The 144179-nt window shown below is 46.3% G+C and overlaps 1 protein-coding gene across 1 annotated transcript; it reads right to left on the bottom strand.

Moving 5' to 3' along the window:
• Positions 1-68353: 68353 nt before the first annotated feature.
• c6h3orf18 (chromosome 6 C3orf18 homolog) lies at positions 68354-143702 on the bottom strand. Its single transcript, XM_078543159.1, has 5 exons — positions 143397-143702; positions 87910-88283; positions 86104-86129; positions 71638-71764; positions 68354-70324 (listed from the first exon to the last, which is right to left on the bottom strand). The coding sequence occupies exons 2-5, from the start codon at positions 88156-88158 to the stop codon at positions 70244-70246; spliced, it is 483 nt and encodes a 160-aa protein (XP_078399285.1). The 5' UTR covers positions 88159-88283; positions 143397-143702; the 3' UTR covers positions 68354-70243.
• Positions 143703-144179: the final 477 nt, after the last annotated feature.

The following is a 144179-nucleotide window of genomic DNA, read 5'->3' as shown; positions in this document are numbered from 1 at the left end:
GCGGGCATCCTCTGGAAGCCCAAGGCCTGGAGAGCCCTGGCCGCCTCTGGGTCTCCTGCGCTGGGGCAGGTGCACCCTCAGCAGTCCCAGAGGCTGGAGCTGACGGGTCATGAGCAGAGAGGACTCGAAAGGCCTGGACATCCTTGGAGAGTCCTGAGTGGAGGCCTCAGGGGTGCCCTCTTGACACTCCTCCTCCCTTTGGGTGCCCGAGGGCCCCTCCCTGACTCCTTGAGGAGAGGGGGCACCTGGAGGGAGGTCGACGTGCCCTGTCCCCACCTCATGTATCCACTGCGAGAGCTCGCCCATGGCTACAGTGATGGAGTGTGGGTCTGTGTGCATACCTGGCAGAAACTGGGCGTTTTGCTGGGTCAAAGTCTCCATGGCATCCGCCATCCTCCTCATGGAGATTCCGATGCACCAAATGACGGTGTCACTACATCAGAGAGCAGGCAGACAGACTCCTCCACCTCACGTGCCACTCTGTCGAGGGCCTCCGATACCTCTGCCTGATGTTCCCCCGCGTCTTGCTGCATCTCCAGCATCTTGTCCATGGTCGCTTCCAGATGCTCATCATCCCATTCGGAGTTAGCAGAGGCCTCTTCTGCAGCAGTTGTCTGAGTGCCGGAGACCTTGCTGTCATTGCCTTCTCCTGCTGCGGACACTGGTCTGGAGGTCATCGCCAGAGTGTGAGGCCCAGCCTAAACTAGATCAATGACCCACCGAGGTGAGTGTCTCTGGGCTGGTGAATGTTGTGACAGCTCTTACAGGTGAGAATTCGTTGTCTTCGTCCTCTTCCAAGGTCTTCTGCTGGCTGTGGCTGGGGCTGGGGAGCTGAGTTCAGAATCGGGGACTGGCCTCACCCTCTTCCTGTTGGCACCAGCAATCGCAAGGGGAGAGAATGGGTGACTGGATAGGCTGCCTCCTGCATTGCTCCGAGCATCACCCTCAGGTTTCTATGTGCAGAGATTAAGCAATGCTTCCTCACTGGGTGGCTGGGGGAGGCCGGCCTCACTGTCACCACAGGAACGGTCACTGTACCCCACCTGCCAGCTCAGCAGCTCGCTCTTCATACTGTGTGAGGGGGCTGATTTCGGGCATGCCCCTTCCGGTCTTGTGCCTGTTGTGCGTTGTCTTCTCCTGCGTGAAGACAGAAGATGGTTTGTGAGCACTTTCAATGCAGGGGTAGGTCGCAAGCTGCTAATTCGGTGTCTAATGCGTGACCTCCTGAGTCCCCAAAGCCTGTCCACCATATGCAAGGCACAAGTGGGGGGTTTGAGGGAATACAGTCCACTTGCCTGGATAGGTGTAGCTCCAACAGCGTTGAGGAAACTGGAGACCTTCAAGGACAATACAGGCCGCTTGATTGACACCCCATCCAGCACCCTTGACATAGAGACCCTCCACCACTGACCCATTGTCAACTGTGTATGCTGTATGAAAATGCACTGCTGTTGGTCCCCAAGGGTACTCAGGCTGTACCCTCCAGACCCGCGAGCTCTAGCAGATAGAAGGATAAAGACAACAGAGCATCTGCAAGTTGCCCTCTATGCCAACCAGCACCACTGTTCCCACCCTCTCCACCACCCAGCCTTCAGTGTGGCTGGGTCAGCAACCCGCAGTCACCTTCCTACCTGCAGACCACATGGACTGCAGTGGGGCGATGAGACAGTGCCCTGAGTGCCTCCTGAAGAGCTTTTATGCATGGGCAGCTCAGATACTGGCCTTGCCATTAACGCCCACACCCCAGTACCCATTCAATGAGGTGCGTATGGGGAGTAGAGGGTTCACTTACGCTGGGGGCACAGATTAGGTCATTCATTCGTTTTCTGCACTGGGGGGTGGTCTTTTCCTGTAGAGATGTGGCATTGCCCACCCTGACGACCTCATCCTAGGCACATGTGGTCAGACGGATGGGCTTCCTCTTTTATTCATTCATGGGATCTGGGCATTGCTGACTAGGTCAGCATTTATTGCCTATCCCTAATTGCCCTTGTTCAAAGAGCATTTTAAGAGTCAACCACATTGCTGTGGGTCTGGAGCCATATGTAGGCCAGAACCAGGTAAAAGACAACAGATTTCCTTCCCTAAAGGACATTAGTGAACCAGATGGGTTTTTACAACAATCGACAAAGGGGTTTCATGGTCATCATTGGACTTTTAATTCCAGATTTTTATTGAATTCAAATTCCACCATGTGCCGTGGCGGGATTCGAACCCGGGTCCCCAGAGCGTTACCCTGGGGTTTGTTTGACGTGCTCCCCGCCTGCCGTCTGGTTAATACCAGCAGCAGCGCGATGAGATCTTTAAGTGGGCATTAAGTAGCTGCTTAAGGGGCCCAATTGACAGCAGGGCAGGAAGGCCTTCCCTTGGGCCTCCCCACCATGGATTTAATCAGGGTGGAGGTGGGAAGTTGGGGGAGGTCCCCATACGCCACCCTCCCGCTTGATTAAATGCCCCCAAACTCACCACGGGGAATTCTGGCCAACAATTCAGAATTATCTCTATTTCAATTTTGATTTTTTTTTTCCCATTGATGAACCCATTCAATACAAGTATTTTATGCACTATATATGAAACTTGTAATATTATAGTATAATATATGAAAATTATACATTCTACAAGAAACTCTTGGCAAATGGTCAAATATTTGGTTTAGGAATGCTGAATTTTCACCTTGTGGCTCCCAATAGTTTTTATTTTAGGCAAATCTTTTTGAAAAGGCTCTCCATGTTAAAACATTGCTGATCCCCGGTCCAGACTTCAGTCTTTGGTGGTCCGTGGGTGTGAATGGATTCCCAAAACCTGATGCTTCTGGGACTCATACACACTCGGAACCCTGGAGGGGCCCAGGAATGTGTTCTCACCTGAAGGCTTCGCGCATTTCTTATCCGGCATGAGACACTGGACATCAGTCAGCAGAACCAGCTGGTCATTGGGTGATTTTAACAATTGATCAACTGACTATGGGGCCTTGGGACAGCAATCTTGAAGTGCGCACAGGGATGTTCATGCTGTTCTCCTCCAATCTTCCATCACTTGCTTCTAGATGTCTCCTCCCAGACCTCTGAACCTGAAGCTCGACTGAATCCAATTACCATCCAAAGATGCATACTCTGGGACCGAGCAGATTGCAGCATCTGGGCCAGATCTGTTCAGAGTTTTCTGAAAAAAAAACTAATGATTTAGTTATCTAAAGGCAAGGTTAGTTAGCACGCCCAGAAACTTTCCCAGTGCAACAGTATTTTATGGCACAAAGGTCCACAAATAGCAGTTGGCTATTTGACTGAATTATGTCTGTAGACTTGTGTGTGGCTGTGTCTGGGTGTGTGTGTGTCTGTGTGTGTGTGTGTGTCTGTCTGTGTGTGTGTGTGTGTGTGTGTGTCTGTCTGTCTGTGTGTGTGTGGGGGAGGGGTGGCCTGGTTTTTCAAGGGTGCAACTCGTTGATTGAGACGTTAGACTGAGATCTCACCCACTTTCTCTAGTGGCTCAGGGGGATGTTAAGGATCTCATGCACTCTTTAAAGAGGAGCAGAGGAATATAAAGGAATAGAAGTAGGCTGTTCAGAGTTGTTGCTGCTCTTGCAGCTGGCGATCGAGCTATGGCAGAGGTATTTAATAAGCAATTGTGGCTCAGGGTGCAGTGTTATTGCTTCCACATCACAAGGCTCAGGTTCAAGACCCACTCCAGACCTTGAGCACAAAGATTAAGGTAGACACTTCAGTGCATGAGGAATGCTGCACTGTCAGAGGTGCTGTCTTTCAGTTGAGCTGTTGAACCAAGGTCCCATTTGCCTGTTCCAGTGGATATAAACAATCCATGGCATTGTTTCAAAGAAGAGCAGGGGAGTTATCCCTGGTGTCCTGGTCAATATTTATCCCTCAGTCAACATCACAACAGAACATTTTATCACCGAAGAAGAGGAGGAGATTTATCCCCAAATAGCACCGTGGGATCCTTTACCTCCACCTCAGAGGTCAGAAGGGGCCTCAGTAGAACATCTCATCTGAAAGATGGCATCTGCGACAGTGCAGCACTCCCTCAGTTCTGCACTGCAATGTCAGCCCTACGTGTGAGTAGCCACGCCAAAGACGGGAAAAACTCTGCACTTTGTTGCTCTTTGAATCAAGGCAGCAGAACTCAGGAGCCGCCTGTTCCTGTAGCTTTGAACTCCAAGAAGTTCACCGAACATACATAACCTAGAAAAATTGGAGTCCATAGCAAAGTTGGCCATTCAGAGCACGATAGGTGAATGTGAACCATTCCAGTCCTGAGAGAGCACTATGCAACATTTCTCTGGCTCCTGCACAGCAAAACACTTGGAACAAGCCATGGCTCAGTTGGTAGCACTCCTGCCTCTAAGTTAGTAGGCTGTATGTTCAGATTCTACTCCAGAAACTTGAGCACAAAGTCTAGGCTGATGCTCCCAGTGCATTACTGAGTGAGTGCTGTAGTGTCATTGGTGCTGTGTTTCTGGCAAGATGTTAAACCAAGGCCCCTTCTGCTCTCTCAGATCAACGTGTGACTGTCCATGGAGACAATTTTGAAGACAAACAGGAGAATTCTCCCCCGTCTCTTGGTCTATAGTTATCCATTAACTAACATCTGCTCATTATCACATTACTATTTGAGGGAGCTTGCTGTGTGCAAATTGGCTTTCGACATCACAACAGTGACTGCACCTTCGCAAAGTACTTAATTGGCTGTAACGCACTTCGCAAAGTCCTGTTGAAAGGCTCTAAATAAAAACGTTTTTTTTACTCTTTTGGATGAACACCACTCTTCATGAAAGGGAGAAAAGCCTATGTTGAGTAAAATCTACCATCCACCCAGCAAATCCCACCCCGGTTATGTAAATTTAGCCTGTGTGCAAAGACACCTGCCATTCAGCAACATTTCAACACAAATTTTTTTTTTTCATTTCGAAACCCTTTGGAATTCCTGTGGATTGAGTGCAAGGGGATCTGAACGGACGCCTGGGGGCTGTATTATCCTACCCCGAATCGGGAAGGAATGGAGGCGTGAATGGGAAAGAAAATGACGCCGGAGGCTTGGGTGGCGGCCTGCTGCCTCCTCTCCCGCCTCTGCTGACTTTCCCCGCGATGGGGAGGGAGTGGGTTGCGGGCAGGAAAGTGAAGTGTCCCACCTCATTAGTTGGGCATGTTGCGGTCAATAGGGAGCTCATTAAGACCTCGCCTCCTGACTTTCTGATATCTTCATTGGGGAGGGCGGCCATTTTGGAGATCTCCTCCTGGCGCCGACCACTTGGTGAGAGAAGGAGCCGCAGCGTTGAAACGGGTTTGATTTGATGGGGGCGGAAATTGCATGTTTGGGCAAAAAAAAACAACTAGAGTAGCAATGAAGTTTTAACAAACAACCTATCCCTATCCCGAGTCCCAGCTCTCCATTTTCCCTGGCAACTTTGAAGATGAAGAACCTCTCATTTTGTCTTGAGAACATGCTAGACAGCCGCCACATGGCTGCTGATTCAGGCCAGAGCCACGTCTCTGGTGTCCCGCCTCCACTCCCCACCCCTCCAACCCACAGCTCACCCAGCCGCTCATTGGGGCAGCCAACCCATCTCTAGGATCATTCACATTCTGACCCGGTGAAAATCCCACCCTCCTGGCGGGCCAGCAACAGAAGCGGGAACGCGAGCCGGGATTGGTCCCACCTCTCGATTCCCGCCTCGGACAGGAGAACCTGGCCCCCCAGTGTCTGAGCCTCATGTCTAGACAGTGCTCACAAGCTACACAAACCAAAACTGCTGTTTGAAAATAAAACCCCTCTCCAAGAAACAAGAGTCTCCGAGACTTTTCAGCAGAGTCCTCTCAGATGGTGGAGGCTGCTGGAGGAAAGAGCACCAGTTAGATAAGCTGCCAGTTGCTAGTGAAGTCTGAAAGGTATATTGTTAATCCATTTGTCCTTTCTTTCTTCTCTGACCTATTTGTCTCACATCCCCTCCACAACTGGACGTGCATGATCAGGGGTCACCCTTCCTCATCTTCCCTCTCTCTTCGAAAGGGTGGAGTTGCTTCAGTGATGAATTCCACCAATGGGGTGAATATTTTCAGTACAAATTAGTGACAAAACTGGGGAAAAGAAGAGAGAAATAATGCGCCCGATTTTACAGCCCTGGCCAGAGTGCTACTCGCTGATCCACAGCATGCACTGCAAATTGGATTCAAAAGCTGAGCTCAGCGTTAAATTGGAAAGTGGTGCAAGTGTTGCCAGTTGCAAAACAGGGCTCTGTCACTTGTTTGATTAACCTGTAGATGTCCAGTGACTGACCTGGTAAATGTTGCCAGTGGCAGTTTAGAAGGATCTGGAGGTATAACAGTGGAGTAATGAACTTCATGCCGATGAAACAAGTGATACCTGTGCTGAGTGTCCATGGCCTGGACTCCCTAAGACAGCAAAGTAATGTGAAGTGGCAGCACCAAAGACAGGCTCCTCTGACATGCTCGTGAAGGATGGCCTGGGCCATTAAGTTGCAGGTCTTGCGATTAGGGTGGACACATGCATAACATGAGGGACAGGTACAGTCGCCCCTTTTTTAGCTCCCTTGAGAGCTGCTCTTCAGTCCCGTGAGAGCTAAAACCAGAGGAATTCCTATTCAGCCCAGTTTGGTGGCTCCAAGCGAAATCAAAACAGGAGGGAAGGAGCCGCGTTGGAAACCAAAGTCTTTGCCAAAATTTCAGGCGCAGACAATGGCAAAATTGAAAATGTTAACTGAAAATACAGAAAGGGCAATATATGAAGGCAAAACAAATTGAAGCTATAAAACCAGCAATTTAAAAAGTGAGATTCTTTACGATGATGGCATCTGTAATTCTCGGGAGAGGACGGACTGCACCCTGGCTGTATATCACTTCTGGGTTGAACATCGTCTGTTGTGGCTTTGGGGGCCAATTTGAGAGTGGTGGTCCTTCCGGAGCTGGCACAGACGAGTAGTGTTGGTCCGAGGTCGGCTGATGTTTTTTCCCTTCCTGCGGGCTCTCTTCTCCACCATCTGGTCATTTCTTTTGTCCTCTTCTTTTTCCCATGCCCTTCCTGACTGTTTGTCTCCAGGCATTCCAATCATCAGCGAGGTCTTCTCCTGCATCAACTCCAATCCCAGTCAACTAGGAATCTCGGTGGTAGACATCCTTGTATCGCAGACATGGGCGACCTGTTGGTCTCGTGCCGATAGCTAGGTTGCTCACGTCTTTCCACCCTAAAGAAAGACTTGCTTTATATCATGTCTCTTATAACTTTTGAAATATCATCGCCGTAATGTGGGAAATGCAGCAGCCAATTTACACACAGCAAGCTCCCACTAACAGCAATGTCATAACAACCAGATAATCGGTTTTTGTGATGTTGGCGGAGGGTTGAATATTGGCCAGGACACTGGGGAGAATTCCCCGGCTCTTCTCTGGAATCTTTTTCAAACACTCCAGAGGACGATAGGGCCTAAGTTTGACATCACACCCAAAAGTTAGCTACTCTGACAGTGCAGCACTCTGTCCCTAAACACCCTTAGCCCTGGAATTCACTCCCTAAGCCTCTCTTTCTTTCCTCCTTTAAGACGCTTGTTAAAAATCTACCTCTTTGACCAAGCTTTTGGACACCTATCCTAATATCTCCTTATATGGCTGGTGTCAAGTCATGTTTAAATGCTTCCTAACTTGAAGTTTTTAAGACAACTTAGCTGTCATTGAGATTATATTCATTTATATAAATAGTAATTAAAATACTTTGTTAAGCCCAAAAAGGCATGTTAAAAATAAGATATACACAATTTACTTACAGCTCGATGCCTTCCTACCCTAATGTATGAAGTCACATGAAAACCGGCTGTGTTTTTCCTAAGGTGGAGACCAGTAAAAGTTTGAGTCAGAAGGTTGTAGGTTCAAGTCCCACTTCAGAGACTTGAGCACAAATATTTTTAGCTGATGCTCTGCAATGCAGCAACAACAATATCAACTTGAACTTATGTAGTACCTTTAAATGTAACAAAACATCCCAAGGCACATCTCAGGAGCATTACCAAACAAAACTTTCCATCGGGTGACGAGTGGACTTAGAGTGCTGGGGGAGGGGTGGTTGTGGCGGGGGGGAACGGGATGGGGTTGGGTGGGGATGAAACTGGCTGCCACAGTTTACATGTAACCGATTGCAGATTTGTACACCCACTTTTTCCAAGGACCAACTAGACAGTCAGTCCCATATTGTTTATATAAAGGAGCGTAGCTGATGGAGAGAGAACAGTGGGTCCTACCATATCGACTGCAACGTAGTAATGCAAAAGCGTTGTAATTGTTTAAGCTGGCTATCAGAGTTTATAAAAGCTGAGGGAAGCAATGGCAGGCTGAATAAAAGAGATAGCTAGCTTTCTTGTCGACATTTCGTTGCTACTTTCTTCTATCAACTACCCCCACCCCCACCCCAGTCACACTAAGGAAATCACTTAAAGGTTCCTGTACTCAAACTGCGCTGGCTAGCTGGCAGATAGAATTCCTCACCAGAAGACCTCCAACTCCTAGATTAAACAAGTAATAACATTGTGGGGCCTCTGGTTTCAATCATTCTGCTATAAAATGAATACAATTTCCTCCAGGCTTCATTGCTTTGAATTGCTTCCCATACTGACAGGAAGTTAATTGTTTGGTGGGGTTAAGACAGAGAACAAGAGCCTCCTGTTACTAATAGACGACTTCAGTGTGTACAAGGGCACTTGCTCTTGCCTGTGGCTCTGCTTCATTGACGAAGCCAACACGGTGGGCTCTTTTAACAATTATTTTTTGATTTTCACTCATTGCTGTTACTTGGGAAGAGTGAGAGGGAGGGAGAAAGGAATAAAAAGCCAATGATTTGTAACCAGAAGTCTATCAATACTATTTATTTTTAGAAGTTGGGAAAGATTAAGATGGCACAACCAACTCTTTCACCTTAAGACCTCGGGTCAACTCTCATCCAGACGGACTGTCAAAGATCATTATTTCTGAGGGCAGAAAGCAGGGGAGGCTCATCAATTTCATTTTTTTTCCCCTACCCCTTCACTTTTTCATCCCTATTTTCAACATGTTTTCCTTTTCATACCGAAGTGGCTACTTGCAAGGTAGAGCTGAATTTTAAGGGCTATGTCCCATTCCTCCCTTCCCTGCCACCCCCATCCCCCCCCCCCACCCCCCCAGGCCCCATAGTGGATTTGAGGGACATACCAGTGGGTCTTTCTATCTTCTTCCATCGCTCTGCTTATCCAGCCTGACACCAATGCTAACTCTCCGGACATAGGCTTCAAAGTTGCCCCACGCAGTTGCCCTCGGACAGCAACAACTTTACTTTGTGGCCTGGAAAAACACGGGAGTCAAGCCTTCAGCTCTTGGTTACTCAGTGAGTGGCTGCGCACTGCAGCACAGACCTATACAGGGTAGGAAGATCCCCTTTCAGGGAGCACGGCTAAGAACCAATGAGGGGAGCCATTTGATCCATCCCGCTTGTTGCTGGCAAAGCCAACATTTGTTGCCCATTCCTAATTGCCCTTGAACTGAGCGGCTTGCTGGGCCACTTCAGAGGGCAGTTAAGAGTCAACCACATTGCTGTGGGTCTGGAGTCACATGCAGACCAGACCCAGGTAAGGACGGCAGATTTCCTTCCCTAAAGGGACATTAGTGAACCAGATGGGTTTTTACAGCCATGATAATTTCATGGTCAGCATTCACAGAATCACAGAACCTCACGGTGCAGAAGAGGCCCTTCGGCCCATCGAGTCTGCACCGACGCGTGAGAAACACCTGACCTACCTACCTAATCCCATTTAAGATTAACCATTACTGAGACTAGTTTTATAATTCCAGTACTAATTGAATTTCAAAGTTCGCCAGTCGATCATGTTTTGTGCCATGCACTGGAAATGCTAACAACATGCAAAGAATCTCACTGGCTTAAGAACTTTAATTTTAAAATGAATCTTATCTCATCCTCTCCTCCTGGCTATTTCCATACCACAGTCCATCCTTGTCAAGATGGGGAGTAATCTACTCCCCAGCCTCTTGTGGTTCTTCTGAATGAACCCTGCCTGCAGTAGACCCAGAACCAGGACACCTGGATAATCCTAGAGTGAGATACCTACCACATGACATTGCCTGAAGGACGAATGTTGGCCAAGTTATTGGGGAACACCCTGTTTTCAAACAATGCTAAAGGATCTTTAGTAGTCACCTGACAGGGCCTCAGTTTAATGCTCCATCTAATAGACAGCACCTCCGACAGTGCAGCATTCCCTCAGTACTGCACTGAAGTGTCGACCCAGGTTTTGTGCTCAAGCCCTGGTGGGAGGTTTGAATTAACAATCTTCTAACCTCTGATTCTATATTCATGAAGATTTGAAGCGATGCCAAATCTATACTGATAGGGACCCCTACCTATTTTTGTTTCCCTGTACATAGCACAATCCAGCCTGCGAGTATCAACTTGCTGCCCCTTGGTGATGACACCTGAAAATACAGTGTCAGATTCTGCATGTACGCTCACAACGCCCAACCACGGCCTGGATTTTCCATTCGTCCACACCGCGATTTCATGCAGGCGGGCCAACTAAGGCAAGCTGGACGGAACAAATTGCTCCCCTCATTGCTTCTTGACCGTGCTCCTTGAAAGGGGATCTTCCCACCCTGTTATAGATCAGTGCTGCAGCCACTCACTGAGTAACCTGAGAGCTGAAGGCTTGACTCCGTGTTTTTCCAGGCCACAAAGTAAAGTTATTGCGGTCTGAAGGCAACGGTGTTGGCCAACTTAATTGTCACATGAGATGGGACGTGTTTTTATTTTTCAAAAAAAAAAGTTTTTATCTAATTTGTAAAAGCTTTAGGAAACCTCATCCCGCTCGTGGCTGAGGTTTCCTAAAAAAACTTAAAGGCCGCTTGAACTTTTTGCCTGCCCCGCCAACCGTAAGGTTGGACTGGCAGCACAAAATTCAGGTTAATGGCCTTAATAGGCCTATCGATTATCGGTGGGCGTGCAGCCGATTCCAGTGCGCGCCCACTGAACGAAATATATCGCGCGACTTCGGGACGCCCGCCTGACGTCATCGCGTGTCATTTAGCGTTCCAGTGTGTCGGGCAAATGGAAAATTCTGCCCCACGTCTCTTGAACCCTCCACTGCATATGATTTGTCAAACTGCTTGGCTAACACCCGGTACTGGATGAGCAGAAATTTCCTTCAATAGTCATTGTCTTCAGTTCCCAACAAATACTTTGTTCACCAGCCACTGATTTCATTCCTCTCCCTCTGAGGCCAAACCAGACTTTTTAAACAACCTTGAATCTCCAGCAACACTCAAGGAGTTCGACACCGTCCAGGACAAAGCAACCTGCTTGACTGGCACCCCATCCACCTCAGTAAACATTCACTCCCTCTACTATTGACCCACAGTGGCAGCAGCGTATACCCTCTACAAGATGCACTGCAGCAACTCACCAAGGCTCCCTCGACAGCACCTTCTAAACCCATGACCGCTACCATCTAGAAGGACAAGGGCAGTCGATGCAGGGGAACGCCACCACCTGCAAGTCCCCCTTCAAGCCACAAGCCATTACTGACTTGGAACTAAATCGCTGTTCCTTCACTGTCGCTGGGTCAAAATCCTGGAACTCCCTCCCTAACAGCACTGTGGGTGTACCTACACCACATGGACTGCAGCGGTTCAAGAAGGCAGCTCACCACCACCTTCTCAAGGGCAATTAGAGATGGACAATAAATGCTGGCCCAGCCAGCGACACCCACATCCCATGAACAAATATAAAAAAAAACATCCTAACTGTCCCCCGAGATAAACTTTAGACCCCATGCCTCTTCCATACCAAGACTGTTAGCGTTCAACTTTGTACCATTGCCCATGTCCGCCTCTGCCTCCCTGAAACCCTCGTCGATGCTTCCCTTACCTCCAGAATCAACCAATCCATTGCTTTCCTGGTTATCCCCTCATCTTCCAACATTCGACATTTGAGCTCATCCAACACCCTGCTGCCCGTATTCCTAACGCACACCAAGTCTTGTCCCCCTATTACACCTGGGGTCGCTGGCCTACTGGTTCCCGGTCCAGCAATGCTTCAAGTTTAAAATGCTCATCTTTGTTTTTTTTAAAATCCTTCGGTGATCTTTCCCCCAACTATCTCTGTAACGTCGTCCAGAACCTAGGGCCCTCTGAGAACACTGCCTACTTTCAATCCTGGCCCCTTGAGACCCCTGTTTCACATCGGCTCCCTGGTAGCAGCCGTGCCTTCAGCCGCCTGGGGCCTAAACTCTGAAATTCCCTCTGTAACCTCGCTGCCTCTCTCCATCTCCTCCTTTCACAAGTCCCCCAAGGCCTATCTCTTTGACCAAGCTCTTGGTGAGCTATCCTCGTACTACCTCACGTGGCTCGATTTTTGTCTCCTGACTCATCTGCGGAAGTGCGTTGGGGAAGACACTTTCCCACATGAAAGGTGCTACAGGAATGCAAGTTGTTGTTGTCCCGCGTGGAGCATCCTCTGTATTATCCTGTGTGTGCGACGCACTCCAGCTCGTTGTGTGGTCTTTGGGTGACACACTTCACCTCCATGTTCTAAAAGTCTCAATAATTGTGAATGAGTAATTTCAGAACTTGGCTGGCTTTGACAAGCAGGGGCCTTGTCTTCAGGGCAATGTGTGAGAGGCACACGTGTTAACTGAAAGAATTTGCCATTGTGGACGGGACTGTAAGCAATCAGTACTCACGGTTCTGGCATGTCACCGGGAGTTATAATGGTAGTTTAATTCGGGATTACATTTTTTCCAACCACCCCCACTGCCTTTTGGGACCCTTCACCCTGCAATTGTTTCAATCCCTTTTCTGAAAGAGCCTGCTCAGACTCCGATCTCTGTTTCCTCTTGTGACTCACATTCTGACTCACCCCACTGATCCCCCACCGTGTTGGAACGCTGACTCACGATGTTGCTATCTAGTGTTATTAAATAGTGCAGTGTGCTTTTGTTTAAAGTTGACACAATCCCCATTAAAAGCAATAAATAACATAAGACTTGAAAGGAACTTCGAAAGCACTGTGCGACTTAGGCTGATTCTCCAGCGCAGCGCTGAGGGAGTGTTGCCCGGTCAGAGGTGCCATCTCTTGGGTCAGGCGTCAAACCGAGGCCCCCATCTGTCCTCTCTGATCAACACGAAAGATCGCCCGACACGTTTAAAAGCGGAGGCGTCCTCCCCATGTCCTGGACAATATTTATTTCTTAATCGGCATTGGTAAAAACAGATTATCTGGTCAATATCACATTGTGCACAGCAAGCCCCCACAAACAGCAAATTGGCTGCTGCATTTCCTGCATGACAACGTTGATTACCCTTTGAAAGGGCTTAACTGGCTGTAAAGCACTTTGGGACATCCTATTGAAGTACTGCGTTGTTTGAGGGAACACGGGCAGAATATTGGGCTTGTCAGGCGGGCGGGCGCCCAACCCAGACGAGCGTCAAATGAGGGCGAGCGTCCCGACGTCACCGTGCACTCACGGTGATATTTCGGACAACAGGCGCGCGCGAGGGAGTCGGCAGCACGTGCACCAACAATTAAGCGGCCGATTGAGGCCCTTAATCAAATAATTGTTTGGAATCTTTTGCTGCCCGTCCAAACCGTCCGATCGGCGGGCGGGCGAACGAAAAGGCCAAGCGGCCTTTGCACATTTTTGGCGAAACCTCATCCACGGGCGGGGATGAGGTTTCGTCCGGTGAATTTTTTTTTTAAAAAAAGCTTTTTGCACTCATATTTTACACGTCCCTCGTTCGTGTGACAGAATCGCATGAGGGGACATGTTTTCATTATTTTAATATTCTTTATTTATATGGATAAAAAATCTTCAGTGCCTCAGGGAGCCTTTACTGCACACACCCGCCCACATGCGCGAACTTCAGTGCTCGCGTTCCTGCCCCCACCCCCACCCCAGCAGCACTGCAGCCCGCGTTTCGCGCTGGCTGGCTGTTAATTGGCCGTCCGGTGTGAAATCCGTGTCAGGGCCCAATCACGGGGCAGCGTCTGCCACGCCCGCCCCGACAAGGGCAAAATTCTGTCCGTGGATCTGACCGGACAGAAAGCGGCGTCAAAATCGTGCTTTACTTCTCTACTACTCCCTTTGTCACTGGGTGGACTGTATCTGACAGACCAATGGATCGTGGCCAACTGGAATTTTCCAGTCCAGACTGCAGGCCCCACATAGCGTCAACAGCAGAGCAGCAGCCTGGAGGTAGCCTCCTCCTGGCGCCAGACCTGTGGGGAGGCCAGCACTCCAGCTGATGGTTGATGCCACCCCTGCCTACCTTGCCACAGCTGCTGCTGCACACCTCCCTCTGGAGGTCCTGCCCCTCCACAATGGTGGCCCGGCAGCTGCGGCCATTTCTTTAAAAAATTCCCGTATTGCTGCAAAAAGAGACAGACCGCTGAAGCTTTTCGTCTTGCACTCATCAGGACAGATGCCAGAATGCCAAATTTCAAAGGGGAGCAATGATTTATACGCATGAGAAAAGCGTGCTGATTGGTCAAGGGGAATGCACCTAGGGGCTACGCTTTCGTTTAATTCGAAAGAGGGTTTTTTTATTTCAGGTTTTTTAAAGTTTCTGAGAGGGTGCCTATGGATGGAGGTGCCCTCTCTCTCTCTTACCTGCAACGGCAGGCTACAGCTCCACCCGTGCTGGAGGGCCCCCTATTGGCCCTCCAACTGGGAAAGACAGTCCTCCCGCCTTCCTTAAGGAGTTGGCCAATTCAGGCAGAATTACTAATATAAAATAAAAGCAAAAAAAAAAATGCTGGAAAAGCTCAGCAGGCCTGGCAACCTCTACGGAGAGAGAAACAGAGTTTCAGGTCCATATGACTCTTCTTCAGAGGTGTTGAGTGACTGTTCCCTGACAATGGTGCACCTTTGGGACCCACATTTGACCCCAACGTCCCGACCCATCCTGATCCTCATTTCCAGAGTTCAGTTTGGAAAACTCTCAGCCATGGTTTAGTCGGGCAGTCTGGAAGCGGGTCACGGAGTCGAGAATGATGGTGTTGGAAAGCTTCAATGAGCTTCAGTGAAGACGTTGTGATAAAGGAGCTTGCACAGATATCAGGGAGCGTTAGTAAAACTGAAAACTGAGAAAACAAAACCATGGCCAATGTTCGTGATCATGGATGATGTAAAATTGCTGGACTCCACCTCTGCGCCCTCCACCTTTTCAATATTTAATACTGTGGCACACACACTCAGCAATCCTGGATCTGCACATGCACAGGATTAATGTCTGTACATTTTGGTGAAGAATTTCCTCCTTTGGGCACAATCAGGGCACAAATTCCACTCAAAATTGTTCTCGTTTTGCAGAGTGAATTTTTGGCTCAAGTTTCCGCTCGAGCTCACTTGCATCACACATCACACTTTTCACCAGCCCATGTGGCCTTTAACAATGCTATTTTCTTCAAAAGAAACATTGTTTAAAATATTCCTTGACATATTTAACAGTGGTATCCTGTGCAGTTTGATTAAGTCAACTGAAAATGGGTTTATCACAAATATATATTGGAATATCCCAATTTAACAAACCAAAAGTTACTTTAAAAATGCTTATGGAGCCATTTGATAGTTACGTTGATGTACAATATTGAGTTTCTTTGGAAATTAGAAGAAAAGCAATATTTAAAAGCTTTTTGAAGGTGCCAATAGTGCACCCTTACCCCAAAAAAATAAAGCTTAATTTTAATAGCCGCTTTGAAGGCCCACAAATGCACAATTTGTGGAAGCTCTCCATGGTGATTGACTGAGGATGTAACCAGTGTTGTGGGCATGGCCGGCCTCCAGTGCAAAGTTGTTCTTTAAAATGTAATTTTCCCTTAAATGGGACCAAGGAGGTCTTGTGGCACAGTGGGTTGCATCCCTACCTCTGGGCCAGACACTCTTGGTTCAAATCCCATGCCGGTAGTTGTTGGCCACAGCAGGAGGACTGAGGACATAGTTCAACAGACTGATAATCAGCCAGGAAATTCCTCCACCACCTCCCCACTATTTGCCAAAGATGGAAAAAGCAAGTGTGTCAAGATGTGCTCAAAAAAAAGTGTCACACCAGGTGTCTTGAGCTAAACAGTTGGGGAACTAAAACGTGTGACTTTTAAATAAGATAAATATACGTTTTGGGTGGCAGACGGCAAATTGGGAGTTGAGACCACAACCAGATCAGCCATGACCTTATTAAATAGCAGAGCAGGCTCAAAGGGCTGAATGGCCGCTTCCTGCTTTTAAGTCCTATGTTAAAAGTCGTCGATCTTTTGTGTTGAGTTGGTGGATTTTGGGCGACAGCCTTGCTCTTGAAAGTATTGCACTTTTGCAGTCACTACAAAGGTACGTTAGCAACAACAATAGCCCACATGCATCCACCCGGCATCTTTAACATTGCAAAAAGTCCCAAGGGAACCAAACAAAATTTGACTCCGAGGCACATAAGGAGATGTTGGGAGAGGTGACAAAAGTAGGCGTTAATGAGGTTCTTAAGGGAGGAGGGAGAGGTGGCAGAGCTGCTTCTACCTTCCAATGTGCAGGTGGGACATCCAGTGCAGGTCGGACAGCAGGAGTGGCATTGCTGCCCTCTACAGGCAGGCTTCCAGTTCAACTCCCGTCATCCCCTCCCGGCCCATCGCCACACTTCACCTTTCAACATCAGGTCAGTGTTGGTGGCCACCATCTTGCATTTGCCGCTGGAGGTAAGGAGGTTACCCCATTCCCACAGAGGCAGGAGCACGGCTACACTTGCAACACGACGGAAATGGCCGCTTGCAGTGAATTTTCAGAACAGACGCAGGCTTAGGTTGGAGAAAGAGGTTTAAAAGAAATTTCACCCAAATTAGCTGGTGCAAAAAGCTCCTCTCTTTTTAATTACTCATGCAAAGTCTCTCTCTCGTTTTTTTTTAATCCTTTATAACCCCTTGACGCCCCAGTCGGAGCTCCTAATGGAGATGGGGTGGACATAGTTCCTGTGATCTTTAACCCAGCCTTGTGATTACAGACATTGCTTTGATCAGTCAGTTTGCACTGATGAAAAATGGAACAGGGTCATGACCCCTTAGTCGGTCACCACCAATCAAATCCATCTACGGCCTCAGCAACTCTGCTTCACCCCTGTCATTTTCCGTTTTTTGAACTTGAGAGTAAGGCTGGGGCGTAGGAGGGGAGGCAAGGGATTGGGAGGGGTGGGGGGGTGGTGGGGGGAGGAGTGGGAGGAAGATTACAAATGCTCTATGTTTCATGTCGAATGAGCATAATTTATGTCCAATTCTTGCCTTCGGGAATAAAATTCTTTCATCTCAGTTTATTTAACCAAGAGAAAAGGGTCCCCTCCCCCTCCACCAAAAAGAAACCAAGGCCTTGATTGTGAATGAATTTGAGTAACAATCGGAAGTTGTAAAAATCAGGAAGCAAGGGACATTTTTATGAGGTCTGCAAAAAAGAAAATAGAGGAACCTTAAGTCTTTAATAATGTTCGGTTCTTGTGGAGTCTGGGCCCGGATGGGAAATCTCTCCCTCGTTGGAACACACACCTCTCTCACAGCAACCTAGCCATTTCAATGGACATATTTTTGTTGTCGTTAAGATGGCTGAAGGGTTGTGGCTTATCAAGTGCGTGTCAAATGGGTTAGCAGCTAAGCAAATGTTTGTCGCAATACATCCAGCTTGACGATAAACCCAGTTCGCACTTAGCCACGAGCCTGTTGACATAGCTGGAGAAGTGGGGGGGTGAGGGGGTTAGGGTTGGTGTGAGGTGGAGGCTATTGCGGGGGCGGGGGGAGGTCTTGGTGTGTGATGCCCCTTGGTTATATCGAATGTTTGTAAGCCATTAGTAAGTCTACTCACAGGCACTCAAGTGTTGCAGCCTATGTTCTGCCTGAGATGCCATGTTGTTACCAAACAGCTGTCGGTTCGCCACCTCCGGGGACAAACTATTGCAAAGCATTTATAGCTTTATTCAGTCATTCAATATTAATATTTTGACCCAGTTGTTGAAGTCAGCAGCAAACGAATGGAGCTTCAGTTCACTGCACTTACCACTATTCACAGGCCTTTATTGGATGTTTGAGTAGCAACGTGCTGTCATCAGGCATCTGAAACAGTGTGGTGCCCTCTGCAAGGGCTGTGCGGTACATGCAAACAGGGCAAACAACACCGTGTCACTTCAACCAATCAGGTTGAAGAATCTTTACTGAGATAGGAAGTGTAAGTTAGAATATTTAATTCAATGTAAAATCATATTCAGAAAGTAAACTGGAGTGGGAAAGAATGATTGGACTGCGAGAGGAAGAAAGAAAATCACAAAATAAAAGTAAAACATATAAATATTTTAGTTGTATTCTTTTTGAATCTCCAACAATAATGAAAATTGGAAGGAATGAGCCTCCAGACTTGTAAAACTTAAATTTCAGTGCCAGAGAAGTCGTTTGCCAGCAATTAAGACTTATCTATTAAAATTTTGCTCATACTTGAATAGACAAGCCCAAAATTTCTCTGGGGAGATCTTGTTAGCTCAGTTGTCTAGATGGCTAGTATGTGTTTCAGAATAATGCCAACATACAGTGAATTTGATCCCTGTTCCAGTTGAGGTAGACTTGGGACCTGCCTCATTGCCCTGCCCCTAAAAGTGGAAGGTAATACCAAATTACCACTGACAAAAACAGCTCAGGATGAAGCATCAGCCGGCAATGAGCCAAGGACCTGCCTTTGAACAGAGCAGACATAAATGAATGAAATGAACTTTCTCTGGCATGTTCAATGGTATCAAGTGGTTAAAGACCACGAGTTCAAGGCCTTGTATGAAATTCTGTGTGAATCTGTTGGCGAGGTAACATTGTAGTGCAGCTTGTTGAGGCACAGTGCAACTGCTGATTTTCCCACACCATCCTGACTTGGAACTATATCATCGTTCCTTCACTGTCGCTGGTTCAAAGACCTGAGACTCCCTCCCTAACAACACTGTGGTGCACGTACGCCACATGGACTGCAGCAGTTAAGAAGGCAGCTCACCACCACCTTCTCCAAAGTAATTAAGGATGAGGGTTAAATGTTGGCCTTGCCAGAGGTGCTCACATCCCATGTACAAATGAAAAAAAATTTGCATTTAACTGCGCATGTGCAGACTCCAGACATTGGTTTATCTCAATGTTGGAAATACTCAGCAGGTCAGGCATCATTGGTAAATAGAGAGTTAACATTTCAGGTTGAAGATCTCTAGATGTTGAATATTATTGAAAGGAGGGACATTTTGCTGAAGCTTTTCATCTTTTGGCATTCTTACGTTTGTCCTGGCAATCATTAGGACAAACACAAGAATGCCAAATTTCAAGTGATCACAACAGTTTAGACTAGAAAAGGGTGTTGCTGGCAAGTTGACTCTGGTCAAGGCGTTGCCATGGAAAAAGCAACGGGGAACAATAGGCTCCCCAAGCTCCCAGGAAATTCAAAAAAGACACAAGGCTTGAACATATTCATAGAATCACAGAATCATAGTGTGCAGAACAGGCCCTTTGGCCCATCGAGTCCTTTTGTTTGCAGAGAACGGGTCCCTGCATATGAATGCATGCCACTTCTAGCAAGCATAAATGAGCTATATCATGAGCTTGACTGATTATCTTAGATTGGTTGTTAGTGTGGCTATTGGCGCACTCAGGATTGTGCCCAATCACTGAATCACATCTGACAGTAGAGATGTTATTTTGGGTTTTGCAAGCGCAGGCTTGTTGAGTACGGTCTGTACTCTGCCTATTACAAACAAGCAAAGGAACAAGCTGTTTGATTTGATTAGCTAATCATCGGTACATACAACTAATGGCATCCCACTGGCACTATTGTCCTTGGGACGTTGTTCTGTGTTAAAGGCACTCTATAAATGCAAGTTGTTGAATGCATTACTGACACATCCTCTTTGAATGCATATTTGAGAGGCTTTAAGGAACATTTATTATTCCAATGTCAGCAGATGGCTCAGATACACAACTGGCTGTTGGGAAACATCACACCTCAGAGGTTAAGCAACAAGGAGAGATGAATCAAACTAGAGTTGTTTTCCCTGGAATTTAGAATGTGAAGGGGTGATTTGATGGAAGCCTTAAAGATATTAAGGGGAACAGTTAGGGTAGATAGGGAGAAACTATTTCCACTGATTGGGGTGTATAGGATTGGGGCCATAAGTCTAAAAATTAGAGTTAGGCATTTCAGAAGCGAATTAGGAAACACTTTTTCACACAAAGGATGGTAGAAGTTTGGAACTCTCTCCTGCAAACGTCAATTAACACTGGATCAATTAATTTTAAATGTGAGATTGACAGATTTTTGTGAACCAAGGGAATTAAGGGATATGGGGGAAAGGTGAATATAAGGAGTTGGGTCCCAGATTAGCCTTGAAGCCATGATCCCATTGAAGTGCGGAATAGGCTCGAGGGGCTAAATGGCCTTCTCCTGTTCTTATGTTCCAATACCTAAGGGCTGTTCTCCTTGGAGAAGAGAAGGTTGAGAGGAGATTTGATGGAGGCGCTCAAAATCATGAGCAGCCTGGACAATGTAGATAAAGAGAAATTGTTCCCATTAGTGGTAGGATCAAGAACCAGAAGGCACCAATTTAAGGTGATTGGCAAAAGAACCGACGGTGACATGAGGAGAAACGTTTTTATGCAGCGAGTGGTTGTAGAGTGTGGTGGAAGAAGATTCAATTGTGGCTTTCAATGGGAATTGGATCATTATCTGAAGAGAAAAAAATTGCAGGGCTATAGGGAAAAGGCGGGGGGTGTGGGACTAGCTGAGATGTTCTTGCCAAGAGCCAGCATGGACACAATGGGCAGAATGGCTTTCTGCTGTACTGTAACCAATCAATGATTTTATGTACATGTTCCCAATTCTGATAGTCCGGTGTTCCCTGGGCTAAATCCATTCATGCAGCAAGAGCTCACAAAGCACAACATTTCACTCAAGCAGCAAGTGACAACAGCAAACGTTTTGTGATATTCAGTTTCTATCCAGTTGGCAGGTACCTGTGGTGAGTGAGCTCAGCTTTGAAATGCAAAAGCCTGCCTACTCATCACCAACTCAAAGACCAAATCTGGTCTACCCGGCAGCAGTTTCAGGTCGACTGTTACAGTCGGCGGCCACACAGGTTGGACCGGTGTGTCTTGTGTTTGGTTTGGGTGGATTACCACCCACATATGCCAACCTCCCAAGTCATCTGGGAAACCCTGGCATCCTTGAAAGGGGGAAAGGAAGGAACTCGAATGCCTTATCCAACCTTGGCACACCCCAAACACTTTACAGCCAACAGAGTTCTTTTCGAAGCGTGCTCGGTGTTGTAATGTAGGAAACACGGCCAATTGGTGCACAGCACTAACCCACAAGTGCCAATGTGATAATGACCGGATTATCCGTTTTAGACTTTGTGGGAGAGTTAAATATTGTCCAGGATGCCAGGGAGAACTCCTGCTGCTCTTCTTCGCAACAGCACCCATGGGATTTTTAACATCCACCTGAGAGATGACAGGCGAAACACCACATTCCAAACCATGGCAGTGCAGCACCTCCTCGGTACTGCACTGGAGTGTCAGCCTTGTCTTCACGCCTCGAGTTTGTGCAATAGGATTGAAGCCACAACTTTCTGACTCAGAGATGAGAGTGCTTATATTCCAGACATGGGTTTTTCCAAAGTTGCATTTCAATCCTGACACCCCATGCATGTGTTACCATCCTTTGAGGTAGCCTAGGGGGATAAATAGCTGTTTCTTGCTCACGGGCTAGTGAGAACAGGATATGCCTCTCAATCATCATTGAGCTCCCCTCGTCCCCCAGAAGGAACAGCCCTTGCCAGAACACAATTCTACAGTTATATAAAAGCAAAAATCTGCAGATGCTGGAAATCCAAAACAAAAATAAAAATACCTGGAAAAACTCAGCAGGTCTGACAGCATCTGCGGAGAGGAACACAGTTAACGTTTCGAATCTGTTGACTCTTCAGCAGAACTGAGTAAAAATAGAAAAGAGTGGGGCGGGGTGGGGGGGGGGGGTGGGAGAAGAGAGAGACTGGGGGGTGGGGGGGGGTGTGGTAGAGCTGGATAGAGGGCCAGTGATAGGTGGAGATGCCAAAAGATGTCATAGACAAAAGGACAAAGGCGTTGAAGGTGGTGATATTATCTAAGGAATGTGCTAATTAAGAGTAGAAAGCAGGACAAGCAAGATACAGATAGCCCTAGTGGGGGTGGGGTGGGGGGCAGGGTAAAAGGTAGAGATAAAACAATGGATGGAAATACATTTAAAAATAATGGAAATAGGTGGGAAAAGAAAAATCTATATAAATTATTGGAACAAAAGGGGGGGGATCGGAAAGGGGGTGGGGGTGGAGGAGAGAGTTCATGATCTAAAATTATTGAACTCAATATTCAGTCCGGAAGTGTAAAGTGCCTAGTCAGAAGATGAGGTGCTGTTCCTCCAGTTTGTGTTGAGCTTCACTGGAACAATACAGCAGGTCAAGGTCGGACATGTGGGCATGAGAGCAGGGTGGAGTGTTGAAATGGCAAGCGACAGGAAGGTCTGGGTCATGCTTGCGGACAGACCAAAAGTGTTCTGCAAAGCGGTCACCCAGTCTGCGTTTGGTCTCTCCAATGTAGAGGAAACCGCATTGGGAGCAACGAATGCAGTAGACTAAATTGAGGGAAGTGCAAGTGAAATGCTGCTTCACTTGAAAGGAGTGTTTGGGCCCTTGGACGGTGAGGAGAGGGGAAGTAAAGGGGCAGGTATTGCACTTTCTGCAATTGCATGGGAAGGTGCCGTGGGAGGGGATTGAGGTGTAGGGGGTGATGGAGGAGTGGACCAGGGTTCCCCGGAGGGAACAATCCCTGCGGAATGCTGCCAGGGAGGGTGAAGGGAAGATGTGTTTGGTGGTGGCATCATGCTGGAGTTGGCGGAAATGGCAGAGGATGATCCTTTGAATGCAGAGGCTGGTGGGGTGATAAGTGAGGACAAGGGGGACCCTATCATGGTTCTGAGAGGGAGAGGAAGGTATGAGGGCGGATGTGCGGGAGATGGGCCGGACACGGTTGAGGGCCCTGTCAACCACTGTGGGTGGAAAACCTCGGTTAAGGAAGAAGGAAGACATGTCAGAGGAACTGTTTTTGAAAGTGGCATCATCAGAACAGATGCGACGGAGGCGAAGGAACTGAGAGAATGGGATGGAGTCCTTACAGGAAGCGGGGTGTGAGGAGCTGTAGTCGAGGTAGATGTGGGAGTTGGTAGACTTGTAATGAATATTGGTGGACAGTCTATCGCCAGAAATTGAGACAGAGAGGTCCAGGAAGGGGAGGGAAGTGTCAGAGATGGACCATGTGAAAATGATGGAGGGGTGGAAATTGGAAGCAAAATTAATAAATTTTTCCAGGTCCAGACGAGAGCATGAAGCAGCACCGAAGCAATCATCGATGTACCGGAGAAAGAGTTGTGGGAGGGGGCCGGAGTAGGACTGGAACAAGGAATGTTCCACACACCCCATAAAGAGACAGGCATAACTGGGACCCATGCAGGTACCCATAGCCACACCTTTTATTTGGAGGAAGTGAGACCAGTTTAAGGAGAAATTGTTCAGTGAGAGAACAAGTTCAGCCAGACGGAGGAGAGTAGTGGTGGATGGGGATTGTTCAGGCCTCTGTTCGAGGAAGAAGCGGAGAGCCCTCAGACCATCCCGGTGGGGGATGGAGGTGTAGAGGTATTGGACGTCCATGGTGAAGAGGAGGCGGTTGGGGCCAGGGAACTGGAAATTGTTGATATGATGTAGGGTGTCAGAGGAATCACGGATGTAGGTGGGAAGAGACTGGACAAGGGGAGAGAGAATGGAGTCAAGATAAAGAGAAATGAGTTCTGTGGGGCAGGAACAGGCTGACACGATCGGTCTGCCAGGACAGCCCTGTTTGTGGATTTTGGGTAGGAGGTAGAAGTGGGCGGTCCGAGGTTGGGAGACTCTCAGGTTGGAAGCTGTGGAGGGAAGATCTCCAGAGGAGATGAGGTCAATAACAGTCCTGGAAACAATGGCTTGATGTTCAGTGGTGGGGTCATGGTCCATGGGGAGGTAGGAGGAAGTGTCTGCAAGTTGACGCTCAGCCTCTGCGAGGTAGAGGTCAGTGTGCCAGACAACAACAGCACCACCCTTGTCAGCGGGTTTGATGACAATGTCAGGGTTGGACCTGAGAGAACGGAGTGCAGTGAGTTCAGAAAGAGACAGGTTAGAATGGGTGAGAGGAGCAGAGAAATTGAGACGACTAATGTCACGCCGACAGTTCTCAATGAAAAGATCAAGAGAAGGTAAGAATCCAGAGGGAGGGGTCCAGGTGGAGGGAGAATATTGGAGTTGCTCTGGCCCTCCAATGCATTGATAAATGTCACCTCCCCCAGCCCTAAGACCCTCTGCGATTTCTGCGCTTCTCCAACTCTGGCCTCTTGCGTATTCCTGATTTTAATCTATCACTGGGGGCCGTGCCTTCAGCCTTCTGGACCCTGAGCTCCAGGATTCCCTCTGTAAAACTCTTTTCCTCTGTTCCTGGTGTCAGATTTCAGTTTGATAATGCTCCTGGGAAGGACCTTGGGCTGTTTTTACTATGTTATACGTCCTGTATTGTTGGTGTTATTGGATGGCGAATGGTGGAGGCAGAACAGTCAAACCCATTACTGCCCCCACAGGAGGGAGAATTCAGAGAGGCTGCTCCAGCCAGCGAGGCCAGGAGAATCAGGGCTGTTGTGTCGTACCCCTGCCTCGATCATAGATTCCAGTCTCAGGAGGTTCTTTGCCGGAATCACAGACTCATTGAATTTGGCCTGAGTTCTCGTTTCAGTGGGATGTTCCCAGGACGCAATCAGGAGTCTGGCCCTCCCCATACTCGAGGAGCTGCAGTCAATTGAAATTCGTCTGCCATCTACTTGAGCAGAGAGTCTAGGACTGAACTTGGGGATCTTAGCAGGGGAAACCTCACTGAGGTTTTTAAGATTCGAGAGGAATTGATAGGGGGAGATAGAGAGACTTTTCAGCTGGTGGGAGAGTCTGGGACGAGAAAGTACATAACCTTAAAATCAGCTCCAGGTCACTTGAGAGAAAAGTTAGGAAACACTTTTTCACATAAAGACAGATAGAAGCGTGGGACTCACTCCCACAAAAAAGGAATTTGTGCCAGCTCCATTGGTCACTTCAAATCTGAGATTGAAAGATTTTTTTTTGCTAACCAAGGGTATCAAGGAACATGAAGTGAGCGCGGGTGGTTGGAGTTAAGATACAGATCAGCCATGATCTCAGTGAATGGCACAGAATAGGCTCAAGTGACTGAATGGCCTATCGCTATCGTCATGGTGACTCAATTCCTCTCCCACTGGTTAAAGTTGACCCTGCTGGAGAAAAGATCTTCGGGGTGGAGGATGGAGGAAAATTTTTTTCCGGCGATGGCGAGACCCCTTCCTTCCTTTCAAAAGAAATGAGAAGCAAGACAGCAGATTACAAACCCACAACGACACAGCCTTTCACACGAAGCAGAGGGTTTTTGTTTAACTTGTTCCATCGCGACGACTAACACACTGAAAGCAATTTTCCCGGGGTGCGGGTTCTGAGTGGTCTCTGACGCTTCACTTGCCAACTTCCAGTTGTCATTCTGCATCGAGCAGCCTGTGAGCAGCACAATCCTCGACCACACAAGCAGTGATGGTTGCTTCCTGGTTAGTGCCCCTTCCTTCAGTAACCTGCTTGGAAACCTCTGTGACAGCCATCCACAGAGACACTCATTGACACTGCGCAGAACACACATGATGCAATTTCTTTATGCCTGTGTATATTTTTTAATGTTTCTTTTAAGAATGCCATCTCTTAAAGGTATAACGTCTGTTCTTGCAATGACTTCTAAAAGACTTTCATGAAAGCAAAGATCTCTATCTCACTACTTTGCATCTGCTCTGGCTTTAGATTCTCATCTTGTAATGTTAACCCCTAAGGTGCAATCTACAGTTTATGTTGATGTACTTATTTCAAGCACTGTTGGTCAATTTTATCCATTCATTTGAGTGCTCTGAAGAGTTGTACTGTTACAGTAAAGTGCCTAGCAGGGTACTATACTTTCTTTGTATCAAACTGAATGCAAAGTGACATGATGGTATACAGTTAGTATTGGTGCACTGCCAGCACATTTGTCATGCTCTGTCTTTGCCTGTCTATCTTGCTCTTACTGTTTTTGCCTCAACCTCATTCTCTATCTGCCTCTCCCTCTATCCATACCTCACTCTCTCTCTCACTCTCTTCCTCCTTGTCTTTGCATTTCCCATCCTCTCTCTTTGTCTCTCTTGCACTCTTTCTCTATCTTTGTCTGGCTTTCTCCTTTTACCTCACTCTCCCTGAGTCTGCCCCATTCTCTCCCTGCTTTTTTCATTCTCTTCCCCTATCTCTTACTCTCGCTGCCTCACCCTCTGTCTACACCTTGCCCTCTCCCTGAGGCTCTCACTCTCTCTCTCTCTCTGTCCAGGTCTCACTCTCTCTCCACCACTCCCTGTGCATAGCTCACTCTCTCTCCTGGCATATATCACTCTCCCTCTTTCCAAATCTCACTCTGCCTGCTTTTTGCATCTCCCTCTGTCCAAAGCTCACTTTCTCCCCTAGCCTCTCTCACTCACCCTTTGTCCATGCCTCACTCCCACTCTGTCCTGTGTCTCCAAGTCTTTCACCTTGTTATCTCTTTGCTATCATCCTCTGACTTTCACTCACTGAATTTCCTCTTCTCTTCCTCCTCTTCTACTGGTCTCTCACATTCCCTAGTCTCTTTCACTTAATCTTCCTCTCCCTATCATGCTCTCAGTCCTTCTCTTCCCCTTTACCTGAGGCCTCACTATATCTATCTGTAACATTGCTCCTTCAATTTCTCTCCACCTCTTTTCACTTTTCATCCCTTCTCTTTTCAGCTCTTCCCTAAATTCTATCCCTGAGTGTCAGAAGGTGTTTGACTCCATCAGACAATATATTTCTCTGGTAAAAATAACTTGCTGTTTACCATTTGGAACCCTAGCAGTAATTACTAGACACAGTGAATAAACCAAGCTGACTTTAGCAAGGGCGGCACTTGTACTAATGCTGAGCTACCGGCCATATTAAAGTCCATGGTAAAAATGGAAGCAGCAGCATTGAGGTTCACTCACTGAACTGAAGATAAACCAATGCTCTCATCTTGAGTCCTTGATAAAAGACAACAAAGCGTGATTATTTTCCTAATCTCTGTACTTCTGATCCTGATATCCACGTCCAATCACTGAGCAAATGTTTTGCTTCCTCCTTTCTAATTCCCCATCAGCTCCCCTCCATGGCCTATCACTGCCCATCCCTCCATTACAGAGAATAATTCCCCCCCCACCCAATTACTGATAGGGAATCATCCCTTCCCCCATTACAGAATCAGCCCCTCCCCCAATAGAGAATCAGCCCCCCCCACACAATAATCAGCCCCTCCCCCGAACAGAGAATCAGACCCTCCCCAATAGAGAATCAGCCCCTCCCCCATAGAGGTTCAGCCCCTCCCACATTTGAAGATCAGCCCCTCCCACATTTGAGGATCAGCCCCTCCTCCAATAGAGAATTAGCCCCTCCCACATTCGAGAATCAGCCCCTCCCACATTAGAGAACCAGCCCCTCCCACATTCGAGGATCAGCCCCTCCTACATTCGAGGATCAGCCCCTCCCACATTCGAGGATCAGCCCCTCCCACATTAGAGAATCAGCCCCTTGCCCATTACAGAGAATCAGACCCCACCCTCCACAGTCCCATTACCTGTTGCTTGTCTCTCTCTCAAGATGTTAAACCGAGGCCCCGTATCCTCTCTCAGGTGAGCATATCAGATCCTTTGGCACAATTTCAAAGAAGGGCAGGGAGGTTCTCCCCAGTGTTCATGCCCCATATTTATCCCTCAATCAGCATTATTTTAAAAACAGATCATCTGGTCCATTTTCATGTTGCTCTTTGTGGGATGTGTGCAATTTGGCTGCTGTCTTTCCTACATTACAACAGTGACTGCACTTCCAGAAGTACCTCATTGGACATAAAATGCTTTGAAAGGCGCCATATAAAAGCATTGCCTTTTCTTTTGTCCCGCCGATGTTAAACTCTTGTGCTGCTGCCATTTGTTCTGTGGGGTGGATTCGGGGTGGGTGGGAAATCTGGGCATTGCCAAGATTCAACGCAACTGTAGCCATAGGAAAGGTTGAGAGGCTGTCAGGCCGGAAAGCCTGTGACGATAGCCACAGCCCGAGAGCTGAAAGGCAGGGGAAGGAGGTCCCCAAGGGGATGGTCAACTGTGGGGAAGGGGAGCTCGCAGTGTCGGGGTGAAGCAGCCTCTCCTCCTCCTCCCAGCCCACAAGCAGTGGTGGAAAGATGCTTACCTGCTGGATTCGCCCCCTTCCCGCCTCCCTTCAGCCATTGCGTTTTCCCTGAGACCTTCAAGTTTGAGGCACACAATCTCATTAACATATTTAAATGGCCGACCTACCTCTCGTGAACGGTTCAGTCACTCTCCCTCTCGTTGAAAATGGAAGTGGGCATGCTCGATGTGAGTTGGGTGAGCGGTGCGGTGGGTGGCTTTCAGATTTTTGACGCTTTTAACGGCCCACCCCCCTCCCAAAGTGGCCAGTTAGATCAGTTAGCTGGATGGCTAGTATGTGGTTCAGAATAACGCCAACAGGGCAGGTTCAGTTCCCATTCCTGCTGAGGTAGACTTGGGAATCTGCCCCTTGCTTGATGTGGAGCGGTGCCCCTCGAGCTATATAGCCAATTGTCTCTCACTAATAGAGGGAGAGGCCTACGTGGCCCTCCCTCGTGGACTATGGCTAATTACCTACCTACCTCCCTCCCAAGCTAAAGTATCTCCCCTCCTCTCCAAAGCATCCGTTTGCTCTCCCATTGGTGTGGTGAGGTGGTACCCCTTCAGGGCTGACCATGTCAGGGAACCAATGGGGAGGGCGGGATAGTTGGCGCCAGGTGGTCACATGATTAAACTTGCAGGAACACATTCAACCAGAGTTGGCAACTCCAGCTGCCACCCGCCCAAACACAGAATCACATCTAACAGTAGATATTATGTATTGGGTTTTGCAAGCAAGGGCTAGTTGAGTATGGCCTGTACTCTGCTTATTACAGACAAACAAAGGGATATATTGTTTGATTCAATCAGCCAATCATTGGGACACACAGTCCAGGTACCTGGCATCACAATGGCACTGAAATTCATACACAATGTTGCTCAATTCTGTGGTAGGGCGAAGCACCTTTTTGAACTGATGGCAGCATCCTATGAATGGAAAATGCCACTCGCATAGCCAATGCCTAGCAGCAGCCGTGAAATGGCTTGCTTAACCTGTTGTTCAAATTAACCTGTTGCCCCGAAACAACACTGGGGCTTTTCATCGCCTGAGCGAGAGTGGATTTTTAAAAAATATATATATATATATATATGTAGGGGATCTGGATCACACAGATCCTCTGTCTGTAATGCTGCGAGCATGCAGCTGGCCCTTGCCACTGGCTGGGAGTTCTCCCATGTTGACCTGGCAGCCAGCGTGGGAATTCCGGCTGAAATATTACAGAAATGCTCGGCTCCCGCACTTGCGCTGCCTTGTCACAAGTGTTGATACAGAGGGAGCTTGGGGCTGCTGCCAGGGACGCAGCATTGGTGGGAAGGCAGTGTTCTTTGTTAAATGGGTTGTAAATGACTTGGCTCCCGCTGCATTCCTCTTCCATTCATTCACTCCTAACACAACTCAGGTTTGTGAAAGGATGGGAACACAAGGCAAGGACATAATCGGTACTTCACTGAGTGATAAGTGGCGATGTTATCTTAACCCCCTTGAGGCTGCGTGCTACTAAGCCCTGAGACTTTTATAGGCCTCTGAAGGTTGAAATGGCTGCAGCTGATGTTTGTTCCCGATTGTTTAATGCGCCTGTTTATCAAGTCCATCTCTATCTGTATTTACCCAAAGGATTCTTTAGATTTTCAAACAAAGCTGCTGTTTTGCTTCGTACTATTCGTTCTTGGACTATGGGCATCACTGGCAACGCTGGTATTTATTGCCCATTCCTACTTGCCCTCGAGAAGGTGGTGGTGAGCTGCCCCCTTGAACCACTGCAGTCCATGAGGTGTAGACACACCCACAGTGCTGTTAGGGAGGGAGTTCCAGGATTTTGACCCAGCAATGGTGAAGAGTGTTGTATTTCCAAGTCAGGATGGCGTGTGATTTGGAGGGTATCTTGGAATTCCCATGCGTCTGCTGCCCTTAGCCTTCTAGGTTGTGGAGGTCGTAGGATTGAAAGGTGCTGTCGAAGGAGCCTTGATGAGTTGTGTAGATAGCAGGTGCCTGCCGCGACTTCAGACAATTGAAAAGATCTTGAGAAAGCCTGTAGGTTGATTGTTAGTGTAAATATTACAGACTTTGCTTGATAATCATGAGGTTTGGAAGAGAAGTATGGCCAATTTTGTGTATGACCTCTGTTAAGTGTCAACTTGTCTCTGTTTCTATCATTTTTGTTGCTGAGTTTGCAGGTTTTGGCTCCAGCACATAATCTAGCCCAACACCCAGTGCAGTTTTTAGGGAGTGAAACATTGTGAGAGATTCTGCTCCTCAGATAGGGCGTTAACCCACAAATTGTGCTGAGCTTTTAAAAAAAAAACATAAAAACAGCCCTCACACTTCTCACCCCCACATATTGCCCCTGCCCCACCCATGCCAACCCATGCACCCCACCCACTCCCATGGCACCTTATACCCTCTAAGCCACTTCATGCCTCCCACCCACTCCCTGTGGTTTCCTTTACTCGCCATGCCAACCTATGCCCTTCTACCCACCCCATGGCCCCTCATACCCTTAACGCTAACCTATGCCTCGCTGCCCACACCAATGGCCCTTTATAGCCCCTTTGCCCAACTTAGTGCCAACTCATGACAACCCATTCTCCCCATGTGCCACCCTTTGCCCTTACACCTACCATGCCACTCACCCAAAATCCACAATGGGCAGGCCTCAGAAGCCATTCTGAGGTAAAATAAAGCTCTAAGTGTTCATTGCAGACTTTATTTGGAAAAAACACTCAAATTCATAAAAACGCATTTACCACATTTACATTCCTTCAAAGACATAATCCCGCACAAGAACAAGCATTTCATTCAAGTTCATAATCCCTTATAAAAAGAAGCATTAGAATTCATGGTCCCATTTCAAAGAGACTATAACCACTTGGAGCTGTCAATCACACTGTAAAATGGCAGGCACCCACTGTGATAATGAAGATTGTAAAATCAGCCAAGCAGCACTAATCCAGTAATGAAAACCCCAAAGTTTACACAGAACGAAATAGCAAGCAGTGATTTTTTTTAAAAATACGGCAGGCATAGTTTTCAAAGATTTAAAGGGCAGGGTTTTACATGCCTTACTTTGATAGTTGCCTTTGAAAGTTTATTTGGACACTCTTGACATTCCCAATGAGCTTGACAGTTAATGCGTTTATGCACTTTTTGCACACATTCGTGGCTACTTTTAACAATCCCAGGGGGCATATGACCTCCCCCAAGGGGCAGATGACCTACCCCAAAGGGCACCTGACTTCACCCAAAGGTGTCCAAGGACCACATCCAAAGGGGTACCCGAATCTTCCAAAAAAGGGTATCCCGTCTCTCCAAAGGCCTGCACAAAGTTCAAACCTGCTCCTGCCAGGCCTAACCTGTGCGTCACATGCCTGGGTCACCAAAATTATACATGAGTGGCAGCAGCTGCCTCCGTGAAACACGCATGTGTGAAACGTGACCCATGCCTGTGAAAATGGTAGTCGGGGACAGGACTTTGCCATTTTCGCAATGATGGAGAGGCTCTCTATCATTGCAAAAAGCCCAGGCCTAAGTTGCGAAAGGGAATTGGATGATTCCTGGAGGAAAGAAAATTACAGGACCATGGGAAAAAAGCAGAGAATTGAGATTGAATGGATAGCTCTACCAAATGGAGTACGTTATGGGAAAATGTGAACTTGTCCACTTTGGCAGGAGGAATAGAAAAGCAGCATTGTTATTTAAATGGAAAGAGATTGCCGAACTCTTGAGGTACAGAGGGATCTGGGTGTCATGGTACATGAATCACAAGAAGTTAGAATGCAAGTATAGCAAGTGATTAGGAAGGCAAATGTAATGTTGTCCTTTATTGCAAGGGGTATGGAATATAAAAGTAAGGATGTTTTACCACAGTCCTACAGGACGTTGGTGAGACCACATCTGGAGTACTGTATACAGTTTTGATCTCCTTATTTAAGAAAAGATATAACAACATTAAAAGCAGTTCAGAGAAGGTTCACTCGACTGAGACCTGGGATGAAGGGATTATTTTATGAGGAAAGGCTGGACAGGCTGGGTCTGTATCCATTGGAGTTTAGAAAGGTTGAGAGGTGATCTTATTGAAACATATAAGATCCTGGGGGGACTTGACAGGGTGAAGAGACTACAACTAAGGAACACAGCTTAAAAATTTGCATCTCCCATTTAAGACAGAGGTGGGAAGAATTGTTTTCTCTGAGCGTCGTGAGTCTTTGGAACTCTCTCCTCCAGAGAGCGGTGGAGGCTGGGTCATTAAATATTTTTAAGGCAGGAGTAGGTAGATTCTTGACTAACAAGGGGGTGAAAGGTTATCCGGGGTAGGCAGGAATGTGGATTTGATGCCACAATCAGATCAGCCATGATCTTATTGAATTGTGGAGCAGGCCCAAGGGGCTGAATGACCTAGTAATGGCTCCTAATTCGTATGTTCATATGTAGGCTGAGTTAGACAGATTTTTGATAGACAAGGGTGTCAAAGGTTATGGGGGGGCAGACAGGTAAGTGCATTTGAGACCACAACCAAGTCAGCCATGATCTTATTGAATGGCGGAGCAGGCTCGAATAGCTGAATGGCCTACTCCTGCTCCTAAGTCCTACGTAAGAACAAACACAGGCATGATGGGCTGAATGGCCTCCTTCTGTGCTATATCATTCTGTGAAGGTGCTTCTATGCAATGTGCTAAGACATTCTTTTTATTTCAGCTGTTTTGGGACCAGGCCTGAGATTAGACCAGTTGGAGAACAGTGATTATTTTGTTCGTAATTACTCCACGCTAATTATTGATAGAGACCAACTGATGTCCCTAGGTGTGGCTCATGGGCAGCCTGGGGTCTGGAGCCGAAAATGTTTGACATGGCTACTGAGGAGCAGTGGTGTTTTTTTATAACCTGGCTTGCCCTTTTTGAAACTACTGCTCAACCAGCCCGCAGGCACATCCTGAGGTCAATGCAGAGTCTTCTTGCTGCTGGAAAGTTTCTCTAGATTGCCAGCCACTTTGAGGGAGAGTCAGGTTATCTGAATGTCAGATAAGCTGACAGGACATGGCTGGCTTCCTTCATCTTCGTGCATTTAAACAAAAATCCAATTGGGATTTGCTGGTGTTGAAGTTGGTGGTGTTTGAAGTGTGATGAATGCATTAATTACAAGACCTTTATATATAGACAGGGTAACGCTACTTATAGCCAGAGAAGTAAGCACTGGCCTCTTGCAGTACTGGCTGTGGAAGATAGGAAGGGAGGACGGCCAACATCAGTGTCCCAATACTATCATTCAGTTGATACAGAATGCCACAGAAGGTTAGAAATACGCTATAATCTTGCAGTGAAGGTTAGACAATAACTTGCGTTTACGAGGCACTTTTTACACACTAGCGTCCCGAGGTGCGTCACAGGAGTGTTGTAAAATTTGACAGTGAGACACATAAGGAAATATTGGAACAGATGACCTAAAGAAAGAAGCGTGACGGGAAGAGGTAGTTAAGAGTCAGAGGAGGACAAGCAGAGTATGAACCTAACATTGACCATTTGAGCTGATTTGCCATTTTCTCCGCTGTCCATTCTTTGTCGCAAACTGCCAGGCACTTATGGGGTGATTTATTTCTGAATGCTTCCGGTGCTAAAGAACCTCCAAGGTGGCTAAGATGGCATCTTAAGCGAACACACTGGGCTGAATTTTCAAGCCCTCCACCGCTGGGCTGGGAGGCACGAGGACTGGCAATGTGGCAGGGGAAGGGACCAGGCAACTAAATTGCCACCTGCATTGCAGGCAGACCCTGACAATTGGCAGTAGGGGTGCAGGGGCTGGGGAGCTGTTTCATCTTCAAGCTGTGGCACTGTAGGCATGGAGTGGGGTGGGGTGGCGCTCCATGAGCCATGGAGAGACGATCAAAAAGGACCCCAAGATGAGCTTCCAACCACATATTCGTGCCATCGCCAAGCCCTCCTATTTCCACCTCCGTAACATCGCCCAACCTCACCCCGTCTCGGCTAATGTGCTGCTGAAACACTCATTCATGCCTTTGTTACCTCTAGACTTGACCATTCCAACACACTACAGGCTGGCCTCCCACATTCAACCCTCCGTAAACTTGAGGTAATCCAAAATTCTGCTCCCCGTATTCTAACTCCCACCGAATCCCATTCCCCCTATCTCCCCTGTGCCCACTGACTTGCATTGGCTCCCGCTCAACATCTTAACTTTAAAATTCCCATCCTTGTTTTTTACATCCCCCCCCACCCCCGCCGTGGGGAACAGTACGAAATGGCATCCGAATCTCCCATCATTTCAGAAAACGCACCAAAGGTTTAGAAACCTGGTGACCCAGACCCACCAAAGGGGAAAATTTGCTCCTGTTCACCAAACCTTGGTTTGTAAATAGAACACAGGGCACAAGCTGTACGTCGTCATGTAGGCCTGTGATGCAATCATGCAAACTGGCGACAGCAACTGTAAATCAGATCTCTCTGGTCCAGCTGTGGGAAGGGGATGTATTGTTTACGTCAGTAAGGCCATGAAGCAAGAGGTCTACAGCAAAGGAAGAGCTGTACTCCCTTCTCGTTAGGATCGGCACTGACTCAAACAAAGACTTGCATTTATACTGTGCTTTTCAAGATCACTGGATGTCTCAGAGTGCTTTACAGCTAATGAAGCACTTTTTTTTGAATTGTAGTCACCGGTGTAATGCAAGAAACACGGCAGCCAATTTCTGCACAGCAAGCTCCCACAAACAGCAATGCAGCAACGGCCAGATAATCTGTTTGAAGTGATGTTGATTTGAGGAATAGATATTGGCCAGGACACCGGGGATAGCTCCACTACTCCTCTCCAAAATAGTGCCATGGGATATCTCGCGTCCAAACCGCACAGGCAGATGGAACCTCAGTTTAATGTCTCGTCTGAAAGATGGCACATCCCAACAATGTAGTGCTCCCTCAGTGCTGTACTGGAGTGTCAACCTTGATTTCTGTTTTTGTGCTCAAGCCCTGGACTGGGACTTAAACCCAGAACCTTGTGATTCAAAAGCAAGCATACTATGTTGCATTTATAAGACCCATCTTGTACCATCTTGAGGGACATCCCTTAACTACCATATCGGGCTGGCCGCACTGTCACATCCATAATTGTTCAGAGGTGGCAAGGATGGGTGCCACAACATGGTAGCCTCGATTCTAAGAGAGGGCCACAACTTCTGGCCTAAAATATCAACACAATAGATATCAACAGTGCAACATGGATTGCATGGAATTCCCAGTCTGCTGTTAAAACTACTGTTAATAAGATGGTGACAGATAGTTTTATGCATTTATTGCTAATACAGCACGGTACAATTGCAACTCGTGTTATTTCCCCGCACCTTCCCCTCCCAGCCTCAAATTGCCGACTTTGAAGCCTGAAAAGTGAGTTTTTGAGTACTATTTGACTGCAGTGTTCATCACAGTCTAATCCACCCTGTCCTCGCTTGATAGCGACGCTTGCAACTTTTACAAACATATGAAATAGGAGCCATTCGGCCCCTCGAGCCTGCTCCGCCATTCAATAAGATCATGGCTGATCTATTTGTGTTTCAAATTCCACATTCCCATCTACCCTCGATAACCTTTGATTTCCTTACCTAACAAGAACCAATCTACCTTTGCCTTAAAAATATTCGGTTACCCCGCCTCCACTGCCTTCTGAGGCAGAGAGTTCCAAAGTTGCACAGCCCTCTGAGAGAAAAAAAAATTTCCCCTCACCTCTGTCCTAAAAGTGCAGCCCCTAATTTTAACACACTGCCTCCTTAGTGATTTTAGATTAGTGACCAGTTGCAAGATCCATATTGTTTTTTTTTAATCCCTCCCATAGCTTAGAGGTACCGAGGCCTATTGTAACCCTCTTACCAGCATCCCAGAGGCACTGAGGCCTATTGTAACCCTCTTACCAGCATCCCAGAGGCACTGAGGCCTATTGTAACCCTCTTACCAGCATCCCAGAGGCACTGAGGCCTATTGTAACCCTTTTACCAGCAACCCAGCATGAACTGGTGATCACAACCGGGCCTTTCCTGGTCTGTAACGGTACCATGGTGGATTGTGTCTTTGTTCAATCATCATTGAAGGAATGCTTGCTTTTTCAGTATAACGCGCTCTCCTCTGGGGTCAGCCTGGACTGTTGTATCTTTAACCGTAGCCCATTACCTGTTGTGTGATGTGAATTGTGGCCTCTTGCTTATGGGGTTGTGCCAATCACCTCTGGCTGGCTCTTCTGTCGCCTTCTCCTTCTTGCCTACTCCTATCGCTACAAGGTTCGGTTGCCACAACGACAGGGACTCGGTGAGTTTGCACCAATGGACATAGCAGAGTGAACTCTGACCTGTGATCCCTGTGCTGGGCTCAGCTTGATCCTGTTAAGCACCTTACCCAACTGCTTCCACCATCACCCGCTGCCCAACTTCTGCTCGGTGCTGCGTTCCATTGGGCAACGTTTCACTGCACTACCCTGATCTACCCTTTTACCCCAGTGCAATGCCTTGGTATGTAGTTGACTCCTGGCATAAAGTCTGTTGCCTAATCTTGCCCCATTGCAGCACAGTCAGGGGAAGTATCTGACAAGAATGCTTGAAGACACACTGCTGTTAAAGCACAAACTGTTAAAGCCCATACATTTTCATAAAGAGTGTGTAGGAGGGTGTTGAATGGTTTAGCTCCCCCATTCGACCATCTGTTACTCTCTATATGACAGTACTTTATCACAAATGTGATACTACTGGCTTCTTTGATAAGACATATCTATTCTTAAGAGAGAATTGGCAGTGGAAAGATATCAGCATTTGAAAAAATAATCTCAGCCTCCCCCAAAGAGATAAGGGGGGAGTTGACTTTCAAACCTGAAAGAAAGACTTTCAGATACGCACTGACATTGCGTCTCTCAGAAACATGGGAAAATGCTTCATATACAATTAGTCACTTTGAAGTGTGACGATCATTGCTGAGCGCAGCCATTGCCAAGAAAGATTCAGCAAATTGCTGCATGAATTACCAGAGATTTACCAGTGGTGTTGGTTGAGGGACGGGTGTCATCCTGGACTCTGGGAGAAATCCTGGCCCTTCTCCAGTTACAGCCCAAGGGAATCTGGTGACGCCTAGGAAGGCAGACCAGGCCTCCCCTTATCATCTCATCCAAAAGGATGGCGCCTCTGACAATGCAGTGCCCCTTCAGTACTGCCTAGATTGTGTCTGCCGTTCTAAAATTGTTCCCATGCCCCAGAACTAGGAATCCTCAACTAAGATTTTGTTTTGTGGGGAGTGTGGAAGGAGCCTGTAAATTGTAACTTTCAGCCTTAGGGACATAACTCACTGAAATTAGGAATGGTTGTTTGTGACAGCATATTAAAAGGGTATGGTAGTATAGTGGTTATCTTACTGGACTAGCCAACTGGTAGCACGAGAGTTCCCACTCTATGTAATTTAACTAAAGGTGAACTTTGAAGCTTTTGTAAAACTCCAGTTGGTTCTCTCATGTCATTTGGAGAAGGAAACCTGCCGGCAATACCCAGTGTGGCTTGTAGGTGACTCCGGTCCAACTTCTCTTGTTAACCACTTTTCCCAAGGGGCTTTTATTAAATAAGGGAATGTGTATTTGTTGCAGATTATGAATTGATTCTTTAAATTTTTGCCATTGCTAATCTGCCATATCTTTTTAATGTAGTTTTCAAATCTACCTGAGCTAACTCAGCCCTCATACCTGCATGGTTTGCTTTGTTCAGATTGAAGAACCTAATTTCAGACTTAACTAAATTGCTATGAAACTTAACATAAAATTCTATCATGTTATGATCACTGTCCCCTGGTGGTCCCTTTACTACGAGGTTATCACTTAACCTGTTCTCATTGCACAATACTAGATCTAAAATAGCCTATCCCCTATTTAGTTCCTTAAGATGTTGATCTAGAAAACTACCTTGTGTACATTCCAGAATCTCAACCTCCACATTATTACTGCAAGTTTAGTTTGTCCAGTCTATATGATGATTGCTGTGTTGCCTTTGTTACATGCCTCTCTAACTTGGATCATTGTCTGAAGAGGAAAAGGGCTCCGGGAAAAAGGTGAAGGAGAGGCACTCGGTGAATTACTCTTGCAGAGAGCTGGCACAGACAGGGCAGGCATAATGGCCTCCTTCTGTGCTGGAACCATTCTATGATTATATTTTTGTGATTCATACTTGGCCCAACACTACAACTACTGTTGAGTAAGCTACTCCCTCCATTGTCCTCTTCCCCTTGTTGTTTCTTAGCTCAACCCAAATTGATTCTACATCTTGATTTTCCAAGCAAAGATCCTTTCTTCTGCCTTTATCCCATCCTTTACTATCCAGGCTACACCCTTCTCCCTTTTTCCACTTTGTCTATCTCTTTTAAATATCAAATATTCTGGAGTATTTAGTTCCCAACCTTGGTCAATCTGCAACCACATTTCCAGAATGACTATTAGATCGAGCACATTAATTTATATCTGTGCTATTAATTCATCTGTATTGTTGCGAATGCTTTGTTCATTCAAGTATGGTGCTTTAACTTTCCTCTATCTTTCCCTGATGTCATCATGGTCACTGATGTCCTATTACCTAAATTAACCTCTCTGTCCCTTGTCCCTTCCTCATCCCCTTTGCTTGATTTGATCCAAATTGCCACCCTGCTCTACAAGCCTTAACATTACGCCTAATACTTCTCAATTTACCCACTCCTGAAAGGCTGAGGCTGCTTCAGCACTGTCCTTGTGTTCCACTTAGCTGCCTGACTCACAGTCGCACCCTCCAGTCCACTAACCAAACTTGCACCACCTCCTAACTAAGGGGTGTGACTGCTACCTGGATCAAAGGATCAAAGGATCCAGGTAACTCTCCCTGTCCCTGAAGCCCCACAATGTCTGCACCTCCAATCCCAGCTCAAAAACTCTTGAGTTGAAGTTTCTCACGAAGCAGACACATATTACAGATGTGGCTGACCAGGGTCATAGCCGGTGTGATGCCAGGTAGGTAGTCCATACGCCCCAACAACTGGTGGATCGTACCAAACAGCACATCCCTTCGGCTGTTCACAGTAGGCAAACTACTGACCGTACCCAACCAGCCCCTGTTTGCAAAACTCAAAGCATAGTGCCCAACCTCAGATGTGATTCCACAATTGGACAACACTTGCTAAACAATCCTGATTGTGCTAAGAATTGCACTAACAGCTAATTTAAGATCATCAGTCGGCCTCGCAGTGTAGCTCATTTACGCATGCTAGAAGTTACATTTATTCACACACAGGGCCTTGTCCTTTGCAAACAAAAGGAACATGTTGCCGGGAGCCGGGAAATTTTCCAACACACGCTACCCACCTCGGGAGTGAACATCTGGGCCTAACTACTGAAAATGACTGAAAACAAATTAGTTTAATTGCTGTGCACTTGTCGGTTATCAAAAATTTGATAATTTTTTTTCATATTTAAGTGCTTCTAAAATGCGCAAGCCTAAAAAAATCGAATTGAGCTTGAAAAGTTTCCTTGACCGGAGGCAAACAGGCACAATTGTCAGAAATGCAACGTGCTTGCTATTTCGCTCTGGGAGCATGGGCCGGGCAACCCTTTCAAATCAGCCTTAACGAGCACAGAAACTCAATTCACACTGGCTGCAACTTAACTTTAAACCTCTGTGATCTTTTAGCACTAGCCTGTCTCAAGTACAAGCCAGGTTGTGCTGACAAGACTAGAGACAGCTACCACACAATGTTTGCTTTATATAAGACCTTGTCCTGACTGCATCAATCCCTCGCATGGTCAGGGATATTGCAAAGGTCCAGAGGAGTGCCACGAGAATGATGTTTGGTTGTACAGCGATTAATTACTAGGATAGGCACATGGCACGGGATATGCTTTTCATTAGAGAATTAACAGCTTCAAGAGGCTATGATTCTTTAAATGGATTCTGTTTGGTGGGGCTGTATTATTTGTGCTAATTAGACACACAAGGACCAGGGAACATCAGTACAAAACACAAAAACGTAGTTAGGTCAGATGCCAGGCAGAATTTCTTTTTGCAAAGAGTGTTGACCTCTTGAACAGATTTCCAGAACTTATGGGTGAGTGCACCTCCAAAATAGGGTCACTACAACCGGGAGACATCTCAAGCTATAGATGTGGGGCCAGATGTCACTCTTGCTATCAGTCTCTGAACTCACCCGGAACATGGCTGACTCCCTTCAGAGATTGGAGAGGAATTCTCTGGAGTTTGTCCCTAAATTGCCCTAAGGTTTTATGCACGACAATATTCACCACACTACCCCTCACCCCCCCCCGGCCCCCCCAACCCCCACCCCTCTCCCCGCAACCCCCATACAAGCAACATAATAAAAAAAAAACCTTGGACAGATTATCTGGTCATTATCACGTTGCTCTTTCTGGGAGTTACAACAGTGACTAAAAATCTGAATCTTTTCCAAGAGACTGTGTGACAGGGCACGAGGTAGTGGGGAGGCATCACGGAGATGAGCTGATGGTGTCTACAGGACACACCTAGTCTAGATGCAACAGACATGATGAGCTAGTTATTCTTTCCCCTGCGCTTTGTGGTATGTTCTGTGTCACCAGTCCTGCTGCGGGCGTGGCAGCCCCTTGGGTCTTGGGCGGCTGATACCTACGCTCATTATAAAATGAGGAAGCACACAGGGGGGGAACCCCACACCACCCCCTCCCCCCCAACGCCTCCCCACTCCGACCAGAAGGACCGGCCCTGCACCAGTGAGCGAGAACGTCATCTGCAACGAAAACGGACAGAAGGGGAAGTTTACAAAGATCACTCACTGCTTGAATGACCAGAAAAGAACTGAGTACCTCATCATCTTCTCCAAAAGGAGGGTTCCTGTCACCGCAATGGATGTTTTGGCAGTCGAGAAATTTGACTGTTACACTAGAAACTTAGCCAAAGGGTGTGTTCCTCAAGAAACTTCCTGATGGGTTGACCGATATCACTCAGGAAGCCCCTTGCCAGGCCTCCAATAGATGTCACTTTTGGGCATATTCAGGTCGAAAGTATCACTGCTCCTTTGAGGCTTTGATGCTGATTGATTGACCCCCAGCTGACCTCAGTTTTGTAATGATTTCACCCTCTGCCAGAAGGTCATAAGTTTGAAGTCCTGACGCGTTATCACTCCAGCGCAGTGCTGCATTGCTAGAGGTACTCATTCAACAAAGGCTCCGTTGGCTTAAGTGGATGAAAAAGAATCAATGATATTTGAGGAACAGCAAATTTTGATAGTGACCTGGCCCAAGATGCCTTTCAGATAAAAGAAAATGGACAATCTTTTCATCGCTGGTTGTGCAATTTTACTGAGTGCAAAATGGCTGGTGCATTTGCTTGCTTCAAAGCAACCATGTCTTATGTAGCACCTTGAAATGTTTCTGAGCAATGTGATAAGCACTATATCAATACAGGTATTGATATCCATACATCTCTCTACAGCCTGAGCCCTATTCACAAAGTCTAACTAATCTGCTTAGAGCATGGAGCAAGTCAACCAATATCAACTTGCACTTATGTAGCACCTTCTTAGCCTAGCAAAATGACCCAAAGCACTCCACAGGAGTACAATCAGACAAAATTTGTGACCAAGCCAACATGGGGTGGTTTTGGGCAGGAAGCTTGTTCAAAGAGGTTAAGGAGAGAAAGAGAGAGAGGAGAAGAGGCTTAAGGAGGCAATTCTGGAACTTAGGGCCCAGGCAGCTGGAGTCGATGCCGCCAATCGTGGAGCAATGAAAATCGGAGCTGTTCAAGAGGCCAGAATTAGAGGAGCACAGAAGTTTCTGAGGTTGTGGAGGAGGTTACAGATAGGGAGGGGTAAGGCAGTGGAGGAATTGGAACACCTGGATGAGAATTTTATAATTGCTGAACTGGGAGGCAATATAGGTCAGCGAGCACAGGGGTGTTGGATGAACGGGATTTGGTGCGAGTAAGGCTACAGGTGGCAGAGTTTTGAATGCCTCACGTTTACAGAAGGTACAAAATGGGAGGCTGGCTAGGAGAGCGTTGGAATAGTCATCTCTAGAGGTGACGTAGGCAAGGGTGAGGGTTTCAGTGGCAGATGAGTTGAGGTTGGGTGATGGTAACCTGTTTCTTTTTGTTTCTCTAACCAGCAGGAGGGGACTGCGGAAGGACAAGAGGGGCCATCGACTTCAGGAGGCAACTGAGCACCTCACAGTAAAATTCTACCTCATTGGCTGGGCAGCCGCTGTCTAGCAAGCCATGAAGATTGCAACAACAAAAAAAATGTTTTTTTTTTAATTTTTTTTGTTTTTATTTTTTATTTTTTTTTAATTATAAATTTCCTTCTGCCACAACTGTGCCACTGCCATGTTGGACAGCAACCTCAAAAGCCAGCGTAAAGCCTTTACCAAGTGTCAACATGGGCACTGTGGAAAAGGAACTAAGTGGGTTTCATATACTTAAGAAAATCAATACGCATCAGTTTACATCTTCTGTAACGTGGGCACTGGGTTTACTTTTCCTTTAAGAAAATATATATTTAAAATGGTTACCGTACAATCTTAGTTAGCTGTGTTGACAGGTGTCATTGGGATGTTTGTGTTTTTGTTGGTTTTTGGGATTAGTGTGCCTTAACAAGAAGAATTCTAGTTATGTTGCTGAAAAGAGATATGATGCTGAAGCTTTTCACCTTCCACTCATCAGGGCAAACGCAAGAATACACACACACACACACACAGACCATTTTCTGAAAACAAATTCAAGCCTTGTGCCTTTTTTTTTAACCTTTCTCCATGGCAACGCCTCAGCCAATCAGAGTCGACTTGCCAACCAATCAGCACCCTTTTCTCCTGTAGCATAAATTGTTGAGGGCATTTGAAACTTGGCATTCTTGTATTTGTCCCTGATGAATGCAAAACAAAAGCTTCGGTAACATGCCTCTCTTTTCAGCAACGTTCAAGTCCTGCACTCCCAAGTGACAATTCTGGTTATGTTTTTAGGATACAATTCGGATGTGCTTAGCTGAGGCAGATTCCTGCTCTCGCTCCTTATTAGCTGACTAAGCAATTCTGATGTCAGAGGAGGTAGGGAGAAGGTTAGAGTGAGGCTATTTTTAGGTCCAAAACCCCACTTGAATAATCTGGGATAAATTTGACAGGCGCGGAATCAAGCAGAGTCCAAACCCGGCAAACGGCGTCTATTTGCATCTTCAGAAAGAGCTTTTGACTAGGGCTGAACTTTTCGATATCCCCATCACCCTCATCTGGGTCAGAGGTGAACATGTTCTCTAACCACTGGCTTTAAGGACTTCCAATAGATTAAAGTTGGTTTTCCTCAGTTCTTCTACCACAGGTTCATTAAGCCTGTGGCCAACGACGGCAAAAGAAAAACCTTTGCGTTTTCACCAAAACCCAAGCAGAGTGAAGGCCGCTCTCACCAGTTGCGAAGGTGGTTTTATTGTTCTCCTGCCCCATGCCTCATGACCCACCCCCACAATATGCCAAGCCCAGCTGGGCAGGGGAGTCAATGGGGCAACTGATGCCCCAAGGTGAGCGATTAGTCATCAGTGCCGACTGTCTCCCCACTGGCACAGCACACCCATACCACAAAATGTTTCAGGGCGCGAGGGAAGCCAGGTTTAATGTTGGACCCTCAGGACAGCATCTTCTGGAGGACTCTCCCCTGCAGTCCCTCCAGTCACCACTAACCTCGATCTCATCGGGTTTGAAAGAAGAACTCTGCTGGTTCTTAATGTTTAGATTTAGCCACGATCCCTCCCTCCGACTTCCCACTGCTAAAAACTGTCTTTGAGTACCTCATCCATTCACTGTATTAGCAGCCATGTGGCCAAGGCCTCAACTTTGACTTCTCCCATCCCCACTCCCCACAGACAGGCAAGGGAAGGTATGGAGGAATTTAGAATATCGGGAGCCAGCATCCTGACCCCATTCTCAGCGGCCATAATGTCCACAGCAGAGATTCCGGCCCTGAACACGGCTCCTATAAGCATAGCAGCTGTAAACTGAGAGCAGCCTTTACTCTGCAGTGAGTCTCCCTTTATACATGTAATCTGTTGCCTGGCAGCAGAAACTGGAGGGGTGAGATAGCTCCTTATGGTCCAGGTTGTGGATCTAGCCAGCTGTCAGGTGGCTGTCTCCAGCGAATGATGAAGCCCTTGTGTTAAGACTAGCAAGGCCCCTGTGTCTCTGGCCTTGCCGGTTTCTTCTCCATGATGACTGGGCCCTCCCATACCCTCCCTGTCTCCCTCAATCAGGGCCTCAACTAAAAGTCTAAATTGGGGAATTATTTAACAAATCCTTAAGCCATCAAACAGTCTTGTCTTCCTAATAGCACCGAGCAAATGAAGCTTTCCCTAACTTCAAATCAATGCCCAATGTGCCTTAACTACTTCACTGAAATTCAGACTCGTATCAAACTTTTTCAGTCGGGCATCAGCTTTATCAACTTCCTTTCCAAACACGCAAAGAAGTAAATCACAGTCCTGACCATTGCTGTTCACCTCGAGAGTTGGATTCAGTCTGACCCTGAGGATGAGCAGTTACAGGAACCTGACTGCCAATAGACAAAAGCAGTGTTCAAAGCCAGCAGCTTGGGGAGGGTATCTGTGATATTTCACACACCCCCCCCCCCGCTCCCCCACTAGCATCACACCACCCTGGCTGATATCAGCTAAACAGATCAGATCCCGATCACCGTGGCTCACCCACAGTTGATCATCCGACATACATCCTGTCGATGAATCCAGATTATGCCCAAAAGAAGATCAGGTAGCAGCGCGATGGCAGTATGCCTATAGCATCAGGCAAAAAAGCTGCCCCATTTTCACCCAACCCGTGCCTTTCCTGACTATCAGTGCCATCTTAACTCATTATGTAACAGGGTGGGGGAGTGGAACATGTTTTTATAAAAAACCGTGTCGCATACTTGTGTGAAGTAGAGAAAAGTACAGGTGGGAGAATATCTGTTGAGCAAGAAAAAAGATGTAACGGTTAAATTGTGACATTAATCCAAAGAGGGCACCTCTTTGAAACTTTTACATAATATATATTTAAGTAACAAGGCTGTGATATCTTACATGGAAATGACACCTGTCAAACTAGCTGAGAGATGTTGGACTGTAACTTGATAAGTATATCGTTCATGCATTTCAACGCTTTTGAAGAGACTAATTTACCCCTTCCCCTCATGTTTTGACTTGGGAAGGACGGGGTATATATTTTTGTTCCAATTTAATCAGTCTTGCATGATGGTGTGCTTCACGATGATGCAGTTTTGAAATGTGTGTTCGATCCAAACTAAGAAAAATCTGTCTCTTGGCCGTAAGCTCTGTTAGCGTTGTGCCTTAGTTTAGGACAAAAAAAAAACCCATGAGCCTTCTCAATTAGTTACGGGTGATTTACTTGAGGCTTAAATGTACGGCACTCCCTCCTTGAGGAGAGAGAAAAAAAATTGCCCCCTCCCCCACAACTTGGCAGTGAAGAGAAGGAGGAAAGTTTTGCTCTGTGTTTGGGGAGGAGGCCATTTTGTATTGCCATGACGACAAATGCTAGTTGTCCTCATAATGCGAGCTGTACTGGCATGTGAATGTCATGAAACCATCACCCGTCACTAGTGTGAGATGGCATTGCCAAATTTGCCATATTTTGCCTCTCGGGGCAACCAGCAGGTTGCCATCAACCACTCAATTGAGGCAATAGGCAAAGCCTGGGGATCCAAAATCTAGGTCTGTATTCGGAATATTTCACTCACTGGAGACTCCAGTGCCCTAGTGCCCACTTCTAATTCCTATCATACAGCAGACTGTTAAGCTTTACGTGTTTTAAAATAAGGTTTGTCATTTTATGTGTGAGCGTGTCTGTGCTTGAGTGTAGGGTATCTTGCTAAAAAGTAGCTAGTGACTAGGCCTCATTCTCTTTCTATATTATAGCCACACAAATTAGCTACTGTATACTATCACAGGTTCAGCAATCCTAGATAAGTACTAGAAACTTATGGGAAACCAAAGATGGGGGTTGAAATGAGGAGTAGTTGGTAGATGTATCATTATGTTATATAAATGGCCAACTTAGCATGGTCTTTCAGAGATATTGATACCACAGCTTACTGCAGTTTACCACTGAGGCCTTCGTATATAAAGGACTAACATTCAGCAGAGGAAAGAGGGTATTAAACAATTGAAGACCCACTGTTACATTGCGCAATGCTCAAGTGGTTGAAGAGGTACAGCGGAACCTCAGTGTATAAATGGGAAGCAAACCACTGACTTGCTTTTATTATTGTATGGAGGGGGAAACGGGGTAACCAAAAAAAAAACCAATTTCAGTTCATGGCTTAGAGAGAGAACGATCACCATCACGCCGAGGGTTGTTTGTAGAGGGGAGAAAAGACGAACAATTGAAAGAATTGGCATCAACTTTGGCATTCCTTTTATTCACTCTCCTTGTATGAGGGCTGAATGCTGATGGCATCGCAAGGGGCAAGGGGTGAGTCGCCTTGGAGCTTAAAAGCTTAAAGAAACCGAATTAAAACAGATAGAGCTGAGGTGACCTGTCTTTAATATTTTTAATTTTATTGAGTGACGTGAGTGCAAGGGCTAAAGGCCCAGGATGCATGACAATACCAGGCAGAATAGGAGGGATCGCGAGTATTGTGCTTAGACCAGAATGGCTCAATGCTTTACGCCTGCCCCTCTTGATGATGTCATCTGGATTCGCCTTTGAAACAGTAAACATGCAACAATAACAGCAACCGAAAAAAAGGTGAAATTCTCCGTGAGATTTTCAAAATGGGAGCCCTGAGGGGGAAATAAGGAGGCTGTCTTTACTCACCTCCGTGAACCTTGTGCCTTTCTATCCATCTCTCAGTTGACAGACTGCAGCAAGCTGGAAGTAAGATGTGGTAGAGGGACCCGACACTTTTATACATTTAAGGGGCGTCAGGGGCAGGGAAGTGGAAAGAATTGGGGCTGAACTCCCCAACCGGGTGCTGCTGGCGACCTGTCCCTCTCTGATGGTGGCAGTGGAGCAACGCGGGGTTCTTGAATTTCCTCCCCCAACCCCCACTTGATTCTCTACCTGCCTCTCGCCAGCAGCAGCCGAACGGGAAACCGAGCCCCCAGTAGGCCTTGAATTGGACTGCAAGCAGTATTTAGAGATGGTAAAAGGATACTTTCATCTTTATTGTTTTGTCAGAGAGCAATTTTTTTTCAGGTAACTCAAACAATTCAGGAACATCAAACTCTTGAAAACTGTGTTTTATTTTTCATGGTCAGGTTTTACATACTTCACTTGTGCACTTTTTGTTTTTTTATATAGTTGAACTGATTTTGGCCACAATCCACAACTACCTCAGTGTGTATTTCAAAAGTGCAGCATCTGAGTTAAAAGAAACAACAAAGCAAGACACACAAACTGTACTGTATATCAGCATTATATATATCAGTTGTCATGGACTTCAGGGTCCCTTTCAGTCCATATAGTCGCTTTATGTTCATTTTGTTTCTCTCACGGAACATTGGTTCAGGACCTGTCAGACTGCAGTCTCTTAGTCAATGCTTGATACTCAGCTGTCAAACCTCCGCCTCCAAGGGAAGGAACCGTGAGTCATATCTTGATAATCTGCAGCAATCTCCAGTGTGGCGATCGATGATGTGAAGCGCATCACCTCCACCAGTGGTTGATGCAAGTACGAGGAATCTCATTGTTTTAGCATCAACCATTGCCTGGAGTGTAGGAACAGGCTGAGGCCATTCAGGCTCCCTCGGACCTGTTCCGCCCCATTCAGCCAGGTCGCGGTTGATCTAATATCTCAACCCTATTTACCCACCGTGGTATCATATCCCCTTCAAACCCTTGCCTAACAAAAACCTGTGACTGACAGGTTTGCACTGTCAAACAGTCCCCGTAAGCTCACCTCTCCCCAATTGCAAACATCTTTAAGATAATATTAGGCGTGGCTTTTCAAGACAGTGATCAAATCTCAGGGTTCAGATGATGATTCCCAACTGTGCTAGCTCGGTTGCTTCAGTTTTTGGTGCCATCTGAGTTACTGCCTTGTGCTCCCCTCCCAGGAATCCATTAGCCTCCTTTGCCGCTGACTGAAGTAGATAAAGTAACTCAGCCCACACACGCCAAACCTAGCTCACTATAAACCGTTACTTGAAATTTAACCAGACGAAGAGAAAACTCATAAACAAAGCTGGGTTCAGGTGAAGAGAAGGGCAAGTTGGGGGGAGGGTGGGGGGTAGGGACGAGGGGCAAATGCTGTGACAGGAAGTGAAGGGGACATGAAGCCAGTAAAATGTAACCTCGGTCTGCTTGGGATGTCCTTGAGACTGACATAAAGTCAGCTATCGCCAGTCTCAATCCTTTATTCGCCATGTGTTCCAGAGTTGGGGTGGCAAATGGTGGCAGTGGCTTGGACTGCTCACTTAGCCCTTAGCTACCAAGGCATGAGGAATGGACTACTAAATTTCGAAGCCATTTAGTTATCTCTTTAAGATAACAACTGCCGGCTCCCCTCACCTTGTCATTTGAAAGAAACTCATTATAGGGAGCTGTAATCACTCCAGTACAAAGAGATGCTGGTCTCCATTCTCCATAGCTCCAAAAAAAAAATGCAGGCTTGCCTAGTACCAGTCAAGATGCCACCCCTCTCTCTTTACACTCTCCAGCTTACCCACCATCGGCCCAACAGCCCCCCAACCCCACCACCCTTGCCTCAGAAAAAAACATACTTATTGTACATACAAAACCAACTAAACTAACTAAACTAAGCGAATGACCTTCTTTCATACTGTGGGCGGCAAAGGATGCCACGGGATAATTCAATGCCCTGAACAACATGAGCTGTAACAAAGCAGGCATTAGGGCCCTTGGGTTATTGACCTCCTGGTAAAACTGCATAGTCCACTAGTGGCCGCTCTGGGCCCTTGTTCTAGGCTAATCCCATATATTGTCCAAAATGGATGAGTACTGGTCCAACTTGGGCGACACCAATTATTCTACACCTTGGAATTTATGTCAGTTTATATCATTGTGGGAAAGCTATTTCCTCTCTAATGTCCTTGGTTAGATTCCATGTACCTTGGGTCCTTGTTGTGAAGGTCATACAGGAGGTGAGGGCTTCAACAAACATAGGAAAAGCTCAGACCAGAGAGAAAAGAAAGGTCAAGATCTTGATCTGAGTTTTGAATCATTCGACAGGCTGTTAGATGTAGTGGAGGGGATAGTAAGCAGGCACTGAGAAAAGAGAGAGAGACCTCCCATTGTTGCCTCACCAGCCTCCCACTTGAAACCAGGTGTTTTAAGGTGCAGTCTTGAAACTCCTGGTCAGTATGACTCAAAATGGGGCAAGGAGAGGGGATGTTTCCATTGTCCATTTTGCCTATCTAGTGAAGGGAGGGCAAGTAGCTTTATTGAATGGGACTGGGTTTGAGGTAGGGTTGCCAACCATCTAGGATTGCCCTGGAGTTTCCAAGAATTAAAGACTAATCTCCAAAATACTTCTGTCATCAATCCAGGAGAAAAATCATAGGGGGCATTTAGAAAATATTTGTTTCTTTTTCATTTTCTTTGAATTCTTTTGTTTATTAGCTTTTAACAGTATTGGAATTGACAAAAAATGGCTGCTTGTTGGGTGGGGAGGCTGGAGGCAGGAGGTTACATAAAGATACCTCCAGAAATACATCCAACTGGAGTTGGCAACTGATGGTTGAGGTAAATTCTTATGGTAGTGTAGGAGCAGTTATATTTTGCGTCTAAACTATGATAGACATTCCTAAGGGAGTACCTGATGACAGGACTCAGTAGAAATGATGGAACATGCTCCATTCTCTGTCCCTCCTCCGTATCCTGCCCCTAGTCTCACTAAATAGGGAATCTTCGGTGTTCTCCCTGCAGTCGGTTAGAAGCATCCAATATCTCACCACAGGATCACGCAGAAACCTCGAAGGCGGGTATTGCCAGACTATTTGACTGCGGTGACCATCACACACCTAATCCCAATCCTATCCTCGTGTCCTCACACACTACCCTTTCCAGCAGACGTCATTTGGACAATGGTCAGGAGCAGGAACCCTCACTGCGGTTCAGTGAACCCAAGGGCACTGAGCTCAGATGTGACATGCGCCGGCCTAGGTCAGTGAATTCAATGCAATTCAGGGATGGAGCCTGACGTCCCCCCTCACCATCCCCAATAAATGCCAAATAAAATCAGGTCACTCCTTCCCCCACAACGCAATTGCATGATCTTTCCCTTTCCCTGTCAACTGAAGCCACACCAGCCGAGCAACTCTGGGCCCTTGTTTCTCACTTTTAAACATGGGTAGAGCGTGAAAGCTTTTAGTCAGTACCCCTGGGTTGCTTCACGACGGAAAGTAAACAAAAACACACCTGAAGCCCACTCTGGGTAAACTAGCAAGAACTAAAATAAACCATTAACCTCATCCGTTATTGTGGAAAAAAAATAAAATCAGTAAATAAGTACATGGCATGGTTATTATTGACCCTCACTCGCTTGTACCTACCTCAAGAATGCCAAGTCCGAGGGTGCCGATTCACAAATGGGTTCCACCTCTAACCCCGTATTGCCTTAAGAGTTCCCTAGACTGTACTGTGGAAAGTGGAAAGTGCCATCCCACTGTGAAAATTCATTGCTCCCATTCTGGCATATTGTGTCCTCAGTCGCCGTCTTCTATTTACCTTGTTGGGTAGGCTGGCCTGCCCGATTGTATCGCTTTTATTCCGTAATTGTTCATTCATGCCATAGAGATGTGTTCCCCCTATTCCCCCTTCCCCCTCCCCCTCCTAAAAATAAATACCCTACTTGGGCTACATTACGCCAGCTGATTCAAACTGTGATGTGCTTGAAAACTAATAACCAAACGAGAGATGCAGAATTTGAGAAAATATTTTGAGATTTTTTTTTTCCTGACCAGTCCCTGGTCAGAAACAACTGGAACTTTTGTTCTGGGTTTTGACGCCTCTTATCTCAAAAAGACTTCATTGCTGCACCTCTGGGTTGACCCACGACAACCCTGTCAGACCCTCTGTTTGAGAGGAGCCGTTTACGCTGTTTACGTGCTCAGACCAATTTATTCTCGGACCTTTTGGCAGTATAAATGCTCAAGATGTCCAGCAATGATCTTTAAACTCGCTGTGCATCCCTCGCCAGTCAGCTATGTGTTTATCTGGTGGAGCCATTGTCTCTGGATTACCAGCATTTCCGACAATGGCACCCTTCGTTCAGCCAAGGCACAAGCTGACCTGCTCCCTGACTTCCTTGTCCACCTTTTCACTAGAGCAATTTCCCTCTGCATTGGTCTCCAATGACAACCCAAGCTGAATGCGGGACCTGTTAGGTGAGAAATGGTGAGAAAATACCCGCTGCATATCACTGTGCATCGCAGCCTATTAATTCTCCCATCTGCTTCACCAGCAGCAAATCCAAAGAGACTGAGTGGCCTCCTCCAGTCCCTGTGTAAAGGTACATAGAGCATCTAATGAACAGTCAGTTGACCACTATTCCATTGACCCTTGGCCACTGAAGACCATAGTAACGTCCTGTTAGATAATCCCAAATAGAATTGATAACCTTACTGATTCCCAAACTGACTATCCCCAGACCACACCACTCTGAGGGATACAGCTTGTGATTCTATGAACATTCTTGGATAGAGGGGGAATTAGTTTCATGGGGGTGGTGGTGGTGAGAATGAGTTTTACACCTTGAATCAACCTGTGACTTCCCCTTGACCTGGATTTTTTTTCCATTTTAACTAATTGATTTTACTTATTGGCCAATTGGTTTTCCCTCTTTTAAAAAAAAAAGGAACGAGTCCCATTGTAGTTCAATACCAAGTCTCCTGTCACTTGGGGGGGCAAAGGGTGAGGCCCAAAATCCCTAGCTTATCCAAAATGAAGACGGCTTGACACATCAGCCAGTTGGATATGTTCCTTCTGCAAATAAACGCGCCTCACTTTAGTTAAATATCTTTGTCGTGGGCTCATTCACCGTGCTCATAAAACCCAACTCCTGATAGGGGCGTACCCCAGCAAGGTCTTTAGGAGAAGTCAAGGCCCCCGTACTGAGACGGAGATGAAGGGAGACAATGAGATACATGACACACATTCCACGTACAGTCTGGTGGCTCCTTTAAGACAGGTTCCTTTTTAAAAACTAAACTCTTATTTCCCCCCTCATCAGCACAACAGTGAGGGACCTCCTGTTAAAGCCCCTCCCCATAATCAAGCTGGCTGAAATCAAGGACTGTGCCGAGCTTGTATGTAACTCTGTGTAGGGCAGCCCGAGTTAAGGAATTGTTTTGCCACCATTTTAAATGGAAACTTTGTCATAAGGTTAGGAACCTTCAGCTAAAGAAGTTGGGGGAGTTGTGGGGGGTGGGGAGGTGGAGGGAGGGTGGGGGGGGCGGGGGGAAGATGTGCTTGAGGGTCTTTATACCTTTGTTTATGGCTTGTAATCCTGTTATTTTTTTTCTCTTTGAATATTTTGTCACATATACTGGACAATTGTGACTGTGCTTTAAAGAATTGAAGACTGTTGCAGTCAGTTATTCTGTATGGTTCATGTACGGCAGAACCCTGCAAACATATCAGAAAATTGTTGCAAGTGGTTTTGTCCATTTTATGCTTGAAAGAGGGGATAATTGTGAAACCACACCTTGACTTTAAGCTGGTGGGTGCTTCTCCCTCGAAAGGCGACGTCTCCTCAGTGGTTATATTTGTTCATGCGATTAGAGTGTGGCTGTGTTTCTCAGGAACTGGGCGCCACAGAAGCGGCTTTTCACTTCTTCTTGAGGAAACTGAGGGCGGGTGACAAATGTGAGGGAAGATGCATTTAGAACTTGGTGAACTTCAAAGGACCTGCCCCAAGTGTGTTGTCGGTGTGAAAATATTTCTGGCAGCTTGGGCGTTTGCAAAGCCCTCAGCACAAAACAATTCCCCCAAAAATTTGCAAGGTGCCAACTTCGCCCATAGGAATGAGAACGGGTTAGGCCCCCGCCCCCCCTCCCATTTTTCTGGTCCACATACTGAGCCTATTCCGACGATTGACACTTCTCTCTCCCATCTTGCTGCCAAACCCATATTCCACTCCTCTTTGTTTACTGTCGCCCCACTGATGGCCTGATAGAGCAGATGCCCCATGTGGCACTCAGCCTTTCAGGCCAAAGAGGTCCCAGGTAATACCCCTGGTAATGACTGCTGAAGCTTTTCAGTGTGGTGGAGTTATCCCAGACTCATTGGAAAAATTTCCAACATTGAGAAAGCTGCTGTGGTCCAATTCCAACGGGACATTTGGTTTGCGTGGGGGAACGAGAGGAAGGATCCATTGTAATAGATTGTCAGTCACCAATTACAAATTGTTTTGCTGCCTTCCCCCGGTGACTCCGTGAACTTAGCCAGTAAGCGACTGCTCCCTCCAGACGAGGAATGTTCATCCCTCGTCCCTGCTGCGAATTGACATCGGCCAGGGTTGTGGGGTGGTGAAGTGAAGGAGTTAGCTTTAGCATCCCCGGGATAAGATGAGGAAAATGGGCAGGGCTCCCATGACTGGTCACTGCCCAGTATTTTCTGCCAAGGTAAGGGCTTCATGTGAATGCTGGGCATGGGTAAGGAGAGGGCTCGACTCTGATAATGGTTTTCAGATAGCTAAACAAAACCAACGGGTGATTATGAGCAAGAAAGATGTTCAATAAAAGCACTTGGCCGAGTCTTAATGTCACAGACTAATTTTGACACGGAGACTCAGACATTACCAGGCGGCACGGCGATTAGCGCTGCTGCCTCACAGCTCCAGGGGACCTGGGTTCAATCCTGACCTCGGGTGTCTGTCTGTGTGGAGTTTACATGTGCTCCCTGTGTCTGCGTGGGTTTCTGCTGTGTCTCTGGTTTCCTTCCACTGTCTAAAGATGTGCTGGTTGGGTGGATTGGCTACAGTAAATTGTTGCCCTGTGTGTGCCCTGTGATGGACTGGTGTCCTATCCTTGGTGTACCCGCCTGGTGCCCATTGCCTGTCAGGATAGGCTTCAACTCCCTGCGACCCTGAATCAGATAAAGTGGCTCCGGAAAAGTGAGTGAGACTTTAATAATGGATGCTGGCGAACATAGGAACAGGAGTAGCTCCTCCAGCCTGTTAATGAGATCAAGGCTGATCTGTACCTTAACTCTATCCATCTACCCTGGCTCTGTAAGTGCCCATGGAACTCCTACCCCTATGGAGTCACCAGCTTCAGGAAAAAAGGCTTGACTTGAGTTGGCAGCGCAAACTTTTTAACATCAATAGGAATCCAGGATCACAGAACAAGGAGTATATCAGGGACACCAGGTTCATTTCCCCTCCCTCCCACGCAGGGGAGCTGAGAATAGTCGTACTCCATTGTATAGGCAGAAAATAGAAAGACATGTCAATCAAGCAAAACAGATTTAGAAAAGGGAGAGGAAGAAGATAAACTTCTTCCACCTTCTGAGATACAAATGATGTGGGCCCCACAATTTCAAGCCACGACTGTAGACAGCAGGACAAGGGCACCAGACAGATGGGAACACCACCACCTGGAAGTTCCCCTCCAAACCACACACCACCCTGACTTGGAAATATATCGCCTTTCCTTCACTATCGCTGGATCACAGGTTGTGCATCAGGCTAACCACCCAGGCATTCTCTACCTTTTTTACATATGACAAAACCCTCCCATCAGTAATCCATCAAATGCCCAGATGAATCTCCACAAAGGGCAGCCATGCCTCATCATAGAGTTTGTCACAGAATCACGCAACGCGTAAAGAGACCATTTGGCCTGTCACGCTTGTGCTACCTCGTTGAAAGAGCTATCCAATCAGTCCCACCAGCTCCCCAAGACCCCCAACTAGCCAACTCTTTCCTCATTTCTTTCACAGGCGAAGTGTATTTTGCGGCACTACACTGGGCGGGATTTTCCGGTCCCGGCCCCGACTGCCGGCCAGGATTGCCCGGTCCTGCCGAAAGTCAGTGGGCCTTTGGCTGGGCCCCCGCATCGTCCGTGGCGGGACCAGGGCCGGAAAAGCCCGGCCACTGAATAGTAATAAGTGGGAATACCATATGCTAAATTTGGAAGAAAAGAAATATTACCTCCTCCCCCCAACCAACCTCAAACTCCCGTATTGTGCTTGAAGAATATTGTTGAGTTCTGTCCTTGTACACAGGACGATTTACTGGGCTCACGGTTATCAGTCAGTCTCATGCACTGGGCCAACTCAGCAAGAGTGTTCCTTGTTGGGGAAGGAGAGCACAACACCCCTTGTGAACAGATATAACTCATCATCAACTGGGAGGCAAAGCATCAGCTTAAAGAATCCAGCTGTGGTTCGTGACTCCTCCTGTCTAACAGTTAAATTGTGTTCTCTTTTGTTGGAAACTCTTTATTTGCCTGGAGCTGTTTTTATACAACAAAAACTTGAGTCAAACCAAAGCTTGATGGGATGGATACTTGCTTGTCTTTGACATAACACTGCATTTATGTTTTTTTGCAGCTACTGTTGTGTTTTTCTTTTGATCAGAAACCAAAGTGGCAATGTCTAAGGAAGCACATTGAAGGCATGGCTACTTACTGGAAAATACGTCTGTACTACTGCCTCCACCTCATCAGATTTCTGTATTTGTGTTACTGACACGATAAAAAAACACAGAGCAACACCACCAAGCTGGGTTACATTTTGTCGTTGTTGCCCAGTGAGGAGTGTTTCACTTACTATCTCTGCCATTTATCTTTGCTAGGCCATGTTGACTCTCTGTTGAAAAATTGGCTCACCTCTCCTCCCACTTCGACTGAGATTACTGGCGGCGGATTGGATGAGAAACAATCCTTTCATCTGCAAAAATCTGGGCCTTATTCCGGTCCAGGCCGATGGCATGACCGTCTTCCCCTGGGAGGGATTTTCCAGCCCCGCCCTCCGCCCAGGATCGTCCAGTCTCGCCGCAAGTCGGTGGACTTCTGGCTGGGCCGCCGAATTTCCTGCGGCGGGTCCCCGCCACAGCCGGGCTGGAAAGCCCCGGCCTCTGTCTCTTACGTTGAAATGGTCTCTCCCGCCAATCCAGGGGAGAGTTTGGTGCAGTCTCAAAAGAGGTGCAGAAAGCCACCTGGGATTTGCCGCCAAGTTTAATGAGGCTATGGGGATTCCAAGTGGGAGAATTGGAAACAAACCAGACTGGCGTAATGTGGAGTGTTCTTCTAAGATTGTGGTTGAAGGGCATTGTAGACGAATCCTTCTGCTTGTGCTTTAGTTGACCTTGGAGCACTTTGGACTGAGACTGGATGCTAAAAGTATTGGGGTTCCTAACCTGAATACATCCCATCAGCAAAAGAATGAACCATAAATTGGCATTGTTTAATCTTGGCTTGTATAAATTGACCTTGTCCTCTCTGGCCCTGTTTCAGTCGTGCCAAGTGAGCTTAATTGGTTAAACCAAGTTGGGAAAGCTCGAACCCGCAAATTGTCATCGCCTCCTGGATGCGGCGTAACCTTTAATTTGGCATCCCTGCTCTCCTCCACGTGCCCAACCAGTTTGCCGTTGAGATTTGCTCGGTTTTATTGAACAAAAACTAAATTTGCCAAGTTGACCCCATTTGGGCTGGATTAAAACGAAAGGTAATTGGTTTGAGCATCCCTCAGTTCGCAAATGATTGGAAATGGATCCAGACACCGACTGTATTATCGGTTCCTTGCTTGGAAAAGCAGGGCTTGACAAACAAGCACGTGGATGTGTACAATGACCTGCCACAATATGAGAAATTGACGGTGAAGAAATGGTTTCAAATCACCTCGGTCCGCTCTCTAATTTTGCTGAAGTGTTCATGGCCTAGCTGAGATAGAGCACGGGAGTATTATTCTCATTTTTGTTCAAAATGGCAAGCTAGCACACAATGGCCACATTTTACTGGGTGGGAAATGGGTTCAAAGGTTGGCATGAACCTAGCAGGGTCTTCTACACATCCTAGGCTTTTCCCATAAGAGAACTATCTGGGCACTTCTTGGTCATTTCCCTATCTTGCCAGGATACACGGAACCCTTGTTGGGCCTCTGGCAAACTGTTGGGAACCAGCGCACTGCTTAGACCTGCACCGTCAAAACGGTATCGGGCTGATAAAAACTGACTGCAAATCCCATTGCGATGGTTAGGGCCGAGGCTGGAAGAGTTGAAAGGGAAGAAACGGGGAGAATTAGCCCTCCTGCACCAAAGAGATTGAGGGACAATTTCCTGTCGCGGGGAGGGCTTTTCCCACTGTGCAGGCCAACGTGGGAGCTGAGACTTGGCTCACTCTCCAGTCTTCTCCACTGTTTCTTTCTCCTCTGACCGGGTGAGAATGTGGAAGCAGCAGCTCATCGCACTTCAGTCTTCACTTCCTGGAGCTATGTTTGAGTGCAGTGCAGGTGCAGCGTTCAGTGCCGACCGCAGACAGTTAGCTAACAAGAAACGCTAACTGATGTCAGCCCAATGGGCAGTGCAGAGGATGGAAGTCCCGCCACTGCTGGGTTACCTAACTTCTAATAATAAAACAGCAAATTGTGTGCTAGCTCTGTGATTTTACTTAAAAGGGCGATGCTCAGCCAACCTACAGGGATGTTATATATGCATTGTTTTCTCTGACTGAATAGCAAGGGTGCGTTTGAAGGTTTAAGAAATGTGCTATTTTGCATGCATTTTCCTCTCAGTCAGGTTTTCAGCTGGGAATTGATCGTAAAGCCATTGCACGCTTTGACCCTCACCCCTTTCTCCCTTCTCGCCTGGCTACACCTCTTGCTTAGCGAGAATGTGGGGTTGTCTCCTCATTTCCTCATTTCTTTTTCACAGTCCCCTGGATTTTAATGGCTTAGCCCCCCCCCGCCCCCCCAGTGTGATTCCTGTCTTGCGACTGCGAAAGAACTTTTTGTTCTTCACTGATTTTATTTTATATTTCAGTGATCTTTTTCTGGGTAGGTATGTACGGTGGGTTTGTGAGGCAGGGGGTGAGTGAAGAGGAGGGTAGGGAGGGGATGTGGGTGGGGAAAGTCTCTGATAGGCCTCAGGCTGACAAACCCTTAAAATTCTCGCCAGGTCTGCTACCACTAACTCTGAGCGCGAGGGAATCATGTCCAGTGCCTGCGTCACTGGCAATTAAGAAGTAAAAACTGTAAAGAAAAGTGATAACATTTAGAAAACTGCAGAAAGAAAGATTAGGGAGCGAGCTGCTTCCGATCTTATACAATAGATTTTGTTTGCCTGCCAGAAGGAAAAACCAGTTCAAAATGATCAAATTCCATTAAAAATCAGTAATACTGGAACCAGTAACATCTTAAGGTGTACTAGACCAGTTCGAACAAGATTTACTGGTACCCTTCATTTCCAAGTTTTACTGGTTAGCCGACCTGCCGTCTTGGCAGAGGTGAATGGGGGACAGAGGGGGCAATTTTACCTGAGTTTTACCTGAAAGTGAGAGATCCAGGGATCGTGTGGAACCATGGTTTTATAGCCTGCCCAGGTTCGCTCTTCATTAACTTGAATGGGAGAGTAAAATCTCAGGTGTAAAAAGAGTGTTGCACATAGCGATTCCATCAGTTTCCTAACAGGAGAATAGCTTAGAATTGCCTGCAGAGTGGGCCTCATCCGGAAAGAGCTCCTCATGGGTTTCTCAGTGGCTTTATTTTGGTGCCCCCCACCACCCCATAGGCCCTGTGGACTGGGGGGGTGGGGGATTCAAAACCACCGAGGGCTGTCTCTGAAATGTGTTATTGTACACATGCAGCCTGAGTACAGGCCCAACCGTCCATTCCACACACACTGTGTGGGGGTCGAGCGTCACCAAGGACACGTGCGAAAACTTTACAAGGGTGTGCCTAAGCACCCGGCAGATTGGCCCAGACTGCTCAGTGAGGGAGTCTTAAACAGGACGATGGGTTGCCAAATGTATGTGAAAACAAAATTGCCCATCTTTATGCAATTAATCAAAGCTACCTGAACCTCTTGGCAATCATTTACTTTTTTGTTTTACACAGTAATCTGTCCTGACCTGTAGGAATGCACTGCCTGAAAGGGTGGTGGAGGCAGATTCAATAGCAAAAGGGAATTGGATAAATGTTTGAAAATGAAAATTATTTGCAGGGCTGTGGAGAAAGAGTTGGAGGGTGGGGAGGGGAAGATAGCACTTTCAAAGAGCCAGCACAGACATGATGGGCCAAATGGCCTCCTTCTGTGCTATATGATTGTACATAATTCAATTAACATAAGGTAACACTGGTTTATCATAGTGTAGCTGCACGTTGCATCATGCCAGACACTGGTTAATGCCCTTGCATTAGTCCCCCCCTTTTTTTTTGCCAAAACCCATCATTGGAAGCGCTGAGTGGCAGTGAGGGATTCAGAGGAGAGAGTTTGCTGTGCCATTGTCCAACAGCTGGCATTATCAGAGCTAGGTGTGAGGTCAAGCTGACCGGGCAACTCAATTCTTCACATTACAGGAATAGGGAACACAGGCATTAACTAGTGCAGAACATCAAGGCTGCTAGACCAAGGCACGCTGTGGTTCCATGCATGGTGGAGGAGGTATCAATGACCATAAATCTTCCATGCTTTGCAGGACAGGATAAATAAGGCAGCTCGCTGGGGTGTGGGGGATTTGAATCAACTGGTCTATCGCTAAAACCGCTTATTCCCACTTTCCACCTCCAACTCCATCTCTGCCTCAGGCCATCTGCTGCTGAAACTCTTATCCATGCCTTCCAGATTGACTATCCCAACGCACTGCTGTCTGACCTCACACGTTCTAACCACTGTAAATTGAGGGCATCCGAAATTCTGCTGCTCATGTCCTAAGCTCCCAGCTAAACAATGCCTTGATTTTAAAATCCTCACCCATGTTTCCAAATCTCTCCATGGCTTTGCCCCTCCCTACCTCTGTAATCTCCTCCAACCCCAAAACCCTTCAAGATTTCTGCAACGCTCCAGTTCTGGTCTCTTGCGCATTTCCAATTTTAGTCTCATCAGCATTGGTAGCCATGCTTTCAGCTGCATGGGCACTAAACTGTGAGATCACCTCCCTTAATCTCTCCACCTCTCTCTCCTCATTAAAGATACTCCCTAAAACCTACCTCTTTGGACTATCTCTTTATGTAGCTTGGTGTCAAATTCTATCTGATAACACTCCTGTGAGGTGCCTTGGGATGTCTCACTATGTTATCAGTGCTATATAAATGCAAGATGTTGTTGTGTAACCACAGTGCAAAGTGCAGGAAAGGAAGTTCCAACACCATGCAGAAAGTGGTGTCAAACAAGGCAGAGTCAACCAGCTTAGACCCTAACCTGGTGACTATGGAGAGGAAAGATTAGCAAGAGAAAGTAATGGAATGCGCGCGGGATGGGGAAACATAGGCTTTACTGAGCACACCATTGAGCTAAACACAGGATATCAATTTCCCCGAAACCAAACCACGTTCTCATGATAATGGCTTTCCCGGTTAGGAAAACCTGACGAGAGGAACCCAAGGGTTCAATAAATGGAATGCACCTCTTCAAAATGTAACTATTTCCATTTTCGTTAGAACAACTCAAGAGTCAACCTGCTCAGCACAGGCTTAAACTTGAAAATTCCTGCAACCTGGTTGAGCATTGCCTTCCACTCTGTGTGAAAATGGGCCTCCTTCATAACCCACTCTTGCGTCATGTGCAGTATCTGTTTACTACCTCTGAGGTGACGCATTTTTTTTATTACCAGTCCTCGAATTACCTCAGCAACCACAATGTCTCAGAAGTAAACAATGGAATAATTACGAAATGCACTGAATTAGATGGAACAACATTAGAATTGAGATATATATATTGGGAGATAATTTTGTATGTCTGTTCCTCTGCAGTGTATGATTTAGAAGTTAAGTTTTTTTAAGTCTTTTTTTTCTGATTTTATCTATACATAGTCTAATAAAACTATATTTCTTTGTATTGTAGAGCATCCTCTGTTGTTTTTTTTCTTCAACTTATAGGGTCCTCACCTTTTAAAAATGTTGGAGATTTTTACCTCTTAACAAAGGAAGAAGTAGATGTGTCAATGTGAGATTAATGTTTGATTTTTTTTTCCATTAAACGTGTAACTTAAGCAATTGCCTGAACCTGTTTCATTTCACACATTTCTCTGTGTTAGTTAAAAAGCGACCTGAGAAGCGGTCAGCTGCAGCTGAGCGGCTATGCTGCCGAGTTTTAAGACACCCTTTGTAAAACAGTGGTTCAGCTCCGACTGGAGAATTGTGGGCAGTTTTTGCCGCACGCTTTAGGAAGGGTGTCAAGGCCTCAGAGGCGGCGCACAGAAGGTTCACCAGAATGGTGGCAGGGCTGACAGACTTCATTTATGTGTCGAGCCTAGAGAAACTCTAGGGTTGTTCTCCTCAGAGCAGAGGAGGTTAAGGGGAGAGTTGATCGAGGTGTTGGAAACCATGAAGGATTTTGATGGCATGCCCAAGGTAAAACCATTTCCATCGGCAGGGAAGTCGGTAACCAGAGGAAACAAATTTAGGGTAATTGGAAAAAGAACCACTGAGGAAATGAGGAAGACATGAGGAAAAATGTCTTTACACAGCGAGTCATTCATTACAACTGGAATGCAGTGTCTGAAAGGGTGGTGAAGCAGCTTCAGGATATTTATATCATTCAGTATATAACTTTCGAGAGGGAACTGGACACTTGAAGAAGAAAAATGGGGAAAGAGCAGCAAAGTGGGACTAACTGGGTGGCTCTATCAAAGTGCTTACACAGGCACAATGGGCCAAGTGGCCTACTTCTCTGCTGTGTTTTTCTCCGAATCTAAGTTGTTGTACACAGGTTCCGGCCGTTGAAAGTTACATACAATCTCTGTGATTATGATGCTGATGCACTATCCCTCTTCATCCTCCTCGACAGCACTGCCCAGCCTTTCCCATGGTTACCTACACTATCCTCTTCCAACGCCTCTACTTTGTTGTCTAGTTCAGGTAGGACTGCCTTCGCTTAGTTCCTCTCACCTATCCAATCGCAGCCAGAGTATCTCTTCCTGCTAACCCGCCCGCTCTGCGGTGCCATCTTCAGAGTCCCCAAAGGACCTCCTCTTTCATTGTCCCGAATCATATTCCTTTTCAGTTTCTTGCCCCTTCATGACACCATTTGCAAACATGTGGTTGGCTTCCATATATACATTGATAACTCCCAACTCTGCATCTCTAACAAACATCACAACCCTCCATTTCCTCTGTGCTGTCAGACTCCCCCTCCATTTCCTCTGCACTGTCAGACTCCCCCTCCACTTCCTCTGTGCTGTCAGACTCCCCCTCCATTTCCTCTGCACTGTCAGACTCCCCCTCCATTTCCTCTGCACTGTCAGACTCCCCCTCCATTTCCTCTGCACTGTCAGACTCCCCCTCCATTTCCTCTGCGCTGTCAGACTCCCCCTCCATTTCCTCTGCGCTGTCAGACTCCCCCTCCATTTCCTCTGCACTGTCAGACTCCCCCTCCATTTCCTCTGCGCTGTCAGACTCCCCCTCCATTTCCTCTGCACTGTCAGACTCCCCCTCCATTTCCTCTGCGCTGTCAGACTCCCCCTCCATTTCCTCTGCACTGTCAGACTCCCCCTCCATTTCCTCTGCGCTGTCAGACTCCCCCTCCACTTCCTCTGCGCTGTCAGACTCCCCCTCCATTTCCTCTGTGTTGTCAGACTCTCTTTTTTTGATACCCAGTCTTGGATGAGCAACAATGTCCTCTCCATATACCCTGAGAAGACCAAAGCACTCCGCCGTCTACGCCATTTCTCCGGGAGTTATGCCAAGAGACTATGTGCTGCTGTATGGAATTTCCAAGCCAGCATGCTTTAGACAAAGAAAATCATCTCCCGGGGAAGCAAGGAGCCAGTGAATTACTTTGAAATGCAGTGAGTGCCATGTGGATAAATGCAGGCATCATTAACGCACTCAGCGTATAACCAACTAATCTGTTTCTGGACGAATTGCTTGAAGGAAGAATCTTGGCCAAGGCAGCTGTACAATGCCCTGTTCTTTCACGGACAGTCCCATGGGATCATTCACTGAGCACAGACAGGGCTTCAGTTTAACGTCTCACCCAAGAAATGGCACCTCCAACAGTGTAGCACTCCCTAACCGCTGCACAGAGATATCATTGTGCTGAGGTCTGGGAGTGAGGATTATCTCTACGAACTTCAGGATCAGAGGCAAGTTTGCTACTGACTGAGACAAGCTAACATTGAGCTTGATGTTACGGTTATCACCTGAAATTCAGTTTGTGTCATTCTGGACACAGATAAGCCACGACAATCACATTACAGGTCCAGACGAGTGAGCTGAGGATTCATAAATCACATAGTAGCCCTGATGAGTTTATAGTACCTGCCTCTGGTCGAGTTACCAATCTAGCTGGGCATTTTCCCAGAGATTTCATCAAATGACCTCCTATGTCTAACTGCCCTGCCCCACACTCCTGCCATTGGTCACCAACATGTCCATCCTCATGGTGCATTGCTTGCTTGGCAATTGGTGCAGACGACACTCTTCATTAGTCAATTAGATGTCTCTTGAAGCTCAGTCAAACAGTCTCTACTTGCACCCCCTCCCCATCTCCAAAATATGTGTCACTAATTAGCAGAAGCGTTCACAGAAAATGAAAGAAGTCATTTTTAATGCTCCAATAGCTTTGCTTTGGGGTTTGTTCACTGCAGTGTCCTGGAAATTAATGTTTCAATTCCTGGACCCTCCTGGGCAATTCTGGAGAGTTGGCAACCCAGTTCTGGGATCAACAATACAGGATAGGCCTCCGATGATGAAATGCATTATAAATGGACATGAACTCAATGAGTTGAATGACCTCCTTCTGTGCCCTAATGATTCTGACTCTCTAAATGGTTTACAAGACTTGTGTTATTGTATCGCATGCATTCTGAATAAAATGATTTTGTTGGAGGCTTGTGCACAGGAGAGCTGTCTTAAACATAGCAGAAATTAGCTTCCGTTGAACCAAGCTGTAACTTTGCGACCAAGGACACACCTGATATCACATGGAACTGTAAACGAAACAATAGCACCCAACGCACACTGAAACAAGACAATGACTCGTCATTGGATTTATTTCAGTTTTTAATACCGGGAAATACAGTGACTTAACTGTACTGTGGGTAAGTAAAATGGACTAACAGAGAGAAAGCTGAGATACATGAAGCTGAATTGTGTTCTGCTTTGTGTCTGCATCACCTATAGACTCAGAAACTGTATTTTCCCAAAATCCATAGAGAACAGAAGGAGGGTCTCTGTAATCCTCTTGTCTCAGGCTCTGGTATCCTCTCCCCTATCCAGGTTTCATCATTTCTGAATTTGGTAGGCCAGGAAATTTGCATGGCCATGCCAATAGCACTATCCCACCCCCCCCACCCACCACAACCGCCACCACCCCCTCCTGCTCCACAGGGCCTTGAGCCTTGGGTCCACAAAGAGGGGCCTCAAATGTACGTTGGATGCACTTGAGGACCAGAGAGGCTTGCAGTTGTAGAACTGACTGAGCACCTTGGGGGCCTTTCAGTTTCTGTTAGTAACTAAGGAACCAGAGGAACTCCAGACCTGAAGACCTGGAGAGAGGCTGAAAAAGTCCTAAGCCTTCTCAAGCCTCCCTGTGCCTTGCTGCTTGGCTGCCTCACCACCCCTGATTCAGGCACCCAGGTATCTGGCTGTATCCTTCCAGCAAAAATGGAGGAAAGCGAGGTGGGAGAGTCGGGGACTCCCCTCTCCACCCCTCACTGCTCCTTGCCTCATCACCATGGCTCTCCTTGTGCTGCACCTATTGGTGACAAAAGCTCAAGGCTGACATTTGGTCTTGTAAACCCTAAGGCAAAACACAAAGGGAGCAGAAAATCAACCCAGTTTCCTCTCTAAAGCCTGCAACTGAGCACTCCACAGATGCTATGGAGGACAATATCAAGGCCTCTATTTTTTTTCCAAAAGTCATAAAAGCCCCAGACACTGCATTTTTGCAAAATCCTACATTGTAAAACCAAATCCAGATGACTCCCCAGCACCAAGTCACATATTTAAGATGAGTAGTTGGTAAACTATGCTGCATTTGCACGGCCTCAAGACATCCTTCAGTTGTAATAGTGTGAAGCTAAGAGGCTGTAATGAAGCAACAACCAGTATAGCTCTCTCACAGCCGGGGGTATGGCATGGGTGTAAGGGTAGAGGCTGGGTACCATATCTGGCAATCCTCACCTTTCAATCTAGATCTTTCAGTTTTATCCCCGCCACTTTGATGGTGAGGGGTTTGTTCATCAACATTATCCTCCCTATGGGACACGTTGGTCAACAGGGAAGTGTCGCTGCACATTCCAGTCCTTGTGAAGCGCTTGAGTTCATTCTGAATAAAATAGTGTGATCAACGCAATAAGCCTCTAACCACACACCCAACCAACACTCTCATTTTCTCTTCAGAGATGAGAGGGCAAATAGAGAAGGGGATGAGAGGAAGAAAATAAATATTGACCAAAAGAACCAACGTCAGCCTCCTGAAGTCTTTCTTTGGTACTTTAATACAGCTACTGTTCTATTAGGAGTCATTGCACGTGGAAATGTTATTCCAATCATAATAACTGAAAGATCCAACTGATGTAATTGATACTATTGACTTGCCAACCCTCTTAATGTTAACATTGAGCTACTCTCAATACAGGGGATTGTGTGCGGGGAGGCAGTAGAAATTCGGGTATGTCCATTTTTCTTTTAGATAGCCACGCCTGAATGGTGAAGCTTGACACTACTGGAGGCATTGGGCCTCCAGCCTTGTTTCCAGCCAATGAGTGACTGGCAATTGAAGATTGGACGATAACTGGCCTTCAAGTAAGAGAATAAGAACACAAGAACATGAGAGATGGGAGCAGCAGCAGACCAGGTGGCCTGTCAAGCCTGCTCCACCATTCAATACGACCAAGGCTGATCTTCGGCTTCAAATTCACTTTCCCGCCCACCCCTCATAATTCCTCGATTCCCTGAGAGACCAAAAATATTTCTATCCCAGCCTTAAATATAGTCAACAATGCAGCATCCACAATCCCCTGGGGTAGAGAATTCCAAAGATTCACAACCATTTGAGTGAAGAAATTTCTCCTCATCTCAGTCCTCAATGAGACCTCTTATCCTGAGACTGTGCCCCCACATTCTAGATTCCCCAGCCAGCAGAAACAAGCTGTCCTATCAAACCCCTTCAGAATCTTGTATGCTTCAATTAGATCATCTCTCATTCTTCTAAACTCCAGGGAACATCGGCCCAATTTACTCAGCCTCTCATCATAGGGCAACCATCTCAGCCCAGGGACCAATATGGTGAACCTTCGCTGTACTGCCTTCAATCCTTCCTTAAAAATGGAGACCAAAACTGCACACAGTACTCCAGGTGTGGTGTCACCAAAGCCCTGTACAATTGTAGCAAGACTTTCCTTACTCTTGTACTCCAATCCTCTTGCCATTAAGGGTAACGTGCCGTTTGCCTTGCTTGCTGTACCTGCATGCTAACTTTGTGCATTCCTTGCACAAGCACACCCAAGTCTCACTGAACATCAACATTTTCAAATTTCTTGCCTTTTAAAAAATATTCCGCTTTTCTATTCTTACAACCAAAGTGAAAAACCTTGCACTTCCCCACATTATGCTCCATCTTTCATTTTGTTGCCCACTCACTTAATCTGTATCTCTTCAGCCTCTCTTTGTCCTCCTCACAACTTACATTTCCACCTAGCTTTGCATCGTCAGCAAACCTCTGTTTTATTGGTTAAGTCATTAATATAGATTGTAAATAGCTGAAGTCCCTTGCGATACTCCATTAGTCACAGCCTGCCAGCTTGAGAATATCCCATTTATGCCTACTCTTTGCTTCCTGCCTGTTAACCAATCCGCTATCCATGCTAATATATTATCCACAACTCCATGAGCCCTTATCTTGCCTATTAACCTTTTGTGTGGCACCTTTTTGAATGCCTTTTGGAAATCCAGGTATACTACATCTACTGGTTCCCCTTTATCTACCTTACTGGTTACACCCTCAGAAAACTAATAAATTTGTCAAACAAGATTTCCTTTTCATAAAACCATGTTGGCTTTATCTGATCAAACTATGATTGGCTAAGTGCATTGTTAAGACTTCCTTAATAATAGATTCCCGCACTTTCCTGACGATTGATGTCAGGCTAGCTGGCCTGTAGTTCCCTGTTTTCTCTCTCCCTCCTTTCTTGAATAGCGGTGTCACATTTGCTAACTTTCAATTTGCTGGGTCCATTCCAGAATCTAGGGCATTTTGGAAAATCATAGCCAGAGTGTCCATTGTCTCTGTAGCTACCTCTTTTTAGAACCCTAGGCTGGAGGCCACAAAATCCTGGGGAATTGTCAGATTTTAGTCCTTTGATTTTCTTCAGTACTTTTTCACTGCTGATACTGATTTCCTTAATTTCATCACTCTTTTTCTCACCTTGGTTACCCTCTAATTCTGGTATGCAACTTGTACAATGAAGACAGACACAAAATATTTGTTCAATGTCTTCACCATTTCCTCATTCTCCATAATAATTTCCGCTGTCACTGCTGCCAAGGGACTAATGTTTACTTTAGCTACTCTCTTCCTTTTTATATATTTATAAAAGTTTTTACAATCTGTTTTTATATTCTCAGCTAGCTTGCTCTCATATTCTACTAATCGCCTTTATATCAACTTTCTGGTGGTCCTTTGCTGGTTTCTAAGATGCTCCCAATCCTCAGACCCGCTACTATTCTTTGTAACCTTATATGCCTCTTATTTTAACCTAATACTAGCCTTAGCCTCTTGAGTAGGCCACGGATGGGTCTTTCTTGCTGAATATTTGTTTTTCAATGGAGTGTTTTTTTTTGTTGAATATTTTGCATTCTTTCTTTAAATGTTCCCCACTGATTATTTACCTTTGGCCATACCTTTCAGTCTATTTACCCAATCAACCTTAGCCAGTTCTTCCCTCATACCAATGTGATTGGCTTTGTAATCAAAGAATGGAGGACTTAGCGTTGGCCAGGAAGGCTGGGGTGGCTGGCAATCAGTAGCAATTAAAACGGCAACAACTAATCTGTGGCGCATGATCATCTTTCAAAATTCACAGAGAAGAAATAAAATACGGTTAATTTGTAAACAGGGTGCATAAAAGTAGCTTCACCTGCAATGAGACACTAATAATAGGGGCTAGGGATCTAAATGGGCAGGAGTGGCAGAGTCATTTGGATGTGGTCCTGGTTTTGTATTTTAACATGGCTTCTCGGTACACCCTCACATTGCTTCACATTTATTTCAACCGAGTTTCCGTCATTTTGGAGAGACACCCTGAAATCTAGCTCAGTAACTCAACCAACAGGAAAGGATAGGTTCTTACATAGCAAAGAATGAACTTCCATTTACATAGCACATAACATGAACTCAGAACATCCCAAAGTGCTTGGAAATGTAGTCACCATTATATTGTAGGAGTTGTACTGCGGCAGCCAATTTGCACACAGCACAAGCTCCCACAAACAGCAATGTGATAATAACCAAATAATCTGCTTTCACGATGTTAGTTGAGGGATAAATACCAGGGAGAACTCCCCTGATCTTCATTAAAATAGTGCCATGGGAGCTTTTATGTCCATCTGCGAGGGCAGACAGGGCATTGGTTCAATGTCTCATCCGAAAGACAGAAACTCCAACACTGCAGCACTCCCTTAGTAGGCCTGAAGTTTGTGCTCAAGTTCTGGAGTGGGATTTGAACCCCTGCTCTTTTGACTCAGGGATGAGAGTGCTGCTACATTGTGCCCACCATTTCCAGATACATGTGTGACTGGCAGGCGTTGCCCCTAATGTTTAACGTGCAGCAGTAAAATCGGCCAATAAATACTAAACGGCAGCTAAATGTCAAGCGGAGTTAGCTTAACCTTAAAAAAAGGTGCAGTTTTTAACTTTGAAGTTGACCTTCTGGCAGTAGTGAGACCTCTGCATTAGCACACCCTGTACCTAAATCCACCTCCCCACCCCTCAGGACAACCTGGGGCAGAATGGAGAGGGGAGGGCAAGGCAGGAGCCCTCAGTATTTCTGTAGTGTCTGCAGAAGCCCCCACAAAAAAAGAGTGTGAAATCTTTATCTTTATATGGTTGTGTGCGGCTTAAACCCAGTCTAATCCTCTGCTATGGGTGGGGAGTAGGGTGGCCAACAGGGTTCGTTTGTCCATCGTAGGGCGCCCTGTTTGCACTTTAAATGGACCTCGACGAGGCATTCCATCCGACCAGCGGTGGGCTCAGGATGTGGGATGGGAGGATTGCCACATTAAGAGTGAACGGGAGTGTGAATCTTTTTCCTGCAATTTCTGGGGGTGACGGCGGGGGAAGGAAGGGCCCAAATGGCTAGCACCTCTTTTCCACCAAGCGAGGGCCCTCAAAATTCAGCCCAGTGTCTCAAAAGGAAATGAATGGGATTCACAAAAATAAATAAATTCAGTAACAGACTAATGAGCATGATTCACTGTTCCATTCACCCTTCATTGTAAATCCCAAACCACCCCAAGATTTTCCATTTGCCCTCTCCCTGCCTGTCCAGAACAAACCTTTCTCTTGCAATGTGCATATGGAAGTTACCCAAAGTGACTAAGAGTGACCAACGACTTAGAGATCTGGTGGGGGGTGGACAGGCCATATATAGGAATGTATATATGACTGGAAGTACATCACACGACCATGCACATATTGTCCCTCTCAGTTGGAGCTTGAAGCCGAATTCAGTAATGCTCAGGCATGAATGGCATTGGCCACATCAGTGAACACAAGTCTGCTGGGCCTCTGCAAGGATCCTTGACTTGGCATCAGAATCTAGGAGAATGGAACATGGAAATGAGTCACTTAGCAACGAGTCAAATTCGCCCCTCCACTGCCTCCACTAGATTTTCTGATTGATAGTCACTCTGGCAGACTCCATACACTTTTTGTTAACTCTTAAAATGTATGGGAAGTTTCACCCTCCTCACGTTCAACCATTTCCAATATTGAGGAAGCAGTGAAGTGGCCATTTTAAATGTTATTTGTTGCATTCGCATTTCGAGCTCTTACCTGCAAATTCACAACAAAATCCAACCTGTGAAGTGCCCACCTCAAGCAAGCTGACAACTGGAATGTTCAATGTTCCTCGGCCAGCCATTATGTAGAGATGGGACCTTAATTACCTCTGCAATAACTTTAGGAATGCAGGAACAATAGAATGTTATTCAGCCCCTCATGTCTCAACCATTCCTGTGCTTCAACCTCTAAATCTCACTGCTCCGGCACTGTTCCTAGTTCCATGGATATTTGGATCTATATATGTCCCAAATGAATGACCTCACCCTTCCCATGGATGATAGTACCAATCGGGTGATTGTGAATGGGCCCTACCCACTTTACATCCATCTCGATTTTTATCTCCAGTGATTTCACTCAATATCAGGAGGGATTAAAATAGTGGCCAATTCTCTATCACTCATTTCACCCTATCAAGCAAAGGCAAGATGTACCCCATTGTGGCTTTATCAAAAATGGGTGTTTCAGCTAGTCTGATTACGGGGTTGACTATGGCACATCTCACTAACTGAATAGACTGTTAACCCTCACTGTTAACACTCACTGTCACCTTCACCACTAACTCTCACTACCAATCCTCATTGCCAATCCTCACTGTCACCTTCACCACTAAATCTTGCTGTTAAGCCTCACTGTCAATCCTCATTGCCAATCCTCATTGTCAATCATCACTGTCACACTCACCATTAACCCTCATTGCCAACCCTCACTGCCAACCCTCACTGTTAACCCTCACTGCCAACCTTCACTGTTAACCCACACTGCCCACCCTCACTATCAACCTATGCTGCTAAACCATGCTGCCAATCCTCACTGCTGATGCTCACTGCCAACCCACAGGCCAACCATCACTACCAGCCCTCACTGTCAACCCTCCCTGCTAAGCCTCACACACATGGGGAATGACCACTGAGACGGTGCCAGGTTGCAGCCACTGATCATGCCCAAGCAGCCAGGGGTACCTTCAGAAGAAGTAATTTGATGAAAATAAAGAGTAGATACCCTCACTGACTGGCACATGTCATGTAAAGGGTGCCGGAGATGGATTCTTTCTTTTCATGCCACCTTACCTTGCTCTGGGATGCCTGCGATGCTGTCTCACGGCCGTGATCGAGTAGCTCCTGCTCTAGCTCATCCTGCTCCTCACCAGGGTCAAAGTTGTACATTGGCATCAGCTGGTGACGTAGCTTTTCCAGCCTGATGGGTGGGCAAAATACAACAGAAATGCACCTTTTAGAGACAGTTTCTCAAAAGCTGACGTCCCTCCAGTGCCACAAAGAAATCTGAAGACTCACATGCACATACTAGCATTTTAATGGTCACCCTTTCAAAAGGTACTTGGACTTTTGTATCAAGCGTCGACCTCAGGCCCTTCATTAGTTAATCAGCACAAGACTCTGGTGGTGAACTCTACAGTCCAGTTTGTCTGCTGATTTATGCTCTATTATCCAATCGAACCTCTAAATCACAGAGGCACTACCGTTGGCATCAATCCCCCAGTCGAAGGTGAGAGGAAACCGGGCACTATTCCAGCTCTTGACCATTGTCTAAAGGCCTCTGGCACATACTTACCTGGGGTGAAGACAGAGTCGGGCAGTTAGGACACCCTTCAGGGTTGTTGACCAGCCTACTGGCACTCCCTGTTTAGGCTTACAGATGAAGAGTGGGCACAAAGGCGAGGTGCTGGGGGACAGCTGGCAGCCGTGCAATCAGGCTGACTGCAGGACCCGCACGGCACGGGGAGAGAAAGTGGGAGGAGAATAATACTGACATTTTAACTTCTACATTTCATGTTTCTTTTTACAAGTTGTTTAACCATCAGATATATCCCTGCAATATTAGGATGGTCCAGACCCCATTAGCTTCTGTACTTGCTTAGTTACACTGACCCAGCTCTCAAAATGGAGACATCACTACATTTAGGAATTAACTGCACTTAAGAAGTACATCATAGGCTATAAGACACTTTGGGACATCTAAAGACACTATACTCAGTGCAGGTTTTGGGTTTTTTTCCTCTTTTCTTCCATCTTTCTTTCTCAGTTTCCTTTCTCTCTTTCGTTTTCTTTATCTATCATTCCCTTTCAGTATAACCTGTATATTTGCCTACACAACAGAGCCTCAATAGTCATGCATTGTCAGGCATGGCTTGATGGCTAACGCTCTTGCCTTTGTGTCTCCAGTTTCCTGGGTTCAAGTCCCACTCCAGGATTTGAGTGCAAAAATCAGTGCTGCACTGAGGGAGTGCTGCACTGTAGGTGGTGCTACAAGACATTAAACCCAAACCCTGTTTGCCTGCTTGGTGGGATATAAAAGATCCCACGGCACTATCTCGAAGAAGAGCAGGGGAGTTCTCCCTGGTGTCTGAGACAATATTTGTCCCTCAATCAACATCACAACAGATTAACTGGTCAATATCACTTTGCTGTTTGTGGGAGCTTGCTGTGTGTAAATTGGCTGCTGCGTCTCCTACATTATAAGGCTGACTACACTTTAAAAAGCACTTCATTGGTGATAAAGCGCTTTGAGATATCTGGTGATTGTGAAAAGTGCTATATAAAAGCGATTCTTTTTTCTTTCATTGGACTTGAAGCACTATGACATTGCATAGACCTAACAAGGCGCTAGATAAATGCAAGATCTTTCTTTCCATCTGTGTAGTACTCCATCCAGTGGTCTGATTAAGTACTGTTCGAGCTGAACTTTGTGCTGGCAGACAGCACTCAGAGGAAGCTCTGAGACTAAACCCTTGACTTTGGCAGGGATCTAGGTCAGAGAGGTAGCCACAGAAATAACTAGAGCTCTTGAAGCTGGTCCAAAGCATCTTTAAAATTAGAGTAATGGAATTTTGCACTGAACAGCAAGCCCTTCCTGCTGCTGACCTTCTAACCTTTATAAATCCCATCAGCACATTTCAGCATGCGTTGCAGGAATGCACCAAGGCTCCTTCGACAGCGCCTTCCAAACCCACGACCGCTACCATCTAGAAGGACAAGGGCAGCAGACACATGAGAACACTACCGCCTGGAAGTTCCCCTCCAAGCCACTCACCATCCTGGCTTGGAAATATATCAACGTTCCTTCGCTGTCGCTGGGTCAAAATCCTGGAACTCCCTTCCTAACAGCACTGTGGGTGCACCTACACCACATGGACTGCAGCGGTTCAAGAATGCAGCTCGTCACCACCCTCTCAAGGGCAACTAGGGTTGGGCAATAAATGCTGGCCCAGCCAGCGAAGCCCACATCCCGTGAATGAATTAAAAAAAAGTGAAATATCAATCTCACTTATGGCCAGCACTTCCTACTGACCTAATATTCAATAAGATCAACTCTACAATTCGTGTATCGCCCACCCCTCTTTGTCAATGGGTGACAAACGGATAATGTAACAAAGAGCTATTTAGGCAATTTTAGTACTAAAAGTCACGTGTTGATCACAAAATCCCCTCTGTTTGCCATTTTAATAAAAGTGCTAAGCTGTTTAAGCACAAGTTGCCCTTGATTTTGTGCTTGAGTCCTGGGTTTGGATTTGAACCTGCAACCTTCAAAATCAGTGTCAATTGATACTATAGGAAAGTCCCAGGGCCAATCCCTGGTCTGTGCTGACTCTCCCATGATGTTGTTCATGGTGTTGCAATGCTTGAGTGGGATAGTTGATGGCCTGAATGTATGGCTATATAATGTGGTATCTCACATGGTAGAGGTCAGGCACTCTCCCTTACCTGCCTTGTCATTTTCATATTGCTACTTCTCTCTCTGTTTCCCTCCTCATCTGCTTCTCTTTCTCCCTCTCCCTTCTCTTCTGCTTTTCTCTCTCTTTCATTCTTCTATCCAATCGGGCTTTTATTGAAAAAGCGTTAACTGGCGGAACATTTAACCGTGGCAGAAGTGGGTGTGAGAGTGGGCAAGACAGGTAGGGTGGATTCGTCCCAGAATTTGCTCTAAGTGCGGTAGCAGGAGGGAGAAAGGACTTTCTACCTGCTGGCTGCAATGGCGGCTTTTCAAGCCGTATCGTCCCAATCCCGCCTCATTAATCTTGCGTTCCCAGGAAGCACGCCATTTCTGATTGGCCCGCCATGACATCACCTTGCCGCTTCATCAGGCCGGGTGCCATATCTAAAGTGCAGCCGCGTGCACACCTCTCAGTGCTTCCAGCCCAGGACTGCTGCACAGAAGATGGGCCCAGAAGGCTGCAGCCTCCCGATTCAGTGACGCATCCTGGAAGGATGCCACAGAGGCCCGCCATGACGTCTTCTACCCCCCACTCTGGCTGCAGAAGGGACAGCGACATCACCAATCCGGCTTGGGAGGCAGTGGCAGTGGTGGTCAGTGCCAACACTGCCCACAAGAAGTTGGCCATCTAGTGCAGAAAGAGGATGAACGATCTCACCCGTGCCACCAGGGTGAGTCAACCATCTCATCACTCTAAACTCACATGCCCATCTCACTGCCAGCTCAAGGGACATCACCACTCAGTCTCTCACACACACCCTCACATCTCCATCTGGCCTCATCTCCTCTGGAGATCACCTCCTCAACCCGCCCATGGCTCCAACTCAGCACACACGCATCCTTCTCATTTGGCTGGAAATGCCCCTTACGCACACTCTCTCCATCTATCTTTGTGCAGGACAAGGTCGCACACAATAAAAGGGGGAGGACCCAGTCCAGGGGTGGAGTGCCGGACATAAAGGTCCTTACCCCCTTCGAAGACCTCGCATTAGAACTGGCCGGAGGGGAAGTGGACCATTCCTGCGGCAAAGGTGAGGTCGGCGCCAGGCATCCAAGTGAGGATCATGCACCAGATCATCCCTCTGGCAGCTCAATTGTGAGTCCATTGTTCTGTGTACTGCGGCGGCCATGCACTATAATCTCCGCTTTCTCTCATAGGCGCACCTGCCAAGTCGCCCTCAGGCAACCTTGGCCCCCAGTCCAGTGACGACAGCTGCTCGGGTGAGGACACCGAGAGAGCACCCTGGAAGACCTGTCAGAGCGCTCACCCACGCCCTCCACCAACACAGCGATACACACCTCGATATACTGCAGGCTCAGGTTCACTGTCTAGTGAGCACAGCACACAATCTGTTCCTCAGCAGGCGGAGGCAGGGACACCCGAGGTCGTCAGCATTCAGAGGACTGCTGGAGGCTGGGAATCTGCTGAGTCGGTCCTCAATCAGCTGTTGGAGCCTCAGCAACAATCACGGGAACAGCGGGAAGGGGTGGCAGCCGCACTCTTTGGATTGCAAGGCATGATGGAGGTGTCCATCCGCCTTCAGTCTGAGGTGATAGTGTTGTCATGCCCACACATACAAAGGTCAACATTGGCAGGATGGTAGCCATCATGGAGACCTTGGTCCTGCACTGCTGCGCAGGCTGAACTCCATCGCTTATGCCATTGTTGGCCTCCAACACTGTCAATGGGAGAGGGGAGCGGGGCAGCTCGATCTCACTCCAGCTTCCCCTTCCCTTCAAGAAGTGAGCCAGGGGCCCTAGGGTACCCATAGGGAGGAGGATCAACAGGTGCACACCCCGGGGCCATCTGCCCAGGTGACTCCGGGAGTGTCCGGCCCATCCAAATCCCCTCTTCCTCTGACCCCAGCAGCTCCAGCTCTACAGGCCCAGGAGGTACTACTGCCACACAGCAGGACCCTGAAAGCAGGCCGAGGCCCTCCAGCTCTCAGCCCTCTAGAAGACACCCGTCAAGGTCATCACAGACAGGGAATAGCAGTCAGCAGGCTGCCTCCACCTCCGCTGTGGATGTCTGGGGAGCACCAAGCTGTAGCAGCAGGGTTAGGAAGGTTAAGAAGATGTAGCTGCACAGCCTGGGCACGGGTGTTAATCACTTGTACATAATGTTCACTATTATAAATAAACTCGCAAGAATGTCTCCCTGCCTATGGCTCCTGTTCAGATGAGCAGGGTTCGTGTCAGTCAGATGTGAAATCTTGGCCCCTGCACAAGGTAAAGGCAGGTGTCTCAGTCCAGGGCCTCTTCCCTGTGTTTTGTGCAAAGTTCCCAGCACACTGATGCTGCGCCTTCACGGTCGCTGGTCAGATCAGTCATGCCTGTACCTCGACGGGGCTTATCATTGCTGCCAGAATGTCCTGGGCCGGCGGCACAGAGTTCCATCATTCTCTCTGTGTGCTCTCAGCACCTTTGAGGTGCGGCTGGCCCCCATCTCATCAGCATCTGTGTCCGGTGACAGTGTGATCCTGAAGGGTTCAGCTCACGAAGGATGCCATAGGATCAGAAGAAGTTAAAGTTTCCCCGCTGCATCTCCATGATATGACCCTGTTCACAGAGCGCAAGCGAGGTACCATCCAGCCTGACAGAGCCAGGCATTCACATAAACTATGTGACGGCCTATAGAGTGTCCCCACTGCATGTCATCATCATCCTCCTGGAATGTAGGGATTATGGGCATCCGCTGCTTCTCCATGACAGGGGCCTTATCACACAGGGTATGTGCGCTGATCCCGGGCAAAATGCACAAAGTTGTGTGCCTTCACGAAGATGGCATCCATGGCCTCATGGATGCATTTGTGGGTGGAGGCTTGTGATTTCCCACAGAGGTCACCTGTGGAGCCCTGAAAGGAGTCACTGGCGTGGAAATTGAGCGCTGCGGTCACTTTCATGGCCACTGGCAGTGGATGCCCTCCATGTCCTCGTGGCGCCAAATCCTGCAGCAGGTGGAAGATGTGACCGACAAGTTCCCTGTTCATGCGCAGCCTTTGCCAGCACTGGTTCTTGGCCAACTGCAGGAATGACAGGCGCTGTCTATAGACCCTGAGTCTAGCTAGGCGCCGACCAGCGATGGCTCGCTGTGCCTCTTCAGCATCGTGAGTGGGACTCTGGGTAAAGGACCCCACTCAGTTGGATCTCCACCTTCCTGTCGCCCCCCCACCGCCCCCCACCCCCACAACCCCCACCGACCCATCAGCCACACGACTCTCACCAGCAGTTAAAATCGGGATTGAAAGTGTTAAGAAATGAGAATGATCTTTGAACGGTCCCACATTTGCTGTTTTTGAAGTCTTGACTTCCAGCCCTAATTTTAGCAGCGGAAAGGTTTAAAGCTTCTCCTTTCATCTAGAATGATGTATGTTCATGAATGGAGGGGGACGGAGTGGGCGGTGGGGTGGGGTGGGGAAGGGGGGTGGTGGCACTAGGCTCCAGCCTGAGGAAGTGTAGGTGGCCACGCCCTCTCCCTCTCTTATCTTGGCCAGCACTTGTCCGCAGTTTAATGAATGGATTCACAGGGAGGAAGGGGAGAAGAAACCGGGGGCCAGCCACAAGTCACGGTGGTTTCTGCGGTTGATGGTCCTGTGGAAGCAAATGTCACCTCGGCAAAGCAAACTCTGCAAACCACAGGACACCAGGGACGAGGATGTGTCATTCACTGAAGCCTCTGCTTGTCACGGGTCGCAGAGGAACCAAGAGCCAGCTGCACTATTTCAGTTGGAGGTGAGCCGGCCTCGAGACCCTTAGGATATCCTGCCAGTACCGTTTGTGAACGAGACGTTAAAAACCAGAGCCTGGCCAATGCTAAATCCATCTTTAACCACAGCATAAGGGAAATAAATATCTCACAAAGAGATCTGGTTTTAATAAAGGCCCACCATTCATATCAAACTACCTTACAAAAGACATTTATTTTGTGCAGCAACAGATGGAGAGAATAGTGGGTGGAAATGCAATACTGATGAGAGTATGAGCTTTACTTTTAGATCCTTGGGACAACCTAATCAAAAGGCTGGAGTTTTAATCCCAGCTTCAGCTGCCAGATGAACCCAGCTGGCCACGTTGGGCTCACTTCTCTGCTTGGTTATGAGGAAGTTGCTTTTCCTTTGTTATTCCAGAGCCGTTTACCCAATTCCCTAGGCATCACGTGCCAGGGGAAAGAGGTGCAGGTTTCTTTTCTCAATCTCCATGCCAATGTGCAGCAAGATCTGGATAATATCCAGGCTTAGGCTGAGAAGTGGCAAGCAACGTTTGTGCCACACAAGTGCCAGACAATGACCATCTCCAAGACGAGAGAATCTGACCACCTCTTCTTGATGTTCAACCGCATTACCATCGCTGAATTCCACCCCCTCCCCCCCACCCCCCAATCAACATCCTGGGGGTTACCATTGACCAGAAACTGAACTGGACCAGCCACACAAATACTGTGGTTACAATTAGTCAGAGGCTGGGAATTCTGCAACAGGTCCTGCCTCCCCAAAACCTGTCCACCAGCTACAAGGCACAAGTCAGGAGTGTGATGGAATATTTTCCAATGGTCTGGGTGAGTGCAACTCCAACAACACTCAAGAAGTTTGACACCATCCAGGACACAGCAGCCCACTTGATTGGCATCCCATCCACCACCTTAAAAATTCACTCCCTCACAATGCAAAGTGGCAGCAGTGTGTACCAGCTACAAGATGAACTGCAACAACTTGCCAAACATCCTTTGACGACACCTACCAAGCCCGCAATTGTCTCTTCACCCAGAAGGTCAAGGGGCAGCAGATGTATTTGAACTCGACCATCTGCAAGTTCCCCTCCAAGCCACACATCATCCTGACTTGGAGCTATATCGCCGTTCCTTCACTGTCGCTGGGTCAAAATCCTGGAGCTCCCTCACTAATGGCACTGTGGGTGTGCCTGCAGCACATGGACTGCAGCGGTTCAAGAAGGCAGCTTACCACCACCTTCTCAAGGGCAATTAGGGATGGGCAATAAATTCTGGCCTTGCCAGCAGTGTTCACATCCCATGAATGAATTTTTAAAAATTCCCATCCATTGTAGATTAGAGTTGCCAACTGTGCTTGGAGGTTTCACCACATGTCCTCCTGCCTCCCAGTGCCCCACCCCCACATTCTTCTGCCAGTGGTCATCTGACATGTCCATCCTACAGGCCCCAGCCTCCCATAGCCAATTGGAAAGCGAACAGACTCCTCCTTACCTGATTGGATGATTATTGACTGTCAGTCAAACAGTATTTTTTCCCATATTCAATCATGGAGGGTTGGCAACCCTACTGTTCATTCTCCTGGGCTTTCCATAGGAAAGATGGAGTTTGGCCTGTGTCCTTGCTGGAGAAGGGAAGGTAAGCCCTAATCTACCTCACCCTGCAGGATTCTTGCTTAGCAATTAAGGCCTTCAAACGACTGAACTCCTTCAACAGTCAGAGGGACCTGATCTCAGAGGCCCTTCAGCTAGACCTGCAGCCATTCATATATTCCCTCCCCTGGCTGTCAGGGGATGGTCTTGGACAGGAAATACTGTTGCTTCTTGGGCCTGAACAAGAACAGCATACTGTTCAGATGTATTGCACCTCAAAGACATACCAAAGTGATTGACAGCCAATCAAAGTGCTTTTGAAGTGTGGTCACTGTTGTGCTGTAGGAAGCGCGACAGTCAATTTATGCACAGCAAGCTCCCACAAACAGCAATGTAATAATGACCAGATAACCTGCTTTCAGTGGTGTTGTTTGAGGGGTAAATATTGGGCCAGGACACCAGGAGAATTGCCCTGCTCTCCTTTGAAATGCTGCCAGGGCTTGAAAATTGCAGCTATGAGGAAAGATTGGATAGGCTGGGGTTGTTTTCCTTAGAACAGATCAGGCTGAGGGTTGACCTAATTGAGGCGTACAAAATTTTAAGGGGCCTGGATAGGGTAGACAGTAAAAACCTGTTTCCCCCTAGCTGAGGAGTCAATTACCAGGGGACATAGATTTAAGGTGAGTGGTAGAAAGATTAGAGGGGACATGCGGAAAAACCTTTTCATGCAGTGGGCATCTGGAATTCACTGCCTAAATCAGTGGTTGAGGCTGAAATGCTCAACTCGTTTAAAAGGTACTTGGATCTTGCATTGGAAGCATTGTAACCTGCTGGAAAGTGGGATTAAAATGAGTGGCTAGTGTCTTTTTCTGGCCGGCACAGACATGACGGGCTGAATGGCCTCTTTCTGCGCTGTAACTTTTCTATGGTTCCATGGTTCTATGGAAATAAAGCCTTGGGATCTCTTCCACCCACTGAGAAGGTAGATGGAGCCTTGGTTCAACATCTCACGCAAAAGGCGGCATCTCCCGATGCACTGGAAGCGTCAACCTGGAGTGTGCGCTCGAGCCTCCGGAGTAGAGTTTAAACCCGCACCCTCCTGACTCAGAGGCGAGAGTGTTACCCAGTGTGCCACAGCTGATACATTTTAGGAATGGAAAAACAAGCATTCAGCCCAACAATCTTATTGCCTTTCCATTGACCGGCCTCCCCATTCTTTCACCATGATCTCCATTCCCCGTCTGAAAAATTGTCCCTTGAACTCATGTCTGCTGTGTTCCGGCAGTGTTTTTCCTGGCAATCCTGCAGCTCTGTTATATTCTGGATGAAGAAAGTTTCACCTTGTTTCCTTCCTCACTCCAAACTTCTTTGGTTTTAGTTTGTGCTGCCTGGTGTTTGAAGCCTCACTGAAAGTATTCTCCCGGATCAACCTTATGAATGCCCTTCCTAATCTAGAAGGTTTCCATGTGGTGACAGTGGCAAAGACAACAACAAAAGCTGGAACAACTTGCATTCGTGCCAGGTCAAAAAAAAGAGTCAGAACTGGATTCAGGGTTATGTGCAGCTTTTCCACATCTTACTGGGGGTGGGAGGGGGCATATTTGGCTGGGCATGTGCACCCTGTAAGTTTATGTGTTAATCCATGATCCTTCCCACCCCACCACCCCAGGGAAAGCTCCCCCCCACCTCCCCCCACATGTCGCTTCACAGAGGCTTAAGGGGAAAAAATGGATGCTGAGGCGCAGGAGGAGATATCAGGAGAGGTGACTAAATGTTTGGACAAACAAGTGAGGTCACAAGAAGGGTCTTAAAAGAAGAGAAGGAGATGGAGAGATGTAGGGGTTTAGGGAGGATTTACAGAGTGTGGGACATAAAGTGACTGCCTACGGTAGACTTAAGAACATAAAAGCACAGGAAAACAAAGCTGGATTTCAGACCTTTGAGCTGGCTGCACCATTCAGCAAGACTATGGCTGATCTTCCACCTCAGCTCCACCTTCCTGCATTATCCCATATTCCTCAATTTTGTTAGCACAGGAAAATCTATTGACCTCACTCCATGACTGAGCATCCACAGCTCTCCGGCTTAGAGAATTCCAAAGGTTCACAACCCCTATGTCTGAAGAAATCGTTGACCTCGGTCCAAAATGGCCGACCCCTTACTCTGAGAATCGGGGCTGGATTTTTTTGGAGTCAGGGAGGTTCTGTGGAGGGGTGTAAATGACGGCCAGGACCCAATTCCGGGATCCCTGACCCCCATTCCCGGGCTTTCTGATTTACAGCATTGCTGTTTAAGGGTGCAGGCTGGGTCGGGTGACGAGCCCGCACCCTGCACTCCCCGACCTGGCCGACTCCATTGGGGCGGGGAGGGGGGTGGGGGGGTAGACGTGTCCTAGGTCTCCACAATTTTCGTGGAGTTGGGCCCAGTTTTCAAAAAGTCATGGTTCACTGTGCCTCAGAGGTGCTGTGAACCATAGTCTGGATGAGGGAACCTTTTGAAAGGTAAGTTGAAAAAATCTCACCCATGCTGTCCATGCCAAGCTATGCCCCCCACCCACCCACCTTGGCCCTTAATATCCTCCATGCCAAGCTATGCCCCTCTACCCACTGCCCAGGGCTCCCATACTTTCCATGCTGAGCTCTGGCACGTCAATGCCCTTTCACCCACTATACATTCCGTATTGAACCAATGACCCCTCTAGTGACAATAGGATGTGTTAAAAAAAGCTTTTAAAAACGCATAATGAGGCTTGCCTGAGAGCCCAGAAATCCATTAGAATCTGAAACAGCTGGGTTACAGGGAAAACATTGTTTGATTGACAGCTCTGGGTCTCTGATCTCTTCTGTCAATTTCATAATGCTTATTCACACAAGATAAAGAGGTTTCAATTGCTTGCAATTTCTGCTATTGATACTTTAAAGGTTCAGGATGATTGACGCTTTTATTGGGGTGTAGTGAAAGCAATTTTTATGAATGCATGGCTGTTTTTTTAAAGCTTTTTTAGAGACATTTATTGCCACTATAGGGTTAACTGTCTCTACACAGAGTGTATTTTGAGTTAAAGGGCATGGAAGTGTAACATCTTAGCATGGAGGGTATAACGGGCCATGTGGGGGTGGGTGGAGGGGCATAGCTTGGCACGGAAGGTATGAGAGGGTGGGTGGAGGGTATGGATGGGGAACGGAGAGTGTATGGGGATCTGGAGGTGTGAGGGGGAAGGGTTAGAGGGCCCTCCTCTTTTTATTTTAACTGGGACAAGGTCCCACAGCACCGAGGTGGGCCTTTTAAAACAGTCCTCCTCCGTACCTGGCAGCCCCTGTGGCTGCTTCCGAATTCTTTCCGGGAGTTACAGGCCCGACTCCTGTCATCACCCACCACCACCAGCCATCACATCCCCATCTCCCCCCAACCCCAACCCCCCCAAACAACCCCACCCCCTAGAATGAAAATCATGCCTGTGCAGGCACTTTTTTCCTGGCTGGGGTTGGGGGGGCGGGGGTGGGGGGCGTTGGGGGAAGGTGGGTGAGGTGGGGGGGCATGCTGAGCCAGGAAATTTCCCAACTCCCACTGCCCGCTACCCGCTTCGAGGATGAAAATCCAGGCCGAGGACTCCATATTTGAGATTTCAGCCGGGGAAGTATTTTCTCAGCATCTACTCTGTCCAGTCCCTTAAGATTTGTATATAAAAGCAAGGGTGGATGCATGAGAGGGCAGAGGAAGAGGAACAAAGAGTTTGGCTGGGGGTGGTAGCCGGTCAAGGTTGCAGCACTGAAAATAGTTAAAGAGATAGGGAGGTGTGAGGCCATGGAGAGATTTAAAGACAGAAGAATCATAGAATCTTCCAGCACACAAAGAGGTATGTACTGGCGCTTTATTCATAAGAACTGACAAACTCCCATTCCCAAACAACCATTCCCCTGCACTTTCCCCAGTAATTTTCTTCCTTTCAAGTATTTATCCAATTCCCTTTTGAAATTCACCACTGAATTTGCTTCCACTGCCCTTTCAGGCAGCGCATTGCAGATCACACCAACTCACAGCAGAAAAAAAATTCTCCTCATCTCCCCTCTCTGTCAATTAGCTTAAATCTGTGCCTCCTGATCACTGACCCTTCCGCCAGTGGAAACAGCTTCTCCTTTATTGCTCTGTCAAAACCCTTCATGATATTGAACACCTCTGTCAAATCCACTCTTAGCCCTTTCTACTCTAAGGATAACAAATCATCTTCTCCAGTTTCTCCATGGACCTGAAGTCTCTCATTCCCAGTACCATTCCAGTAAATCTCCTCTGCCTCCTCTTCAAAGCCTGGACGCGCTTCCCAAAGTGCCGTTCCCAGAATTGGGATTTTAAATTTAAGATATTGAAGGAGCCAAAGTAGGTCAGAGTGGACCCAAGTGATGGGCGAGTGGGACCGTTTTCAAATCTCTTGGTTTTGAAATAAATCGAGCAGAATGTCTGTAATGGGGAGATGGTGGCATTGTGGTAATGTCACCTGACCAGCAAGCGAGAGGCCCAGGCTAAAGCTCTGGCAACATGGGTTCAAATCCCACCACAGTAGCTAGTAGAATTTAAATTCAATTAATAAACCTGGAATATAAAGCTAGTCTTGGTAATGGTGACCACAACAACTACCATCAGTTGTCATAAAAACCCATCTGGTTTACTAATCCCTTTTAGGGAAGGAACCCTGCCATCCGTATCTCATCTGGTCTACCCACAGCAGTGAAACGGGCTACCAAGCCACTTGTTTCAAGGGCAATTGGGGATGGGCAACAAAGCTCTCTCCGCCTCACTAAATTTTGGGCATTAGGGAGCAATTGAGTTAACGATGGAGGAAGAAGACCAAAGTTGTCAGGGGGCATCACAATACTCCAGCAGTCCATCTACAATTGGATGGCAGGAACCCTGGAGGCAGGTCCATGGTACAGAACAGCCTATTTAATGCAACATGATTGATATTGGGCCACAGAATCTTGAATGTTCCATATTATCATATGTACCTTATCCGAGTTTTCTAAGCTTCATTAATCTTACTGACATCTTAAAGATCAGGAATGAAGTTCAAGGATTAATTTGCGCCCCAAATCACACTACTATATCAATGGTTCACAGTTCGAGAGAAATCCAGTAGATCTGTAATGCTACACAATGAGGAAATAAATTAGAAAACATTGCTGAGCTCTCCTGAAGCATTGCAAGTGCGCAAGGTAGGCATTGGTTTGTGTTGAGGTCTGGGATCTCAGTCCACCTGGAATCAGCATTGCGGAATCAGAGAAAAGCAAAAGCCATGGTTCCTGCTCTTGATTATTATTGGTAAACCTTGCTGTTTAATGGATGTGGACTGGCATTGGTTGAAGACAGGATTAGCTAATCTTGATATTCCTCCATCTTTCATCCCTGCGACCCTCCCACAGTCAAACTGGTACTTTTCTGGCTGAAAGAAAATAACCACCAATGGAACAGAGGGAGTGGGGATTGAGAAGTGATCTTGTATCAGTGGAGAGTGTTGTGCTTTTATAATGATATAAAGGCACCAATCACACATAAGGGATTGGATAAACACATTGTCGGTTTATTTATTAAGGCTAGGCACATGGGAAAATTTATAAAGAGTTATAAAGCCTGAAGACCTCAGTGCTGCAGAGCTGTGTATCTGTGCTTTGTTGAAAAGCAAAAGTGAAGCTAAACCTGGATCGCATGACACACTTCCTTTCTAGTGATGTCATGCTACAAACCCTTAAAGGCATATTACAACAGAGGGAGTGAGAAATGAGGGCTAATCCAATGTCAGTGGAGTGGAGGAAAATAAGAACATAAGAAATAGGCCCGTTTGGCCCATTGAGCCTGCTCCACCAATTCAATAAGATCATCGCTGGTCTGATTGTGGCCTTAACTCCACTTTCCTACCTGCCCTCCATAACCTTTGACTCCCTTGTGGATCAAAAATCTGTCTAACTCTGCCTTGAATACATTCAATGATCCACTACTGCCTGGGGTAGAGAATTCCAAATACTAACCGATGGATCCGACCCTGCACACCTCCCTCCAGTTGCTAGGGTCCCCTAAGGCCCAGGAAACCCAGTCTGCAGGTGTCAAAAATAAAACTGATGTTAAAACAAAGGCATACAGCCTCCTTGAAATACTTGGAGGACTGACTTGCCACCTGTGAGAGTCCACCCTACAACCCACCCAATCGGAAATGGGGTGGGCTGGGATGACTTTTCCATTTTTTCTCATCTTTAAACCCCCCTCAACACATCCTGGAGAGTTAAAATTCCTCCCAAAGTAATTTCATTGGACCAGTCAGCAGTCCATGGGGAAACGTCATGCTACTCTCTTCCAAGTTGATAATGAGCAGAGTTGAGACTGTTGGTCAGCTGTGGAACCTAAACTCCCACTCCCGCTCTAAAACTACTCACTACGCATAGAAAGGAACAATATTCAGGAGGATTTTGCCAAACTTTAAAAAAAAGAACAAGCACACTCACCTTTTCCTTTTCCTGATGTACAGAACCTGAATCCAAGGAAAGATTACTCATTAGTGTCAACATAGCAACGACAAAAGAAGGGCAAAAAAATTCAACACTGAAGAGTGATAAGGAAACTGTGACTGCAGAAACAGAGAGTGTACCGGAAGCCAGAGCTAAACAGTGGAAATCTGAAATAAGAGCAGAAAATGGCGGGAAAATTCGCCAGGTATGTTACTGTCTATAAAGATGGAAAGACAGGCTCGTGGTTCAGGTGGGGAGCTGCCATTAATCTCTCCCAATTAAACATGGTGTGTCAAATTTATGGGCATAAAACAGGCATAGCAATGACCAGCTAAGTTAGAGTCATTATGGCACAGAGGGAGGCGCTTTTGGACCATGCCAGCCCTCTGTTAAACAACCTATTCGGTCCCACTCCCCACTCTATCCCTGTTGCCCTGAAAATGTATTTCTCTCAAGTACCCATCCAATTTCCTTTTGAAATCATTCATCATCACCACCCCTGTAGACAGTGAGTTCCAGGTGATTACCACCCACTGTGTAAAAAAGTTCTTCCTCACATCCCCCCTACATCTCCTGCCCAAAACCTTAAATCTGTGTCCCCCAGTTCTTGTACCATCAGCTAATGGGAACAGCTTTTCTTTGCCTATCTTATCTAAACAAGTCATAATCTTGTACACCTCTATCAAATCACCCCTCAATCTCCTTTGCTCCAAGGATCTCCTTTGCTCCATCGCATTCCCTGCTCTGACCCCATCTTCTCCAGTCTAACTATATCATTAAAATCAACTCCTCCCTGGAGCCATTCTGGTAAATCTCCTCTGCACCCTCTCAAGGATCCACATATCCTTCCTAAAACATGGTGATCAGAACTGGATACAATACACTAGTTCTGACCTAACCAGAGCTTTATAAAGGCTCAGCAAAACTTCCCTGCTTTTGTACTCAAGACCTGCACTTATGAATCCCAATATCCCAAATGTTTTGCTAACTATTCTCTCACTATGCCCTGCCACCTTCAAAGATCGGTGCACATGAACCCCCAGGTCCCTCTGTCAATGCCTACACTTTAGAACTGTGCCTTTAACTCTATATTGCCTCTTACTATAGCTTTTGAGAAAATACATTACCTCACACTTCTCAGTATTAAATTCCATCTGCCACTTATCTATCGATTCTTCTAGCCTACCTTTGCCATGTTGCAGTCAATCGGTAGCATCCTCACTACCGCATCTCCAAGTTTGGTATCATCACCAAATTTTGAAATTTTACTCTGTATTCCAATATCATTACTTGAGGTGCCCACGGCTTCAAGAATTATTTCTGAGAACGGCCAATTGTGGTAACTCTGGATACAGTATGCCATATGTCTTGGAATGGCTTGGTAAGATGTGAGCTCGCACAGTGAGATACAAACATTAGGCAGAACTCTTGGGGCAATCATGAACAAGCTGTACCCCTCCTGGCTGGAAAGGGGAACGAGCTCCATGGAAAGGACATGGTTTTACCTGCTTGCCTTTGACTAGCTCATGAGAAGCATCAACAGAGGGACGCAACTGGGCAGTAACACTTGGCAAATGGAAGTGGGAAGCAAGAGTGGGGAGCCCAAAATAAAAGAAGAAACAAGAATACCTAGAATGAGGTAGCACAGAAGGAAACCATTCAGCCCATTGCTCCTGTGCTGGCCCTTTGAAAGAGCTACCCAATTAGTCGCATTCCCTGCTCTTTCCCTGTCGTTCTGCAACGTTTTTCTCTTCAAGCATGTTTCCCAGGTTGAAATAGGGCAAGAAAAATAAACTGACTTACCATAGCCACAGTTAACGCTATAATAGTGATAATTCCAACTGGTACGAGCACCAACCCCATACTTGACCTCCCGGTTTCTATGTTAGGTGGTGGAATGGCAGTAGTGTTGGTACCATTTGTCACCATGGTTACTGTCTGAAAAGCCACCTTGTCTGTTACATTGTCATGCTCCGTTTCGGGTGTCAAGCTGAAGAAGGAGGCCGCCATGTTGGATGTGTTGTAGCTGATGTTGAATATTAGCAGCGACATCCTCCAGAGTTGCTCTGGACCCTCGTCTCCTTGTACAGCTCAGCCTGATAGACACTGAGCCGCAATCCCAACGGTTTCATTCTGGCGAGGCCTCCAGCTGATCATCACACCACTCCCAGAAATACCTGAAACATAGGGTTAGAGAGAGGTAATAACTCACCCAGCCAAAGCAAACACTCGATATGCAAGTCCGAGACTCATGTGGCCAGAAAGTCGAACCCCTTCTGCCTGCCCGACCGCACTCAGTCTTACCATCCAATTTGTACAAATCGCCTTTTTGGAATTGGTTCTTCTAATATGACTTGGCTCACCAATAAAAATCCCTCCATGGTCTCACCCCTCTCTACCTCTGTAATCTTCTCCAGACCCACAATCCTCCGAGATACCTAATTCTCACCTCTTGAGCATCCCTAATTTTAACCACTCCGCCATTGGTGGCCTTGCTTTCGGCTGCCTCGGCCCGAAAGGAATTCCCTCCCCAAATCCCTCTGTCTCTCTAACTTCCTCTCCGCCCTCAAGGTGCTTCGTAAAACATTTGGACATCTGCCAGGATACAGGGAGAGTGTCTCAAAGCCGGCCACCTCGGGGTTAAGTCCGTGCCAAATTTCGGACCGTACTGGTTTTCGGCTCTCGGGTGCTTTGGGCTGGGTTGGGTTGGGCACCTCGGGCCAGGTTAGGTCAGATCATGGGTCGCTCGGGGCGCAGAAAAAAAGACAGGCGTGCCACCCCACCTCGCAAAACAGGGCGGTAAGTTATTTTACTCATCTAATAATAATTAAAACTCAGGGATGGCAGCTTAAAACATGTCCGGTTTTCAGGCATTGCTAGCTTTCAGATAGCTGGATTTGAGACACTGTGCCGACATCTTTATGTGTCCTGGTGCCAAATCTTGTTTTACAACGTTCTTGTGAAGTGCTTTGGAGTGTTTTATTACATTAAAGGTGGATTGGGGTTATTCTCTTTCGAGAAAAGTAAGTCGAGAGGAGACTGGATAGAGGTTTTCAAAATCATGAGGGACCTGCACGGAGAGGGTGGGAAGAAACTGTTCTCTTTGGAGGAAGGTTCCAGAACCAGAGGACACCGATTTAAGGTACGTGGCAAAAGAACCAGATGTGACAAGAGGAAAAACATTTTTGCGCAGTGAACGATTATGTCATGACCACAGATCCTAGCCCTGAATTATTTACAGACATATTCAACCTTTAAGTAAGACGTGCGTGTGTTTTTTAAAAAGGACCGACAAGCAAAAGCTGGCTGAGACTGTAAAGTAACCACTTGCTGGAAAATTCCTATGTGGATTATGCTAGTCCAGAGAAAATGGAATGTCGCAGCTAAAAAGGTGTCAAGGCCTCCTTCAGACAGAGACACTTCAAAGGAAGAGATGCAATGCAAAAAAAAAAACGATTACCATCCCTGCAGAAACCATCTCCTGTTGAGTTATATCCCAGACTGTGGACAAGATTTGAATTGAGGGAAAGCATCTTCTAGGCAAAGGACATGCTTGTCTTTCCCTTCAAGGAATACTGAAGAAATGGGGTTAAATGCCAACAGCAACCTTGGTCTCTGTGTGCTTGTTTTGGTGTTGTGTTCTGGTGCTAGTGCGTGCTGTGAAGGTCACAGCTGAAGAACATCAACTAGGCATCCCTGCTCTTGCAGGTAAAAAAGTCTCTCTCTCTGATTGTTGGAAGCAGGTCAAAGGCGGCAAAGCCAAAACTCCTTCAGCTAACCTGCAGAACCAAGAATCTCCAAACCAACTGCTCAACTGCCAAAGTCAGCTCTACCGGAATCACCCAACTTCATGGCCACAACATTTCGCCATCTACTCCTCATGGACAAGCCAAAGACTGATTCATGCTTTTTTTTAACTTTTATTTTTGGACTCACTTCTCATTTCCTATTTGTGTCTAATGTGTGTTGCATTTTTATTTTTTTTTCTCATGTTTTAGTAACTAATAAACTCACTCTTTCTTTGACTCAAGAAAGCCTGGTTAAATTGGCTCCTTGTAAAACATAAATGCATTTGGACTGAGAAAAGGTATCCATGAGGGAAGGGATCCTTTTTAAATTAACCTTGTTGCGACCAACCAAGGGGGTTGAATAAAGAAAGGGAGTCAGTTCATTCCTCCTCAACTGGGGGCATAACAACTTGGGGTATCTCATCCAGGATCATAACAAATTGGGGGACCTCGCCCAGGGACCGGTCGTTAACAGTTAGGATCTGGAACTCATTGGCTGCGAGTGCGGTGGGGAAAGATTCAACCAGAGCTTTCAAAATGGAATTGGATAATCATCTAAAGAAAAAAAAAATTCAGGGCTACAGGGGGAAGGCAGGGTAGTGGGGTTGAGTAGCTCTTACAGAGAGTCAGCATGGGCATGATGGGCTGAATGGCCTCATTCTGTGCTGTTACCAATCTATGATTCCACGATATAAATACAAGCTGTTGTTCTGCTCCAACAGATGGGTGGGATGAGCGCTGGTCAGAAAAATGGTTCTGCCTCCAAAAATAACGCACTGGGAGAAAGCTTGACCACAGTGATTTGAAGGATGGAACCATTGGTGAGCTGTCATCAGCCGCGCTCTCCACGGGGCTGACCCTGGCGCGCTGTCTTCCTCAGAGCAGCACGTGGGAAACTTTAATTCCCCTCCCGTGCGTTTTTGTGATTGCCCCAGAGGAAAACTGACATCAAACCTGCATAATATTTTTGCTGGCAGTCGCACACTATCCAAATGCTGAAAGGGCGGTAACCCTTTCTGTCACTTAGTTAGAAGGGTGCATGCAGAAAGCATAACTGTAATGCCGAGAATAAGAAGAATGGGTTTTCCTCAAGCGTTTGGCGTTACGCTCGACACTTGAGCTCGATGCGTGCTGGCACACGCAGGGTTAATTTAAATTCTTCCAAGGGGTGACAGCGAGTTTGTTCCCCGTATCATGCCATGCCTGGTTTTACCAAAGCAGGCCCAGTGTGAAAAGGAAAACCAGCAGCTGACCCACTGGTATCTGGTGGGAACAGGTGGCACTGACCCCAAGATCTACCTGCAAGGAACAGTACTCAAAAAATAAACGAGTTTAGAAAAAAATGAACTGCTTTTTTTTATCTGAATGCTGATTCATCCGCACTTAGACGGACAGACTATGGGCACAAATAGAAATAAACATTTTAGATCTAATCGCCGGTACAGAGACATGGGCCAGGATTTAACGGCCCCCACCGCAGCATGTCTTCCCCCCACCGGATGCGGCAAGCCATTTAAATCTCCATTCGGTTGGGCAGGACCATGAGGGCAGGAGGGGCGGTAAAATCCTGGCCATGGTTACAAGGTGACCAAGGCTGCAAAGTAAACGTTCCAAGATTTTGAAAAGATAGACGGAATGGAAAAGGGGGGATAGTCCTGATAGTAAAGGAAGATATAAGGACACGGGAGAGGAAGGATCTTGGCTCAGGAGATCATGAAATAGAATCGGTGTGGGTGGGCGGAGATTAGGAATAGCAAGAGTCGGAAAAGGCTGCATTTGGTGCTGACGCTGTGTCGGGTGCCTCACCTCACCCGCGCATGCGCAGATGTAGTGTTTTGCTATGATATGTCAATGCCAGCGTCAGACCAGGCAGTGGCCAGTAAAAAAAAAAATGATGCTGCTCATATCCCCACGGTGAGGAAATGGAAACATTGCGGAGTCTCGATACCCTGAGAACTTGCTGCTTGAAGTGCCGATGTTCTGCTTGATGATGCCGCTATGCACGGATGTGGCGATGTCATCAACGCAAGGACAGAATGATGCTGACAGGCACTAGGTGCTGGTGCAGCAGACTGACATCGTGAAAGGCTTTGCGCAAGCGCTGACCACCGCACATGAGCAGGTGGCCATCTTTAATGGCAGCACCATATCTCCTGTGCTGGCAAAACACACAGGGGTCAGAAAACACTCGTGGAAGTAGTTCATAAGCCCTCTAACAGTAGTTATACTGTTGGACAGGGCATTAAGCAAGAAATAATTTGAGACTGTAACAGAGATGCAGTGTGGCGTTACATGCAAGCAAAGTATCCTGTTGATGCCTGAAAGGACTTAGTCACGTCGAATTCTGCTTCAAGAAAGTTGCGGATTCAAGTCCCACACCAGAAACTTGAGCTCGTAATCCAGGACAACATAACCAGCGCAGTACAGAGGGAGTGCTGCCCTGTCAGAAAGTCATCTTTCAGATGAGAAGTTTAACTGAGGCCCTGTCTGCCATCTCATGTAGACGTAAAGATTCCCATGGCACTGTTTCGAGGAAGAGCAGCGGAGTCCTCAGGTGTCCCGGGCCAATATTTATCCCTCAGCCATTATCAGCAGAACTGATTATCTGCTCATTATCACACAGCTGTTTGTGGGAGCTTGCTGTGCACAAATTGGCTGCTACACCTCCTGCATTACAACAGTGACTACACTTCAAAGAGCGAGAGTACTTCAATGGTTGTGAAAACCTTTGAGGGCATCATGACGCGTTCCTCAAAGGGACTATAGAGTATTGTGTGCAGTTCTAGTCACCACATTACAGGAAGGACGTAATAGCTCTGGAGAGAGTGCAGAGGAGGTTTACAAGAATGTTGCCAGGGTTAGAAAAGTGTAGCTATGAGGAGAGATTGGATAGGTTGGTGTTATTCTCCTTAGAACAAAGAAGGCTGAGAGGTGACTTGATTGAGGTGCACAAAATTATGAGGGGAATAGATAGAGTGGACAGGATAAAATTGTTTCCCTTGATGGAGAATTCTAGAACCAGGGGACATAGATTCAAGATAAGTGGTAGAAGGTGTAGGGGGGACATGAGGAAGAACTTTTTTACGCAGAGGGTAGTGGGTGTCTGGAATTCACTGCCCAAGTTGGTGGTAGAGGCAGAAACTTTAAACTCTTTTAAAAAGTACTTGGATCTGCACCTAAAGTGCTGTAAACTGCAGGGCTATGGACTGGGTGCAGGAAGGTGGGGAGTAGAAAGGGCACCTGGGTGTCCTCGGGTTGGCATGGACAATATGGGCCGAATGGCCTCCTTCTGTGCTGTAACTTTTCTATGGTTCTATGGTTCTATATTCAAAGGCAAGTCTTTCTTTTTGTTTAGATTCTGAGGGCATTAGTCATTTTTACTTCTACAAATAGTGGCACCTGAATGGAGCAACACACCAGGAAATGACACAGGTCTGAAATCACATCACTGTTACTACCTCCTCCCATCCTGTCTCTCAATGAGGTCAGGGGTGGGGTGGGGCAGGAGGAAATTAATGAAAATTGGAAGTGACATAAACCCTAAATTGCTTGTTAATGGCTCTTTTAAGAGCCCACACACCATGTTTGAAATAACAGGCAGCGCAGTCCCTTACTCCGAGGAGCAGCTTCAAAAGCAAAGGGCGAAGATGCATCAATATTCTTATCAATTGCCAATGCCTCGATTTTCTTGCCCCTTTTAATGCATGATCTGTCATTCACCCCCGCCACTACCCACTTTCCACACAGTGAATGTAAAGACATCCAGTGGTACTAATTCGACGAGCAAATTGTTCAACACTTATCCCTCAAAGCCACAGTACTAACAAAAAATTCGACTGTCTGGTCATTTATGTTGAAGTTGTCTGCGGCACCTTGCTGTGTGTGAATTAACTACCACGTTTCCTGCCTTCTCACAGTGATCGTGCTTCAAAAGTATTGCATTGGCTGTAAAGTGCCTTGGGACATCCTGAAGTCATGAAAGGTACTATATAAATGCATGGCTTTATTTGTCTTACAAAATGTCGCCATTGTACATCTGCTCTAGGGAGGGTGTGAATAATACAATCACATGCAAAAGAGGGCTTGCTTGGAGCGTAAATGACGGCATAGAACAGTTGGGCCAAATGGCCTGCTTTCTCGCTGTAGACTTGAGACAATGTGCTTCTTACACTTTGACAATAGCAGCTCTGGGCACTGAGAACAAAAGCGCATTCCCGGTATGTGAGGTTAGGATTTGAGGTTTAAGACTCAAAGGGCAGAGACTGGTATTTTAAAATTTCCTTTCCACATTCAATCCAAAATGTCGCACTATTCTGGTGCAGGTTCCCAAATCATGGGGTCATAGAAGTTTACAGCATGGAAGGAGTCCATTCGACCCGTCGTTTCTGTGCTGCTGACAAGGAGCCAATTGCTCTAATCCCACTTTGCAGCCCTTGGTTCATCGCCTTGTAGGTTTCCGTAGGTTTAAGCGCATATCTAAGTACCTTTTAAATGTTATGAGGGTTTCTGCCTCGACCACCCTTTGCAGGCAGTGGGTTTCAGATCCCCATCCAACTGCTGGGTGAGAAAATTTCCCCTCTAATCCCGTTTAAACCTCCTACCTCTGACCCTAAATCTACGCCACAAACTCTGAGGCCATTCCCCTACAAGTCCAGCAAAGTCCAGGGAACCTGTCTAAATGACACAAAATGGAAGAATGCCAGAAAATTGACCAAAATGAACCATAGTTCTGCCAAAGGGGAAAATCCCAGCCCAAATAGTAGCAGGCTATTCGCACGTGAGGGTATCATAATCGTGCCCAGTCATGTCTAAACCCCATCAGTGAATAGAGTGTAGTAACTGATTTCACCTGCCTGCCCGCCCCCACTCCTCTCCCTCTCGTCTAGGGGAGGCTATCTGTTGCATCATTGCCCTGGACAAGACCATCAAACTCCAGTATCATGTATGCCCAGGAGGATGGACAGATGGTCAGATTTATGGCAACGGCCCCTGCTCACGTACTCTCTCTGCAGTTGGGTAATTAGGACACCCACCATAGTGCAGAAGTGGATACTTGAGATTCGGACAAGCTGTGCTATTGATAGTGGGATAGATATTCATTTGTTTTGCATCTCAAATATGCGCGACAGCTGTGAAAAGAAATGGTTTGCAGCTCCCATGCAAATCCCGAGGGGGCCATCCACTCGCTTCAGATTAAGGGGCGCAAAGGGAGGTCAGATGGAATTTTTAGCATCCAAAGAGTTGTGGAATCCAAAATGGACATTAGAAATGGGCTAAAGCAACAATTAGATGGGTTTCTGGAGAATAAAAAGACATTGGGGGGGGGGCACAGTGCACAGGTAGAGATGATCGTAAAGAAAGGAATGGGCTATATTTCTTCATTTTTTTCCTGTTCCTATATATTTACAGGGGCATGGGTTAAGAGCAAAGGGAAGTAGTGGGACTGATTGGATCTATCTTTCAAAGGGCTTGTCCATGCAGGATGGACCGAATGGTCTGCTTTTGCACGGTAGGATTCCGTGACATCCTTAATTATTACTTCTTTTGTGCGTTTGTCATCCTGTCTCTGCTGCAAGCTTCCCAGAATCGGGAAGCTGAATGGATCCCGCGCCTTTCTTCTCAAGATTCGTTAATTCCCTGTTAAATTCTGAACCTCTGGAGGAGGGGGGAACAATAAGAGGTAGCCATGTTAGTGCAGAGGTGCTGAAAGGCGATTCCAGCTTCGTCCCCTTCATCCAGCTGTGCCCCTTTGAGAGGGGGGGGGTTGGGGGTGGGGTGTGGAGGGAGCAGGGGGAAAGCTGTGTCACCCAAAGCTCTGACAGCAGTGAAACCCCAGCAATGAAACTCTAAACGTGTGAGAAAATCCTGCTGAGCTCACTGCTAACAATTACCTAACCCCAGCTGCCGTGTGTTTAACAACTGCACTCCTTCAACAGCCTCGGACTGTTTCGCGTTTTGTCACTGCTGTGTGTGTTTTTTTTTTAATTCCCTCTCTGTTTGGGGAAAATAGCAGCACCAGTGGCGAGAAACTGTCACTGAGCGAAAGAAAGTTAATTAACCCCTTATGGTTCAACTCATCGGAGGGCCCTGGCAAAACATCTGCTACGTCAGACATATGGTCAGATCAAAGAGCTTAAGTTCCAGGCGAGGGCATTTAGAGACACGGAACCAAAGCAGGTAAACGGAGTTTAAGGTATAGATCGGCCATTATCTGATTGAATGGGTCTGGACAGAGTAGGTAGGATGAAACCGTTCCCATTGGAGGAAGGATCGAGAACCAGCGGGGCACAGGTTTAGGGTAATTGGCAAAAGAAGCAATGGCGACGCGAGGGGAAAATTTTTTCACACAGCGAGGGGTTAGGATCTGGAATGCACTCCCTGAGAATGTGGTGGAGGCAGATTCAATCAAGGCTTTCAAGAGGGAATTGGATTGTTACCTGAAAAGGAAGAACGTGCAGGGTTATGAGGAAAAGGCAGGGCAGTATCACGGGGTGAATTACTCTTCCAGAGGGCCAGCACAGACACAAGGGCCAAATGGCCTACTTCTGTGCTGAAACCATTCTGTGGTTATTATGGTGGAACAGGCTCAAAGTGCTGAATGGCCTTCAAAAACTTGCATTTATATAGCACTTTTAATGAGCTTAAAAGTCTAAAGGTGCTTCACAGGAGCATTACCGCGCTAAATTTAATACCGAGCCACAGGAAGTATTAGGATGATCCCTGGGCTAGACAGCTGGATATTAGCAATTTCATAAAGTAATTTCATGCTTAATTGCTACCCAGCAACACCTTCTCGAAAGTGCATCTGTGTGGCTATTGGGTAAGGTCAGGATTGGGCTCAGTTGTGATGCCTACCTGTAGTCAAATAGATCAGCAACACTCACTTACCTGGACTCAAGATGCAAGAAATACAGACAAAGCTGCAGAGGAGCAAATATCACTCCTGGAGCTATAACCCAGTGAGGCAGCACCTTCAACAAGGTGAAACAAAATGTTGTCGGAGAGAAAAGATCATTCTTTTGTGAAGCTCCCTCGGTGTTTCAGTGAATGAATATGTGTGTTGGGACTTGTGAATCCTAGTTGCATGCTTGTTGTGGGGTGGCCGAGTTGGTACTATAGATAGAGTTGATCAGCAGACACTTCTTAGGTGGAAAACGTTCTGTTTATTTACAAAGATACACAGCAGTTACACATGTGCTTTCACAACAAACCCCGTCTCCGTACTACTGACTACTAACTACAAAGGTAGCCTGCACTACTCTTCTATTGGTTACACAAGATCATGTGATCTTCCTTTATAACATTCTTCTTAAAGGTATATAACACATTAGATAAAACCATAATTACAATATCCCTCCCCCTTTACGCAGAAATACATTTTACATTTACAATTACAATTTTCTCAAAATTTAAAAATTATTTACACTGGTAAGAATTTACAAATTCAGTCTTTCTGGGGTATCCTTAAGCGCGTAGAACATCTCAGCTCTGAAACTTCAGATGCTTTGTCTGGAACCTTCTCTTCTGGAGTCGCCCGAACATCGGGTTCTTCCGCGGGCACCTGCAAATCTGTTTCCTGAACTCTTGCAGGTTACATCAGGCACATCAGACATATCAGACATGTCTGTACTGGGTTGGGTTCGTTCAACAGGAAACGCTGACCCAGTTGTGAACACTGGTGGAATCATTTCTTGCTGATTTGTTTCTCTCTTCCTTAGATGATCCACATGTCTCCATATACTCAGCCTTCCACCTTCACGTGGTAAGATAGAGGTCCAGTCACTACACTTATTTCACCCGGTAAACACTTTGGCCCTTCTCCAAAGTTCTTCATGTATACTGTTTCTCCCACGGTAAATTTTCTCTCAGGACTATACCAGTCGTGTCTAGTTTTCTGACTTCCCTGACTCCTTTCCACCTTCTCCCCCTCACCCCCACAACACCCCCCCGCCCCCGGGGGTGGCCCCAACTTCAGCATTATTAAGCTCAATCTCGTCCTGAGACGGCGTTTCATCAATAACTCCGCAGGTGTGAAACCTGTTGTTGTGTGGGGAGTGGTCCCATAATGAAAAAGAAAGCGTGCTGGCTTGGTTGCTAAGGAATTGCCAGTTAACTTTTTCATTCCTGACTTGAACGTTTGAACCGCCCTTTTGGCCAGTCCATTTGAGGAAGGGTGGTACAGTGAAGTTTTTACATGAGTGATACCGTTGAGGTTGATAAACCATTGAAACTCAGCACTTGTAAAAGCTGTGCCATTATCAGAAACAACTACTTCTGGTAGTCCACGAATGGCAAAACTTTGACGTAGCTTCTCAACTGTAGCAGAAGACGTTGGTGACTTCATCACATATATGTCTATCCATTTTGAGTGGGCATCAACAACGAGGAGAAACATTGTTCTCATGAAAGGTCCCACATAGTCAATGTGTAATCGTACCCATGGCCTTCCTGGCCACTCCCAAGGGTGTAACGGAGCTGTTGAAGGTAACTTTTGCAATTGCTGACACTGCACACAATTCTTCACTAAGCTCTCTATTTCTCCATCCATCCCAGGCCACCATAGATAGCTGTGTGCTATGGTCTTCATTCAGGATATTCCTGGATGTGCGCTGTGTAGTTCAATTGACAATGGTTTTCTTCCCTTTGGAGGAACTATCACTCATGTTCCCACAATAAGATACCATCCTGGCTGGTTATTTCATGTCTTCTCTTAAAGTACGGTTTCATTTCGTCAGATACAGGCTCCTGTGGCCAACCATGAAGCACTTGTTCTTGTACTTGAGATAGGACTGGGTCCTGACTTGTCCAATCTCTGATCTGTTGAGCACATACTGGCGAGGAACCTAAGAAATTTAACAGTAAAACAAGTTATTGTGGAACTGGGACGTCCTCATCATTTTCTTGTAAAGGCAAATGACTAAGGGCATCGGCGTTTGCGATTTGATTTCCAGGCCTGTGTACAAAAGTGTATTCGTATGCTGCCAGAATTAAAGCCCATCATTGTATTCTTGCCAAGGCTATGGATGGTATAACCTTGTCCTCGCTGAACAATCCTAGCATTCGCTTGTGGTCTGAAACGATAGTAAAATGCCACCTGTGTACGTACTGGTGAAATTTGTTGACACCAAAGGTGATTGACAGGCCTTCTTTTCCCATCTGCGAATATCCCTTTTCCACTTTGGTGAGCGTTCTTGATATATATCCTATAGGCTGTTCTGTGCCATCATCCATCCGGTGGGAAAGCACTGCTCCCACTCCGTAGGGGGATGTGTCACATGTCAGACCAATTCTTTCCTCTGGTCATAATATACTAATAGATTGGATGAATGCAAGAATTGTTTCACCTTTATGAAAGCTTCTTTCTGGGGCACCTCCCAAGACCATCATTGGTTCTTCATGAGTAGATAATGCAGGGGGGGGCCAGTTCTGTAGACAAATTGGGTAAGAACCGCCCATAATAACTGATCATTCCTAAGAATGATTTGAGCTCGGAGGTGTTCTTTGGCATGGGTGCCTCTCTTATAACTCTCACTTTCTCCTCAACTGGGTGGAGGCCCTGTGAATCTACCCAGTGACCTAAATAGATTACCTCCCTCGCTTGGAATGTGCACTTTTCTTTTTTTAAACACACTACAGCTTGCAAGCAATGTTTTAAGACTTCTTCTAAGTTCGCCAAATGCTCCTTTTCAGTGAGTCCTGTCACCAGAGCATCATCTAAATAAACTACAACATGGGGCAGTCCCTGCAGTAAACTTTCCATTGTTCTCTGAAAGTTGCCGCAAGTTGAGGAGACGCCTAAAGGCAGTCGAGTATATTGGTACAACCCTTTGTGGGTATTAATTGTGAGGAACTCCCAGGAGGCCTTCTCTAACTCTAATTGTTGATAAGCATGATTCATATCAAGCTTCGTGTAGGCGGTTCCACCTGCCAGGTTAGCATACAAGTCTTCAATTTTTGGAATGGGGTGTCTGTCTAGCTTAGCCACTTTATTAACCGTCAATTCGTAGTCTCCACAAATTCGGACACTTTGGTCGGGTTTAAGGACGGGGAGTATGGGCCCTGCCCATTCTGAGAAATGCACAGGTTGTATAACGCCCAGTTTCTCTAATCTGTCCAGTTCGCTGCAAACCTATTCCCACAGAGCGTAAGGTCTCGCCTTCATGAATCAGGCGGTTGCCTCTCGATCCACATGAATTCTTGCTTGCAGCCCCTGGATCTTCCCAAGTTCGTCCTTGAAGACTGTGGCGCATTTTTGCAGTAGCTCTGGTAACCCACTTGCTCTCAGCTGGAAAATTTCAGCCCATTCTAACTTAATTTCCTTTAGCCAGTTTCATCCCAGGAGGCTTGGCCCCTTGCCTGCTACCACCATCAAGAGTAGTTTTACCGCTTGGCTTCCGTAATGGATAGTTACTCTGCTTATGCCTTTGACTTGGGTGTCTTCACCATTTCGTCTAAATTTAATTTATGTTCACCATAATTTAGATATCCGAAGGTATGTTCCCCAGTTACTGTAGTGGAAGCTCCCATGTCCACTTCCATTCCTACAGGTCTGTCATTTACTTTCACTGTGACATATATCGGTTCTGTCTTTCCAACCTTCAAATTAAACAACGAATAGATACCTGAATTTGTTGCTTCAGGCTCTTCTGCATTGTAGATCTCGCTGGGTTTTTTTCTTTTGTTTGAAAGTCTGCCTGATTCTTTCCTCGCACTGTCTCATTATGTGTCCACTTTGATGACAATAAAAACATTTGATTTTTCTTAAACCGCCAGTCGTTATAAGATTGCTTGTTTCCACCTCCATTGCAATTATGCCTTGTTTTCGCTGCTAAGTCATTTCTTTCTATTTCCCTGCTCGTGGTGGCTGTTTCTCGCTTCGCGGCAGAGAAGCCCTTTATCGCGCCCTTTTTGGACAGCGCCATGTTGCACCCCCTGTATGATTTTTGAATCCCTTACTACGCTTTCCATGGCCAGCGCTATCTCTGGTGCCTTCTTAAAATCCAAGTTCCTTTCGGACAGTAATCTCTTATGAATCGTGTCTTCATTCACACCGCACACTAAACGATCACTGAGCATGTCGCTTAGAGATGGACCAAACTCACAATGTTCTGCGAACTGCCACATAGCAAGCAACTGTCTCCCCCGGGGCTCTATTTCCCGAGTTGCACTTGAACCGTTGCATCGTTACAGGGGGCTTTGGCCAGTAATGACCCTTCACAAGATCCACCAAGTTATCAAAATCTTTTTAAATCTGGGGCACTGGGTGCCATCAAGCTTCCAATCAAACCGTAGGCTTTATTCCCATATGTAGATAAGAGGATCGCTCGCCTCTTCTCTTCCCCCGTAATCTTGTTCGCTTGGAAAAAGAACACGAGACGTTCAATATAATGGGACCAATCGTCCGTGGCTGGATCAAAAGGATCTATTCTTACGAATTGCGGCATTCTGTGAGGGGATTGATTCAATGATTTGAAAGGAACTTCTACTTACAATTACTGTGCAAGGTACAGCCCAATTTTGTTTCTCTTGATTTTTTCTGTTAACTTATTTCACTCTCGTCGCCAGTTTGTTGTATCTTCTCTTTATCCTCGCTTTATCGTCGTTTTATCCTCGTCGTCGGTTTGTTGGAATTGCTATGTGTGTCGTGTGTGCTATGTGTGTTGTGTGTGTTCTGATTTATGCACACATGTAGACATTTGGTCAGGATTGAGTCCTCACTCCATGGAAATAAACTAGGCTGTTACTTTGGTGCTGTGCTGAGGGAGAGCTGCACAGTCTTTCAATTGAGTCGTTAAACTGAGGCCTTCCCTGTCAGTTCAGGTGAACGTGAAAGATCCCATGGCAGTAGTCAAAGAAGAGTTAGGAAATTCTGGTGTCTTGGCAAACATTCCTCTCGCAACTAACATCGCCAAAACAGATTAACTGGTCACTTACCACATTGCAGGTTGTTGGTTCCTGCTACACATACATTGGCTACCGTGTACAGCTGCCGAAAGACAATTGGTTGGCTTTGATGTGCTTTGAAGATCCTCAAAACTATCCTCAAATGCAAGTTGTTCTTCAGGAGAGACAGCTAGCTAACCTGGAAGAAAGGCTTTCTAAAGGCTCTCTGTCTCTTTAAAACCACACAGTAGCCCTTTTTATTGAGTGTTGTGTTTCAATATACTTGATTCTGGCTTACAGGGGCCTCCTGCTGCCACATGTCCTCCTTCAAGCAGGAGAGCAAGCCAGCGATGTGTCTCCACGATTGTCTGACAGGAGTTGCATGGATTCTTCCCCCACCCAAGATGGGCCTTGTCCTGATAGTTTTCCTCCCTTTGAGTGAATCCAGCCAACAAGGCCAGTCGAGAGTGAGCCAAACCTGTCCATGCAACAGCTGGCCGGTTTACATCTACTCCGAGACCGGGATTTGAACTCATTACTCTCTGGGTTGAAAGTCCCATCGTGTGGCTGGTAAGACAGTTCCAGGTGGAAGCTATCAACCAAACTACGTATGGCAGTGGAGGGACACTTACTGAGCAGAGATATAAAAAGCACGCAAGGGAGGTAAGCTACTTAAATGCTCCATTAGAGTGGGAGCTGGGAGCTTTTATGTGTTAACTCAAAGGAGATGGTATATTAGGGAGCTTATAGATTGAATCTACCATGCTTAGCCTTTTGATTCTCAAAAGAGCAGTATTATTTATGATTTAAAACTCATTCTACCCAACTCCCAACTATTGTAGAAGCCAGCTGTTAGGTATCGTACAGACAGAGAGAGAGGTGGAGGATAGGGTGACCTTTAGCTTCCTTTCATATGGGGTATTACCTGATCTACCTGTGGAGGCTGTTCGTACTGGTATGGTTTCCATCCTGAATTCACCATGGCCAGAATTTTCCGGTCCCATTGGCATTGGGCGTCATGGCAGGCAGGGAGGGGATAATATGGTGAGAAGGCCAAAAATCGGTTTCACGTTGTCATGAAACCAGTTTGCAATTGTCCACTCCCCTGTCAATGGCAGGGCCACATTTCCCACCGCTGCGCAAGTCAGGAACCTAATTTCAATACTTTAGCATCTCATTATAAGCCCTGCTCACCGGAATCATCCCCACCACGCTGGATCATCCAGGCATCACGCCAACGTGTTTCACAACTGTGCATAAGTGACGTCCACCTGGCGGGCTGCACTTCCCTCAGGACTTCAAGATTCGTTTCGCTACTTTGCTTCAGGCAGCACTCGCGGTCATCAGCACCAGGCTTCGCAGGCAGCACCACTTCACTTTTAGGGGGGGCTCATGGGCTGGTATCCATCTACCAGACCAGGCGTAAGGCGGGGGTGGCTTTGCAACAGCTGCAGTGATCGGGCTTGCTCGGGGAAGGGGAAAAAGTGGCCTGAGGCAAGGGAGGAGGCTGCAGGGTGATGGCTGTACTGGGGAAGGTGGGTATCCCAGGGTGTGTGTAAGGGCACAATTGGCCTCAAGATGTTGAGAGCTGAGGAGGCAGCCTCCAGAGGAGGCGAGGCCAGATGAAGATGTGAGAGTGTGTGAGAGAGTGAGTGGTGATGTCCCTTGAGCTGGCAGTGAGTGAGATGCCAGTGAATGTGTGATAGCCTTGAGAGTTTAGAGTGATTAGATGGTTGCCTTACCTAGGCGGCACAGATGAGATCATTCATCCGTTTTTTGCATTGGATGGCCGACCTCTTGTGTGCAGTGTTGGCACTGACCACCTCTGCCACCGCCTCCCAAGCCGGAGTGGTGAGACTGATGGGCCTCCTGCGGCCAGAGCGGGGATGGAGGACATCGGGACGGGCCTCCACGGTGTCCAGAAGGTCTCCCAGGGATATGTCACTGAATCAGGGAGGGCTGCACGCTTCTTGGCTTTTGGGGCCACGTCTTCACCGGCGCAGTCCTGGGCTGCAAGCAAGTGAAAAGTGTGGGCACGGCTGCAGTTTAAATATGGTGCCCTGCATGAGGAAACAGCGAGGTAGCGGCGTGGCGGGCAAATTGGAGGCTGCCCGCCAGCGAGACAGCGTGTTTCCTGTGGCTGCATAGTTAATAAAGCGGAAATGGAAAGATGTGGTGTGAAAACCTGCCATTGCGGCCAGGGGGTAAATTGGCTTTTCTCCTGCCCGCTACTGCACTTTGTGAAAATCTGGGACGATTCCGCCCCACATCAATGTGCACCCTACGTAGTTGCATAATGCATCTCCAGAATGGCCATCGACCCCACACTGATGTCACCTTACCCAGACTGCACATCAGAATAGGATCTCAGTACAGGGGTAGGAAATAGCAGTCCAACTGTTACATTCCAATTTTACAGCTCAGGAACAGGCCATTCAGCCCAACAAGTTTATGCCGATGTTTATGCTCCACACAAGCCTCCGCCCACCTTACTTCATCTCACCCAATCCACATATCCTTCTCAAACAAAAACAAAAATACCTGGAAAAACTCAGCAGGTCTGACAGCATCTGCGGAGAGGAACAGAGTTAACATTTCGAGTCCGTATGACTCTTCGCCAGAACTAAGGAAAAATAGAAAAGAGATGAAATATAAGCTGGTTTAAGGGTGGGGGGGTGTGGGACAGGTAGAGCTGGATAGAGGGCCAGTGATAGGTGGAGATGCCAAAAGATGTCATAGACAAAAGGACAAAGGGGTGTTGACGGTGGTGATTATTAGCTAAAAAATGTGCTAATGGTGACATTAAGGGTAGAAAGCAGGACGAGCAAGGTACAGATAGCCCTAGTGGGGGTGGGATGGGGGGAAGGGATCGAAATAGGTTAAAAGGTAGAGATAAAACAACGGATGGAAATACATTTAAAAATAATGGAAATAGGTGGGAAAAGAAAACAATAGATAAGTTATTGGAAAAAGGGGGATCGGAAAGGGAGTGGGGATGGAGGAGAGATCTAAAGTTGTTGAAGTAAATATTCAGTCCAGAAGGCTGTAAAGTGCATATCCTTCTATTCCTTTCTCCCTCATGTGCTTAATCAGCTTCCACTGCACTATTTGCCTCAGCCACTTCATGTAGCAGCGAGTTCCAAATTCTTACCACTCTCTGATTAAAGACGTTTCTTCTGAATTCCCTATCGGATTTATTAGTGACTGTATAAAATGTATAGCCACTCGCTTTGAACAAATGGAAATATCTTCCCTCTGTCTACTGTATCAAACACCTTCATAATTAGGGTTTCCAACTGCGATGAAATGTATTCCTGGAGGTTTCATTACATGACTCGCCCCCACACTCCAGCCATTAGTCGGCCAACACATCCATCCTTGTGACACACTGCCTTCCTACGCCAATTGGAAAGCAAGAAGACTCATTGCCCAATTGGATGATGTTTGACTGTCAGCCAAACAGTCTATTTTTCCCCCATTTTCAATATTTTTATATTTGGTAAAGAGAAATGTTCAAAGAAAATTTTAAACAGTCAGTCTTTTTTATTGTACCGATGGTGTTTCTCCAGAGTTGTACACAGCAGTGTCCTGGAGATCGGTCTTCAATTGCTCGAGACTCCAGGCCAATCCTGGAGGGTTGGCAACAGTATTCATCACGTTAAAGGCCTCTATCAGGTTACCTCTCGGTCTGCTCTTTTCTAGAGTAAAGAACCTCGGCCCGTTCGGTATTTCCTGGTAGTTGTACCCTCTCAGTTCTGATATCATCCTTGTAAATCCGTTTTGAGCGCTTTCTCCAATTGCGTCTATATATTTTTTATAATACGGAGACCAGAACTTAAAGGATGGATTTTACCAACTGAGCGCGTGCTTTCAAACAGTCTAATTGAGAATAAAACAAAAACAAAAACAGAATTACCTGGAAAAACTCAGCAGGTCTGGCAGCATCGGTGGAGAAGAAAAGAGTTGACGTTTCGAGTCCAATGACCCTTCAACAGAACTGAGTGTAGTTAGGAGAGGGGTGAAATATAAGCTGGTTTAAGGTGGGAGGTGGGGTGGGGGGAGAGAAGTTGAGGGTGGGGTGGCTGTAGGGACAAGCAAGCAGTGATAGGAGCAGAGAATCAAAAGATGTCACAGACAAAAGGAACAAAGGGGTGTTGAAGGTGGTGATATTATCTAAGAGAATGTGCTAATTAAGAATGGATGGCAGGACACTCAAGGTACAGCTCTAGTGGGGGTGGGGTGGAAAGATTGACAAGGTATTAGTTGTAGATTTGATTCTCTGCTCCTATCACTGCTTGCTTGTCCCTACAACCACCCCACCCTCAACTTCTCTCCCCCCACCCCACCCCCCACCTTAAACCAGCTTATATTTCACCCCACTCCTAACTACACTCAGTTCTGTTGAAGGGTCATTGGACTCGAAACGTCAACTCTTTTCTTCTCCACCGATGCTGCCAGACCTGCTGAGTTTATCCAGGTAATTCTGTTTTTGTTTTTGTTTTGGATTTCCAGCATCCGCAGTAGTTTTTTGTTTTTATCTAATTGAGAATAAAATTGACTCATGCTTCAAGTAACCAATTGGACTCAAAGCCAATGATGCACTATTTTTTTATTAGTTAATTCTCAATTACTTGGCTCTTTGATGATCTTTGGACCTAAATAGTATCTGTGTAAACAAACAGACAATAAAACCACTGAGAAATGCCATGAGCGTTTGCTTTTCAGAGGAAGTCACAACTTTAAAATCCTCACCCTTGTTTTCAAATCCCTCCCTGGCCTCACCCCTATCTCAGTAATCTCCTCCAGTCCCACAACCCTCCAGGAAACCTGTACTCCTCCAATTCTGGCCTCTTGAGCACCCCTAATTTTGTGTGCTCCACCATTGGTGATTGTGCCTTCAACGCCCTGGGCCCAAAGCTCTGAGATTCGGACCCCAATCCTCTCTCTCTCTCTACCTCTCTTTCCCCCTTTAAAGTGCTCCTTAAAACCTACCTATCTGACCAAGTATTTTGCCATCTGCTCCATGATCTCCCTTTTTGACTCGACATCAACTTTGTTTTGATAACGCTCAGGTGAGGAGCTTTGGGGCACTACATAAATGTAAGTCGTTGTTGTTATTTGTCTTTGGGGACATGATGAACCCTTACTCACCTGACAGTGAGTGGGCAATTAATTTTGGACAAGTTGCTCATGGGGGTCTCTGAGGGTTGATAGTTTCTAATTTTCACCCAAGTGCTATTTTCACTCAGTGGCCAGAGTGGGAAGTGGTTGCGTGTCTCCAGTCAGGAGAGGCCAGTGATGAAGAGGGCTGAGCTCAGTAGAGGCCCAAAGTGTGCATTTGTTTCCCTTGTGGGGCCCAAAGTGGCAGGAGTGCACCCCAGACCCCGTTGTATATTGTATAACTCAGGTCTCCAGGGTTGTGTGACAGGTTTTATTCGCCATGCCTTAAAATGTGAGTCCAGGACTAGGGGGCACTGTTTTAAAATTAGGGGTCCTCCTTTTAGGACAGAGAGATGAGGAGAATTTCTTTCTCTCAGAGGGTTGTGCGACTTTGGAACTCTCTGCCTCAGAAGGTGGTGGAGGCGGGTCGTTGAATATTTTTGAGACAGAGGTAGATAGATCCTTGTTAGGCAAGGGAATCAAAGGTTATCGGAGGTAGATGATAATATGGAATTCAAAACACAAGCAAATCAGCCATGATCTCATTGAATGGTGGAGCAGGCTCGAGGGGCCAAATGGCCTACACCTGCTCCTATTTCTTACGTTCTTAGGTTCAGCTTTAGCTTCCAATTCTTCCTGCAGCTTTGTTTACTTTTCTCTGAGACCACATCCAGGCTTAAGTAATCAAGCACAGTAAGCATCAATTGTAAACAGACTCGCATAATCAAGCGCAGAACAATTGATCCCTGTAGATCTACAAGGCAGGCTCAGGCCTTCCCTTCTGTAAACTTGCCCCCCCACCCCCACCACGCCCCCAGCCCTCTTGGGGCACCCAGTGCTGGACCGCCCAGCATCCAATCCTGCCAATTACATACTTCTGATTGCTGACCTCCTGCCGCTCAGGCAGGAAGGTGACCAGGAATTAAAATATCTCAGGCCTCCTTTCTGGATCAGTGGGGTGAGCTTGTAGCTGAAAACCAGCGGCCTTTGTTTTGCCAGGCTGATGTGACATTATTGGTCATAAGAAGGTCAAGTTGTCTTAAAATGGTAACTGAGGCCTGTGCCTGGAGTAAGCGAAAACAAGTAAACAAGACAATAGCAGTTTACATTGGTCGGGAGCATGGTACTAGGAAGACTGTTGTCCTTGTCCTTCTAGCTGCTGGAGCTCGTAGCTCTGGAGGGTGCTGCTGACGTAACCTTGGGGATTAGCAGCAGCGTATCTTTCATATGGCACACAGTTGCCATTGGGTTGGTGGTGGAGATTGGCAGCGATTGAACGTCACCCGCATCACAAGTGCTCACAAACCATCTTCTATCTTTACACAGGAGAGGACAGCGCACAACAGGCACGAGAGAGAGAAGACGGGAAGGGGTCCTGCCCAATCTCCGCCCCCTCTCAGAGTATGAAGAGCGAGCTGCTGAGCTGGCTGGGGGAGGACAGTGACCGTTCCTGTGGTGACAGTGAGGCCGGCCTCCCCCAGCCACCCAGTGAGGAAGCATTGCTTAATCTCTGCACATAGAAACCTGAGGGTGATGCTCGGAGCAATGCAGGAGGCAGCCTATCCAGTCACCCATTCTCTCCTCTTTCCATTACAGGTGCCAACGGGAAAAGGGTGAGGCCAGACCCCGATCCTGAGCCCAGCCCCAGCTCCAGCCCTTAGAGGAGCGAGGAGGATGACAACGATGACGAATTCTCACCCGAAGGGCTGTCATGTCAGTCACCTGCACCCTCTGCCAACCCAGAGACACCCACCTCGGTGGGTCACAGATCTAGTTTAGGCTGGGCCTCACAATCTGGTTGTCCCGTACAGACACGTGTCTGTAGCAGGAGGAGGCAGGGACAAAACAATGTCACTAGCACTCGGAGGAATACTGGGGAAGAGGCCCGAGTCACATGACGAGCCTCTGGGAGCAGTCCTGGACAAGATGCTGGACGTGCAACGAGAGGCGGGGGAACATCAGGCAAAGGGGTCAGAGGTCCTCAGCAGAGTGGCACGTGAGGCAGAGGAGTCCGTCCGCCTGCTCTCTGAATGTTGTGACACCAACATGTGCTCGCACTGAGATCTCCATGGGGAGGATGGCGGACGCCATGGAGAATTCGGTCCAACAGAATGCCCAGTCTCTGCCGGAGATGTGCACAGACCTGCACTCCATCGCCGTAGCCATGGGCGAGCTTTTGCAGTGGCTGTACGAGAGGGGACCTCCCTCCAGGTGCCCCTTCTCCTCAAGGAGTCAGGGAGGGGCCCATGGGCACCCAAAGGGAGGTGCAGCATCAAACGGACACCCCTGGGGCCTCCACTCAGGACTATCAAAAGTGCCCCTACATCCCCAGTCCCCTCCGCCTGTGATCCCATCAGCTCCAACCTCTGGGACCACTGAGGCTGCACCTGCCCCAGAGCAGCAGGGCCAAAGAAGGGCCTTCAGAGGATGGCCACCAAGCCAATGTCATCAAAGACAACAGGGCACAGTGGTCAGCCGGCTGCTTCTTTCACTGCTGCAGATGTCAGGGAAGCACCTGTTGGTAAGGCACGTAAAATTAAGAAATTCTGAGTTCACTCGGGTAGCACAGGTATACAATCATTGTAAACTGTTGTCACCTGCCTGTAAATATATGTATAGTTGCACTTTATGGAGGTCTGCTGGGTTTTTATTGTTTCTGTTCATGTTAATGCCAGTGCGACCCCCCACCCCAGACTAATTCAAGGGGCCGACCCAGGCTGGGTCTATGTCGCCCTGAAGAATGCCTGCGAATGGAGGCATCGATCTTTGCTGGGGCCCTTATGAGCCATGTGTGAGAAGCCTCCCACACACAATATTCCCTTGCCCGTCACAGCCTTGTCTATAGAAACACCTTTCCCTTGTCGGGACAAGCTTATTAGGATTCCCCTTCAGTTGTCCAGTTGAGCTGACCTGTAGCTCCGCCCACCCCATGACCCTCCTCCCAACCAGCATCTCTTGAACCGGACATCGAGGGAGTAGACAGTGCCTCAGCAGCAATGGTGCGTGTTTTCTTTCAAACATACTCCAACACCTTCTACCCTCCACCTGTAACCCACACCCTCCCCCCATCACCATTGATCCACCCAGTGTAACCTTTACCCTCCCAACCGTCATCCTTGAACACCTCCCCCTCCCGCCCCTCTGATAACCCTGCAACCCATCCCTGTCACCATTCACATACCCTCCCTCCCCGACGAGCCCACCCCAGTCACGTTCCCCATGCCCACCCTTATCCTGCCCCCCCTTAGGATCCACATCCACCTTCAACTCCCTTCCAACAACCCAAACCGGCCTTTCACCCACCACCGATGGACCCTCACCCTCCCACCCTACTGCATTCCAACTGCTTCCTTTAAACTGTTACTGTTCCCTCCTACCACCAGTACCCTCGGTGTGCCGCCCTGGATTACGCGAGTGACACCACCAACCCCTCCCTCTGAACCCTACCCCACCCCCCTCACTGTCCCCTGCTGTCCTCCACCTCACTGTTCCCTGCTCTCCCATGGCCTTTGCACCACTCCCCAGCCCCTTCCCCCCCACCCAACCAACCGCCCCGCAAGGCTGATGCTTCATCCCCTCCCCCTACCATCTTCCCCACCCCCACCCCCTCCCCCCAACTAATGTCTACCCTCTCCCCTCTTACCCATGCTCCATCACCCACCACCCCGGTTGCCACGCACTTTCTACCTACTCCAGTCTGCTGTTCCACCTGCTCGAGCCCACCATCCCAGTAAATCTCACATGCGCACATCACATTGATCCGGTTGTGTTTTGGACTGGTGTGAACTCCCACTGGATGACCGGACACGGGTGACAATTCAAGTCAGGTGGTAATTCGAATCCTGATCATAAGATGGTAAACAGCTTCCCGACAACCTGTGGTGGGAATGGCAACCGGCCATTCTCCTGCCACGGCGGTCAGGACCGCAAATTCCCGCCAAAAATTCCCACCATCGGGAAACTGATTTTTTTCACTCGCTCCGTATTCTCTGCCCCTCACCACCCACTATGAACCCCACCATTGGCAGGAGGAGATGACTCCACCCAATGGTTCCGAGCACCCAGTGGACTTGATACTAAAATGACAAAAATGTACGATTCTTCCCTCTCCTCAAGCAAAAACAACAGCATTTAAATTTTTATTTTTAAATCCTAAGACGCTTCACAGGAGGTTTGTCCAACAAGATTCAACATCGAGCCACATAAGGAGATATTAGGACATGGTTTAGTCAAACTGATAGGTTTGAGGGTGTCCTAAAGGGTGTCCTAAATGTTCAATAGTTCAATTGTTCTGTGTTTGATTATGTGAGTCTGTTTACTATTGATGATCACTGTGCTTAATTCGTTAAGCCTGGGTGTGGACTCATAGAAAACTAAATAAACTGTAGAAAGAGCTGGAAGCCTGAACTATAAGCATGGAGTAGACATTTTAAAGCGCTGTGTATAAAACCTGTTACACACATTGAAACTAGTGTCATCTCCGCTCTGAAATATCAACATACAACAGCGAGACAGGTAATAACAGGCCTACTGGAATTTGTTGAATCATACCCCAACATGGGGCAATGCCTTCAGGAGTGGAGAGAAAACTAGTGAAATATAGCCCAGTTTATTCACGTTGTCAGTGATTCTGCCCCACTCCCACACCTCCATCTATAGTCCAGATCTGCTAGTGGGAGTGCTGCATTGTCAGAGGTGCCAATCCTTTTGGAGATGTTAAACTGAGTTTCCATCTACCTGCTCTGGTGGTTGAGATAGAGGCTAAAGATCCCATCAGAAAACCTGAAAAGAGCAAAGAGCTCTCCCGGTGTCCTGGCCATACTCCCTCCCCCACAAATAGGACAATTAACTGGTCATTCATTTCATTTATTTTATGGAATCTTGTTGGCGCACAATGACTGCCAAGTTTGCCTACATAGCACCAGTCAATACACTAATTAGTTGTCGGTAGAACACTTTGGGGCATTTCTAAGATACACTGTATAAGCTGTTGATTATAACACAAGATGAATCTCTCTTCACAACAAAAACAAAAATACCTGGAAAAACTCAGCAGGTCTGACAGCATCTGCGGAGAGGAGCACAGTTAGCGTCTCGAGTCCGTATGACTCTTCACCAGAACAAGAATGAATCTCTGTTCAATAGATGCCTTATCCATTGGAACAGAAGATGTAATGCTGGAGATATGAGAGACAATCAACCAGATCGCAGATTTTTGATGAGGAACGAATGGAGTTTCCCTTTAAAGCCGTGCCCCTCTCACAAATATTTACACACACAGCCAAAGAGCTTGCCAAAATAATATAAGCTTGAAGCGTTTCAGCTCAGAACCTCTGCTTAGCGGTTTGGGATTCTCGCGTGAACTTTATTGAAACACTCGCCTCTGTTTATGTTCTCAGCTGCTGTTCACTGGCTAGAGCGTGACCTGCAGCTCACACAGACAGCTGCAGCTGTTGGGAAACGTGCCTTCCCCCCCCCCACCAACCCCCACCGGCCGCAACTCTTTCCCTATCCACCGCCCCCAGCCCCCATCCCCCTCCCCACACCATCACCATCCCGGCTCTCTCCCAGCGGGCACCGGTATGAATAATGGCAACCGTCCAGGCTCTCACCGGACACGAATGAGCTGCGATGAGTTCAGGGTCGGGGTTTATCTTCTTGTTTTAACCTAATCGACAGCGGAAAAGCGGAGAGCTCAGCGTGGAACATGACCTGTGCCCTCCCTGCAATGAAGTTCCCTGCGGGAAAGCCGGGGGGAAAAAAAAAAACGGGATAAAATGAATCTCGACTGGAAGCTGTGGATTCAACAACAACTCGCGTTTATGTAGTGCCTTTAGTGCACCAAAGCGAAACAGCATCAAACAAAATTGGATCATGAGCCACATCAGGAGGTTTTGGGGCAGATGACCAAGAACTTGGTTCAAGAGGCAGGTTTTACGGAACAGCTTAAAGGACAAGAGGAAGGCAGAGGGGTTTAGGGAGGGACTTTCAGTGCTTGGGGCCTTAGCAGCTGAAGGTACTGCCACCAGCGGTGGGGGATGAACAATCAGGGTGCACAAGACAGCAAGATACAAAAGAACACAAGGTAGATTTAGGATTGATGTCAGGGATTTCTTCTTTACACAAGAAGTGACCATTTGCTGGCACCTGGTGCTCAGTGGGTAGCACTAACACCTGTGGATCATGAAGGCTGCGGGTTCAAAACTTCCCACTCCAGAAACTCATCCACATAATCAAAGAGCAGAACTGAGGGGGCCATTAAATGGTGGCTCTCCCAGGTGGGCATCAAAGACCCTGTGGCACTATTTCAAAGAAGAGCAGAGGTGTTCTCTCTGGTATGTTGGCTGGCACGTGTCTGTTTTCAAGTCTCCAGTGTGTCCCACCCTCTCTCCCTTCCACTTTTGGTGGCAGAGCTATCAGCTGCCTTGGCTGGGTTCCTCGAACAGTCCTCTCAAACCCTTCCCGCCTCTCTCCCCCAACTGTAAAAGCTTTTCTCAAAGCTGCTTACTTCAGCCAAGCCTTGGTAATCTCTCCTAACCCACCAGCAAAGCTGGCCGACCCCACTTCCCCTCTGGGTAGCAAACTGGGTCCTAGTTTGACATCAGAAGCTCAATATAAACGTTAAGTTGTGCTTTTAATGCTTTTCGTATTGGTGAATATATCCTAAATGAGAACGTCAAGGTGTGTTAGTATTAGCCACATGAGGTAAATGCACATTAATGGAAACAAAACTTTCAATGCAGTTCTTGAAATGCCATAGCATCTGGACTGGAGCTCAGCACTTGGTCCTGTCTCTTTCCTCCCCCTCTCAGTTTTATCCCAGTGGACATATTACCCCAGTTGCTATTTAGTGCTCGAAGTACTTAAGAACAGAGGAACATAAGAAATAGGAGCAGGAGTAGGCCATTCAGCCCCTCGAGCCTGCTCCAACAGTAAATAAGATCATGGCTGATCGGATGTAGCCTCAACTCCACTTTCTTGTCTGTCCCCCTTAACCCTTGACTTAATTATCAATCAAAAATCTGTCCAGCTCAGTGTTGAATATATTCAATGACGCTATCTTCACTGCTTGCGGGAGAGAGAATTCCAAATACTAATGACCCTCTGAGGGAGGAAATTCCTCCTCATCTCTCTCGTAGATGGGGGCCATCGTGTTTTGGAACGGTGCCCCTGAATTCGAGATTCCCCCACGAGGGGAAACATTCTCTTGGCATCCACCCTGTCAAGTGCCCTCAGAATCTTATATGTTTCAATAAGATCACTTCTCATTCTTGTACACTCCAATGAGTATAGACCCAACCTGCTCACCCTTTCCTCATAAGACAAACCCTTCATCCCAAAAGTACAATACAGCTGGTCTCTTTATTTATACCATTCATATAGATGGTAAATAGTTGAGGCCCCAACACTGATCCCTGTGACACTGCACTAGTTACAGTTTGCCAACCTGAAAATGACCCACTTATCTCAACTCTGTTTCCCGTTAGTTAGCCAGTCCTCTATCCATGCTAATATGTCAGCCTCTACACTATGTGCTCTTATATAGTGTAGTGACCTTTTATGTGGAACCTTATCAAATGCCTTTTGGAAATTCACTACTCTTGAAGTTCCTTGTCCTGTGCTCTTGTTCCTCCAAGTGAACCTGTCAGCAATTTGCTTTCCCCAACAGGGGTTGTTTGTACTTTCCGGAAGTATTCCAGCCCCAGGGCCCTCAGCTTACCACAAGGAAATGAGCTGATCTTCAGAAACAATCCTTTTTTAAAAAAAAAAATCCTCACAGCTATTGTCAAGTTATTCACATCAGTGAGGAAGGGATACCTCTGGGGCTTTAATTGTAGTTTTACCGGTTTGACTTTAGAGCAGGCTAACTGATTTGAGATGCTGCTAATTTGTCCCGTAACCTGGCATCGTCCAGCCATTCTCTCCGTCACATCTAAAGGGAGCACAGCAAGTAGTTTATGGTGCTTCAGTGGGGCGATAGTGCTGCTAAAATCAAGCTCCAATGCTACATTATATATATATATAATATACATGTGTGTATATATATATATATATATATATATATATATAAAGAGGACAGAGCACAGAAACAGGCCATTTGGCCCAACTGCACTGTGCTGGAGTTTATGCTCCACTCAAGCCTCCTCCCATCCCTCTTCATCCAACCCCAACAACATATCCTTCTAGTTTTAAACTGTGTTTATCTGGCTTCCCCTGAAAAGGGGCTTTACTATTCACCTCAACTACTCCTTGGGCAACACATTGCACATTCTAAATACACTCTGTGACAACTACTGAGAGACGAAGTTTGCATTTTGTTCAACTCAAGTCCTTCCACAAGGAGGGGAAATGAATCTCTGTTTCTTTTCCACCTAGTTGCATCATGTACTTTGGCTCCAAAATGCTTTGGTGCTTTACTGTGGCATAATTGCTTCAAGTGTATGAAGTCAGAAGATTGGTAGTACAGAAGTTGAATATTGATGAAAAGAGAGACATGTTGCCAAAGCTTTTAATATGGCGCTCATCAGGACAAACACAAGAATGCCAAATTTCAAACGCTCACAACAATTAATATATTGATTGGAGGAAGCGTTGCCATGGAGGAAGCAATAGGGAACTATAGGCTCCCCAAGCTCTTGGGTAATTCATAAAAGGCACAAGGCTTAAACATATTCCTTTTGTTCGTGGAGAACAGGTCCCTGCATATGAATGTATGTCACTTCTAGCAAGTGTAAATGAGCCACATTATGAGCTCGACTATTATTTTGAATTGTCAACCTCTCAATCAATCAGCACCTTTTTCTCCTGTAGTATAAATTGTTGTAATTGAAATTTGACATTCTTGTGTTGTCCTGATGAGTGCAAGACAAAAAGCTTCAGCAACATGTCTCTCTTTTCAGCAATTTCCAATTTAGAAAGGGTCGAAGCTTTAGTCCAGAACATGAACATTTTTATTTATTCTTTCATGGGATGTGGACGTCACTGGCACGGCCAGCATTTGTTGCCCATCCCTAATTGCCCTTGAACCAAGTGGCTTGCCACACCATTTCAGAGGGCCGTTAAGAGTCAATCACATTACTGTGGGCCTAGAGTCATATGTAGGCAGACCAGGTAAGGACAGCAGATTTCCATCCCTAAATGGCACTAGTGAACCAAATGGGTTTTTACAACAATCAACAATGGTTTCATCGTCACTGTTACTGAGGCTAATTTTCAATTCCAGATTTATTAATTGAATATAAATTTCACCAGCTGCTGTGATGGGATTTGAACCCATGTCCCCAGGCTTTAGCCTGGGCTTTCTGGATTACTAGTCCAGTGACATTACCACTATGCTACCGTTTCCAACTTTAGCTGAATGTAATCCTGGCACTTTCATCACATGTTCTACTCCCAACCACTCCACACTCCCCTCGCAGCCCCCCCTCCATTGGTCATCCCTCCAAGACATCCATCGTCATGGTGCACTGTCTTCCCCAACAATGGGAAAACCAAAAAAACTCTTCATTACCCAACTGGATGATTCTTCAATTGTCAGTCAAACAGCCTTTCTTCTCAGCTCCAACTCCAATATTTTTATCATTAGTAAACAAAGGTGCTCAAAGGAAACAAAGAAGGAACATAATCTTTCTTTTTTAAATGCTTCTGTTATTTATCTCCCAGGTTTAATCGCAGCAGATTAACCTTCAATCCCTGGAGATTCCAGGCCGAACCTGGAGGGTGAGCAACCCTAAATGATGTACCAGCTCCTGCTCAACACACAGGAAGAAAACAATTGCAGGAGAAAAGAACGCAATCACTTTGTACCTGCGTAGTGATATTGTCACTGGACTAGTACTCCAGATACCAGTACTCCAGATACCCAGGGTAATGCTCTGGGCACCCGGGTTCGAATCCCACCACGGCAGACGGTGAAATTCGAATTCAATAAAAGAAAATCTGGAATTAAAAGTCCAGTGATGACCATGAAACCATTGCCGATTGTCGTAAAAACCCTTCTGGTTCACTAATGCCCTTTAGGGAAGGAAATCTGTCGTCCTTACCTGGTCTGGTCTATGTGTGACTCCAGACCCACAGCAATGTAGTTAACTCTTAAATGCCCTCTGAACAAGGGCAATTAGGGATGGGCAATAAATGCTGGCCTAGCCAGTGATGCCCATGAACAAATTTTTTAAAAAGAGTTGAAATACTGCCCTCACGTCCTCTCCCATTTTGTTGGAGATCTGTGATAATGAAAGCATCGCCAAACACTCCCTCTTTGAAAGACTGTTTTATAGACACAAAAAAAACACTCGACTGCAAAACCTAATTAAAAGCCGTTCCCCGTCTGTGTAATATAACCACAAGACCATATACTCATTTCATTTAAACCATCAATTAGCTGCTTGTTCAGGGAACCATTCTGTTTTTTTTCAAAGGTTCTGGGAAAATCAGAACCGTGCCCTATATAGGAGAATGAGGAAAAGAGAATTTCAGATGCTTGACAATTCACTAATTACTCCCATTTAAAGAGGCACTTTCTCCTTTTGTCAACCTGATACATGATCCCTGGTAGAGTTTAAGATTGTTTTTATTAAACAGTGACAAAACTGCACTCTTGCTTCCTCCTTCTGCCAGGGTGCACTAACACCTCATTGTTCTCAATATGGTTCAGGCCCCCCAGCCCAGGAATGCAGGTGTAATTATCATTCGAATGGGTTCGTGGAAATAGGTGCAGCCAGAGGCTGTGACACCATCTTTGCTGAGATGTGATTCTTGCACAACGCTCCATGGTTCTGCTGCTGTGAAAATGGGAAAACTTTGAGAAGGGGAATGATGGTGAAGGAAGGTGTGCGAGTAATGGCCCAGATTCAACAAGGCAGAAAGACAAGGAAACAATGTGCTTTTTATGCTACAGGGTTAGAACAGTTCAGAGTATAAAAGTGCAGGGAGGTGCCACTGGACCACCAGGGAACCATGGGCAGACCAGGCCCCCATCACCAAACAGACCCAAGTCCCCTGAGAAGTGGGAGAGAAAATGCACACTGGACCACAATGAAAACTGATAAATTCTCCCCCTCCCCATCCCCCCACCACGGCTCCTCAAATTTTAATTGTCCTCTGGCCTACAGTTCCAAAGGTGTAAGATTAGACCAAGAGTTTTGGCGGACCATTTGACAGTGGAAGGATGTCAGTTAGAAAGTGTGAAAGCTTCACAATTTCCAGTAGGGAGGAGTGGTCCGCCATCAGTTTGGGAACAGGTTTTCTCCTCGCTTGCCCAGCAGTTCCAAGCTCATTTAACTGATGCCATTGCCACCTGAGCTGTTCTCAGTTGACTATTAATTGGAAAGGTGGCGCAGTGGTCTTGTTACCAGGCTGGTAACCCAGAGATGATCCAGAGACATAAACTGAAATCCCATCACAGCAGCTGGGAAATTTAAATTCAATTAATTGGAATTAAAAAGTTGGCATTGGTAATGGTGACTATGGAACTACTGATTGTTGTAAAAACCATCTGGTTCAGTATTGACCTTTAGGGAAAGAAATCTGCCATCCTTGCCTGGTCTGAGCAATGTGGTTGACTCTTAATTGCCCTCTGAAATGGCCTAGCAAGCCCCTCAGTTTTGGGAAAATAGCTGGGAAATTGATGTTGGCTATGCCAGTGATGTCCACATCTTGTGAACGAATATAAAAACTTCAGCATCCAGTTGGCCCATGCGACTCAAAATGAGCATTGTTTGTTCCAACCGAGTGATGGGAGCGGGAATGAGCTAAAGAGAAGATGCATAGATACGAGACCCCAATGGAAGATGGAAGGCCAACTAACCATCTGCCAGAGCAGCATGTCCACAATGCGGAAAAAAAAATGCCGGAGGTATCTGGTATCATCTTCCATTTCAGCTACCAAAGTCCATCCTTTCGGTGGTGGACAATGTTGTAGAGTAGGAGGTAAACAGAACAGCGTCTTCCAGGCTCTCCTGACGTGCCGAAGAGCATTATAGCCAATAAAGTCCTTTGGAAGTGTAGTCACCATTGTAATGTAGGAAACAGGGTCGCCACAAAGAGCAATGTGGTGATGACCTGGTAATCTATTTTTGTTTAGTGATGAGAGGTCAATGTAGGCCATGCCAGGCCATGCAACTCTTTTGCTATTCAATCATACCATGGGATCTTTTATGTTCATCTGAGAAGGTTTAACACCTCTTCTCAAGGATGCGTGTAGCATTCCCTCAGTACCTCACTGGAGTATCAGCAAAAATGTTATTCTCAAGTCTCTGGCAGGACCTGGGATCCACAACTGCCTGATTCAGATGTGAGAGTGCCGATGGGCGAGAGTATGTGCTTTTGTTGGGAGGCAAATTAAATGGACTGGATTTCCTCAACATTCATTTGTTGTAAATTCTTGCAACATCCGTGTCAAATAGGCAAGGAGTCGATGTCTCATAGGCAAAAGAAAAGGAAACAATAAATTAGGAGTAAAAAGAATTATTTCTAAGCATTCGATAAAGAATAAAGAACTTCAATTTATGTAGAGCCTTTAATGTCTTCGTGGCATCCCAAAGCCCTTTGCCATCCATTAAATACTTTCTTGGGTGCAGTCATTCATAAAGTCAAACACAATGGCCAATTTACACCCGGCAAACAAATATGAAGTAAATGCCATTTAATTGATTATTGGTAGTGCCTTTCGAGGGGACGTATATTGGCCAGGGCACTGAGAGAACTCACCTGCTCTTCTCTGATCAGTGCCTTGGGATCTTTTACATTCACTTGAACAGGTAAACAGGGCCTAAGTTCAACATCTCGTCTATAAGATAGGGTTGCCAACCCTCCAGGATTGGCCTGGAGTCTCCAGGAATTGAAGATCAATCTCCAGGACACTGCTGTGTGCAACCCTGGAGAAATACTATCGGGACATTAAGTGATATTTCTGTTGTCATTTTCTTTGAACATTTCTCTTTACCAGATATAAAAATATTGAAAATGCTGGGGGGGAAAGGCTATTTTGCTGACAGTCAAGCATCCAATTGGGTAATGAGTCTTTTTGCTTTCCAATTGGCGTAGGAAGGCAGTACGTCACAAGGATGGATATTTTGGCTGAATAATGGCTGGAGCGTGAGGGCAAGTCATTCCTCCAGGAATACATTTAATCACAGTTGGCAACTCTATCAAAGTTTAACATCTCTAACAGTGCAGCACTCCATCAGTACTGCACTGAAGTGTCAGCCTCGATTATGTGCTCAAATTGTGGACTAGGGCTTGGATCCACGGCCCTCTGGCTTAGCTGACAGCGTTACCATTATTTCAGGAGCATACTGTGAAAAAGTCGAGGGAAACCATGTATCTTTAGTGACAATAATACGCGCACCAATATAAAATGCCCAGTCCAGAGCTGGGCAGCTCGTGGAATGTACGCCACGCTTAAATGAAATATAATAAAACTTGCAATAAATTTTAGATTAGTGTCTGCCCTAGCTCAGCTGGCCTTTGACAAACTAGCACCATCAATCTGGCCTTTGTAACAGTTAAAAGGGGCAGAAGCCTCGCAGCCAAGTGTTGCTGTTTCCACTAGAATGTGGGCCCCCAAGAGGGCACGCTATCAACAAGAGGCTCAGAGCTCGTATCCTGCAGCAGACAAGATTTTAACCCGGCTACGGGGAGGGAATCTCTTCCCACAACTCCCCCACCGCTCCTGAACACACAAAAAAAAAACAAACACGACAAAAGAGGTGATAGAGGAAGCAAGAAGAGCCACATGACAAGGACGGCAGGGTCAAGGCAAAGTTCACAGCAAAGCCAAGGCCCGTCTGACCTTTGACCTACTCAGGGAACATGGGCCATTTGACCTATAATGGAAAACAAGCAGGTCGGCCTCTGAAGGAATGAAGCCTGTGAGATCGAGGCTCGCACAAAACTCCCAACTTCCCCTAATATTTCTTCTTCAGGGCCGGCTGCTTTAGAAGGTACGGGTTACAACCAATGATTTACATTTGTGTGAAAAGGGAAAACAGTCCTCAGCTACAGTGGGCGCTTTTGTATCTTGTTAAAAGTGAAAGGATTTTCTTTCCTTCAGAACTGTAATTATATCCGATGTACCTTATTAATCTTTTGAGGCCTGTGTATCTTAAGGAGTCTTTAAAATGCTAGCACTGGTTCAGTCAAATCGTAATGGAAAACAATGAATACTAGCAACTCAGATAGCTCTGCAGTGTTCAGCAACACCCACCACCCCCATCCCCCCCACCACTCCACCCACCCGTTCCCCCCGCCCCCGCAACCCCACCCCCTACCCACTGTAGCCCACACAGAAACAGCAAAACATTGTTAATTCTGTAAAGTATACAAAGCAGAACTAGGTTCCCCAAATCACTCAATTATTCAAAACAAAGCTTTTTATTATCCAGTTTGCTCCCTTCTTTCAGGCCATTAACTTTAAAATACCTCACATGGGGAAAACCCTGGCAGGGTTAGGGGCATAACCCAGATCCCTCTATACCTCCTACATCTCTATAATTCTCTGAGGTTTCCGCGTCCCTCCAATTCTGGCCTCTTAAGCAGCCACGATTTTAATTGCTCCTCCATTTGGGTGTGCACAGCTGCCTGGGCCCTGAGCTCTGGAATTCTCTCTCCATAAACCTCTCTACCTGTCTGTCTTTCTTTCTTTCCTCCCTTAAGATGCTCCTTAAAACCTGACTCCTTGACCAAGCATTTGAGAGTCGGTCCAATAACTCTTTGTGTGCCTTGGTGTCATATTTTGCTGGTTCCTACACAGAGCTGGGGGATGTTTTACCATCTTAAAGACTAAAGCAATCTAAGTGAAAGTTCTGCCGAGAAAAGAGACATGTCGTCTTGCACTCATCAGGATACTTTGCCAGAATACCAATATAAGGGGAAAGGTGTCCTGATGAGTGCAAGATGAAAAGCTTCAACATGTCTCATTTTTTTCCGCAATACTCAAGTTCTGTACTACCAAACGGCCAGATAATGAAAGTTGTTGATGTTGTTGCTATATGCACGCAAATTTCTGATATGCCATTCTGGCGAGGGAGTGCCCTCACCGGGATTGTAAAGTCCGAAAGCCATTTGATAGAGATCATCAAATTCAGTACAGGCCAGGGCAGTGGTTAAAACCAGGCCCTCCCTATCTCCTTGGGCCTCTTTAACTCCTTTCTTGTGGAGCCCAAATTTCAACGGCAATGGCCCCCTTCCCCGCTCCTTCTTCCCGTTACTTGTAAAATTGTTAACGTGAGCAGATGCGAGATGATACATCTACAATGAGTGTGTTCCTGAGGGTCATTAATGAGGCAGAGTGAGACTGTGAAACGAAAAGAGACGTAAGGACATTACGATGTAGAGCAGCTGAGACAAAAGCTTGTTTATAAATGAAACAGCTTGCTCCTAACAGAGAAACAGTGTCAAAAAGCATGGGGAAACGGAAAGTCTTGCACTCACCCCTTTTCTTTTCCTTTGTGAAGCTGTTTCTCCCTCCAGTTTTCTTCAGTCCCTCTGGGTTAGAATGAGAACAAAGTGGCCAACCCCCAGGCATGATCATAGCAAGTGAGTCGCAGTGCTCCATTCGACTTATGGGGCCATCACAGTCACACCCAAGTGACTATTCTTCAGGAGCAATACTAGGCAGTGAAGCTTAGGTTTTCCGAATGCCATCAATCATTTTGAAAGTGGAAATCACCCATTTTAAAGGAATTGGTTAGTGCCACTGGAAAATCTAGGCTTGAGTATTGGCCATCTATTTGACCATGTGAACCATCACAAGGAAACGTACGTAACAGTTCCTCATTTGTGAGATGGGTGAGTGTTGACAGGCCCTTCTGCTTTGCTGAGGGGATGAGGTGGGGAGCCACTGTCGAACACAATGCTGTGCTCTCTGACACGAACTCTGTATATATCACTGGATCGTCATTAGGAATCATAAAACCTTATGGAACAGGAGGAGGCCATTCAGCCCATTATGCCTTTTTGAAAGTGCTATCCCACTCCCCTGCCCATATTCCTGCAAACACTTTCCCTTCAAGTATTTATCCAATTCCCTTTTGAAAGTTCATTGCTTCCACCACCCTCTTGGGCAGTGCCGTTCCAGATCATAATAACTCGCTGCATAAAGGTAAATTCTCCTCATCCCCCTATGCTTCTTTTGCCAGGAGAGAGAATGTTGATTAACTTCCCTCCCTAGTCAGTGGTGCAGTGGCATCTGCATCCTCAATCTCTACTGGCCCCTTTCTATCAAGTTAATTTTTCTCCCCTTCTGTGACAACTGCTGTTCCTTGGTCGATGTCATCCTCCCAGCTCTCTCCTTCACCCTGACCATCTGGAAGAACAACCATCTGGAGAGATTGAGCCAGTGAGTTCTCTATCTCATCCTCATTGAGAAGCACCTAGGCTCCATCCACTTGCCAGCACTATGAAGCCACTCACAGGCACGTTGAGGTGCCAATACCTGGTGCTACTGTGTTGCTGTGATCAAGTAATTCTAAAGCATCAATTATATAGCACCTTTAATGTAGCAAAACATCCCCAAAGTGCTCTACAGCAGCATTCTCAAAACAAAACTTGACACCTAGGGGGTTATTAGGGCAAGTGACCAACAGCTTGGTCAAGAGATAGGTTTTAAGGAACAGGGAAGAGCCAGAGAGGTTCAGGGCCTATACAGGCAGCTGCATGAACAGTCACCAATCTTGCAGTGAGGAAAATCAAAGAAACTCCAAGAGGCCAAAATTGGAGGAGTGCAGAAATCTCAGACGGCTGTAGGACTAAAGGATGTTACAGAGAGAGGGAGGAGGAGAAGCCATGGAGGGATTTGGAAACACGGAAGCTTGTTTGATGATAAAAGCGTCTTGACTGGTATCTACCCACCCCCAGGAACAGGACTGCTTTCTGTCCCTCTGTTGTTCAGGCTGCCAACTGAGATTTGGAGACAAAGAGCCCAGATGGAAAAAAACAGTAAAAACTGGGAAATAAGAATGCTGGTCCGAGCTGGTCTTGCATTCTTTAAAATGGAACACCAGTAAAAACTGGGATATAAGAGCACTGGTCCGATATGTTTCTTTCTTGTGGGAGGGGAAAGCCTTGGATAAAGGATGTGACAACTGTGAAGATGGCATGACATGCCAAGAAGTACAAGTTAAGAATTAACATCTTGGGGTCAGGATCTTGGGGACCTTCTCACCAAACTGAGTTACCAAGGCCACTGAAAAAGACAATACAAATGGGTTTGTGCCAAAAGACAACGAGATGTGCTTCTGGTGAGAAAAGGAATTGAGGGATAAATTGGTACGGTGAATAGGGAAGGTTGATCCATTAGAGAGAGATGGCCTGCTGAACCATATGGCTTATCCATTCCTAAAAATTCTCACATTCCAAGAAATCATTTCCACCCTTTCTACTAGGGTTGCCAACTGTGATTAAATGTATTCCTAGAGGTTTCATCACATGACTTGACCTGGTGCTCCAGCCATTCGTTGACGTATTGCCCTCCTACATCAATTGGAAAACTAAAGGACTTGTTATCCAATGGGACGATGCTTGGCTGTCAGCCAAACAGCCTTTGTTTCCATCCATTTTCAATAGTTTTAAATCAGGGTAAAGAGAAATGTTCAAAGAAAATGACAGAAGAAATATTACTAAATGTCCCAATAGTATTTCTCCAGGGTTGCACACTACAGTGTCCTGGAGATTGATCTTGAATTCCTGGAGACTCCAGGCCAATCCTGGAGGTTTGGCAACCCTACTTTCTACATTTTTCTCCATGATACTCTGAAACAGGGCTTCCCAAACTGTAGGTCGTGACCCCCAACGGGGTCGCAAGATAAGATTTTGAGTTAACGAGCTCGGAGACAGCAATGGCTACCGTGGCGCTCAGGCCGAATGCTAACAGCTGCAAGGCCCCTTTAAATCCCCCTGTTTTTTTTCTAATGATGGAAGGATAGTGGCCAAATGGACAGATCCTTGAGGTCTGGTCCCTGCTGCAAAAAAAAAACCTGCAAAAACCTTACATCATTCCCCCCCCCCTACCCCGGCTCAGCAACTGAAGGCCACCAACACTCCCCCAACTTGACAAACTCTCATACCACCCCCCCCGAAATTTCCACTCTGGGGACATGCAAAGTCTGGGGCATTAAAGTGGGGTCACACTGAGAAAAGGTTTGGGAAGCACTACTCTGAAAGAAGCCACTGGCAAAACCCTAGCAACAGGTCACCTGCCCACATTTATGGATAAACTTGGCATGGGTTCAATGGAAAGAAGAACAGTACAAGTAGGCCAGCTGTTAATTGTACATTAAGCGAATGTTTAATTGTATGGGTCTTAACTGGGTGTCCCTATAAATAGGAACAGACTGAAACAGTGTTTGTTGGGATTGGAGATGCGCGTTTGTAACGTGTATCTCTGTAAATAAAAGTTTGTAAAGTGTGTAAAGATTGGCTCCAGCTCTATCCTCCGCTGGCTGGCTTTCTGGTGTAGAACATCTGCCACTTGTTATCATTTATTGTGAGGGGAATTGATTACAAAAGTAGGGAGGCTATACTTCAGTTGTACAGGGCACTGGTGAGATCACATCCGGAGTACTGTGTACAGTACTGGTCTCCTTACTTAAAGAAAGATGTAAATGTGTTAGAATCAGTTCAGAGAACGTTTACTCGACTAATACCAGGAATGGGCGGGTTGACTTATGAGGAAAGGTTGGACAGGTTAGGCTTGTATCCACTGGAATTTAGAAGAGTAAGAGGTGACTCGATTGAAACCTTTAAGATCCTGAGGGGTCTTGACAGGGTGGATGTGGAGAGGATGTTGCCTCATGTGGGAGAATCTAGAACTAGGGGTCACTGTTTAAAAATAAGAGGTCGCTCATTTAAGACAGAGATGAGGAGCTTTTTTTTTCTCTCAGAGGGCTGTGAGTCTTTGGGATTCTCTTCCTCAAAAGGCGGTGGAATCAGAGTCTTTGAATATTTTTAAGGCAGAGCTGGATAGATTCTCGATTAACAAGGGGGCGAAAAGTTATCGGGGTAGGGGGGAATGTGGAGCTGAGGTTACAATCAGACCAGCCATGACCTTATTGGATGGCGTGCAGGCTCGAGGGGCCTACTCCTGCTCCTAATCTGTACGTTCATATGTACGTATGTATGTTATAAAATTTGTCAGTCCAGTACCAAACGCAATTCAGAGAAAGATTTAATGCAACGCCTTTCACAGCCTCAGGATGTTCCAAAGTGCTTCACAGCCAAGAAAGCACCTTAAGCTGGAGTCACTGTTTATAAAGTAGGAAAACACAGCAGCCAATTTCCACACAGCAAGGTCCCACAACAGCAGCGTGATAATGTGGTATTCTGTTTCCAGCTGTCGGTACATTGGTCAGGAAACTGGGGAGAACTCCCCGTGCTCTTCTTCAATATATATAGTGCCGTGGGATCTATTATGTACATCCGAGGGGAGGTAGATGGGATCTCGGTTTAACATCTCATCCGAGAGACGGCACACCTGACAGTGCAGTATTCCCTCAGTACTGGGCACTTGCAGTGTCAACCTAGATTTTAGGCTCAAGTTTCTGGAGTGGGACTTGAACCCACGACCTTCTGACTATATATAAAAAAAGGATTAACGTATTTCCGCGCAAATCACGCCCACGTATCCTCTTGGCTGCAGAACACTTCTCGATTCAGGGAAGCCTTGGCTGCCACATGTCCTGTGTTACAACCGTGACTACATTGGCTATAAAAGTGCTTTGAGACATCCTAAGGTCATGGAAGATGCTACGTATATAAAAAGCATCTTGCTTTTTACTACTGTGCTTGATGTTAAAAATCTGACAGAAAATGGTTAATGTTACAAGACTGAAATCTTAAAACATGACAGTCATGAAAAAAAATGGGATGGATCCCTTTAGGCAGGTATCATGAGAAACAATGGAAATAGAAGAGGGTTTTTTTGGGGTGGGGGGGGTGGGGGGAGCGGGTGCTGGGGGTGGACTTATAATTTTGCTACGTTTTGAAGCCGTCTCTTTAAAACCAAATTAAAGTGGAAATTTCTGTTACCTTTTTTGGTTGTCACCGGATTTTAATTTCATTGTGCAGTGCCATAACAAGTGAAGTACGAGCTGTGCTTTAACGGCTATGTTCTATAAATATAAGAGGTGCAATTTGTAAACCAGCGCAGTTTATAGAAGGGACAACTGCGATAGAGTTGAGTGGGCTTAAAGTGCCAGCATGACGCACATAGATTCTAAATTTGCTGTGGGAGGGAAATCCTTGCAGGATTTTATATCCTTGGATGCCGTAACTTTCAACTGTGCCCTTTGTTTTTTTTCGATTGGGAGGTCACAGGATTGAAGGTTAAGGGTCTCCCAATGTCAGCCAATTGGGCAAATTCGACCGAAACCCATCACCCCGTGCCCACGCCAGGAACTGATCTGCGCCCCTTCAGCGCGTCGCTGCTTGAGAGGTCCACGGAGGAATGTTAGTCCCACCATACACAACCAAGAGAATGAAAAAAACCACGTGAAAATATTGCTGTCCACGAGTGTGGTTCCAGGCCACAAAAAGTACTGAGTGAGTCAGGGGAAAATGCAGCAGCAGAGATAACAATTTACTTCATTGCCCAACAGCTCTCTGGATGCACAGATGTGTGGATCCTCACTGGTTATCTAGAACATTTTTGGTTGTTGTGTCAATCCGGTACATTTCAAGATTAAATCCTGAGGCTCAAATTGGGTTGATAATCTCATGCAGTCTGTGCCACAGAACCTTCCCAACAGTGCCCTCCAGTGGTGACGCAAATCTGCCCTCAGTAGAAAATAAGTACAACAATTTTACATAAAGAGCCCTGTTAACATCTCCGAATAAACTACCTGGACGGTACTGTTGTGTTGTTACGCAGGTGAACGAAGCTGGCATTTGGAGCACAGCAGCAATGCATAAATAGCAATGTCCAGTTTGGTCGTTTTTGTTGGTGTTGGTTGCGTGAAAAATCTTAAACTGAAGTGAATTGCCTGCTTCTCTGTAATTGGTGATCATGAGATGTTTAACATCCACCTCTGAGAAAGGCAGTTAGGTCTATCGTTTAGCGTCCCATCTGAAGAATAGCATCTCCAATGCGGCAATGTAGTGTCAGCCTTAACATGTGCTTAAACCCTGAAGTGAGATTTAATCCACAAACTCCTGCCTCAGAAGCGAGGGTACTGCTAACTGAGCCAAACTGACAGAGAGAACAGACGAGATTAATGATTTTGAATTGATTAATGAACTTTTAATATGTTCACACGGCTATTTTAACACAAATGTGCTGGGCTGTTTGATAGTGTAAAGCGGGTGCTAGTGAGTCAGCAGCCTGTTATACATCTCTCTCAATTTTTACAGCATTTACTTTAAAGTGGTTTAACCTCTCTCTTAAAACAGCAAAAGATTGTTCAACAAACACTTTAAGCTACTGTCTGCTCGCATTTCCAAGTGTGATCTATGTAGAAAATTTGAATATCATTGCACTTTATGCGCTGGCCATTTTGAAATGTTTGTAATGTTCTTTTTATTGTATTGCAACACCTCAGAGTGCGACATGATCTATTGTCAGGAAGATATAGTCATTTTCATAATGATATTTGGAATTTTTTGTAAAGTATTAGTGGGGTCTGTGTCTATGGGTTTGGGAGAAGTGGGGGGGGTTTTAATTGGATTGCAGACAGCTGCTTTGATGTATCAGATGGGAAACTAGGTTTGAAATGCTAAGTAGGTAAGCATGGGGGATGTTTGGAATGTGAGGTGTAAAGGGAACGTTTGCATTTTTAAATAAACCAGATTAGTTTGAATTCAAAAGAGGGGGCGAAATATTTCACCCAGCCAGGAGGAGTTAAGAAACAGTGTGTTTATTTTTCCCAAAGATTACTGGTAAAATTGGTACGATGATAGATTTTTATTATTAGAGAGGTAAAGTCCAAAGACATAGTGAAACAATGGGAATTTGCATTCAAAGGGAAATTTTGTATAAAGTAGAGAAGGCTGTGTGCAAGGGAAGGCATTCTAAGATCTAACAAGTGTGAAAAGCCTCCAGCCTTTGTGCCCAAACTGCTGTCTGCAAGAACTGAAGTTAAGAAAACGTAAGAAAATTCGGCTGTTCAGGGTATCGTGTTACTTTGCCTGGGTCTCTTATGTGTTTTTACTGTTGCCCTAACGGAGGTGTAACCGGGACTTAGATTAACCAGGGGAGCTAGGAGTTATCATAGTAGTAATTTGTAAACCTATGTATGAGCTTAAAAATATTTTTTTATTAATAAAGGTTTAATTTGGTTTTGTAAGGAACCTCTAAGCCTCGGCAGCCTTCTTCTTTACTGAATTCAAAGCCCACATCTCGAAATAACTACGAATTACAAATAGTTGTGGCAGCTGCTTCAAGTTTCCCTCTGGCATATGGGCAGCTTGGCATTTACCATCTGCCTGCCATAACACCATGTAGAAAATTTGAATATCATTGCACTTTCTGTGATGGCCATTTTGAAATGTTTTGTGATGTTCTTTTAGCTACTTTATGAATAAAGTATATTTATGCAAAAAAAAAATTGAGTGTTTGTTGACACCCGGGCTGCATTTCCTATGACATCGGGGCTCCGACATCAGGACCATACCTGGAACCCCCGTCCAATGTGTGACGTTGGCTGGGCCCTGCAGTTGAGAGGGCCAATCGAAATACCTGAGGCTGTGGGTGGCCGGCACCTCCATAGGAGAGGTAGACGCTACCAATGCATGTAGGAGACTGTGAAGGCACCTCAAAATGGAGGTGGTCTCTGAAGATTTGCATTCATCAGAGCATTTCACAAGTATACCAATATAAGGGGAAAACAACAATTTATACTGTATGAGAAGAGAGTGCTGATTAGTTGGCAAATGAACTCCGATTGGTAGAGGTGTTGCCATGGAGAATGCACCAGCGATGGTGACTGACAGTTAACTGGCATGGTTTGAAATTTAGACCAGGCAGCTTGACCCTGATTGGTCAAGGCATTGCCCTGAGGAATGAGTCAGCGAATGGCTGTCACTTATTTTGTTCAGCTGAAACAGGCACAATGTTCTTTCTGTCTGCAAAGAACAGGGCCCTATGTATTAATATATGGAGTTTCCAGTACACGCCAATACACCAGACTGCAAGCCTGACAGACAATCTTAAATTGGTTATCAGCGTAATTCTTAGCACGCTGAGGATTGTTTAGCAAATGTTGTCCAATCACGGAATCACCAATGTTGGACACTGTGTTTTGAATTTTGAAAGCACAGGCTGGCTGGGTACGGTCTGTAACCCTGCCCTTTGCGAACAGTGGAAGGGACATGCTGTTTGATACAATCCGACAGTCTTTGGGACTTACAGGCTACGTGCCTAGCATCACACTGGCACTGAAATTCATATACCACATTACTCATATGTGTGATTGGCAGAAAGTCATTTCGGCTTGACAGCAGCACCCTGTAAGTGATGAATACCACTCGTGTTACTATTGCATAGTAGCAGCGTGAAACAGTTAGCTTCGCCTGTTGCTCAAATTTTTGAGATACCTTGCCCTTCCAGGGTAATCTGAGGGAGACTGGACACTTTTCAAGGTCGAAAGTGAGGGCCGGAGGCCCACTCACGAGTTTGCGTGATATACAGCACAAAATGATCTGATCAGGGTAGCCATTATCCCGCAGGATGATTTTGACGCACCCTACTTCACTATCAAGCTTCTATCATGAGCAAATGGCTCGGGCCCTAACTACAAGGTTGCCAGTAAGATCAATCTTATAGGTTGTGTAACTGTAAGAATCCAAACACGTGTATTGACCAGAAAAGGTAGGTTTTCAGTTGACTGTGGTAGAGAACCCCTGACAGATTTCTCCATAAGACCATAAGACATAGGAGCAGAAATTAGGCCATTCAGCCCATCGAGTCTGCTCCGCCATTCAATCATGGCTGATAAGTTTCTCAACCCCATTCTCCCGCCTTCTCCCCGTAACCTTTGCTCCCCTTGCCAATCAAGAACCTATCTATCTCGGTCTTAAATACACTCAATGACCTGGCCTCCACAGCCTTCTGTGGCAATGAATTCCATAGATTCACCACTCTCTGGCTAAAGAAGTTTCTCCTCATCTCTGTTCTAAAAGGTCATCCCTTTACTCTCAGGCTGTGCCCTCGGGTCCTAGTCTCTCCTACTAATGGAAACATCTTCCCCACGTCCACTCTATCCAGGCCTTTCAGTATTCTGTAAGTTTCAATCAGATCCCCCCTCATCCTTCTAAACTCCATCGAGTATAGACCCAGAGTCCTCAAATGTTCCTCATACGTTAAGCCTTTCATTCCTGGGATCGTTCTCGTGAACCTCCTCTGGACCCTCTCCAGGGCCAGAACATCCTTCCTGAGATACGGGGCCCAAAATTGCTCACAATATTCTAAATGTGGTCTGACCAGAGCCTTATAAAGCTTCAGCAGCACATCCCTGCTTTTATATTCTAGTCCTCTCGAAATAAATGCCAACATTACATTTGCCTTCCTAACTACCGACTCAACCTGCAAGTTAACCTTAAGAGAATCCTGGACTAGGACTCCCAAGTCCCTTTGCACTCCAGATTTCTGAATTCTCTCCCCATTTAGAAAATAGTCTATGCCTCTATTCTTCCTACCAAAGTGCATGACCTCACATTTCCCCACATTGTATTCAATCTGCCACTTCTTTGCCCATTCTCTTAACTTGTCCAAATCCTTCTGCAGCCTCCCTGCCTCCTCAATGCTACCTGCCCCTCCACCTATCTTTGTATCATCTGCAAACTTAGCCAGGATGCCCTCAGTTCCTTCATCTAGATCATTAATGTATAAAGTGAAAAGTTGTGGTCCCAACACTGACCCCTGCGGAACTCCACTAGTCACCGGCCGCCATCCTGAGAAGGACCCCCTTATCCCCACTCTCTGCCTCCTGCCAGACAGCCAATCTTATATCCATGCTAGTACCTTGCCTCTAACACCATGGGCTCTTATCTTACTGAGCAACCTCCTGTGCGGCACCTTGTCAAAGGCCTTCTGGAGGTCCAAGTAGATAACATCCATTGGCTCTCCTTTGTCTAACCTACTCGTTACCTTCTCAAAGAATTCTAACAGATTTGTCAGGCATGACCTCCCCTTGATGAAACCATGCTGACTTTGCCCTATTTTACCATGCACTTCCAAGTATTCTGAAATCTCATCCTTAATAATGGACTCTAAAATCTTACCAGCGACCAAGGTCAGGCTAATCGGCCTGTAATTTCCCGTCTTTTGCCTCACTCCCTTCTTAAACAGGGGGGTTACATTAGCAATTTTCCAGGCCTCTGGGACCCTCCCTGACTCCAGTGATTCCTGAAAGATCACCACTAACGCCTCCATTATCTCTTCAGCTATCTCCTTCAGAACTCTGAGGTGTAATCCATCTGGCCCAAGTGATTTATCAACCTTTAGACCCTTCAGTTTTCCTAGCACCTTCTCCTTGGTAATGGCCACCATACTCACCTCTGCCCCCCGACTCTCTTGAACTTTGGGAATGTTACTCGTGTCTTCCACCGTGAAGACTGACGCAAAGTACCTATTCAGTTCCTCCGGCATTTCTTTGTTCCCCACTACTACTTCTCCAGCGTCATTTTCCAGCAGCCCAATGTCCACTTTTGCCTCTCTCTTACCCTTTACATATCTAAAAAAACTCTTGCAATCTTCTTTTATATTACTGGCTAGTTTACCCTCATATTTAATCTTCTCCCTCCTTATTTCTTTTTTAGTTGTCCTCTGTTGGTCTTTGTAGGCTTCCCAATCCCCTGGTTTCCCACTGCTCTTCGCCGCATTGTATGCTTTCTCTTTAGCTTTTATGCTGCCCCTGACTTCCCTTGTCAGCCATGGTTGCCTCGTCCTCCCTTTATTATGCTTCTTCTTCCTAGGGATGAATTTTTGCTGTCTCTCCCAAATTACTCCCAGAAACTCCTGCCATTGCTGTTCCACTGTCTTTCCTGCTAGGCTCATCTCCCAGTCAACTCTGGCTAGCTCCTTCCTCATGCCTCTGTAGTTGCCTTTATTCAACTGTATTACCGTTACATCTGATTCCAGCTTTTTCCTCTCAAATTGCAGGGTAAATTCTATCATATTATGGTCACTTCCTCCTAAGGATTCCTTCACCTTAAGCTCCCTTATCAAATCTGCCTCATTACACATCACTAAATCTAGAATAGCCTGTTCCCTAGTGGGCTCCACCACAAGCTGCTCCAAAAAGCCATCTCGTAGACATTCCACAAATTCCTTTTCTTGGGATCCACTACCAACCTGATTTTCCCAGTCTACCTGCATATTGAAATCCCAACTACTCCCAACTCCTCTACTCCCAACTATCCTGCCACAAACTAGCTTCCGCTGAAGACGCTGAATCCTTGAAAGCGCATCTAGCTGATGCACAATGCAGTATGCACAATGCGGGATTCCGAATGACCTGTCTGACTTTCACATGCAGCGCAAAAGTCTTACAGCGTTGCCAGGCCTTAAGACCAACCCAACATACACATCAATAAACCTGACAAAGGGGCGGGAATGGTCATCCTTAACAAGTGTGACCTTATCAACAAAAGTGTACGCCATTCTTAATGATTGGTCCAAATTTGTATCCATTGGACCAGCCGCTCAGCATAACTGGACAGCCTTGCTCGAAAGTAAGCTAAAAAACGCTTGCTGGACTTGTGCAAGAGCGATGAGCTGCCTCGTGAGATATATGACAGGGTTCATCCTCACGGCTCGTGTAAGTATGGGCTGCCTAAGTGTTATGATATGACAGGTGGTATTTGCCAGGCTGACCAAATCCCAAAGGGAAACTTGGCTACACTATCACAACAATCTTGTAATTTGTATTTATTATGGGAAGGCTTGTGCACTGAAGTCAGAAGAAATGAGTCCACTACCACCTTTCGAGATTTTAAAAATTAAATTAAAACATTTATTAACAAAAGAAAATAAAACTTAAACACACAAGGCTACAGTTGCATAGTTACAATTAGTTTTATAACAGTTCTCACCAGATTTCCACTTAACTAAACTCCCAACTACACACCCCTTTCGGGCAATACTCCAAATAGATTATTAATCTATAAAACATCCAGCAATATTACCACATGCACCCACTATAGCTGTAAGGGAGATATTTCACAACTTCTTTCTCCCTCTCACTCGACAATGGAATTCCAAAGCTTTTAACAAAACCTTGCTTTCTGGAACAACAAATTTCTCCAGAACGGTTAGAGGTTTTTTCCCACAGGTCTGTTTCACACAATACATCTTTCCAGGTCTCACCCAGCCACACTCCATACAACTTTCCACCTTTCTTTAAATATATTTTTCACCTTTGATCTGTAAATTCCCATTGTTGCAAGCTTTCTTTGGCAGTTACTTTTCCCAGGATATAAAAATCTTCCATGTTGTCATTAGGGCCAGCACATTTGGGAAAAATAAACTTAATAACTTTGCCTTATTTATCTTGCCAATTGTAAACATCTTATCATGTCTCTTTGAAAATCAAACAACCTCTCAATTTATCTAAAAATGCAAATTCCATTCATACTGTATCTGCTGAGACTTCATCCTAGCTTACCCATCTCCATTTCAAAGGCCTGTTTACACCTGGCACCTTTTGATGATTCGAACCTTGCAGTCTGACTGTCTGCAGTTTAATTAAACAAGACACACACACACAAACACACAACACAGCCCCCACAAGACTGCTTTAAAGTACCCCACAGTGATAGTGGGAAAAGAAAGATCTTTTCTTTTACACCAAGGCACACAAAAGTGATGTCCCTTTACACCCTATCTTATCTATGACTGGTTCTGTACAACATGAATTGGCCAAATGGTTGGGCAAATTATTACAACCAGTTTTGAGCAAGTTTCCCACATACACGTTGAAGGATTCCCTCATGTGTGCGAAGGCCATACAGGACTAGCATATCGATAGCGATGCTGTGTCCATGTGCTCATTTGACTTTGCTAGCCTATTCACCAATGTTCCCCTTAAGGAAGTCATGGATATTTGCGCTGCAGCACCATATCATGACGATCTAGACCCCGTCACCATTGTGTGAATCAGTATTCACTGAACTTATGAACTTGGTGACTCACGCAGTTGAGCTCAGTTTTAATGACGCCATGTATGCCCCAAATAAATGGTGTTGCCATGGGATCCCCTCAAGGTCCAGCTCTTCCAAACATCTTTGTTGGGTTCCATGAGAAATGTGTCTTCGATGGAATGACATCTAACCTCCCACCCCTCGCATGTTTCTGATATTCAGATGGTACGCTCGCTATATGTAAATCCGCAGCGTCAGGTAATAATTTCCTTACATGTCTTGATTGGCTCCGTCCTGCGCTCAAATTCACCTTTGAAATGGAGCAGTCAAATGAACTCCCCTTCCTTGCCGCACTAATTGAGAAATCTTCCAGGGGGGCGTTCTCTACCATGGTTTACTGCAAACCTACCTTCACTGGTCAATTTTCACATTGGGATTCTTATAGTTCCACACGCTATAAGATTGGTCTTATTGGCAACCTTGTAATTAGCGTATGAGCCAGTTGCTCACCATGCAAGTTTGATGCTGAAATAGGGGCATCAAAGGCATCCTGTGGGATAATGGCTACCCTGATCAGATCATTTCGCGCTGTATATCACTCCATCTCATGAACAGGCCTAAGGCTGTCACTTTCAGCCCTGAAAAGTGCCTAGTCTACCTCAGATTACCCTGGAAGGGCAAGGTACCTCAAAAATTTGAGCAACAGGTGAAGCTGGCTCTTTCACGCTGCTACTATGCAGTAGCGACACGAGTGGTATTTGCCACTAACAGAATACTGGCGTCAAGCCCAAATGACATTCTGCCTGTCATACAAGTGAGTAATGTGGTATATGAATTTCAGTGCCAGTGTGATGCTAGGCCCTACATACCAAAGGCTGGCGGATCATATCAAACAGCATGTCCCAGCTGTTTTTCGCAACGGGCAGGGTACAGACCATACCCAACCAGCCCGTGCTTGCAAAACTCAAAACAGTGTCCAATATTAGATGTGATTCTGGGATTGGACAACATTTGCTAAATAATCCTCAGTGTGCTAAGAATTACGCTGACAGCCAATTTAAGATTGTCAGTTGGGCTCACAGTTTGGCGCATTTGTGTGTACTGGAAGCTACATATATTAATACACAGGGCCCTGTTCTTTGCAGGCAGAAAGAACATGTATACACATTGCACCTGTTTCAGCTAAACAAAACAACTGACAGCCATTCGCTGACTCATTCCTCAGGGCAATGCCTTGACCAATCAGGGCAATGCCTTGACCAATCAGGGCAATGCCTTGACCAATCAGGGTCAAGCTGCCTGGTTTAAATTTCAAATAACGCTTGGCAGTTAACTGTCAGTCACTATCACTGGTGGATTCTCCATGGCAATGTCTCTACCAATCCGAGTCTACTTGCTAACCAATCAGCACTCTCTTCCCATATAGTATAAAGTGTTGTTTTCCCCCTATATCGGTACTCTTGTGGTGTATTGATGAGTGCAAGACAAAAAGCTTTGACATATCTCTTTTCAACAATACTCAAGTACTGTTCTACTAGATCGAGATTTGGTTAGCAGACAAAAAGCAGAGAGTAGGAATAAACGGGTTATTCTCAGGATGACAGGCCTTTACCCATGGGGTATGACAAGGATCCATGCTAGGTCCACAGCTGCTCACAATCAATATAAATGATTTGGATGTGGGACTAATTGTAATATTTTCAAATTTGCTGATGACACCAAACTGGGTGGGGACGTAGGTTGTGAGGAGGATGCAAGGAGGCTTCAAGAGGACTTGGACTGGCTAAGTGAAGATCATGGCAGGTGGAATATAATGTGAATAAATGTGACGTCACTTTGGGAGAAAAAAGCAAGAAGGCAGAGTATTTCCTACGTTGGGGTGTGTGTGTGTGTGTGTGTACGCGCGAGCGTTCGTGTTCAAAGTGGCCTGGGTGTCACTAGGTGCAGCAAGCAAATAGGAAGGCAAACGGTATTCATCATGGGGGAATTGAGTACAGAGTAACGATGTCTTGTTGCAGTTATGTAGAATCTTGGTGAGGCCTCACTTGGAGTATTATGCACAGATTTTTTTCCCCTTACCTAAGGAAGGATACACTTGGCGTAGAAGGAGTGCAATGGGGGGTTCATCCCTGGAATGGCGGGATTGTCTTATGAGGAGAGGTTGAGGAGACTGGGTATTTATTCCCTAGAGTTTCCCTAGAGGGGTGACCTCATTGAAACTTACAAAATTCTTACAGTGCTTGACAGGGTGGATGTAGATAAGATGTTACCCCTGACTGGTGAGTCTACAACATAGGGGATAGTCTCAGAATAACGGTTCATTATTAGTGGTTTGTTTACATGTGTCAAGTTAGGGAGAAACTTTCCTACCTGATTGGCTATGCCCGTATCGTTGCGGGGTGGTGGAAAATCTTTTATGTCTTTGGTCTTTTGAGGATCAGCCCTGTTGGCTGCTGCATGAACGATATGTCCCAAGCACTTTATAGTTGTGAAAACTCACACATATTGTTGAGAGTTAGCCATGCTTCTTCCAAGCAGTGCAACACTGCTCTCACTCTTCTATCATTCTCCTGTGTGGTGGACCCATGGATCAGGATGTGGCAGTTGACACCTTCTAATCCCTCCAAAATGGTTGTCATTGTTCTCTGGAGCCAACGTGATGCCAAAGGGTAGGTGATTAAAACAATGCCTCCCAAAGGATGGGATAAATGTAGTCAGTAGTTTGGATTCCTCGCCCAGAGGCAGTTGCCAGAAGCCACTGTTCAAGTCCAACTTTGTAGAACTGGTACTTTTTGCTAGCTTTGCCAGACTCTCATCCACTGATACCATTGGATGGATCTCCCTTTCCACTGCCTTGTTTAGCTGTGTGAGGTCAACACAGATGTGTATCGAGCTGCCCGGTTTTGGCACAGGGACCATGCCTGAACAGCAATTCATGATACTGTTGCCCCTGATGCAGCATGGATTTGATTTCTTGTTTCACCTTCTTTAAGTGTGGGCGTGGAACCTTCCTTGGGGTGGACAAGCACATTGGTGTTGCATCTGGTCTCAGTGTGATGCAATAGACTGTTTTCCGCTTCCCTAGATCTCTAAATAGTTCTGGGAAATCTGCCCTGAATGCTGTTGATTTTTGTGAGCTTCCTCTTTCACCAGCTTTATAGATGAGTTGTAAAGCTGTGCAAGCTTTCCAGTTTAGCAGTGAGCATTCTTGGTTGTGAATCATATATAAGGTTCCTGTGATTTATTTTCCTTTATATTGGAGGTTCGCAGTCAACTGTCCCTTGACTTTCAACTGAATGCCTCCTGAACCATGTAGTCTTATGACTGATGTCTGGAGTATCTCTGGTTTTAACCACTTCCCTGTATCTGACAAAATTGAAACTCCTGCTCCAGTGTCTAGCTTGACGTTTGTTTTATGTCCATTGACCATAATATTTGTATTCCAATGATTTCCATTTGATCCTGTGACTTCCCCCAAGGATTGTACTTCTGGTTCTTTTTCTTCTTCATTCTCTTGAGTGAATTCAGTTTCTTGGGCGGTACATGAATTTGGCAGTTTCTCCTTTAATTGTTTGATTAAAAAGCTGTTTGCTGCGACAAACTGATATAAAATGGCCTTCTCTTCTTGCAGGGATGGTACTCTGTATTTTTGGCCTGGCATTCTTTGTACCCATGCAGCCTTTCCCTGCCACAGCAAGAACGCTGAATAATGGTGGCTACCGCACCCTCCTCTTTTTCTCTGTTTGGGGTTAGGTGCGCTGCAATTTCTTTGTTCTATGACCAGGACTGTATCTGCTTGCTTTCTTAACGAGATTTCTTTATCGCCTCAAACAAAACTTTTGTTTTGCTTTCTCTCTTCTGCTTGCCTTGTTATCTGTACCGCGTTTGATAGGGTCGAGTCTTCCTGCAACTGCAAAAATTCCAAGGGTGTCTCCTCTAAGACTCCCATGTCAATGCAATCTCTACTTAGTTCATCGTTCAGGGCTCCAATCACAATTTTCTGTTAATCGATATAGCTCATTAACAAAGGAATCTACAATCAAAAGGACCTACAAGCAAAAGCTGGTTGGGACTGTAAAGTAACCACTTGCTGGAAAATTCCTGTGTGGATTACACTTGACCAACTAGTCCAGAGAGAACACCTAAAAAATGTGTCAAGGCCTACTTCAGACTGAGACACTTCAAAGAAAGAGATGCAATGCAAAGACTGAACTGTAATCTCCTGTGGTTGTGGAGATAATGGAGGCTGATTACCATCTTAATAGAAACCATCTCCTGTTAAATTATATTCCAGACATTGGACATGATGTGAGTTGGAAGGAAAGCAGTTTCTGGGCAAAAGACATGTTTGTCTTTTTCCCTTCCAGAATACACAAGAAAGAGGGTTAAAAAGCCAACTGCCCTGGTCTCTGTGTGCTCGTTTTGGTGTTCTGCTCTGGTGCTACTGTGTGCTGTGAAGCTCACAGCTGAAGAACATCAACTAGGCATCCCTGCTGTTGCAGGTAAAAACGTTTCTCTCTGATTGTTGGAAGCAGGTCACAAGTCAGCAAAGACACAGTCAAAAAGGAAACAGAACAACTCCTTTCAGCTAACCTGCAGAACCAAGAATCTCCAAACCAACTGCTCAACTGCCCAAAGTCAGCTCTACCGGAATCACCCAACTTAACGGCTGCAACTTTTTACCATCTACTCCTCACGGACAAGCCAAAGACTGATTCGTATAACTTTTATAACTTTTGTTTCACTTCTCGTTTCTAATCTGCGTTTATACATGTTGCGTTTTTATTATTTTCTCTCGCGCTTTAGTAGCTAGTAAACTCGCTCTTCCTCTGCCTCAAGAAAGCCTGGTTAAATTGGCTCCTTCTAAATACATTTGGACTGGGAAAAGGTATCCTCAAGGGAAGGGATCCTTTTTAAATTAACCTTGTTGTGACCAACCGAGGAGGTTGAATAAAGAAAGAGAGTCAGTTCATTCCTCCTCACCAGGGAACATAACAATTTGGAGTACATCTTCCGGGGTCATAACAAATTGGGGGAACCTCGCCCTGGGACTGGTCGTAACTCTAGCCCTCCAGAAGACCTGGGATGATTTCTTATTTTATTCTTTGATGGAGCACTGGCAAGGTGAAGGTGAAAGAAGGGTGGGGATTGGAAACAGAGTTGATCAGGTTTTCCAGTTCCAGGCGAGAGCAGGAAGTGGCACTTATACGGTCATCTCTGTATTGGAAAAAGAGTTGGGGAAGTGGGCCCGAGTAGGACCAGAACAAGGCATGTTCCACATACCCCACAAAAAGATAGACATAACTATGATCCGTGGGGTACCCATTGCAACACCTTTTATTTGGAGGAAGTGGGACAAGTTAAAGGAGAAATTGTCTTATTACTATAACCATTACCACACCCTTTGCCTTTTGCTCCATGACATCTTTATAATATAATCTCTCCCTCTACCTCTACACTACCCCAGACCTTCCCTTTTGTTCTTCCTCAGCCTCCCTCCTTTCAATGGCATAAAACCCATCATATTTCTACCTTCCTTCAGTTGTGAAGAAGAGCCATATTCAACTCAAAATGTCAACTCTGTGTCTCTTACCATAGATGCTGCCAGACCTGCCGGAACTTTCCAGCACATATTGTCTTTATCTCTGGGTTATTAGTCCAGTGACTTTACCACTACGCCACTAACTCTCTTAATTCCACATTAAAGGCTATCACATAAGATCAAATGTGTAAGTATTAAGCATAAACCTTAAATAAGGACAGGAAATTGACTGAATAGTTAAACATAAACCTTTAGGTACTTGTTCAAGGAACTACATCAGGGTTCAGGGATAGCACTGGCCAGGATTTTCTGGCCATGTTGTGGGCGGGACCCGCCAGGGTGAGGTGGCGCCCAGACAGAAGTCCATTGACTTGCGGCGGGACCGGAAGATCCCGGCGGTGATCGGGCGCAGAAAATCCCGCCCACTGAGTGGGGCTCCCCGGGAACAGCTGTTGGGACCACTGCAGTTTCTAATTTATATCAATGGCTTGGATTTAGAAACCCAATATAGACTTGGTCAAACTTGCAGGCAACGCTAAATTAGAGGGAGAATGGGATCAATGGAGGCACTGCCAAAATTGCCAAAATTGTACAATGACAAGATACGTGATTGGGCAGAACGATGGCAAATGAAATTGCATGTAGGCAAGTGTAAAGTACTGCACATTGGAAGGAAAAATAGGAAACTCATATATTCCATGTATGGTATTGAAATTGAGATGGGTGAACTTTAAGGACACTTGGAAGTTTTAGAAGACTTGATACTTAGCTTGTCCAGCCAATGTCGAGCAAGAACCAACAAAGTCAACAGAAATGTTAAACTAGGAAGTCCAAACAAGAAAACACAACAATCAGATGAAGTCACGATCAAACTAGACAGAATCAGACCTTGAGTGCTCAGTTTTGGGCAAGGGACATTCAAATATGCAAGTTAGTGAAAAGAAAAGGCATGAGACTAATTCCTAGTATTAGAGCTCCGAGTAGTGAAAAACATGAGCTTTTTAACTTGAGGTGTTTGACAGGTGATCTTATAGAGTAATGTCAAATAGTAAACAGTACAGAAAAGACAAATCTGGCTAATTACCTTTAGTTAAATCAGCAAAGTAGGTCAAAGGAACGCAAGTTCAAACCTGCAAAAAGCAAATTTAGGATTGATATTAGGGAGTTCTTCTTCACCTAAGGAGATCGGCGTTATGAATAGATTCCCCGGTTCAGTGGTGGAACCATGGAATCATTTAAGAAACAATTGAAGTCTACAATTGCAAAACTTTAGGGTAACTCTGGATGGAGGAGCTAAGGTAGGACAAATTATTTGGAATTATGGGGAACGCAAAAAGTCAATGGAGAATGCATCCCACCAAAACCGGCTGCTCCGCAGCCATCTAACACTCCACGGGGCATTAATTGGCTCATGGCAAGACTTCCACCCCATCTGGAGAAGAGGTCCCACCTTAGAGAGCTTCCAGCTCTGCAGTCCCAGCAGTGCCAGGTTCGAGCAGTTATCACTGGCTAGAGAGGCATGTGTTGGCATGGAGGTTATGAGGGACCACTGGGGTAGGTGGGGAACATGGGTAAGACCTTTTGAAGTTACCTTCATGTCCCTCATGCCCTCCAAACTAACCCAGGCCCCTCCACCCACACCCAATGGCCCCTCATACCCTCCATGCCAAATCATAACACTTCCAAGCCCATTCATGCACTAAACACTCTGTACAAAACCAATGAACCCTACAGTAACAATGGAATGCGTGGACAAGCTTAAAAAACAGACATTCAAGAGGTTCCCGCATCCAAACTCTAAGGGGCCCTGAATCACAAGTCCTTGACAAGCTGGCCCGACTCCATGAAAATTGCAAGGAGATGCTTACCAACGGAGCTGGCTAAGTTAGTAATGTTCGCTGATCACACCCTTCACCCGCACGAGCAAAAATCCCCCAAATCATGAAAACCCAGCCCAAAGAGCGGTGTGAATGTGGAACTCGCTGCCACAGGCAGTGGTTGAAGTGAATTTTTAGATGCATTTACAGGGAAGTTAGACAAGCATATGAGGGAGCAGGATTACAATGCTAGATTTAGATCAGGATAGACAAGAAGGAGCTTAAGTAGAGCATAAGCACCAGCATGGACTGGTTGGGCCAAATGGCCTGTTTCTGTCCCGTATATCCTATGTAATACAATGTAAGGTGAGGCTACCTTGGACATGGACTTCAGATGAGTGACATTGCCCTATGATGATACTGACAGTCAGCGCTCCATCAACCATCAGTATCAGAACATTACTTTCCAGCACCAGGCAGAGCAACACAAACAACCATACATAGAGAGATTAATTCCAAAGGAGAATGGCAATGCATTAGTTGCAGCCAACAGCTAGGTATTAGGAGCTTAAGGACAGACAAGTATGCAGCAAACAGATTAGAGTGAAAATGCAGACTGTCAAATACATTAGACTCTATTCATGGCCTGATAGGCTGAGATAAGTACAATAGGTGAATATTACCAGGCCTGACTAAGGCAGGATTGACCTTACTGTGAATGATTGTGAAAAGGAGCAATAATTGGGCTTGTAGCTAATCACTGAGAATGGTAAATAAATGAGTCCGACTAGATGTGGCAATTACGGACTATACACAGTGAAGAGTGCTGTATTCAGGGTGAAAATATATGTTGAAAGTTAAAAATATTCCTCTGGAATGGTATTCATGTTTTCTCTTGCAGGTACAGTTATTCAGCACAATATAAACACGCAGGCCTACAGCAGAGCAACTAAAGAGGATCAGCTGTGCGGAGAAAGAAGCTGGTGGGTTTTATACTGAGATAGAATCAGTGAGATTGCCGTTACTCACTGTTGCCTCTGATTACAGGGGATCAGTCGTCCTCTTCTTCAAGCTTATCCATCGGGATAAAACGCTGCGTCTTCAGGAATACCCAGGCCAGGTGACAAACCAGTGTGTGGCTCTTTAAAATTCCTACCTTGTCTTTAAAAGCGAAATAAACAGCATAATTCAATCTTCAGCCTTCATTTGAGACTAAAACAGAGACAATTTAACCAGACCAAGTGGTAAGCAGGATCACTAAATTGATTGCTCGTCTTATTTGTTATCCACTCCTCTCCACTCAGTGCATCAAATATATTTTGTTTGCAATGTTTCCCTTCCCCAGGCACCATTCGGCACAGCCTAGCTCCAGCTGACAGCTAACTCCCACCCAGCACCCACTGATAGGCTGGCTCCCTGCAAGCGACCCGTGATTCACTTGTCGATTGGACGATTGTGCTGCCAGTCAGGGGAAATAGCTGGTCCAACCGCAGGAGCAGGTTGTATGTGTGGCAGTGCCAGGGAGAGGCTACAGAAATCTCCATCTGCCAGCACATTCTGGGACTCTGACTTGGGGGGAGTGGGGAGGCTTTGTGAGGGATTACATAGTGTTGTATGTTTGACTGTATTTCAATCTTTACATATGACCCTCCCCTTGCCCGACACACCCACCCCTCCTCCCCCCGCCCCCCCACTCCCACTGCCCCAGTGTTAACAAAATATTAGAATCTGCAGATTTTTTTTTAAATAATAAATTCTGCTCTTTCCTTTTCCTGCTCACTCGATGGGATTGGCTTTGCCTGGTGCACCCTC

This window comes from Cetorhinus maximus, chromosome 6 (genome assembly GCF_964194155.1).
Source record: "Cetorhinus maximus chromosome 6, sCetMax3.hap1.1, whole genome shotgun sequence".
NCBI lineage: Eukaryota > Metazoa > Chordata > Chondrichthyes > Lamniformes > Cetorhinidae > Cetorhinus > Cetorhinus maximus.
The sequence above is the reverse complement of the archived record's forward strand: the minus strand, read 5'-3'. Positions and strand labels throughout refer to the sequence as shown.

Bases quoted from the DNA above. Each gene is read 5' to 3' on its own strand.
- c6h3orf18 (XM_078543159.1), bottom strand. From the start codon at position 88,158: ATGTCGCTGCTAATATTCAACATCAGCTACAACACATCCAACATGGCG. The intron at 71,765-86,103 runs GTGAGTGTGCTT...CCCACCCATCAG, and splicing joins TACATCAGGAAAAGGAAAAG to GCTGGAAAAGCTACGTCACC. The intron at 70,325-71,637 runs GTAAGGTGGCAT...CCATTCTCCTAG, and splicing joins CGCAGGCATCCCAGAGCAAG to ATTCTGATGCCAAGTCAAGG.